The sequence below is a fragment of the Hyla sarda genome, chromosome 4, assembly GCF_029499605.1.
Source record: "Hyla sarda isolate aHylSar1 chromosome 4, aHylSar1.hap1, whole genome shotgun sequence".
Taxonomy (NCBI): domain Eukaryota; kingdom Metazoa; phylum Chordata; class Amphibia; order Anura; family Hylidae; genus Hyla; species Hyla sarda.
In genome coordinates this window covers 13,309,218-13,453,396 of record NC_079192.1, presented here as the reverse complement: position 1 = coordinate 13,453,396, position 144,179 = coordinate 13,309,218, and the positions used below count along the sequence as shown (strand labels likewise).

Here is a 144,179-nt window from a genome sequence, read left to right as displayed (position 1 = left end):
GTATTTTGAGCGATCTAAAATCACCACTGCACCCCCAGAGATAAGGAGAGAGAAAGGGGTTATCCAGGAAAATATCTCTAACTCCCCAGAATATTGATTCTAGGGCACAGATTTCCTCCGAGATGCATCTTTACTGAATTCCACTATTATTGATGTAGCACCTTTAAAAGGGTTCTCAGGTTCCGAATGCTAGAGCCGGGGGGGGGGGGGGGGTGGTGTATGCCACGAGCTCCCGGCGCCGGCTACAGTGTTCGGAGCAGTTTGTTCCAAACGCTGAGCAGCGGAGTACCCCTTTTAACGCTATACATCTGCAATAAAGCAGGAATGACTAAATATCAAGCCAGTTAATTATAACACTTAATACAGGTAATCAAAGTTATACTTTACCAGATACCTGGGCCTAGCTGGTTCAGGAATGCAGACAATATGGCAGGGTCTTTAGGAAGTCCGCTCTTTGGATCTTGTCTGGTCTCTGATGTGGTGTCTGATTCCAGGTTTTAAAGCCTTTCTTTTTATCTTAAACCCACCCTCATCAAATATGTTGTCTGGTTTTCTATAATTGGGGTATAGGTATGTCATTATAATTTACGCAATTTATTTATACAACTATTTGATGTCCCTGTCCAATTGTATCAGAATAATATCCACAGATCTGTTTCCAGCCATCTCAAAGAGAGAATAGATAGAATGGATCTTAATATGCCTAAATTAGATATAGATATAGATATAGTGTGTGTATGTATATGTCATCATAACTAAATTGTACTATAATAAATCATAAGTATATGAAATATATTTAGGTAGATCTGACTAATATACCTGTCAATAGGAGAGGGGATGGCACTACTAATCACTGGACAGGTAGGGGTTAACTTGTAGGCTGGATAGGTATCATAGCAGGTATAGACAATCTTCTATAGTCCCCGGTGGTGCTACGATACCAGGCAAAGGATAGCCTTAGTAAATGAAATATGCAGCAGACCATGCAGAACACACCTGCACTCCACGGTCAGCAGAGGACTCGAACCTCATATGGACATGCCGGTGGACCAGGACTGCAGCAATGCGTGGGCGCTCAGAGGCAATCACCTGTAATTTCGTGCAAGGTGCACTTCTTCCGACCTTTGAGTGGGGGGTCGGGTGTTGTCTCGCCCCCAGGTGTTGGCACGTGATGCTGGTTGAATGAAATTCCCATGGAACTACCTGTATGCCCTGGGTCCTTAAGGACTCGGGATGCAGGGCGTACCTGTATGCCCTGCATCCCAAAGTGGCTAAAGACGACATTGTGTTTATACTACAAAAAATATTGGTATTTCTATAACTTTGAAGAGCGGGAAAGAGTTTTGTCAACATTAAAACACAAACTAGATTCTTCTAGCTTTGAAACACTTGTCAGAGCTAGGAAATTAAATATGGAGAAATCAAATAATCAATTTTTTTTTATACTCCTATGATTAAAGGCCAGCGTCACGCCCCCTCCCATAGACTAACATCGAGGGGGCGTGGCTGTGACATCACGAGGGGTGTAGCTAACCCCCGCAGTGCAAAAACTGCTTTCAGAATGCTGGCCAGTGGAGTACTCCTTTAAGCCTGACAGACTGCAACATGGTGACGAAAGTGTAAGCAAATAAACTCCATATAAAGGGAACACACGTGTGACCACCCAAAGTGCAAATCGTGAAGATGCACGATTGACATACTGACATACATACCTAGCTACCTACCTGCTAGTGGGTTTAGAAATGCCCCCTGAGGAAGCCATTGCGAAACGTACATAGGGGTTGGTGGTACTGTGCTCCTGATGGCATACATGACTGTCTTTGATCTATTGTTTATATATCCTATTCATTGTACTTTTTTTTTTTTTTTGGCATTTAAGTGTCTCCGCCAAGCTATGCTGCTATGACAATTGTGACCATTTAGTTCCTTTCCATGTGCAACCTTTTGATCTTTGCATGTTGATTGTATGTACTTCTGTAGCCTGTACTACTTCTGTTCTCTGCACCTTTTTTTGTATTTTGAGTGCCATCCATGTTTGTATCAATTTTTGTATGTTTTTAAAGTGGTACTCCGCTGCTCAGGATTTGGAACAAACTGTTCCGTACAGGGGTGCCGGGAGCTCGTGAAGTCATAGCCCCGTTCCCGTCATGCCTTCACGCCCCGCCCCCTCAATGCAAGTCTATGGGAGGGGGCGTGACACGCTCCCACCCATAGACTTGCATTGAGGGGGCGGGGTGTGACATCATGAGGGGGCGGGGCTATGACGTCACAAACTCCCGGCGTTCGGAACAGTTTGTGCTAAACGCTGCAGTTGAGTACCCCTTTAACTATTACTGTGAACAATAAAGTACTTTCATATGATTTTGTTTCATTTTTTTTATTTTTTAATGGTAACTGGTGCTTTACCTTTTGAGCTAGATTTGGCCCAGTGAGATTTTCTTGGCTAGCTTTATTTTGGAGTAATGGTGACTGGATGGTGTTAATGCATATGTAATGCCACAGAGTTTTATCTCCTTGTGGGTTTTACCCACATATGCATGGACATGAGGCAATGTAAACCAAATTAGTCAATTTACAGATAGTCCCTACAGCTGTGTTCTCTACCATCAATCCAGCTTTTGAATGACTTGGAGGGCTGTATATATTTACAGGAGCTACATTGGTACATGCCTACAAGCCTTCTATGGAGCCTAGTTGCCCGAGGATGCGGGGGCACATGACTATGTACTAGCCGGTCCCCCAAATTACATTGCCTCCTGTATGTAATTGTCAGCCTTGGCCGACATGTTCTGCCACAACTGGATCAGCCGCAAGGATTGGCCTTTCCATATCGTATTAATGGCTGTATCATGTGGCTATAATCCGAACTGGTTGTGTACTGTATTTTTTTTTTTATGTTTTTTTTTCCCTAGTCGACAACTTGTAGTCTCCATCGATCTTGATAGCGTTATTATACACTCTACTCAGTGTATTGTCCGGATATTCACGTACCTGGAGCTATAATCTCAGATAATTTGAGTCTCGTTTTAAATGAATCTCTAGAATATCAATTCATCTTTGGATACCACACCGTAGTGGTGAGGGATGAAGACTGCTCTACATCAGGAGGCTGTTCCCTGCTGCGGGTTTCCTTTCATACTTTTGTGTGGATCCCGCCATTCGACATGGTGAGAGTTTAGCTAATTTTATTCACGTTGAGGCAGGTGGGGAAAATCCTTTAAAATTGCTATTTGGATCCTGACCAGATAATGGCAATATCTATGTACCACCCCCAGAAAATATTCTTCTGATTCACCAAAAAACAATGGTCTCCTCCCACCAGCCCAGGAGTAAGTTGGCACAGGGAGGTGCCACAGGACTGCCCATGGAAGTGCCCCTCACCTGGTGGTATATCTTGGATTTAAAGAGCAACTCTGAAACTTTTTTTTTTAAATCCGGTGCCAGAAAGTTTTACAGATTTGTAAATAACTATTTAAAGATCTTAATCATTCCAGTACTTCAGCTGTTATGTGCTCCACAGGAAGTTTTTTATCTTAAAATTTTCTTATTAAATTTTCCTCTCTGCTGACACCTCTGTCTGTCTCAGGAACAGTCAAGAGCAGGATAGGTTTGCTATGGGGATTTGCTCCTGCTCTGGACAGTTCCTGAGACAGGTGTCAGCAGAGAGCACTGTGGTCAGACAGAAGAGTAGTCTTATCTGGGGGGCGGCCCTGTCAAAGTTCCAGTGACTCGAACTATGTGGGGTGTGTCCACCTTTTGTCTGGGGTGTCAATAGCCGATCCCTCTCCATGCTAAGTGCATGTCTGAGCCTGACCCAATATGTATTGCGGGTAGCCGCGGGCTAGGAAACAAGGTCGTAGCCCTTTGCTTGTTTGTTTGTTTTTTGTTGTTATTTTTATATCCTTGGATGGTAGAACAATTCCTCCTGAGGCGGAGATACTGCCCATTTGGGCTTGCCCTCTTGAGGGGGACCGGGTGGCAGCTCTCCCACTTCAGAAGACTATTGGTGGCCATTTGTTTCCTATACACTGTTTGTAGAGTGCCCCCACTGTCCTTAGTAATGAGGACATCCAAAAAAAGAGTGTGGTATCATTAATTTCAAACATAAAATATAGGGCTATGGTGTTGCAGTTTTTAATAGTGACGAGTTCAGCAAATTCTGCCTTGGTGCCTGACCAGAAGATTAACACATCCTCGATATAGCATGACCAGAGTAAGGTCTGGGCCTCAATGTTCCCCAGCAAAGGTGATGGTTGCCTCCCACCAGCCCAGGAGCAAATTGGCGTATGTGGGAGCACAAGGGATTCCCATTGCTGTGCCCCGGAGCTGGTGGAAGAATCTGCCATTGAACAAGTAATTTTTAGTAAGGATGTGTATTAGCAATTTGAGAATAAATTCATTGTTTATGAAAGTGATTGCCACGGAAGGAGAGAGTAACGCACTGCAAAGAGACCCGACTCGTGAGGTATGGAGGAGTATAGGGCCTCCACATCTATACTCCCCAGGATTGTATGTGGTTCTACCGTGACCCCCTCCAGATTGCTGAGGTTGGTCGTGTCTCAGGTATAGGAGGGAAGGGATACTGCAGTGTTTCAGTACTTTGTCGATTTATGCACCCAAATCATGCGAGAGGCTTCCGATACCAGAGATGATCGACCTACCCTTGAGGGGCTTAGTGCCCTTATGCACTTTTGTCAGTGCATAAAAGGTTAGTATTGTTGCTTTGGGTAAGAGGAAATCAAGTGTCTCCGTAGTCAACAAATGCTCCCCTTTTAGCTGCCATCAGAATATGTAGAAGTTATGTTTTATATTCATCTGTCGGGTTATGAGGTAGGACTTCATAGGTGTTCCTATCCAGGAGGAGGGTTTCACACATCTTAATGTAATCCTGTCTGTCCAGCACCACCACGTCCCCCCCCCCGTTCCTTGCATTTATGGAACTTGTGCCAGGACAGTTTTTGTGCAAAGAGGTACAGGTCCTTTTCCATGTGAATTCATCAAAGTTGGATATAGGCACAAAGGATAGACCTCTGTAGGACCTGTGCCTCTTGTGAAGTAAGGATCCTACTGGAGAGGTTAATAACATGTTGGAGGGCGTAGATGAAGATGGAACATTCTTGGCCCTGTTGTGGTTTTTGGGTTGTTTGGGAGCGAGTGCCGGGGTCCCTTTTTTGGTATCTGCCCCCTCTGCGTCCCCTGCTGTTGCCAGTTCTGACCCCTTGTCTGCTCCTGTCGGGGCCTGAGTGGTTATGTCAGAGGATGATAGATCAGTCTCAAAGTCCCTATATGTTGCCCTTTCAAGCACTTATCTCTAAATTCTAGAAAATCATGCCGGAATTGGATATGCTTGCGCTCTTTTAGGTTGTACTGATAACGTTCCACAGTGCTTTGTAATTTTGTTTCTTTGACTGGTAAGTCCGGGTACCCCTTGAATGTTAGTGCTATCTCCTTCTGCTCTTTTAGTTTGTCCTTGTAGGTATCCAAATTAATGTTCTCCTCTTCCAGCAGTATTTGAAGGAAGCGGAGGGGGGTAATTTGTTGCCTCTGCTTCACACTTTTTCAACACTGATAGCTTCGTGACGGGGAAGTATTGGGATACGCATCCCCGTGGAACAATCTTGTTTTTAATATGGCTTTCGAAGGCCTGGACTTCCCACCACAAGTTTGCGTACTGTTTTGTGTCAAACGGAGTTCTTTGAAGGACGCCTTAAAGGAAGGTGTGTATTTCGGTTGGGAAAAAACTTCTTTGGCATCCTGTAACAAATTTTCTGTATTCAGATCCTGTGACAACCCACCATGCCCTGGTGGTGGTGTTGCCTGTATATTCAGGGAAAAGATGATTTTTGGGGACAAAGTTTGGGGACTAACTTGTTAAAAGAAAAAATCTAAGGTCTGTCCCCAACTATTTATATAAATATCCCAGTGCTTAGTGAGGACAGACCTAAATTTATATAAAAGAAAAGTGGAATAGGGCACTCACCGGTTCATATGCTTGGTAAAATCTTTAATCTTTATTCAAGACATGAAGGCATACAGTGCATGGCAGGGAGGGGGGGAGGGGTAGGACTTCAGGCTACGGTGCCATTTCACGCTGAATAGCGCTTCTACAGGCCCATACATGAGTAAATTAACAGGATATGCTTAAATATTAAACCCTTCCGGTGATGGACTACTTTAATAATATACAAAAACATGTTAAAAGCAGATTCCAAAAACAAACAATAAGCAAAGTTTTTTGCAGTAATGAATTAAATTTTTGTCAACAAGACCAAGAGGTCCGGTAGCATTAAGCTGAGGTTTCCCCCGGCTTCTTTTTTTAGTAACAGATCATGCCGATCCCTTCCACCTTGTTCCTGATCCACTCGTTCCAGTGTAGAAAAACAAATATATTTTTCTTCAACATTAACAATGTTCGTAGTAAACGTCTTGCTCCAACATCCGTTTTCAGGGAGTGTACATGCTCCCCAATTATGTGAAACAAGGGCCATTTTGTTTTTCCTATATAGAAAAAATGACTTCTATGTCAGGCAATAAACAACATGGGAGGATCGGCATTTCACAAATTGTTGCACGTGCATTATTTGCCCTGTTAACTTAACATAATTCTTTATAGCATCATAATGACCTATCAATTGCCACAACAGTGATTTTCCTTTTGCTGCTTGTTCAGACAGCAATTTTTTTTCATTTCTCGATAGTCCCTAATTTTTTTTATGTAATCATTGGTCTGTACTGTACTACATCTTCATCTTGTAGTAAAAACAAATACATCATCTCATTCTTAATGATGATACTAAGTGGATTATTTTCAGAGAGAAATTATTCTTGAATACCTTTTTATTTAATTCTATCTAATTTTTTCTTTTGCTTTCTGTATCTATTCAGTGATGGCGAAACTTTTTGAGCCTGAGTGCCCGAACCATAATGCACGCCAACTTTTTTTCCCCCTCAAAGTGCCAGCACAGCAATTAAATCAAAATACACACTAGCTTGGCAGTATAGTTCCCCCACATTAGGGTGTGCAGTATAGTTCCCCCCACATTAGGGTGTGCAGTATAGCTCCCCACATTAGGGTTGGCAGCATAGTTCCCTCCACAAGGTTGGTAGTATACTTCACCCCCCCCACAAGGTAGGCAGGCGGTGTTCCCCCACATTAGGCAGGCGGTGTCCCTCCACAGACATACAGCCTCCAGCCATATACAGTGCATGGCTGGAGGCTGTATGTCTGTGTCAGAACATCGAAGATGACATCCCGCTGGTCACTTACCATGCGCGCGTCATCCTCGGTCCTCCCCGATACTCCACTCTTCTCTCCTTTACGTGCACGGAAGGTCAGTGACGTGACGTCCCTGCATGCTCTACCTCCCGGCGGTCCCTGATTTTTTTAAAGCTAACACGGGACCGCAGAGAGGTAACCGGGACATCCTTGTGTCCCGAAATGACCTTTCGGGACACAGGTATGTCCGGAATGTGACTGGGGCCTGTGGCCGCCTGCCATAGGTTCGCCATCACTGGTCTATAGGATGTGTAGTGACGGAAAATAACGTCTCGGGTGGGATCCTTTTATGTGTTTGTAAAGTATAAGACCAAAAATAAAAGCAAAAAAATAAATATATAAAACTGTAAATTCTATTCAATCAGTCTCTTTAGAGTAATATTTTTAGAGTATATACACTTATTTATAGTAAAATAATTTTGAGCATTATCTGCAGGGCCCTTGCAGAAGCTTATACAGAAACGTCATATATGATCACTCTATTCTTAGACATATACATAAAGTATCATGACATATATATCACAAAAACATCTTAATGCCGCTAGTTAAGATTTGCATATATAAAAATAGTATAATTGGTATATTATATAAAAACAGTCAGTTTGTTGGGTTATATTATGCATATTAAGTTTTCTCCCTTAGGACCACTACAAACTGCCTGTTTTGATATAATATACCAATTATACTTTATATATGCAAATCTTAACTAGCGATAAGTGTATATAAAGGTTTACATTTTAAACATACTAGTCTAAAGAGACTAGATAGCATTTCAAATTTTATATATTTTTGGTTTTATAATTCACAAACACATAACTGTTCTAGAAACATAGAATGTGTCGGCAGATAAGAACCATTTGACCCATCTAGTCTGCCCAATAATCTAATGCTATGAATAGTCCCTGACCCTATCTTATATGAAGGATAGCATTATGCTTATCCCATGCATGTTTAAACTCCTTCACTGTATTTGCAGCGACCACTTCTGCAGGAAGACTATTCCATGCATCCACTACTCTCTCAGTAAAGTAATACTACCTGATATTACTGCAGAAACCTTTCCCCTCTAATTATAAACTATGTCCTCTTTATAACACTATGTCCTCTTGTGGTAGTTTTTCTTCTTTTAAATCTCCTCTCCTCCTTTACTGTGTTGATTACCTTTATGTATATAAAAGTCTCTATCATATCCCCTCTGTCTCTTCTTTCTTCTATACATGTTAAGGTCCCTTAACCCTTCCTGGTAAGTTTTATCCTGCAATCCATGTACTGGTTTAGTATCTTCTCTGAACTCTCTCTAGAGTATCTATATCCTTCTGGAGATACGGCCTCCAGTACTGTGCACAATACTCCAAGTGAGGCCTCACCAGTTTTCTGTACAGCGGCATGATCACTTCTTTCTACTGCTTATACCTCTCCCTATACACCCATGAGCACTTCACTCTTTCTACTGCTTATACCTCTCCCTATACATCTAAGCATTCTGCTAGCGTTTTCTGCTGCTCTATTACATTGTCTTCCTACCTTTTTAAGTCTTCTGAAATAATTACTCCTAAATTATTTTCTCAGATACGGAGGTCACTACTGTGTCAAATATTCTATATACTGCCCAAGGGTTTTTACGCCCCAGGTGCATTATCTTGCACTTAAACGCATTAAATTTCGGTGTCCAGAGTTCTGACCATTCTTCTAGTTTGCCTAAATCCTTTTCCATTTGGCAGATCAACCCTGCTACATATTTTTGTGTCATCAGCAAAAAGATACCCCTTACCATTGAGACCTTTTTGCGTGATCACGAATGAAGATATTAACCAATATTGGTCCCAGTACAGATCCCTGAGGTCCCCACTGGTAACAAGACCTTGCTCTGAATATTCTCCATTGACTACAACCCTCTGTCTGTCCCTCAGCCACTGCCTAATCTACTCCACAATATGGGAGTCCAAGCTCAATGACTTGTATCTGTTGTAATCTGCTACCTACTCTATCCTGAATTAGTCTTTGAAATATGAGGAATCCAGACTTTAAGAAATAGCTTATTTACTTAGCAAAAGGAAAAATAACATGAAATGCTACAAAGCAAAATAAAATAAAGTATATAGCAAAACCTCCCTTCAATGTCCTATACTTGGTAAAGAATATAAGCATTAATAAACATATAAAATATAAAACCTAGTATCTAGATCTAATACTAATCTACTGCCATACAATTTGGCCTAGTATATATATCACATCAAACCACATTCACACCCATAACTCCACCCTTTGCTCCGGTATTGTCCGGCCTTCTTTGTTATAATCTCTCCAATCAACTCGCAGTAACCAGATACGGGTCAGTCTCTGAATATTGTTGCAGTAGGTACATCTTCCTGTGGATGGCGCCCTTGCACCTCGGATAAGTCAAGGGGAATTACACCCTGATCGGGTGACAGGATGTCTACTCCATTACAAATGCAAGTCCTTGGGATTCACACCTTGGTGCCAACAGGATGTTCATGCCATTATAGATGCGTAGTCCATTGTGTGCGACACCGCAGGGGCTGCTTTCATCTCCTCAGGACAGGAGGCTCACTTTTATCCTTGTGGTTCAGCATTGTTGTTTATGGCTTCCCAACAGTTTAAAACCAAATGTTCAGGCTTATCAATACTGCTGCTTACAATAGGATCAAACAAGATGTCCAGATGCCAGGCCTATTGACATTTCTATTTACACCTGGGGGAGAAAGCATATTCACTCCCCATATCCTCTCTTCCCACCATATCTGATTGTATCAGTCCAATGTTGACTTCCAACAATGACTGTAGTTTATTGATAAGTCTTCTATGTGGGACAGTGTCAAAAGCCTTACTGAAATCTAGATATGCGATGTCTACTGCCCCTCTGCCATCTATTATTTTAGTCACCCAATCAAAAAATCAGTTAAGATTTGTTTGACATGATCTCCCTGAAGAGAACCAATGTTTTTCATCTTTCAATCCGTGGGATTTTAGATGTTCCACAATCCTATACTTTAGTAGGGTTTCCATTAATTTCCCCACTATTGATGTCAGACTTACTGGCCTATAGTCACTTGATTTCTCCCTACTACCATTCTTGTGAATGGGCACGACATTTGCTAATTTCCAATCTTCCGGGATGACTCCTTTTACCAGTGATTGGTTAAATAAATCTGTTAACTGTTTTGTTAGCTTACACCCAAAATTATTAAAAAAAGCTTAGTGGTATCCCATCAGGCCCCTGTGATTTATTTGTCTTCACTTTAGAGAGCAAACGTAGAACCTCTTCCTCTGTAAAGACACATGCATCAAACTATTCCTTAGTTTTCCTCTCTGATGGAGGTCCTCTTCCTTTTTTCTTTAAAAACTGAAGTACAGGTGGTTCTTAAAAAAATTAGCATATTGTGCTAAAGTTCATTATTTTCCATAATGTAATGATAAAAATTAAACTTTCATATATTTTAGATTCATTGCACACCAACTGAAATATTTCAGGTCTTTTATTGTTTTAGTATTGATGATTTTGGCATACAGCTCACGAAAACCCCAAATTCCTATCTAAAAAAAAAATTAGCATATTTCATCCGACCAATAAAAGAAAAGTGTTTTTAATACAAAAAAAGTCAGCCTTCAAATTATGTTCAGTTATGCACTCAATACTTGGTCGGGAATCCTTTTGCAGAAATGACTGCTTCAATGCGGTGTGGCATGGAGGCCCAGGATGCTTCGATAGCAGCCTTAAACTCATCCAGATGGGGATGAGTGTGCAAACCAATTGACGAGGAGAGATGGGTAGACGACACGACCGCTCGGTGTTAACGGGAGCTCAGGCCTATTGCTGCGACTCCTGCTGCCACTCGCCCCAAGTCTGCTGCCAACTCTGCCTGATGTATGTAGGCCTCTGCCCCTTCTCTGTGCACGTCCTGGCACTTCCCTGCCGGACATACTTAGTGCGTTTATGAGGGTATAGAACAGCAGCAGGCGATTACTTACGGCTGTCCTTTCAAAGTATATAGGCCCTAGACAGAATAACAGTTACTAAATAGTACACTCCTTTGTTGTATGTATGCCCTTTGTACTGATGAGCGCATTGGTATGCGTATTTATACGCAGAAAAAAAAACTTTTTTTTTTTTTTTTAAATACACCAGCCAGTGTATACTAATGTGTGGAATAGCACTGAATTTAGCACCGAGACAGAAATACAGGTACTAACTAGTACACTACTTGGTTGTATGTATGCCCTTTGCAATGATGAGCACACTGTTAAAATTTTTCCTGCGTACAAATACGCTTTTTTTTTTTAAATTTCTTTAATACACCGGCAGGTGTATAACGTGTGGTATAACACTGAATTTAGCACAGAGACAGAGTAACAGGTGAAAAATGGTAAAAAGGCACTAAAGTCCACACTAATATGACTTATTTCTGAACAGCAGCAGGACCCAACAGTACAGCACCAAAAAAAAAAAAAAATCCAGGGATTAAACCCTAAATTGCTATCACACAATTCTGAGCAGCAGAAGATTTGTGGAGCAAATGGTATGAGCTATTCACACACACGCAGTCCCGTCCTCTCCATCTGACTGCATAGATGAAATGAAGACAGGCAAGATGGCCGCCGATTATATAGGGCTGTGACATCACAGGGGTCAGTGAACACTGACGGTGAAATGGAAAAAAAATCAATGTGCGACAAAATTGATGAAAAAACACTATTTTGTAAGTTTTGGGGGCTTCTATTTTTACGCAGTACATTTTTTGTCAAAAATGATACCTTATCTTTATTCTGTAGGTCCATACGGTTAAAATGATCCCCTACTTGTATAGGTTTGAATTTGTATCACTTCCGAAAAAAATCATGAATACATGCAGGAAAATTTATACGTTTAAAATGGTAATCTTCTGACCCCTATAACTTTTTTATTTTTCCGTGTTCAGGGCGCTTTGAGGACTCATTTTTTGCGCCGTCATCTGAAGTTTTTAGCGATACCATTTTTGTTCTGATCAGACTTTTTGATCACTTTTTATTCACTTTTTTGTGGTATAAAAAGTGATCAAAAATGCGCTATTTTGGACTTTGGAATTTTTTTGCGCGTACGCCATTGAACGAGCAGTTTAAAAAGCGGTATATTTTTATAAAGCGGACATTTCCGCACGCGGTCATACCACATATGTTTATTTTTATTATTATTTACATAATGGTTTTTTTATTTTTGGAAATGCCGGGTGATTTAAACTTTTATTAGGGGAAGGGATAAGTGAAAGGGTTAATGATTTTTTTTTACACTTTTCTTATGCCATATTATAGCTCCTATAGGGGGGGCTATAACTTTGCGTTAACTGATCTTTTACACTGATTGATCCATCTCCATAGGAATGGATCAATCAGTGTTTTCGGCGATTGAATGCTCACGCCTGGATCTCAGGCTTGAAGCATTCATTCGGCGATCGGACAGCGCAGGAGAAGGTAAGAAGACCTCCTCCTGTGCTACAGCTGTTCGTGATGCCGCGATTATACCGCGCCGATCCCGAACAGCTCCCTGAGCTAACCGGCACATTTTACTTTCGTTTTTAGCCGCGCGGCTCAGCTTTGAGCGCGCGGCTAAAGGGTTAATAGCGCGCGGCACAGCGATCAGTGCCGCGCGCTATTAGAGGCGGGTCCCAGCTTCACTATGACGCCGGGCCCGCCGCGATATGATGCGGGGTCACCGTGTGACCCCGCGTTATATCGCAGGACCGGGACCCATGACGTATGCATACGTCATGGGTCCTTAAGAGGTTAATGAAGCGATTTGTGCAATAGAATCGCGGCGATATTCGTATTCGTTGCAAATCGAATTTTTCATGAAATTCGTGACTAATTCGGGTTCGTCAACTTCGATTCGCTCATCTCGAGTATTCATACAGAGCTTAAAGTATAGATATCTCTATTAATCAATAATCACTCAGTATAGAGCTTTACATTTCGATATCTCTTTGCTCTATAGTCACAAACGCATTTCTGCTGCATATGAAACAGCTTCATCAGTGGTCACATGTTAAATCAGGCTTAAGTACATAACTATCACACGTATATAGCGCTCAATGATCACCAGTAAAGATGAGCGAACTTACAGTAAATTTGATTTGTCACGAACTTCTCGGCTCGGCAGTTGATGACTTTTCCTGCATAAATTAGTTCAGCTTTCAGGTGCTCCCGTGGGCTGGAAAAGGTGGATACAGTCCTAGGAAAGAGTCTCCTAGGACTGTATCCACCTTTTCCAGCCCACGGGAGCACCTGAAAGCTGAACTAATTTATGCAGGATAAAGTCAGCGACCACCCAGAAGTTCGTGATTAATCTAATTTACTGTAAGTTCGCTCATCTCTATTCACCAGCAGATATCATGTATACATGCCAGTGTACCAATAACCCACTACCACGTGTAAAAGAGAGATTTTTCTCCTGTCATACAGATGTATTTAACTCTTTATTGCCACTAATTCAGCAACAAGTATGTGGCATATCTCCTGCAAAAAAGACATTTTTCATGACACAGGCAGTAGACTCTTGTATGAGTTTTCCCACGGCCATACCTGTAAACAAAAAACATAACGTATGTCGTCCCCTTTGTTTTATGGGTTCCTGCAAGAGAAATAATTTCCAGGCCAGTACTCGGTTACGAGGTCCTAGATCATCTCCGGAGCGGTTCGCACCTGCTGTCAGGTAGGGAGCCATAGTTGCACGGCTACTCGCGCTCACTTACTCCGGACTCTGTGTCCACCGTCATATCCGCTCCAGCTCACTGCGTCACTTCCGCCCAGATCCTCCAATCATCACCGCCTGACACTATGCGGTGAGGGGCGGTAACTCCTCCATCCCGATTGCGATCATGTGAAGGAGAAGAATAGTGAAGTCTATTGGTGGGCTGTTATGGGTAGTGATGTCGCAAACATAAACATTTTCGGTACGCGAACTTCCGTAAATGTTAACGAACCGGCGAACCGAGCGAATCGCCATTGACTTCAATGGGCAGGCAAATTTTAAAACCCACAGGGACTCTTTCTGGCCACAATAGTGATTTAAAAGTTGTTTCAAGGGGACTAATACCTGGACTGTGGCGTGCCGGAGCGGGATCCATGGCAAAACTCCCATGAAAAATTACATAGTTGATGCAGAGTCTGGTTTTAATCCATAAAGGGCATAAATCGCCTATTATTCCTAAATTATTTGGAATAACGTGCTTTAGCCCCCTTTAGGCAGCACATGATTAGATCCCCCCCCCCTTTAGGCAGCACATAGATTCCCCATATTAGGCAGCACATAGTTAGAGCCCCCCGTTAGGCAGCACATAGGTAGAGCCTCCCTTTAGGCAGCACATAGAGCCTCCATTTAGGCATCACATAGTTAGATCCCCCCCTTTAGGCATCACATAGATCCCCCTTTAGGCAGGACATAGATTCCCCCATATTAGGCAGCACATAGTTAGAGCCCCCCTTTAGGCAGCACTGGTTTTATTTCGCAGCCAAAAAAGGAATTTTTTTTTTGAACTGTCACACCAAATGTGATTTGCACTAGTGTGACAATGAGCAAAAAAGTTTGCTAGCGGAGTTCCCCTCTTAAGCAGAGGTCCCCAACCAGGGTGTCTCCAGCAGTTGCAAGACACACGGACTGAACTTACAGCCCTTTTAATACTGTAGGTAGTTGCTTGAAGGAACTTAAGTTTTATTCTGGAGAACTCCTTTTAACCAGTGGTTCCCTCCCAACCAAGGTGCCTCCAGCTGTTGCAAGACACACGGACTGATATTTGAGCCCTAAAAAGGGCTTTTTTGGGTGCTGTCCTTAAAGCAGATGTTAGACTAGTGCTTTAGGAGTAAACTGGACCCTGAATACCTCACCTAGCAACAACCTAGCTATCGCTTTCCCTATACAGCAGGAGCAGATTCTCTGACCCTCCACTTCCTAAGCCTGCAGCATGCTGAATGAGGGTAAAATGGCGTCTGTGCAGGAGGTAGGAGGGTCTGGAAGGGAGGGACTGCTGCTGATTGGCTGTAATGTGTCTGCTGACTCTGACTCACAGGGTCAAAGTTTATCGCAATGTTAAAGTATAGGGGGCGAATCGAACTTCACATATGTTCGCTCAGCGATGCGAACATGCTAAGTTCGCCGGCGAACAATTCGCGACATCTCTAGTTATGGATCACAGCTTGTAATACAGCTTAACCATAGATTTAAAAGGATAGGTTTGTATGTGCTCATTTTCATAATGGTACAACCATGGATTATGAGGCATTTCAGATAATGCCATTATATATTACTGAAATCTGACAGTATTCACATGATGAGATTAACATAAAAAAGGAGGCAACGTTAGAGATACCCGGACCAACTACATAGTCTCATATCCCCTATCCTAGGATAGATAATTCCTTCCAGTGTCATTTAAGACATTATAGATTATTTCATACAGAGGGACAAAAAATATGATCAACGGGGGGAGGAGGTCAATAAGCAATAATTATGAAATTTCCAGTTCATTCTGGTATTTAATATTATTCCAAATAAATGGGTATGTTCATTTAGAGGGGAGAGAGATATCTAAGAGTATATAGGGATGAGGGGTTAAGGCAGGGACCTAAGAGCGTATGATGTCCCTAACTGTGGTACCCTATACCTAGGCGGGGTGGCCACCCTAAAAAGGGAGTCCCACTCAGGAACCTCCTATTACATTCTATTCCAAACTTTGCTAGGAGGTGGATTAATCTCCTTTTTAAGGTTGCCTACAGCCCTCCCTTACTACCTATCCACTCCTCCACAAAGCTTTCCATCTCCCCAATAAGAACTATAAAACAACCAAACTGCAGTTGTTCATTTAGCCCCCTCGGTGTACTTCTTTGTAATTCGTAGATCCAGCGCACCTCCCGCTGCAGGATCAAGTGATCCCAGTCTCCTCCCAGTAATGGCGGGTTAATGTGCTCCATCCCTACAAATTTCAGAAGTGATACCCCCCCCCCATGCACTGTGCGAATATGGTTGGCTACTGAGGTGTTCCTTCTATGTCGCACATCTCCCAAGTGTTCTAATATCCATCTCCGGAGTTAAATTTTTGTCTTCCCTACATAGAAAACAGGGCAGGGACGTGATGCAACATAGATTACCCCTTTAGTTGAGCAGCTAATAAAGCTCCTGATACGTATGGTTTTCTGGGTTCCTGGTACCTCTTTTGTTTTCTTAATATATTTACATGCTTTGTAATGTCAGCATGTATAACACCCCTTCAGCACCGTGCTTCTCTCAGCCATGTCATTGATTGTGTCGTTTCTGGTTGTAAGTGACTCTAGACAAAAGGTCTCTTAAATTGGCTCCACGTCTGAAGGTTATAAGAGGTCTGTACCCAACTAGCTGCTTCAGGTCATAGAAGCTCTATATTATCAGAAATAATTCATCGAATATGATTGACCGCTCTATCGTAGGTCCCTACAATTCTTATTGAGCCCTCATCATTAGACTTTACTTGTGGGGTGAGCATCTCTTCCCTTGTTTTAGAGGATGCTATCTTATGTGCTTTATGCAAAATTTAGTCTGGGTATCCTCTGTCCAAGAATCTCTGCCTCAAATTTGAGGCCTGTATCTGAAAAATCTTTTAGTCGATCAATTTCTTCTAAGGCGGACATACTGCCCCTTTGGTATCCCCCTTTTCAGGGGGACAGGGTGGCAGCTTTCCCACCTTAGGGGGCTGTTCCTGGAGTTTTTTCCTACAAATTGTGCTCTGAAGTTTTCCTTCAGTATCCTCATAGATATTTATATCCAGAAATGCCGAACGTTCCTTCTCCACTTCACATGTGAAATACAGGCCCAGATGATTTGATGATTGCTCGAATTATGTTCTTGTCCCATTCCACAAAATAAAGATGTAGTCTATGAATATTGTCCATAGCAATATGTGCTCACCAAAAACTTTCCTCTTATTCGCAAATACTGTGGTGGCCTCCCACCAGCCCAGGAGCAAGTTGGCATACGTGGGGGCACATGGGCTCCCCATCGCAGTACCCCTGAGCTGGTGGTATATGCGGCCATTGTAGAGGAAATAGTTTCTGGTGAGCACAAACTTAAGCAATTTAAGTACAAATGTTATGTTTCTGAAATTGTATACCTCTGGTGGAGAGAAAGTATGAAATGGCCAGTAATCCTAGGTTGTGGTGTATTGACTAATACAATGCCTCAACATCTATGCTTCCCAGTACCATATAGACTATAGGTCTCCCTTTGAGTGGTGTTGTACCCTTATGAATCTTAGGAAGGGCATAAAATGTGGGGGTTATAGGATTCGCAGGTATCAAGAAATCTCGCTCATTCGCATACATTTGTTTTTCTCTGAAGGCCTCCATAACCAAATCTGTGAGTTCCCTTTTATAGACCTCTGTGGGGTCCCTATCTAGGATCTCATATGTTTCTCTATCATCCAGAAGTTTGTAACACATACGAGTATATTGTGTCCTATCCATTACTACGATATTACCCCCTTTATCTGAGGGTTTCATTATATTGTCTGCATTCTGTAGTTGTTCCAATGCTCTTCTCTCATTCTGTGGGAGGTTACCCATTGGATCAAAAAATGTTGGCTGCAGTTGGTGAATATCCCTCAGAACGAATTCCCCCCCAAAAAAATGGCAACACTGGATGTCTCCTACTGGAGGAAAATTTTTATTTTTACAATTCATAAAAGGGCCTTCAAAATGAGATCGTTCATTTATTTCAACAGTTCCATTAGGTCTCTAGTCGTTCTTAGATCATCAACCGTGATGCCCCTTTCCAGGGCTTCTCTTTTCTCTCGCATACAATGGAATTTATGCCATTTAAGTTTTCTTGTGAATAGGTGTAAATCTTTCACCCATTCAAAGGCATTACATTTCACCGTTGGGACAAGAGACCTTTTTTTGAGTACTTGTATCTGTAGAGATGACGACTGGATATGAGAGATTAATTACCTGCGAATTATCCGTATTAGAAAATGTCACTATTTGTGTTGGGTTTCTGGGGGGATATCTCAGGGTGTATGGATCCTGCTCTAAAAAAAGAGGAGGCCGAAGAGGAAGATGATGGAGGGCCACATTGTTGTGGATTATTGTTTCTGTAATTCCCTCTAGATCTGCCTCTTCCTCTTCCTTCTCCTCCTCCTCCTCCTCCTCCTCCTCCTCTTCCTTCTCCCTGCGCCTTGTCCACTATTACCCCTGCCACCTGATCTTTCGTTACCTGTCAAGTCTGTATCCGAGGTAGATGCCTCTGTCTCTGATTCCTTCTGTCCCCTCTCTAAAGAGAAATACGCTCTATTTTCTTTAAAATCTTGCAGATCTCTTATAAATTGAAGGGGTTTGAGTTCTTTTAATTGGTATTGGAATTTTTCTAAATTACTTTGGAGCTGTATCTCCTTATTCAAGAACTCAGGATCTCCCTTAAACTACAGACTCGGAGAGATTGTGCTGAAATTTGTTTTGTACAATTTAATGAATTAATATTACAAGGGATCTTTCCTTTTTCACATGCTGATTGTTTTAATAGGTGCATTTGCAAAATCTTTTCGGAAGTAAATTTTTCTCATTTCTCAATGTCTCATACTTGAAATCTTCTCTGAGGCCATAATTCGGGCCCTTTGACATATTCATCCAACACTGTATCAGTCAAATTAATGACATTAGGGCAGAGGAAAAGTTTCTCATAGCAACCAATCAGATTGATTCTTTCATAATTTTTTTTAAATGAAAGAATTGATCTGATTGGTTGCTATGGGCAACTTTTTTCTGGACAGGTTTTGATTAATCTCCCCCCTAGTGTCTATATTTACTGTTTTTTCAAGTTGCTTCCTTTTCTTGGACCTTGTCCACATCGGCTCTGTGTCTCTTACTTTTTTTTTCTTTTTTTCTTCCTGACGTTGTTGCAGATGAATGAAGTGAACTTATCTTTGTGATATTCTGCTATCTGACTTTTTTTTTTTTTTTTTTCTTGGATGGGATTTCTTTTGACAATTGGCCAATTTTCTAAATCTTTGTTATCCCATATAAATTTCTTTTTTTTTTTATCTTGACTTTTGTTCTAGATTTTGTTCTAGATTTTTATCAAACATCTAACAGAGAAAGTCTTCTCCAGTTCCTCCCAGTAATCTGTCCACCTGATATGTGATATGTCGAACTTGAGTGTAAGGCAGACACTGTACATCAATCTCGATCTTTGTGACAGATTGCCCTGTCTGTTTCTCTAACGGAGTCCCCCTAATACCATCACCGTCTGGCCTACCCTGCGCTCCTCTTTAATGAAGCAGAACCCCCCCCCCCCCCCCTTGAGGTCAGAGACAGGGTATTACTGCAGGACTAGCCTCCTTGACACTTCCATAGATCCAGGATTTGGACTCCCAAATGAGCAAACTGCACACATCTTATACAGCAATATGTACCCTCGAGTCACTGTTCAAGAAATGAATTCATCATGCAAGATGTACACTGGATAGCCTTGTCCAAATTTGGAGGACATATTGGTAATGGGGATAGGGCAAATCACAGACAAAAATACTTCTACAACTGTCTCTTCTCTAAACTCCGTAAATCGAAGTCCCCACACTTTGTATTCAGGCACGTAATTTGTCCGAATACAACCAAGATAAGTCTCTCTTCATTTGTAAGCTTTTAAAGTTATTCGCAAGCTGCTTCTGTCTTGCAATATCTGATTGGAAGTGAATGTTGTGACTACTTCACAGTAGGATAGTGGATAAGATGTCTGATTGCAGTGGTACTGCCGCTGGGAACCCTGTGATCCCGGTGCAGCCCCCAGCATTCTGTGCTGGTCGCTGCCACAGAGACGTGAAATCACACCACGCCACTTCTGCCTATGAGAAGGGATGTGACTGCATAAATGCAACATTTTGGCAAGGGCAGTGCATACTTAACTATACAGAGTATAAAGATCATTGGTTCAAAATCAAGTGTTGTGGATTCTAATTAAAAAGTTCTGCACACTTTCAACCAAGTGGATATAGGGGTTATTTCCTACCCTCCTTCTAAATTACTGCAATAAATGTGTCAGTCGTAATAAAATCTGAGATGTGTAACTATTATACAGATCAGGCCCAGCCAATGGAGACTTCCTACACTTCTACATACTATCCGAGCCAGACTAAAGATGGCTACCTCTCCGCTTCATTTGTAAACAAACAAGGAATGTCTGCGTGAAAACAATTAACGTCACGTCTTAACAATCCGGTCACGTTTTTGTCTCGAATGCCATAGGGACGTATTCTAGGTGAAAATTCTATGGCTATGTTTGATACGAAAGCAACACAGTGTGACCGCATTTATAAGCACCTAGAATTGGTGGGTTTTGCGGATATGGTTTCTTTTTTCTATGGCAGGGATGTTCTCAAAGTTTTGACCATCCAGAAAGTTAAAAAAAAAAATTTGTGGGAATGAGACTCTTGAGGATTGGGTTGTAGCCTCTGTAGCATTTCCTAATTTGGCTGTGTTCACGATTGTAAGTTGTGCTAAAATTGGATGTGTGTGCATCTCCTTCTGTATCTGCAAGTCAGTAGCATGGTCTGGTCCATGGGCAAATTTATATTAAGAGGTCATTGTTCAGTTCCTCCTCATTCTTCAATATTGGCAGAATGGTATGATGTTCAACCACTTCTTGTGATGAGCACTCCATAAAGCTGTTAGTTTCTGCTTAATTTTTTTTGTTCGTGTTTTTTTGGGAAATGACTGACATGGCTGTTAAAGAAAAATTGAATGTGGGTCAAACAGTAGGGGTGAATTCCAGACCCAAACTGTTGCTGCTGAGATGTTGGACAAATGCTCTTGCCAGTTCCATACCATAACAAATAATAATGTCGTCAATGTACCATCTATAATAGGCAATGTGAGGGCTGATTATAGGGGATGCAGATTCAAAACTGCCCATAAAGAGATTTGTATTAGTGGTTCTGGGGTCCCCATAGCTTTACCTTTTTACTTGATGGTAAAGAATACAATCATAGGTGAAAATGTTGTGCGTGAGGATGATTTCTAAAACATCTAGAAGGAACTTTATCTTTTTAGTCTATGGTTACTTTTCAAGAAATGAGCTGTGGTTTTCAGAGTTGTTAAATATTGGAATACAGTGTAGTGTCGAGTAGGGGGGTGGTCCCTAGGTGGCAGTGTTGTAAAAAAGGGATCTAGACATGAGAGAGAATGAAGCACCCACCATCCTTCAGTAACTTCTTACTTAATTGCGGAACATCCATAACAAAAGCATAAAACACTGCGGGACATTGCAGGGAGGGAAGACAGGTGAAGAGAAGACAGAACGGTATTGAGTCAACAGTGCAGAGCCTATTTAATCATACTTCACCTAAGGCTGTGCTCTACAAAAACAAGGTGTGATCAGTTACTAATACTCAAATGTCATACAGAATAAAAAAAAAAAAACTATATAAAACCAAATGGCATGTAAATCAGATGTGGGGAAATAGGTTGTTTCTATCATTTAATCCTAATGCACCTAGTGTATTCAGGCGACTTATAATATGATTTCTTTTCTCATTAGTTTATCACAATCCATCCCCTGTCAGTATGATTTGACTCTCTCGAGTCCTACAAACTTGAGCTTTGACAGATCCTTATGTATTGTACGCATGTGGTTAATAAGCTTTGGGGCTCCTTTCCCTGTCCGTAAACTATTAAAGCGCTCTTATTCGAAGAAACATAATGTGTCGACAGATAACCATTTGGCCCATCTTGTCTGCCCAATAATCTGATTCCTATCAATAGTCCCTGGCCCTATTTTATATGAAGGATAGCCTTATGCTTATCCCATGCATGTTTAAACTCCTTTACTGTATTTGCAGCGACCACTTCTGCAGGAAGGCTATTCCAGGCATCTACTACTCTCTCAGTAAAGTAATACTTCCTGATATTACTGCAGAAACCTTTCCCCTCTAATTTAAAACTGTCCTCTTGTTGTAGTTTTTCTTTTTAAATATGCTCTCCTCCTTTACCATGTTGATTACCTTTATGTATTTAAAAGTCTCTATCATATCACCTGTCTCTTTTTTTTTTTTTTTTCTCTATACATGTTAAGGTCCTTTTGACCTTTCCTGGTAAGTTTTTTATCCTGCAATCCATGTACTAGTTTAGTGTCTTCTTTGAACTCTCTAGAGTATCTTTATCCTTCTGAAGAAACGGCCTCCAGTACTGCGTACAATACTCAGTGAGTTCTCATCAGTGTTCTGTACAGCGGCATGAGCACTTCTCTCTTTCTACTGCTTATACCTCTCCCTATACATCCATGAGCACTTCTCTCTTTCTACTGCTTATACCTCTCCCTATACATCCAAGCACTCTGCTAGCATGCCCCTGCTGCTCTATTACATTGTCTTCTTACCTTTTTAAGTCTGCTGAAATAATTTCTCCTAAATCCCTTTCCTCAGATACTGAGGTCAGGACTGTGTCAAATATTCTATATTCTTCCCCATTTGGCATATCCATTTTCGATTTGGCGGATCCCTCCAGGAACATCAACCCTGTTGCATATCTGTGTCCTCAGCAAAAAGACAAACACCGAACCATAAAGGCCTTCTGTAATATCACTAATGAAGATATTAAACAATATTGGTCCCAGTACAGATCCCTGAGGTCCCCACTGGTAACAAGACCTTGCTCTGAATATTCTCCATTGACTACAACCCTCTGTCTGTCACTCGGCCACTGCCTAACCCACTCATCAAACTGCAGTCATTGAGCTTGGACTCCCATATTGTTAAGTCTTCTGTGTGGGACAGCGTCAAAATCCTTAATAAAATCTAGATATGTGATGTCTACTGCCCCTCAGCCATCTATTTTTGTCACACAGTCAAAAATATAAATAAGATTTGTTTGACATGATCTCCCTGAAGTAAACTTTATGCAGAAATACGTCACTCTCAAAAGTGTCGTGGGTGCTGGAGTTAGGAATCCCAATCCTTAAGTATATACAAATGATAGAACTTCGCACACCACTCTTCACGGTAAAGTAGATTAGATTTTATTAGCAATCCAATAGTTAAACAGTATGACGTTTCGGTCCTACCTGGACCTTCATCAGATCCGGATTGCTGTGGAGGTCGGAATAAAGAGCTCAGCGTGTAGCCGTGTATGGAGGTAGTATGGAGTGCGACCTATGGTCGCTGATGCCTCCAGTGACCATAGGTCGCACTCCATACTACCTCCATACTACCTCCATACACGGCTACACGCCGAGCTCTTTATTCTGACCTCCACAGCAATCCGGATCTGATGAAGGTCCAGGTAGGACCGAAATGTCATACTCCCTGAAGTAAACCCATGTTGTTTTTCATCTTTCAATCCATGGGATTTTAGATGTTCCACAATCCTATCCTTTAGTAGGTTTTCCATCTATTTCCCCACTATTTTATGTCAGACTTACTGGCCTATAGTTGCTTGATTCCTCCCTACTACCTTTCTTGTGAATGGGCACGACATTTGCTAATTTCCAATCTTCCCGGATGACTCCTGTTACCAGTGATAAATCTGTTAACGTTTCTCTAGCTCCACACTAAGCTCTTTTTTTTAAATAATTTTGGGTGTATCCCATCAGGCCCCTGTGACTTGTCTTCACTTCAGAAAGCAAACGTAGAACCTCTTCCTCTGTACAGACGCATGAATCAAACGATTCCTTAGTCTCCCTCCCTAATTGAGGTCCTTTTTCTTCTGTAGAAACTGAAGTATTCATGAAGGCAGTCGGCTAGCCCATTATTCTCTTCTACATACCTTCTTTCCTTTGTTTTTAATTTAGTTTATTCCTTGTTTTAATTTCCTTTTTTCCATTTATATATCTGAAGAATGTCTTATCCCCTTTTTTTCACAGACTGAGCTAGTTTTTTTTCTGCCTGCGCTGTAGAAGTTCTTCTATATACATTTCCTATTGGATTGCTGAGCGCCTACTGCCAAGGTTTTTTTTTTTTTTTCAGATCTTCTTATCCGGTACCTCTGCAGGATAAAGGCTGATTGTTCCTGGGACCTTTGGGCTGCATGGATCCATACCATTTTTACAACCCCTATACTGGGGGATATGCGCATTTCCTATAGGCTCAAGGTGAGCCGACATTTTATAGAGCCTGCACCCCCTCTAACAAGGGACACCCCCTTTTCTTTACCTAGGGTAAAGCACAAGGTGCCATCCTTTAGTCTTTTTGTCTCTACTCTTTCTGCCTAGTCTTGCAGATTTCCCTATCTTCATTGCTCTGGGTTGTGTTTTTTTTTATTTTTTTTTTATTTTTTTTTAATGATTTTGGCCACTTCTGCTGAGTACCACAGTGGTCTCTTCCTTTTTCTGCTTTTACTGACAAGTCTAATGCAATTTTCTGTTGCCTTCAATAATGCGTCTTTTAAGTAGTTCCATTTCTCCAGGACTCCCTGTAATCCGTTCGTCTGATACTCATTTATAACTAATCTCATTTTTGAAATTTTTTTTTCTCCTTCACTATTCCTATATTAAACCACTAGTGTTGCTCACGAATATTCGCATTTCGAATATTCACAGCGAATATCACGAATTTTGCGCAAAAAATTATGAATATTCATTTTTTTTTTTTCAAACTGTTTTAAAAACTGAGCACCTTGTAGGGATCTCCTTCGACTGATAAATGCAACACTTGTATCATTAAAGACCCAGGGATGAGACTGTGAGGCGAAAGGTTTATGCAATACGAATATTCTTTGAAATTCCGCCCTACTTATGCCTGTGAGCCAATGAGAGTTCTGCAAGCACAATTGTCACAGCTTAGCAACGTCCCTAGCAACCAATAGAAACTTGCTGGCACGACCAGTATATAAGATCACTCCCCGCCAGCATTCCTTTGCAGATTCACATGGTGGTTTAGAGAGCAGAGTGTTTCTGTGCTTTTGCTTGCGTCCTTTGTGCCTTGTATCCTGTGACAACCAATTGCTTTTTTAAAAGCAGAAGAGAACCCAATTGTTTTTTTAAAAACAGAAGCACAACTGAGAACACAGTGATAACTCTCTGAGTACAGATAATGTAGTAGATGTGACCTGCAGTCCTATGTAACACCACAGATAACACAGTGCTCCAAAGTGAGAGCGCCATGCACATTTGAGGACTAAATTAGGGAATTGCATAGGGGTATTGTACGTTAGTGATTCCCAAACAGGGTGCATCCAGCTGTTGCTAAACTCCCAGCATGCCTGGACAGTCAATGGCTGTACGGTAATACTGGGGTGTTGTTTTGCAACAGCTGGAGGCTCCGTTTAGGAAACAGTGCCGTACCAGACGTTTTTCATTTTTATTGGGGAGGGGGGCTGTGTAGGGGTATGTGTATATGTAGTGTTTTTTACTTTTTATTTTATGGTAGTGTAGTGTTTTTAGGGTACAGTCACACGGGCGGGGGTTCAGTTTCCCGCTGAGAGTTTGAGCTGCAGCGCAAAATTTGCTTCAGCTACAAACACACTGTCTGTAAGCCCCTGCCCATGTGAATGTACCCTGTACATTCACATTGGGGGAGAGTGGGGGGGGGGGGGATGCAGCAAGTTGCATGCAAGGAGTTGTAGTTTTGCAACAGCTGGAGGCACAATGGTTGCGAAACAGTTTGTTACCTAACTCAGTGTTTCACAACCAGCTGTTGCAAAACTACAACTCCCAGCAGGCATGGTGTGTCAGTGCATGCTGGGAGTTGTAGTTTTGCAATAGCTGGAGACACACTGTTTGGGAAACACTTATCTGATCTTATATCACAAATTTTAAACTAGTCTAAAATGCAGTTAAATATAATGAAATAAGTGGTGAAATTACTTAACACAAATCGGCAGTTTTTCCTCACTTGGTGAAAAGTTACTCCCCACCATCTTCGCTTCGCCGGGCAGCAGAAAATCACGATGCGAAAAGCAACTGGCAAAGATCCAGGAAATGATCTCCGTTCTCGCATGATGTCATGGCGCGCATGCGCAGACGAGCGAAATTTCGCAATGGAAAAAAAACTTCACGAATATTCAAATTCCACAAATATGGGATGAATATTCGTACTCATATTCGTGAAATATCGCGAATTGGAATATGGCATATGCTGCTCATCACTATAAACCACACTGACTGACTGACTGGTGATCACTGGATCCAAAGCTTTCGCCTAAAATATCATATACCAAATCCCCATTTGTGAATACCAAATCCAAAATGGCCTCCCTCCAGGTTGGCTCATCAACCACTTGTTGTAGAGAGAATCCCAGTAGGGAATTTAGAATATCTGTACTCCTGGTAGAATAGCTATTTTGGTTTTCCAGTTTATATCCAGAAGATTGAAGTCTCCCATAATAACTTCTCCTGTCATTGTCATTTTAGCTATTTCTTCCACTAGTAGATCATCTTATTCTTTAACTTGGCCAGATGGTCTATATATATCACACATGAGTTACTGTCTGATTACCAAACTGCAACGTAACCCAAACTGACTCTATGCTGGCCTCATTAACTTGTATTAGGTTATATTTTATGCAATCACTCCTCCTCCTTTCTTGCCTTCTGTCTCTTCTGTATAGAATTCCCTGGTATGGATATGTCCCAGTCATTACTTTCATTAAACCATGTCTCAGTAACAGCCACTAAATCTACATTCTCAGATGCCATTTTTGACCCAAGTTAATTGATTTTATTACCTAAACTGCGGGTATTTGTAGACAGGACTCTGAGCTTGTAATTTCTTAACCTCTGTTCTACTGACCTGTCCTGGCATTGTTTCGGGGGGCAATTACGCTCATGGACTTTCACTATTTTGCCCCTTCCTAGTTTAAATACTCCTTAGCAAATTCTTGGAACTGTTCACTGAGTGCATTCATTCCTTTGAGAGAAATATGCAAACCATCTTTTTTGTACGGTTCCTTTCTATTCCAAGTAGAGCTATCATTAGGCACAAAGCCACAGTTCTATTCCAAGTAGAGCTATCATTTGACACAATTTACTAAGCCAATAGTTGAACTCCTTAATGCGCCTCTACCTATCATTCTGAAAATTACGCACAGGCAGAACTTCAGAAAATGAGACAGTGGATGCAAAATCCTGTACATAGTTACCAAGGGTGATAAGATTCCTTCACCTCTGAAACTTTATTGCAAGCCAGGTCATTTGTCCCTAGATGAACAAGAACATCCACGTCCCCTTCCTGGTTTGCTTGCTTCACAATATTAAGAATAAGTCTTCCATCTTTTCTAGCAGTAGCTACCGGGAGACATCTCAAAAAAACCATTTTCCTTAAGCTCCACACTTCATATGATTGAATCACCCAGCAACAGCGGCTTCCTTTCAGACTATCTATTTTGTCCTTGGCTGCAGTCTTGCATACATTAGACATAGGAGTCGATGGTTCCTCACCCTCTGTGCTTGAGACAATAGTCATGTTGCCCTTAGATTCTGAGTGAGCTGCAAATGAGTTATGGAGACCCGCAGACTGTAGGGACATGTCTTCTATCTACAACTCTAAGTCTTCCTGAACCTACGGTAACCCATCTGCCATTTCTAGGGGTCCTCTGTGGCAGAGGCATTGCAGCAGTCCCAGTCTGAGTTTAACAGATAACTTAAACATCTCAGATTTCAAAAATGCAATTTCCTGCTGCAGTAAGGAGGACTGTCTACAGATCTGACAGAATCCAAACCTCCAAAGAGTGGAACCGGAAATAAATGCAAAACAATTCATGCACTGAACAAAGTCTGCCAGTGTAAAGAGGAGAAAAATTTGAAACATATCTTACCTCTTTTTTATTTTTATTTTAGATTTTAGCCACCTCCAGTCTACCTCCTATCTCCTGCAACATCTCTCCAATGCACTTAGAAAAAGCAGCACAAATGTTACACCCTAATGAGCTAGGCTCATTAGTAGAGATGAGTGAACTTGCAGTAAATTCGATTCGTCGCTAACTTCTTGGCTCGGCAGTTGATGACTTATCCTGCGTAAATGAGTTCAGCCTTCAGGTGCTCCGGTGGGCTGGAAAAGGTGGATACATTCCTAGGAAAGAGTCTCCTAGGACTGTATTCACTTTTTCCAGCCCACCGGAGCACCTGAAAGCTGAACTAATTTATGCAGGAAAAGACATCAACTGCCGAGCCGAGAAGTTAGCGACGAATCGAATTTACTGTAAGTTCACTCATCTCTACTAATGAGCCTAGCTGTTGGCCTCCCGGTGAAAATGTATTAGGGAGTACAAACATCACTCCTTCTGTCACAAATTCTCTAAACAGACATGGTTTCTCTGTACCTTCCAAAAATGTGTCCAGAGCCTATACACCCGCATGTGGGATGTGTGTGTACAGGCTCTCGACGTTTATATACGCCAACTGAAAAGAATCCTGCCATTCAAAGCCCTCCAGTGCTATTAACAATTTCAGTAATTTTTAGGAAGCAAGGTATGCCTGGTAATAATGGAGCTAATAGGATGACGAGGCTTCTGTCACAGACCCTATCCCCACGACAAATAGGTCGTCCCAGAGGGTGGGTCTGCGACTTATGAACCTTCGGGACTATATATATATATATATATCCTTTTTGGGGGTTTTGGGACCCTAGGTATTAAACGTTCAGTCATTTTTTCACTTATCGTTCCTTCGTTAAACCTAGAGCATTAGTAATGCAATATGTAACTAAGGACCTTTCCTGTAGGGTTCTCGGCAAGCTTAGTATATATACGGCGGCCTCATCAAATAGCTGGCGCTCTACTTCACGATCGTGTTGGGCTTTATCCTGTATTAATAGACACACCCTTTTTTCTGCTTTTGACACTAGTAAATGGGACTGATCTGCTAGGTAAGTGCTTCCTTTACTTTTTGTTATGTATTTTTAGGGTAAATTAAAGCCTTAAAGGGGTACTCCAGTGGCTAAGATTTTTGGCTATATTGCATCTGCTCTTAATGTTCATGTTCTTCGCAATTGACATGTATTATATGTTTGTGTGGCATGTCCTTTTTTTTTTTTTTTTTTCCATCTCTTACCTGTTTGTGTGCCAGGAAGTTCTGTAGTTCGGCATTGGATCTTACTGTCGTCCACAGCGTCGGCCATGTTAGGATTAGTCTGTGGACAACGCATCAGGGCCTTTTTTTTTTCCTCTGTTCTTTCTGTTCTTTGTTTCCGTGACTGGGAGGCGGCTTTCACGCCCAGCTTATGAATGTTAGCTTTCCAATGTTAGAGCAGGGGGGAGCAAAGACTGAGGACGGAGGTCTGCATGAGAGCAATAAGCCACGCCCCCTCCTCTTCCCCTCCCGGAGGTCGCAGGTCTGCATGAGAGAAATAAGCCACGCCCCCTCCTCTCCCCTCCCGGAGGTCACAGGTCTGCGCGGGAGAAAGACAGAGAAGATGAGAGAGGACGTATACTCCTCCTCTCCTCCTCCCTGAGCTCTGTGTTCACTGAACGGCAGGATGACAAAGTGCAGGGCTGAGGATGTATAGACTGCAGGGGCTGAGGTATAAATCTCATACTGTGGATGATTTCTGTGTGAAGGGGAGGGGACTACTGAATGACACATGCTGAGATTTGTAGTCCCTGTTATGTGTGTGCATGCTAGTTTTTTTCCCAACCAGGGAATGCTGGGAGTTGTAGTTTTGCAACACCTGGAGGCACCCTGGTTGGGAAACACTGGTTTATGCCCTATAGAGGTGTTGGTGAACTACAACCCCCAGGAGACTACAGAGGCAGCATGCTGGTGTTATACCACAGACTGAAGACTCCTGAATGACACATGCTGGGAGTTATAGTCCCTTTTGTGTGTGTGTGCCAGTGTATCCCAACCAGGGCTGATTATATTAGTGTGCTGTGTATAAGGGAAAATAGTAGGGTGGGTAAAGGGCGGAACAAAAAATAGAGCCACCCCAAACCAGCAAGGCATGTGGCATGCTGGGATTTGTAGTTTTCAGCATAGCAAGAAGCAGGAAATAGAAGCAAAGATAGGAAAACAAAGGTTGGGGATAAAAAGACAACAAAGAAGGGATATAGAGTAGGCTAAACAACAAGAATAGAAATGAAACAAAACAAATAGGGATGTTAAAGGGGTACTCCGGTGGTAAACGTGTTTTTCCGTTATTACTTACCCTAAGGACAGCCTTTTGAAAGACGTCAATTGCCCCTACTGGGAGACTACTGGGGGGGTTGAAGGTGGCAGGATTTCCTCCCTTAATTATTATTATTTATTTATTATTATTTTTTTGAGTATCTGTCCTGGGGGGGGGTTAAGGTCTATTCTCTATCGATTCGCACAATGTATGTAAACACAATTCTTTCTGTTCATCAAAATCTGGTACAATTTTAAATTGGAACCTAGATAAATGATATGGGACTTCACCCTCTTTTTACTTTTATGTAGAGCTTTGAACAGATCTACTTCAAAGTGGTCATAGCCGAAGTCCTCTGTTAGTCCATATTTTTATCCTTTAGACAAAAAAGCACGAAAAACACATCCATTGAGATGTTTATTAATTATTAATACTGTTAAAGACCTAAAGAGAAATACATTGTGTACAGGTATAGTGAAGCAGCTCCAATAGATAATGGGATATGACCGGACCTGTAACATGACATGGCCCTACTCCGGAACCTCCTGATTGTCCCTAAGCTAGGCCAGGAATGCAGAGTGGGGCAAATGCACTGATACACTATAGCTGCAGAGTACAGTGCTAAGTAGAGAAATACAATGGTCATATAGCAGGCATATAAGGAGGTAGCAGTGTAGGGTAGGGTGAGATTCAGTGACCAAGGGGGTGATAGGATTAATGACAGAGAATTAAAGGGGTACTCCAGTGCTAAGACATCTTATCCCCTATCCAAAGGATAGGGGATGAGATGCCTGATCGCAATGGTCCCACCGCTGGGGACCCCCGTGATCTTCCACGCCGCACCCCGTTAAAATCAGCCCCCGGAGCATGCTCGCTCCGGTTCTGATTACTGGCGATCACGGCTCCGCCCCCTAAATGCAAGCCTATGGGAGGGGGTGTGACAGCAGTCACGCCCCCTCCATAGGCTTCCTTTCAGGGGGCAGAGCCGTGGTGTCACTATGCTCCGTCCCAGTGATCGCCAGTAATCAGATCTGGAGAGAACACGCTCCGTGGGCTGATTCTAACAGGGTGCGGCGTGGAAGATCATGGGGGTCCCCAGCTGCGGGACCCCCGCGATCAGGCATCTTATCCTCTATCCTTTGGATAGGGGATAAGATGTCTTAGCGCCGTAGTGCCCCTTTAAGGATAGTGAGAAACGGCAGCCACGGAGAGATGGTAGTCATATAGCGCAGAAGATACTATACATCCATAGACTATATACGGGTAATGATAGGTGATGTACATAAAGGGGGTGATTGCATATCAGGACACTATTAGCAATGTGGAGCTAGGGTAGCTAAATTGTGATTTAGAGCCTGACCAGATGATAAACACATCATTGATGTACCTCGTCCATAGGATGATGTGTTTTGTCCAATTAGCTGCGGAGTCACTAAAGACTATGATGTCCTCCCACCAGCCCAGGGTAAGGTTGGCGCAACTGGGGGCACACTGGCTCCTCATGGCCGTACCACTGAGCTGGTGGTAAAAGGTGGAATCAAATAGGAAATAGTTATGGGTCAGTATGAACTGTAGGAGATTGAGGGTGTGGAGGTGATAGCTTCTGGTATCCAGGTAGTGGGATACTGCTCTTAGGCTAATGCTGTGAATAATCGAACTGTACAGGGCTTCCATGTCAATGGAAGCGAAGTACCAAAACTGTTCCAGCGACATCCCTTCTACTTTACGAAGCAGATCCATTGTGTCCCTTGTGTAGGAGGGCAGTGCTGTGACGAATGGTCACAGAATCGTATCCCCATATATGCCGATATTTTGTTATAGGGTGTTTACCCCCGGAAACAATTGGTCTGCATTTGAGGGTTGTCAACCCTTTATGGACCTTGGGAGGCCATAGAAGGTAGTGATTCTTGGTTGTGACTCGGGTACAGGAATTCAAATTCCTTTTCTGTCGATCAGATGTTCCTGTAATGCTGTATTCGGAATAAGCAGGAGTTCTCTTTGAAAGGTCACTGTGCGGTCACGTCGTAGTTTGGTATAATTTGTCATTTTCGATAATTGAAAGGCACATTGATTTGTATTGGTTTGTTGATAAAATAACTATATTGCCACACTTGTCCGAGGGTTTAATGACCATATTCAGCTTTTTCTCCAACTGTAGTGCCTCAATTTCCCCATGTGTATAATGATGGAATTTAGTATTCTGCCTTTTCACCAGATCCTCCAGGTCTCTAAGTACCAGTTGGTAAAATATGTCAATGTTAGTGTCATCATTGACAGGTGGAAAACGTGTACTAGGGAGTTTTAAACTGCTGAAAGGGCCAGTTGATCTACCATTGTCCGTCAGGAGTGAATTTAGTTTACGACACCTTCCAGGTCTGAAGGGTCGATACCTAAAGTTTGACAAATATTTAGATATACCCTATGAAAGAGCTTTCACCATTTGTTTGTGACAAAACAAGTTGAGGTCTTTCACCCAGAGAAATCTATCAAACTTGGTTGATGGAACAAAGTTAAGACCCTTATTTATGATAGACATTTCGTCTCTACTTTAAGGTATAATCAGAAAGATTTATAATAGTGTGTGACTGACCTGCTATATTTGTCTGTGTCAGGGCCTCCGGGGAGCTTGTAGTCTGTCTGTAGGTCGGTGGTTGGACTGCTGGTCCTAAAAAAAAAAAAAAAAAAAAAAATAAATAAATAAAAATAAAAAAAAGGGGAGCCGAGGAACCAGATACAGATGAAGAGGAAGAGTTGGTAGGTAACAAGGTAGTATTCACCGGGATAGAGGAGTTTGATGCTATAGCGATCGGTTATAACTCCCTGGTCTGTTGGGAAGGTGGATTCACTCTGTTCCGACCTCTGCCTGTGGATTCTGTTTCCACTCTTATGTTCCCGGGTCGAGGGTGGTGGGTGCCCCTCTTTTTTTTTTTTTTTTTTTTTTCTGTAGATCCCTCGATCCCTTGTCCCCTCTGTCCTCTGCCTCTTCCCCTGTTCCAGGGGAGTCGGGACTCATTGTGTAGGACCAGAGTCCCGACTCTCCAGGTCTGAGTTATCGATATCTGAAGCCGACTGTTCCTTGTCCGAGTGGCGTGTGCTAAGGTCCAGATGACTGTATGCAGTCTTTTCCCTGAACTCTGTAAGATCTCTTTAGATATTGTTTGTTTACGTTCTTTAATTATGGATTCATATTTTTCGATGTTCAGCTGGAATTCTTGTTCCTTTTTCGTGAATTCTGGGTGTTCTCTGAAGTTCAGCACTACTCTAGTTTGTTCGTCCAGTCTTTTCTTGATTTCATTCAGTGTCAGAAGTTCTTCTTCCAGAAGAAGTTGCATAAATTGGAGATAACTTTCAGTTGAAAGGACTTCCCATTTCTCCAAAAGGGATGTTGTCCTGATTCTTAGTGCTGGGCGAATATTGATCCGTAGGCCTTTGGGGGACAATATGGTTGGAGGTGTAGTTGGTTAGCGATTGGAGTTCCCACCACGATTTGATTTGTTCTTTGTGTAATTTGTACAGGTCGCCAAAAGCACTTTTTAATGAAATGGGTTGTTGTGTAGAAAACGTCATCTCTGACTCAGAAAAAACTTCCCAGGCCTCGTTGATCCACGATTCCTTGTCTCGGTAGGTGTTAAGAAAACCGGACATATCCAGATAAATTAGAGTAATTTGAATATCAACTGGCGCATAGGTACTCAATGTAGATGTACCAGTCTAGGGTAAGAGGGAATATGTTTGGTTAATCACAGAAAAATCACGAAAAACCTATCCATTGAGATGTTAATTATTAATACACTGTTCAAGACATAAAGAGAAATACATTGTGTACAGGTATAGTGAAGCTGCTCCAACAGGTAATGGGAGATGACCGGACCTGTAATGCCCTAGTCTGATAGTCCTGCTTAAGAATAGGCTGAAAGGCAAGGTTCTTTTAAGTTGATGATTTTAATTTTTTCCTTTTTTTTTTTATTCCATTGGGGGCAATTCCTGTCTTTCTCTTTCCCTTCCTCGTCTTTCTCCTAAAAGGGCATTTTGTTCTTTCTCACTGTGGCCAGGTGTTGTATGGAGGTCTCGATTAGTGTCATCTGAAGAACTGCTTTCAGATTTGGCTGTTAGGTGATCGGTAATGTTTATTTTTTATTTTTATAAATTTTTTTGCGATATTGGGGCGTTTAAGTTTGGCCCATATGAACATTTGTCCCTCATCAAAATCCTTCTTGTCATGTACATATTTCTCTCTTTTGTGCTTTTAATGTCTTCCTGAGGTGGCAACATTTGTTTTTTTATTCAAGTGTTCTTATGAATTAATAAAATGTATCCTCTAATAGTATACGGCGCTCTCTTTGCTCTGCATAATTGTGTGGTAATAGGTTCATAATCTTTATTGTTTTTTGCTAAGACTAAGTGTTGTAGATTTAAAGGTTTCAGGCGCTCGGCTTGCCATTGCTGGACAAACTCGGGATCATCCAAAAATTGGGACGGATTTTTAAATACTCTAGTCCTTTTCGGCATATATGGAAAATAACAGATTCCCCAGAGGGCTCAAATTGTCCAGAAAGTCCTTATTCCCTGTTCTGCCAGTGCCAGACACAGTGATCTCTAAACTGTAGCCCTCCAGATGTTGCAAAACTGCAAATCCCAGCATGCCCAAACAGCTGTCTCGTCATGCTGGGAGTTGTAGTTGCGTACCTCCAGCTGTTGCATAACTACATCTCCCAGCATGCCCTTCGGCGATCAGTACATGCTGGAAGTTGTAGTTTTGCAACAGCTGGAGGCAGACTGGTTGGAAAATACTGAGTTTGGTTGGAAAACCTTCAGTTAGGTTATGTTACCTTTGTGCCTCCAGCTGTTGCAAAAGTACAACTCCCAGCATGCACAGTCTGTCAGTACATGCTGGGAGTTGTAGTTTTGAAACAGCTGGAGGTTTGCCCCCCCCCCCCTCCATGTGTACAGGGTACATTCACACAGGCAATTTTATACTAAGTTTCTTGCTAGAAGTTTGAGCTGCGCAAACTCACTGTAAACTCCGTGTGAATGTACCCTAAAAAGCACTACACTACACTAACACAAAATAAAGGGTAAAACACTACATATACACCCCCTTACACTGTCCCCACCAATAAAAATGAAAAACTTATTGTACGGCAGTGTTTCCAAAACGGAGCCTCCAGCTGTTGCAAAACAACTCCCAGCATTTCCGGACAGCCACTGACTGTCAAGGCATGCTGGGAGTTTAGCAACAGCTGGAGACACCCTGTTAAGGGTATTCTACGCCTAATTTAGTCCTCAAATGAGCATGGCGCTCTCTCACTTCAGAGCCCTGTCATATTTCAAGGAAACAGTTTAGGGCCACGTGGGGTATTTTTGTACTCAGGAGAAATTAAACTACAAATTTTGGGGGCTTTTTCTCCTTTACCCCTTATGAAAAGGAAAAGTTGGGGGCTACACCAGCATGTAAGTGTAAAAAAAATTTTTGTTGCCCCATACTTTTTATTTTCACAAGAGATAAAAGGTAAAAATTTGTAGTGCAATTTCTCCTGAGTGCAGAAATACCCCCTGTAAAATGTTCTGCGGACGCACAACAAGGCTCAGGAATGAGAGCGCACCATGTACATTTGAGGCCTAAATTGGTGATTTGCACAGGGGGGCAGATTTTACATAAATGCTAAATTTATACAGACATGTGACCCCATTTTGGAAACTACATGCCTCACGGAATGTAGCAAGGGGTATAGTGCGCCTTAACACCCCACAGGTATTTGACAAATTTTCGTTAAAGTTGGATGTAAAAATGAGAATTTATTTTTCACTAAAATGCTGGTGTTACCCTAAATTTTTCATTTTCACAAGGGAAAAATAGGTAAAAAGCCCCCCAAAATTTGTAACCCCATTTCTTCTGAGTACATCCACATATGGGGAATGTTCTTAAAGTGCTCTGCGGGCGAACTACAATGCTCAGAAGAGAAGGAGCGCCATTGGGCTTTTGAAGAGAAAATTTGTCCGGAATTGAAGGCCACGTGTGTTTGCAAAGCCCCTATAGTGCCAGAACAATGGACCCCCCCACATGTGACCCCCTTTTGGAAACTACACCTCATGTAATGTGATAAGGGGTACAGTGAGCATTTACGCCCCACAGGTGTCTGACAGATTTTTGGAACAGTGTAATTTTTCATTTTCTCAGCCCACTGTTCCATGCTCCCTGCACTGCATTTATTTCTTTTTATCAATAAAAACAAAGCACACTTTTTTAACTGAATAACTATTTTATAACAAAATTATACAAATCTATAGAACATAAAATAACAACAAAATATGCCCTAAGGCATTTTTCAAATTTTTTTTGCAGGTCCAGCAGCTTCTGGACCTTTTTCTTATGATTCTTCTCCAGACCTCTGATCAGGTGCTTCAGGCGTTGAATCCTCGCAACGTGCTGCTGCTCCATCTGCCTGATTTCAACTTCTAATTTAGAGATGACTGTTAGGATAAAAAAAAAAAAAGATTAATATGTAATTGTAAAAATTATAATGCTGTGTTCACATATTCACTCTTCTGGCGGGGGCAGTAGGCAACTGCCTCTTCCTCCTCTTCTGGTGGGTGGGGGGGGAGTGCGGCTCCTCCTCCTCTGCCACCACCTCGACATTCTCCCCCACTTCCGGTGGTGACTCTGGGGTTGATTGCCGTGATGGCTCAGCCTCCTCCTCTCCATCATCTTGCTGATGTTCCTCCCCCCTGTCCTCCTCTTCCTCCTCCTCGGCCTCTCTCCTTCTTCTCCTTACAGAGGGAAGCGGAGCTTCTGTAATGACACAATGTTGAGTGTAGACAAACAACTTACAACTCATAACCAATGCAAATTCACCCCTTAATGACCTTGCCATTTTCCACCTTTTTAGCAAATTGTAAATTGTAAGTAATATATGGAACAGAAAAAAAGACCCTTTGATGGCGCTGCTGGTTCAAGTAAGAAGTGGATCCAAGCCAGGAGTATTATAAAACACCGTAGTGATTTATTAGTGAATGAAAATAATAAAACATACAGAGATGATGCGTTTTGGGGGAGCCACCTCCTTCCTCAGATCAGTCTGGGGACATCAGGTACATACACAGATTAAATAGAGGGACAATTGGCGCCAAACACTAAAAAGGGGGGCGGAGCCAAAGCCCCACATCATAGGTAATATTCATATAGATGAGTTACATACAGAATTATGACATTAAAATACAATTTATATGTAAATGTATGTGAACAGGAAGGCAGGTGCATAAACGTTCATTTACTATATGCAGAGCTTTAATAAATGACAGGCAGCGATGTGTAGCCGTAGAACGGCCTCCGCCATCCGGTCTCCAGATGTCAACATCCTGCCAGATGATGCTGACAGCACTGGAGCCGGGGTCAGAGGTACGTCACCAGGGTAAGGAAACATGTGACCGGCTCCCGGCCAATCACATCTAGAGGCGGAGTCCCAGGTCGCCGCACGTGTCAGGAGATGTAAATATAAACAAAACATCACCAGGATTTTGCTGACAGGTAAGATGGACCATGCGCAACGCTGGACAGTGTCTATAGGGTGTGCAGCACGGATCAAACAGCGGAGCCGTAACAGATCGGGGACATCAAAGGCAGAAATGAGATGGACCGTGCGCCACGTAGAATGATGCGCAGCACGGATCTAGTGATGGAACCATAGCAGATGGGAGTGGATGTTAGATGACAGGGACATAGAGAACGGGCAAAGCCAGGAAAAAAGGGGTGCTGACAGTCACACCGTAATAGTGGTGCTGCTTGTAATGGAGCACAAAAGATGTGTTAGCAATAGTGCAAATGACAAATGGTATCGCACATATGCAATGCCAAAATGGGGGCATGTAGGAAGATGGTTTATAAATATAGTGGGGGTGGAAAGAGACCCTATATAGGCAGCATAAGGGAGGCAATTGGTGATCATTACCATACAATATATATATATATAATATATATAATATTATATATTTATTTACACACAGTGACTTCCCCCCCGCCGACAGATGATCATTTCAACATGCGATGGCCTCTCAGTCCATCGCATGTTGAAGGCAGCATCCACATACGATGCTTTTGTATATCGGGGCCATCACATAAACGGCTATCCAGCAGCGCAGACTGCTTCAGCTGCTGCCGGATAGCAGTTTACAGTGCCCCGTGTGGTCCGCTGACTATCGCTTACCTGTCCTCGGGGCTCCAGAGCGTCCTCTTCGGATCCCCTGCATCGTCGGCGCGCTCCATCGATGTCATCTAGATGAGCCAAACCTAAAGTTGCCAGGGGCAGACAAGAAGTTAGAAGTGGTAACTATAGAGGTGGTTTTTCTTTTTTTTTATGTTTACTGGAAGCAATGATGTTGTACAGAGTGCGACCCCTACGAAAGGTAAGTCAGGGTCTGGGTGGAAGTAAGATGCTTAGATGAGGGTCCTTTAACAGAATGGCCCAATGTTTAGCAAGAATTTTATTGATGTTGCTATGATCTCTGCTAAAGGTGGTCACGAAGTTGATGGACCGATCCTGAATGACATGGTGGTATCAGCTTTAGGGGCCAGACAATCTTTCTGCGTGAGTGCTAATGCTCTCTTGTAGGAGGACTGTACTAGGGGGGCGGGATAGCCTTTGCCCTTTAAAACGTGTTTTTAAAATTTTGGCTTTGTGCCCTGAAGTCCCCGCCTCTAGTACAATTCCTGCAAATTCTCTTGAATTGTCCAAAAGGGACATTACATATCCAATTTTTGTAGTGTGCACTATTAAAATTCAGATAGCTGTTGCTGTCAACCTGTTTAAAATACGTCTTGGTGTGTAGTCGGTCACTGTTGTCATGTGAAACAATGATGTGTAAGAATTCAGCATGGTTACCGAAGATGGATTGAGTGAATTGTAGGGACCAGTCATTAGTATTGAGATCGGTGAGGAAAGTATCTAGATCTTCCCTATTGCCACTCCAAATGATAAAAATATAATCGATAGAACGTCGATAATAGGTGCAAATAAGCCAACAAATAGGTTAGCCAAGCTAGGGGTTACCTTGGACCCCATAGCGGTGCCTGTAGTCTGAAGGTAAATCTGGCCTGAAAATTCAAAGTAGTTATGTTGGAGTATGAAAAGTAAACTTTTGAGAATAAATTCAGTTTGGGCAAGAGGCATGGTGGAATCACTGTGTAGAAAGTGTGTAACCGCTGCAATACCCAAATTGTGTTCTATGATTGTGTAAAGCTTGTGGTGACAAGCAAATAATTGGGTGACCACTCAGCTTCCATGATGGTGTTGATGAAGTCTGTTGAGTCCCTGAGATGGAATGTAAGGCCAGAGACATGCTTATGTAATAGAAGATCTATGTAATGTGAAAGATTGGAGGTGATTGAGTTTATGCCAGAAATAATGGGACGGCCTGGAGGGTTGATGAGATTTTTGTGAATTTTTGGTAAGTGATAAAATAGTGGCAGGGCTGGTTCTTTAGTGATGATCTAGTCTGCTTTGGAGAGGACCCCTGGAACTGTTTGGTGGGATTAAAGTGCATGGATTTATAGTATCTGAGATCAGACAGAAGTCTATGGGACTCTGCGATGTAGTTGTCTCTATTCAGTATAACTATACCTCCCCCCTGGTCTGCTGGACGTATAATGATGGAGTTATTGTTGGAGAGAGACTTCACAGCGGTTCTTTCAAGGGGGGTGAGATTTGGATTGATGGTGTGAAGAATTTGTATTACCTGGTTCAGTCAGACTTTGATTCTCTAACCGCTAAGAAAATGTATCGATATAGCTACCCCTGGCGTGTAGAGGGTAGAAGGAGGCGGAGGAACTAAGGCAGAAGTAGTAGAGGGATCTGGGGGTACAGATGAGGTGGTACCCCCTGATTCTTTAAAGGGGTATTCCAGGAAAAAAAACTTTTTTATATATATATTAACTGGCTCCAGAAAGTTAAACAGATTTGTAAATTACTTCTATTAAAAAAAATCTTAATCCTTTCAGTACTTAGGAGCTTCTGAAATTAAGGTTGTTCTTTTCTGTCTAAGTGCTCTCTGATGACACCTGTCTTGGGAAACGGGCAGTTTAGAAGCAAATCCCCATAGCAAACCTCTTCTAAACTGGGCGTTTCCCGAGACACGTGTCATCAGAGAGGACTTAGATAGACAAGAACAACCTTAACTTCAGAAGCTCATAAGTACTGGAAGGATTAAACAGATTTGTAAATTACTTCTATTAAAAAATCTTAACTTTCTGGAGCCAGTTGATATATATAGTTTTTTTTTCCCCCTGGAATACCCCTGTAATGGTAAAAAAAATATTTTAATAGTTTGTTTTCTTATGAAACCATTAAGATCAACAAAAAGGTCAAAGGAGTTGGATTTAGCCGTGGGGCAAAGAGTAAGGCCCTTCTTCAAAAGGCACAGTTCTGCCTCAAGTACATGGGAGCTGAGGTTGAAAATGTTAACTGTATTTAATTCATTTTCTTTTTGGTGTTTGCTCTTGGTTTCTTTTCTCTCCCTTGCCACGCGTCCTCCCCTGCATGGTAAGTATACTTTATTTTCATAATTTAAATTTGTTTCTCTCGTCAACACTCTGTAATGTACATAGATTGAATTATTTTTCCCTGACCCGGTTTCTTTCCTTCTTCTTTTCTTTTTCCCTTTCCTTTCTTTCTTTCCTTCCTTTCTGAATACTGTTTTTCTTTCTTTCTTCCTTCCTCTTTTATGTTTATTATATTGTCTCTTTGCTTCCCAGCAATTTGTGTATTATGATTGCTTTTTTTCACCCTATATTAGGAGTTTTGTTTATTTATTTTTTTTTTTTTACTCCATTTAAAAAAAATTTTTACACAAAAACTCACTAATGTAAGCATTGTACCTGGGCAAGTCCATTCCCTGATCTCAATGATCCGATCCAGTTGCCTTCTTTTTTAGGTCGAACCATTTTTTTCACAATGGAAAGAGGGCTGTGCCTCTTTCTGCATTGCTGCTGCAGCTCCTCCTGCACCCCCACTACAATAGCAAAAAAAGGAGAGAAGTCCTCCGGATGTGCCTAAAATATAACTTCAATAATTTAAAATATTAAATTTAAATAGGTGTATGATTCATGAAGTTGCCCGGTGGCAGTTTGCCACCGGGCAACTTCATGAATCCTACACCTATTGAAATTTAATATTTTAAATAATTGAAGTAAAAGTTACAATTTAGGCAAATCCGGAGGACTTCTCTCCTTTTTTTTGTTCTTATGCTGGATGATATTTCTGATCAAACAGTGGTTTAAGTAGAACTAATTTAGAACTAATTTCTACGTTTAAGTTTATACTCCCACTACAATGACTTTTTTTTTTGTCCGCATGTGACCAGATCTGATCATAGCCATGTATCAGAAAACGCTGCAGGATGAAAATGCAAGTATATTAATAGTGTTGCTCACGAATATTCGCAATTCGAATATTATTCGCGAATATAGCGCTATATATTCGTAATTACGAATATTCGTTTTTTTTTTTTTGTTTTTTTTCACAGTACACATCACAGTGATCACCCCTCTCTGCTTCCAGCTTGTGTGGTGTAAAGAAGGCTGTAATACTACTGTGTGAGACTGGCGTGCGAAAATTAGCATATACTAATTTTCGCATACGCGAATTTTCGTATATGCGAAAATAAAACGAGAATATAACGAATATGCGAATATTCGCGAATATATGACGAATATTCGTCCATATATTCGCGAATATTCGCGAATTCGAATATGGCCTATGCCGCTCAACACTATATATTATCACATTCTAAAAGTACTGTGACATCACAGCACTATGTCTGTGGCATGTATGTATGGACAGCATAGAAATATCTCATATTCACATTGCACATCCATTTTCCTGCCTCACACTACATACCCCTCACACACATGCGCGCACGCAGTCTATAGATCAGGTGGTACTCAGCTATTTTTAGTGAGGGTCCGCATATAAATGGTAAAGGTCCAAGGAGAGCCCCCAGGTCCTGATTCACACCTAGCGACCTTGCCTCTGTGCCCCCAGAATTGATGATGCCACTATGCCACCAGAATTGATGATGCCGCTGTGCACCCATAATTAACCCCTTAAGGACCCAGACAATTTTCAATGTAGGACCGGGCCATTTTTTTCAACATCTGACCACTGTCACTTTAAGCATTAATAACTCTGGGATGCTATTACTTTTGATTCTGATTCCGAGATTATTTCGTGACATATTCAACTTTGTTAGTGGTAAATTTTCGTCGATACTTGGATCATTTCTTGGTGTAAAAATTCCAAAATTTGATGAAGAATTTGAAAATGTTGCCTTTTTCTAACTTTGAAGCTCTCTGCTTGTAAGGAAAATAGACATTCCAAATAAATGATATATTGATTCACATATACAATTTACAGTTTGAGTGCCCCTTCATACTAGGAGGAGGTCGTCTATGTATCTCCCGTACCAACTAATCCATCCGGAAAAGGGATTGGACGGGGAGAGCAAGATAACCTCCTCCCAGTATGACATGTACAAATTTGCGAGTGAAGGTGAGAATTTTTAGCCAATCGGGCATGCAGTAATCCGCAAAAAGAAATTTCCATTAAAACAGAAAAAAATTATGCTGCAAAAGAAAATGTAACACCTGTAACATATAGTCTCTTAAATCTTGACTGTATGTGCTGTGTTTTGATAAACGATGTGATACAGCTATCGTCGCTTTGTCATGTGGTATACACGTGTACAATGCAATCACGTTGCATGACATCCAACTATCAGTACTGAAGAGAGAAGGTAGCCAGTGTGGAAAATGCAGAAAATCCCTTTATTGCATAAAATCCAAAGCACAGGACAGGGTAACCATGATGACGCGTTTCAGGCGTGTACTGCCCTTAGTCATACACTAAGGGTGGTACACGCCTGAAACGCGTCATCATGATTGCCCGGTCCTGTGCTTTGGATTTTATGCAATAATGGGATTTTCAGCATTTTCCATGCTGGCTTCCTTCTCTTCTTCATATCTGTTGGTGTCGCCGCACGCCTGCCGCGCTGTGGATGGGACTGTGATTGGGTGAGCTGATCTTCACATCTCTAAAACTATCAGTACTGGACCATCTCATGACTTCTGTTGCCTGTAGTAAGGATTTAGTGTCTTTGATAAAGGCCATGCTCTCAGTCTCTCTAAAAGGGAGTCTATACCTGCGACGATTGGTCTCAACGGTGGCGGAAATTTATTTTGATGTAATTTTGGTAGTGCATGAAACACAGGACATTTAGGATGGGCAGGTAGCATGTATTCCAGCTGTTTTTGTGTTATAATGGATAATGCTCGACCATCTTCTAAAAGATTTGAGAACTTATTTCTAAATACTTCGGTAGGATCCGTTTTTTAATCTGCGATATGTTTTATCATTAAGCATTTCCAAAACGAGTTGGTAGGAGTCCAGTAAAGCTACTGCTCCACCTTTATCTGATGGACGAATGGTTATTGCTGTATTATGGCTCAATTCTTGTATAGCTTGTTTCTGATGACGTCTGAGATTTGGTTTGTCTAGAAATATTGTCATGCAGTTTATCTTCTTCCACTTTTTGTTAAAAAATTTTTCGATACCCTCCAGCCTCGAATGAATCGGATAAAAGTCCGGGTTTTTAATAGAAAAAGTATTAAGTATTATCTATACATTCCTGCTGATTGCTTTCATCTTGTAAATCAAGGAGTACCGTATTTTTCGCCCTATAGGACGCACCAGCGTATAAGACGCACCCTATTTTTAGGTGCAAAATCTAAAAAATTAAAGATTTTGAACCCAATAGTGATCTTCAACCTGCGGACTTCCAGATGTTGCAAAACTATAACTCCCAGCATGCCCGGACAGCCGTTGGCTGTCCGGGCATGCTGGGAGTTGTAGTTTTGCAACATCTGGAGGTCCGCAGATTGAAGACCACTGCATAGGAGGTAGTACTCACGTGTCCCTGCCGCTCCGGACCCGTCACCGCTGCCCTGGATGTCGCTGCATCGCTGTTGCCATCTCCCCGTCGCTCCGGAACGTCTCTGCTGCCGGCCGGGTATCCCCGCTCTCCGTCGCCGCCATCACGTCGTTATGCACGCCGACGCACGTACGCGACGACGTGATGACGAGGAAGGAGAGCGCCGGCCATACAGGGGATCCCTGAATGGAGAAGACACCGAGGAGGTAGGTAAGGTTCCTTCCGGTGTCCTGTAAGCACTAACCCGGCTATTCAGTCGGGCTGTTCGGGACCGCCGCTGTGAAATCGTGACGGTCCCGAACAGCCCGACTGAGCAGCCGGGTTAGTGTCACTTTCCTTTCAGACGCGGCGGTCAGCTTTGATCGCCACGTCTGAAGGGTTAATACAGGGCATCACCGCGATTGGTGATGTCCTGTATTAGCCGCGGGTCCCGGCCGTTGATGGCCGCAGGTACCGCCGCGATAGGTGTGTATTCGCCATGTAAGACGCACCGACTTTTTCACCCCAGTTTTTGGGAAGAAAATGTGCGTCTTATACGGCAAAAAATACGGTATTTATGTTGCTATTTGTTCATGGAACTCCCTGTGGAGAGGCATAGTACTACTTCCCCGATTATTTAGGTGTGTACTAGAGATACAATAGGAGGAAGAATTTGTATTATCAATATTGAAAAAAATGCCTTTTCACAGTGAGTAAACGCATGAACTTGTTCACATCCAGGAGAGTCCCATACAAATCAAAATCACATGATGGAATAAATGTTAACCCTTTTGGCCAAAACTTCTAATTGTGATTAAAATTGTGCTCAAAATTTTTACCGATAAATTTATAAGACTGATTTATTGTTTGTATTTCTTGTAGTGTGTTTTCACCCTCCTGTGAGCAGCGCCTCTAAAACGTTATTTTTCCCACTTAACCAATAGACAAAAATTTTTAAATGGGGATCTGTGTCTCGCATGGGCCCTGTGATTATTTATATGTATATGTGACACAATTTTACATTTAAAGAAATCTTTCTTTTAACAAATATCCATTGTACATCCATTTTTGGTTGGGGTATTTGAGGACTGGGATTCCCCTTTTATTGTTTCTATTTTTTCCTCACACCTGTGGGTACAGGTGTACCCAGTTAACCTCATACAATTTGTGTTGTTGAGCTGTACATATAGTTTGAATTTGAATTCTTGGACCCGTTCTACAGTACCATGCCAGATTAAAATTAGGTCATCTATATACCGACCATACCATCCTATAAGATGGCTAAGTGTATTAATGTTGGCATATAGATCAACCTCCTCCAAATAGGCCATATATAAATTGACTAAAAACAGGGAGAACTCAGACTCCATTGAACATCCAGTGATTTGTAAAAAGTTAACACAACTAGTATAAAAATTTTAATCTGGGCATCATGTGTACTATATTCATTCAGATGATATGACACAGCTTGTATCCTCCATGATAAATCAATGCAAGTGTATAATGACACGGTCACATGATAACCAGATGGCAGTTTGTGACCACTATTAATGCTTAATAGCTTGTAACAGTGATGAGACACAAAGCCACATAATGGATACGTCGTCTATATATCTTGTCCAAAATGTGGTCCTATGTTTTCTCCGGTTATGGGACAACTTAGAGAAAACCTGGGTATCTTCCCACTAGCCCAGAAGAAGACTTGCCTAACTGGAGGCTCATGGGTTCCCCATTGAGGTGCCCCAGAGATTGTGATTGGAGAAAATAAAAAAATAAAAAAATAAAAAAATGGGGGTAAATGTCATGCGTTTGAGGATGAACGTATTATGTTAATGTGGAAATCTATTCTTAAAGTTAAGAAAATGATCTAAAGCTTTGAGGCCAATTGGATGCAGAATAGAGAAATATAGGGTCAATTTATGGAGGTAACTCCCTTCTAAAGAAAGCCTATTGAGTTTCAAGGAGGTCTCCTGTGTCTCTTGTATAGGAAGGTAAAGTCACAACAAATGGCCGAAGAATTTTATCTATGTATTCTGTTATTTTTGGACCATTGACCCCTGAAACAATCTGCCTACATATCCATGGTGCTGGTCCTTTTATGTACTTTTGGCAGACCATAGAAAGTCTCTGTCCTAAGTGATGGGGGCAAAAGAATAATATAAACTTATCAGTAAGGAAGAGTTTAAGTCTTAAGGGCATTTCTTATCTAACTACCTCAGGATCTTACCTTGGTACCGTTACTGTTGTTAGTTCATTTACCCCAGTATAAAGAAGGGTCTAGCCATTTTTAGTACATCCACAAAAACCCCACTTGTCAGGAGCTTTTATAATTGATCCCTCTTTGTTTTTCCAAATTTTGTATACAATGCAGTGCAATGTCCATTGTTAGGGCATGATCTATCCGCCATTTTATGGGACACAGGATGGAAATCAAATTGAGGTTTTGAGGAAACCGAGTAACATCTGCACATATTATTTCAGAATAAAGTCCAAATATTGTCATCTTTCTGGGCTACTGCTATCTATTCTGGATATAATGGGTCTCCCTGGTGGGTTTACTGAATTTTTTTTTTGGGTGAATGATAATTGTTAGGAGTAGAGAGAGATGGTATAAACAAATGTTTTTATCGTTTATAATGATGGTATTTGACAAAGCCAGGGAACTGGTGAAACGTTAGGGAGGATGGTGCTAAAGTTTTAGAGCGTCACTTATGTAACATTTTCTACACCAATAAGGAGGACAACTATTCTCAATTGAGTTAGTGAGCTATCAACACAAAGCGCTCACAAATAACAAGTACGGATATAAAGACAGTCTCACACACACTACTGTAAAGAAGCTAAGGGAAGATAAATAAAAATATACATGATATAGTAGATGGAATTAAAAAAAAAAACTTTTGCCACCTAGTGGTACTAATGAGAACAAAAATCTATTATTTTAATAGTAGTGGGAATAAAAGTAAAGTTTAGGGCATTCCTGGAGGGGCATGTCCCTAAAGATGTGTTGCTCCTTTGATATTTTGCACGAAAACCTCAACTTGGGGGTGGTAGGTGACCACCAGTGATACACTGCTGCCTGTGCAATGTCCCATATACCTCAGGAGTTCTTTCGGGGATGTTGGTGGCTTTCCATATCTGGTTGTCAATGACCCTGGTACTGTAGCCCTGCCATATCAGGCTATAGGATACAACTGAATCTGTTCTGACTGTATATGACGAGTCCTTTGTGTGTTCAGGGTGGAAGATATGGTTTTTGAGGTAGGTTGGGCTGTTTGTAGGGACGTGTGGATGGAGTTGTTCATAATGATAGTTGTGTCCAGGAAGTTAATTTCTGTGGGGGAGAAGCTGATGGTAAGGTTGCTGCTGGAGTGGAATTCATGGAAATTCTCATGGAAAGTGAGAAGTTCCTTTTGTTGGCAGGCCAGATGATTAAAATATCGTCTATGTAGCAAAAGTACCTAAGGGATTTTGTTTGGCTGGTGGATAGGAAGTCCTCTTCCAATTTTGCCATAGAGTTTTGCATGCTGTGGTGCCATTTGACTGCCCATAGCGGTCCCAATCTTCTGCAGGTAAAGGTCCTGTCCAAATCTGAAAAAATTATGATCAGGGAGCTTGCTCTGCCATCGCTCTAGCAGCGCATCCGCAGCATCAAATACGCTGAAGATGTGCTCCCATGTGACCCTACCCAAAGTGTTTGGAGGATGTTTTGTATTTTTTTTTTTTTTTTTTTTTTTTTTTTTTTATATATAACCAGGATAACCTATCATTAAAAGATGAAGTAGAAAGCCCAATCCCCATACTATGCCTGTGTTGCGGTAATAACTCAATCACGAATTATCATAAAATCTTGAAAAATTGTGAAAATGATCAAATTATTAAAATTATGACCTGATGAATTGTAGACAGATTGATACAATTCATGTGTCTGACTATTTCCCCAGATATCAAAGTTCTTTTTGACGGGATGATGATGATGATTAGGATGTAGTTTTGTAATATACAGTAATACACAGGCATTATGAAAATATTTATTGGTTACAATCATAGAGTCATAAAACACAATATATATGAAAATTAACTCTTTAGCGCAAATGGACGTACATTCACGTCTATTTGTGGCTCCCGAGGTATGACTCTCCGGCTGAGCACATGCATCATACCCGGTGGGCCCCTTTTCCCATTCTTTAAAAAAAAAAGTGTAAATAAACGTATGTGGTATCGCCGCATGCGTAAATGTTGAAACTATAAAAAGATATCATTAATTAAACCACACGATCAATGGCGTACATGTAAAAAAAATTAAGTCCAAAATAGCGTATTTTTTTTCACTTTTGATACCATAAAAAAAATGAATAAAAAGTGATCAAAAAGTCAGATCAAAACAAAAAATGGTACCGATAAAAACTTCAGATCACTGTGCAAAAATGGAGCCCCCATACCACCCCGTATATGGAAAAATAGTTATAGCGGTCAGGAGAGGACATTTTTCAACATATACATTTTGGTGCATGTAGTTATGATTATTTTTTTGTAGTAAAATAAAATCAAACCTATATATATTGGGTATACTTGTGACCATATGGACCTATAGAATAAATTGGGTAACATTTTTACCGAAAACTGCACTGCATAGAAACGAAGGCCGCTAAAAATCACAATTTTTTTGTGGTGAAATTAATGGTATTACAAAGTAAAATTGGCGCTAAGAACAAGCCCTCATATGGATTTTTTGATGGAAAATTGAAACGCATGACCTTTCATGTGTATGCAGTAATTGGGAGAGATGGCCGTTTGTACTATAACCGCTTTGCAAAGATTTCTTGGCAAACACATGAAATAGCTTAATGGTGTACTCCGCCCCTAGACATCTTATCCTCTATCCATAGGATAGGGGATAAGATGTCTGATCGTGGGGGTCCCGCCGCTGTCCTCACAATCTCAGCTGCAGCATCCCAGACATCTGGTGCATGGAGCGAACTTCGTTCCGTGCCAGATGACTAGCGATGCGGGGCGGAGGCTCGTGATGTCACTGCCATGCCCCCTTAATGCAAGTCTATGACAGGGGACGTGATGGCCATAATGCCCCCTTCCATAGTCTTGCATTGAGGGGGCATGGCCGTGACGTCTCGAGCCTCCAGCGCTGAACCCGACGCTCTAAACGTACACCAGGTGCAGCACTGAGATCCTTTTGGATAGGGGATAAGAAATCTAGGGGTGGAGTACCCCTTTAAAGATGAATCTGGAGACTTTAACCTTCTGAAGTGGTCTTGTTTGAACCATACCTGCAGTGCTATACAGAGATATTGAGCCCAATTATGGACCGAAACCTGATGACAATCTAACTTCCATATTGTCCAATCAGTTTGTTTCTGGAGTTTGTATGTTCTCACATGCTCATGGGAATACTCCCAAACTCCACCCTGAGGTTGGGGGGGAACCTAGCCTCCACCCTGAGGTTGGGGGGGAACCTAGCCTCCACCCTGAGGTTGGGGGGGAACCTAGCCTCCACCCTGAGGTTGGGGGGGAACCTAGCCTCCACCCTGAGGTTGGGGGGAACCTAGCCTCCACCCTGAGGTTGGGAAGAACCTAGCCTCCACCCTGAGAAGGCCCTGAGGTTGGGAGGAACCTAGACTCTGTGCAGCACAGTACGTCGTCAATGTATCATGTCCTAATTCTAAATATTACAGGCCTTGGGGAGGACCTACATCAGGTGTTCTCCAATCCTGCATCTTTAACTTACCAATGTGCTAAGGTGTTTGGTGACTTCCAAAGATATATAACGTGTGTAGACTGTAAGTGACAAGTTGGTGTCCTCAGGTGTGTCCTACAGAGTGTTCCTCAATCCAGAAACATGTTCTACAGAATACATGGCAGACATTTGAGACATACCCTTGGATTTTGCCATGTTTTCCACTTTATTTATTTTATTTTTGCACATTTTGCCATGGTTTTGGTGTATATACCTACTGGAAGCTATCTGGTGCATATTGCAAGAGCCAAAAACTCTTGAGTGCCGACCATTGTGTCCTTTGGTAATCTTAGCACATGTACATCCCCCCCCCCCCCCCTCTACATCCATAAATATCTACCTGGGGCTCTCATGTACATGGTGGGAGTTGTAGTTTTGCTGCCTTTTTGCTACTGGACTAAATGTTAATGTCACCTGTACATAATATTGTATAGAACACCAAAATGATGATTTTATACAACGTGTGTTACTAGTGTGTAATGTAACTCTGGTGCATAGAGAGAAGATTGTGAGCCCTTGGGGACAGAAGTTTTTATATAATGTAATGTAATATTTGTGGGTTTTGATGTTTATATCTTATATTGTGACTCTATGGGGCATTGCTGTATTTTTGTTAGAAATCTCTTAAATCTACGGACTATTAATGTGTAGACTGTTGTGAGCCCCTTTTTATGTTTCTGTAATGTTTATAGAATATTATGACTCAATTTGTTGTGTATTAGAAATGTGTCTCTAATAAAATGTTTGTGCTATAAATGTGTAGTCCCTTGTGAGATCTCTGGGGTGACCGTTCCATCTATCCTGTAAGACGTCCTATAATGCTGTAGTTATATGGTGTCTGGTGAGAGAGAAGAGAGATGGGGAGAGACTGGACTTGCTCGGTCAGCTCCTCCATGTATTTTATTGTGTTTTACATGCTCTAATAATTTGGTTAAAGGGGTACTCTGTCTCTAGACATTTTATCCCCTATCCAGAGGATAGGGGATAAGATGTCAGTTCTTGGAAGTCCCGCCGCTGGGGACCCCCTCATTCTCTCCTGTAGCACCCTGTTCACCATTTGCGCAGAGCGAAGAATGCTCCATGGCTGATGACGGGCGATACAGGGCCGAGTATCGTGAAGTCACAGCCTCGCCCCCTCAATGCAAGCCTATGGGAATAGAAATGGCTTGCAAGCTGGACACACACCACACAACAGAGGTGGCTCTAGACTTTTTGAGGCCTTAGGCAAAAATATATCTGAGGCCCCCCAAGCGAGATTAAAAAAAAAAAAAAAAAACGCACTGCACTATATCTATTTATCAGTGGGTATGTAGTATAAAGTGCTGCTTTATACAGCAACTCACCAATGACGTCTTCTCTAATTTGCATCGTTGCCTTCTCTTCATCTGGTCCGGGCCATCATCACGATTTCTTCCACACACAATTCTTCACGTTAAACCTCCATAACAAACCTATTAGGTGCCGAGCTTTTTTTTTTCCATGGGTGACAGAGGGGTGTAGAGGAGCGTACATGGGTGACAGAGGGATGTGGATGTGGGTGACAAAGGGGTTTAGAGGGGTTTACATGGGTGTAGAGGAGTGTACATGGGTGGCAGAGGGGTGTGGAGGGGTATACATGGGTGTAGAGGAGTGTACATGGGTGGCAGAGGGGTGTGGAGGGGTATACATGGGTGTAGAGGAGTGTACATGGGTGGCAGAGGGGTGTAGAGGAGTGTACATGGGTGGCAGAGGGGTGTAGAGGAGTGTACATGGTGGCAGAGGGGTGTACATGGGTGACAGAGGGGTGAATAGGGGGTGGACATGGGTGACAAGGATGTGGTCAGAGGGGTGGACAATGGAGGGTGTACATGGGTGACAGGGATGGACAGGGGTGACAGGGTTGGATGGGGGTGGACATGGATGACAGGATGGGAGACAGGGGGTCAGGGGTGGACATGGGTGACAAGGTGGTAAAAGAGGGACAGGAGTGACAGATGGGTGGACTGGGGTGACAAAGGGACAGATGGGTGAACAGGAGGGTAGACATGGGTGACAGGGTAGACTACGGGGGTAAAACATTGGTGACAGGGATGGACAGTGGAGTGGATAAGGCGGACATGGAGGACAGGAGGGTGGACATGAGTGACGGGATGATAGGAGGGTGGACATAGGTGAGATGGACATGGGTGACGGGGGTGAACAGGGGTGACGGGGGTGAACAGGGGTGACGGGGGGGTGGACATGGGTGACAGGTGTGTACACTGTCCGTAATGTTACAATAACATGTCCACCCCCCTGACATCCTAACTGGCCATGGTGTGGGATGAGTATGGACTGGATGGTGTTTCCCAACCAGGGTGCCTCAAGCTGTTGCAAAACTACAACTCCCAGCATGCCTGGACGGATAGGTGTGTATACGTATGTACTGCATGTGTGTGTGTGGCAGAGGCGGCTCTCTAATTAGGAGATATAGGCGGCCGCCATTTGAAAAAAATAAGTCGCCAAAATCACTGCTCTAACTACACGATTTAGGCGGCCGCCTATATCTCCTAATTAGAGAGCCGCTTCTGACACACACACACACACACACACACACACACACACACACACACACACACACACAGTACATACGTATACACACCTACTACACACAGACACAGACACACACACACACACACACACACACACACACACTGCTCAAAAAAAATAAAGGGAACACTTAAACACAATGTAACTCCAACTGGCGCCCTGTGCTCTTCACAGATGAAAGCAGGTTCACACAGAGCACAAGTGACAGACATGACAGTCTGGAGACACTGTGTAGAACGTTCTGCTGCATGACCGGTTTGGTGGGTCAGTAATGGTGTGGGGTTGCATTTCTGTGGGAGGGCCGCACAACCCTCAATGTGCTTGCCAGAGGTATCCTGACTGCCATTATGTACTGAGATGAGATCCTCAGACCCCTTGTGAGACCATATGCTGGTGCGGTTGGTCCTGGGTTCCTCCTAATACAAGACAATGCTAGACCTCATGTGGCTGGAGTGTGTCAGCAGTTCCTACAAGAGGAAGACATTGATGCTATGGACTGGCCGCCCGTTCCCCTGAATCCGATTGAGCACATCTGGGTCGTCTCGCTCCATCCACCACAGACTGTCCAGGAGTTGGCGGATGCTTTAGTTTATGTCTGGGAGGACATCCCTCAGGAGACCATCCCCCACCTCAACAGGAGCATGCCCAGGCATTGTAGGGAGGTCATACGGGCACGTGGAGGCCACACACACTACTGAGCCTCATTGGGACTTGTTTTAAGGACAATACATAGTTGAATGCGCTGACAACAAAATCGCACAAACTTTAGGTAAAGATGAAAGTATTTAATACGATTAGTTCATCCAGATCCACACACATATAACACACAGTACATGTATATTACATATATGTACTATATATGTGTACTGTGTGTATGTAATGTATACAGTACACATACAGTATGTGTGTACATATGTACTGTGTGTATAGATAGATACACACACGCAGTGGGGCAAAAAAGTATTTAGTCAGCCACCAATTGTACAAGTTCTCCCCTTATAACCTATGATGAAAATTACAGCCTCTCTCATCTTTATAACCTCAACTATGAGACCGAATGAGAAAAAAAATCCATAACATCACATTGTCTGATTTTTTAAGAATTTATTTGCAAATGATGGTGGAAAATAAGTATTTGGTCAAAAACAAAAGTTCATCTCAATACTTTGTTATATTCCCTTTGTTGCCAATGACAGAGGTCAAACGTTTTCTGTAAGTCTTCACAAGGTTCTCACACACTGTTGCTGGTATTTTGGCCCATTCCTCCATGCAGATCTCCTCTAGAGCAGTGATGTTTTGGGGCTGTCGCTGGGCAACACAGACTTTCCACTCCCTCCTAAGGTTTTCTATGGGGTTGAGATCTGGAGACTGGATAGGCCACTCCAGGACCTTGAAATGCTTCTTACGAAGCCACTCTTTCGTTGCCCGGTCGGTGTGTTTGGGGTCATTGTCATGCTGAAAGACCCAGCCATGTTTAATCTTCAATGCTCTTGCTGATGGAAGGAGGTTTTCAACCAAAATCTCACGATGCATGGCCCCAGATAAGACGTCCTGGTCCCTTTTGCTGAAAAACAGCCCCAAAGCATGATGTTTCCACCCTAATGCTTCACAGTAGGTATGGTGTTCTTTGGATGCAACTCAGCATTCTTTCTCCTCCAAACATGTAGAGTTGAGTTTTTACCAAAAAGTTCTACTTTTGTTTCATCTGACCATATGAAATTCTCCCAATCCTCTTCTGGATCATCCAAATGCTCTCTAGCAAACTTCAGACGGGCCTGGACATGTTCTGGCTTTAGCAGGGGGACACGTCTGGCAAACTACATGATTTGAGTCCCTGGCAGCGTAGTGTGTTACTGATGGTAGCCTTTGTTACTTTGGTCCCAGCTCTCTGCAGGTCATTCACTAGGTCCCTCCAAGTGGTTCTGGGATTTTTGCTCACTGTTCTTGTCATCATTTTGAAACCACGGGGTGAGATCTTGAGTGGAGCCCCTGAGCGAGGGAGATTGTAAGTGGTCTTGTAGGTCTTCCATTTCCTAATAATTGCTCCCACAGATGATTTCTTCACACCAAGCTGCTTGCCTATTGCAGATTCAGTCTTCGCAGCCTGGTGCAGGTCTACAATTTTGTTTCTGGTGTCCTTCGACAGTTCTTTGGTCTTGGCCATAGGGGAGTTTGGAGTGTGACTGTTTGAGGTTGTGGACAGGTGTCTGAGCTTATCAGTATAAGCAACAGGTGCCATTAATACAGGCAACGTGTGGAGGACAGAGGAGACTTATAGAAGAAGTTACAGGTCTGTGAGACAGAAATCTTGCTTGTTTGTAGGTGATCAAATACTTATTTTCCACCATAATTAGCAAATTCTTTAAAAATCAGACAATGTGATTTTATGGATTTTTTCTCATTCTCTCTCATAGTTGAGGTTATAACCTATGATGATGATTACAGCCTCTCATCTTTTTAAGTGGAAGAACTTGCACAATTGGCGGCTGACTAAATACTTTTTTTGCCCCATTCTCTTTTCACCCCCCCCCCCTCTCTTTTCACTTTCTTCTTCCCCTCAGGTTCTTAAAGGGGTACTCCACTGCTCAGCGTTTGGAACAAACCATTCTGAATGCTGGAGCTGATGCAGGGAGCTCGTGACCTCACAGCCCAACCCTCATGTCACGCCCCGCCCCCTTAATGTAAGTCTATGGAACGGGGCGTAGCAGCCACCACGCCCCCTCCCATAGACTTGCATTGAGGGGGTGGAGCCATACGTCATGAGGGGGCAGGGCTATGACGTCAAAAGCTCCCGGCACCAGTGTTCGGAACAGTTTGTTCCAAGCGCTGAGCAGCAGAGTACCCCTTTAAGCACTACATATCTTCTATACTACATTCATTCTCATGTCTGCCGTTGGCACATAATTATGATGTTCATTTGTTGGTGACAGCAGTGCATGCATCTAAAAAAAATTCATAAAATGGACAGAGATGTCAGCAGAGAGCATGGTGCTTGTAATGTCAGCAGAGAGCTCTGTGTTCCAAAAAGAAAATAATTTCCTCTGTAGTATTCAGCAGCTAATAAGTACTGGAAGGATTAAGATCTTTTTTAATAGAAGTAATTTACAAATCTGGTTAACTTTCTGGCACCGATTGATTTAAAAAAAAAAAAAATGTTGTTTTCCCCCGGAGAACCCCTTTATTTTCCCATGTCGCACATTAGCGGGATTCAGAACACTGCTGCAGACGCACTATCCAGACACAATTTTTCACTTTTCTTTAGGTAATGCCAGAGGCCGATGTTACAGGGGCTCAGATTCCACCACTCCATTTATTGATCCTGAATTAAATTAGTATTTTTGGGTAGCTCAACATCTGGTTACTGACTGTCGCTTAATACACGAAGAATATATAACGCAGCCTGGAGCGCCTTCAAAACATTTGTCTTATCATCCAGAAGATGTTCATTCTGTTTCTTTTAGCATACTTGGGGTTTGGCCATTCTTTATTGCATCTCACTTACAATACCATTTAAGATCTACCTATCAGGTATTCAACATCATTTATCCTTAAAGGGGTACTCTGCTGCTTAGCGTTTGGAACAAACTGTTTCGAACGCTGGAGATGGCAGCTCGATACGTCATAGCCCCGCCCCCTCATGATGTCACGCCCCGCTCGTCAATGCAAGTCTATGGGAGGGGGCTTGATGTCATGAGGGGGCGGGGCTATGATGTCACGAGCTCCCAGCACCGGCTCCAGCTTTCGGATAAGTTTGTTCCAAACGCTGAACAGCGGAGTACCCCCTTTAAAGGGGTTATCCAGGAAAAAACTTTTTTTTATATATCAACTGGCTCCAGAAAGTTAAACAGATTTGTAAATTACTTCTATTAAAAAATCTTAATCCTTTCAGTACTTATGAGCTTCTGAAGTTAAGGTTGTTCTTTTCTGTCTAAGTCCTCTCTGATGACACGTGTCTCGGGAAATGCCCAGATTAGAAGAGGTTTGCTATGGGGATTTAGTCTGGGCGTTTCCCGAGACACGTGTCATCAGAGAGCACTTAGACAGAAAAGAACAACCTTAACTTCAGAAGCTCATAAGTACTGAAAGAATTAAGATTTTTTAATAGAAGTAATTTACAAATCTGTTTAATTTTCTGGAGCCCGTCGATATATAAAAAAAATTTTTTTTCCTGGATAACCCCTTTAACTAAACCCGACAGTCATTCATTGAAAAGTATCCAGAAAGGTGAAGTTCCGCTAAAGCCGCTTTGTATTTAGGATATTATAGGTTCCTTTTGGCCTGGAGATTTTACTTCCAGAACGACTTACGGACATCACCTTAAGGTAAATCAGTTTAAAACATGTTACTGAGCGTTATGAATTGTCCTTAGTTAACGCGAAAAGGACTTTGCCAGGACGAACTGTAACCGTACGTTATTTTGCCACTACACACACGGTGCCCAGTTAAAGGGGTACTCGGGTGGAAAACTGATAATTTTTTTTTTTTTTAATCAACTGGTGCCAGAAAGTTAAACAGATTTGTAAATTACTTCTATTAAGAAATCTTAATGCTTCTAGTACTTATTAGCTGCTGAATACTACAGAGGAAATTGTTATCTTTTTGGAACACAGAGCTCTCTGCTGACATCACGAGCACAGTGCTCTTTTCTGACACCTCTGGCCATTTTAAGAACTGTCCAGAGTAGGAGAAAATCCCCATAGAAAACATATGCTGCTCTGGACAGTTCCTAAAATGGACAGAGATGTCAGCAGAGAGCACTTTGCTCACGATGTTAGCAGAGAGCTCTGTGTTCCAAAAATAAAAGAATTTCCTCTGTAGTATTCAGCAGCTAATAAGTACTGGAAGGATTAAGATTTTTTAATAGAAGTAATTTACAAATCAGTTTAACTTTTTTGGCACCAGTTGACAAAAAAAAGTTTTCCACCGGAGTACCCCTTTAAAGTTCTGAATGTTCTGTTGGATACGTGTCCTGCTTATAATTCAGAAGCTCCTTTACTATTGCCCAATGACGATGCTTTTACCCACGTCTCAGTTTATTAAAGATCTTCGCACTTCTATTGGACCTTTAGGTGGTGATCCCTCAGCGCTGACGGGTCATTCTTTCCGGATCGGTGCCGCTGCTGCAGCTTCGCAGAATGGAGTCCCGGTGCGACTAACCATGAAATTGGAGCGTTGGAAGTCAGGATGTTAAATGTGTTACATCCCAAATCCTCGTAAAGAGATGGACGACGCCTTCCAATCATTAATTATGTAATTGTTTTCTGTAATAAACAACTTTTTCTTTACATTGGAGTTTTGCCCTCTTTTTCAGGTTTACTCTATACGCGGCAGTAATGACGCAACTCAGACCGCATAGTTAGGTGGAAGGGGTTGTGTATGGTCAATCATAGGATGGTTAGGACTTAGGTAGGTACAATGGTCCCTCAAGTTACAATATTGGTTCCAGAACATCCAGTGTATGTTGGGACCATAACTCTGGAAACCTGATAATTGGTTCTGAAGCCCCCAAAATGTCATCTACTTTATCTTTAATCCTCACTTTTTCCTATTTTTGGATAACTAATATAGATAAAACAAGTCATTCCATATAAAAGTAATAAAGATCTGCTGGGAGCTGTAAATCACTCTGTCAGTGTTTCCCAAGCAGGGAGCCTCCAGCTGTTGCAGAACTACAACTCCCAGTATGCCTGGACAGCCAAAGGCTGGAGGCACCCTGCTTGAAAAACACTGGTCTGTATAGAGGACAGGAGCTTGTTCAGGGTCCTGTACAGTACTCGCAAAATGAAGCTGCCCTGACCTGGTGTCCAAAGGAGCAGCTAACTGCAGCACAGGTGAAGAGTTAACGTGGTGTCCCGGTACCGTATTGCATATCGTACCTTGTGTGGTGGTCCCAAGAGTCAGAATTACTACATTCAGGTAGGGTCCCCCTCTGCATATCAATATACTAATATATCTGGTTGTCACTGATATGAAACTTGTTGGTGAAACATTGTCTATGTAGCACTGTCATATAGATGGAGGACGTCCCAGTGTGCATGTATGTGCCTGTATATGTGAGCAAGTGAATCTATGTATGTGAGTGTGTGTATATATATAAGCAAGGGAATCTATGTATGTGTGTGTATATATATAAGCAAGTGAATCTATGTATGTGTGTGTGTGTATATATATATATATAAGCAAGTGAATCTATGTATGTGTGTGTGTGTGTATATATATATATATATAAGCAAGTGAATCTATGTATGTGAGTGTGTGTATATATATAAGCAAGGGAATCTATGTATGTGTGTGTATATATATAAGCAAGTGAATCTATGTATGTGTGTGTGTGTATATATATATATAAGCAAGGGAATCTATGTATGTGTGTGTGTATATATATATATAAGCAAGGGAATCTATGTATGTATGTGTGTGTATATATATAAGCAAGGGAATCTATGTATGTGTGTGTGTATATATATAAGCAAGGGAATCTATGTATGTGTGTGTGTATATATATAAGCAAGGGAATCTATGTATGTGTGTGTGTGTATATATATATAAGCAAGTGAATCTATGTGTGTGTGTGTATATATATATAAGCAAGGGAATCTATGTATGTGTGTGTGTGTGTATATATATATAAGCAAGGGAATCTATGTATGTATGTGTGTGTATATATATAAGCAAGGGAATCTATGTATGTGTGTGTGTATATATATAAGCAAGGGAATCTATGTATGTGTGTGTGTATATATATAAGCAAGGGAATCTATGTATGTGTGTGTGTGTATATATATATAAGCAAGTGAATCTATGTATGTGTGTGTGTGTGTATATATATATAAGCAAGTGAATCTATGTATGTGTATATATATAAGCAAGTGAATCTATGTATGTGTGTGTGTGTATATATATAAGCAAGGGAATCTATGTATGTGTGTGTATATATATAAGCAAGTGAATCTATGTATGTGTGTGTGTGTATATATATATATATATAAGCAAGGGAATCTATGTATGTGTGTGTATATATATATATAAGCAAGGGAATCTATGTATGTGTGTGTGTGTATATATATATAAGCAAGTGAATCTATGTGTGTGTGTGTATATATATATAAGCAAGGGAATCTATGTATGTGTGTGTGTGTGTATATATATAAGCAAGGGAATCTATGTATGTGTGTGTGTGTATATATATATATAAGCAAGTGAATCTATGTATGTGTGTGTGTATATATATAAGCAAGGGAATCTATGTATGTGTGTGTGTGTATATATATAAGCAAGTGAATCTATGTATGTGTGTGTGTGTATATATATATAAGCAAGTGAATCTATGTATGTGTATATATATGTGAGCAAGGGAATCTATGTATGTGTGTGTGTGTATATATATAAGCAAGGGAATCTATGTATGTGTGTGTGTGTATATATATAAGCAAGTGAATCTATGTATGTGTGTGTGTGTATATATATATAAGCAAGTGAATCTATGTATGTGTATATATATGTGAGCAAGGGAATCTATGTATGTGTGTGTGTGTATATATATAAGCAAGGGAATCTATGTATGTGTGTGTATATATATGTGAGTGATTGTATGTGTGTACCTGTATGTATGATGTGCTTATTGGATATATCTGTTTGTATATATTACATGTTATATGTGTGTCTGTGTATTTGTTTCTTCATGTATATTTGTACCTGTATGTATGTGTCAGTGTCTCTTTGTATGTGTGTATATTACCTATGTACTGTATGTGTGTATATGACCTATGTACTGTATGTGTGTATATGACCTATGTACTGTATGTGTGTATATGACCTATGTACTGTATGTGTGTATATGACCTATGTACTGTATGTGTGTATATGACCTATGTACTGTATGTGTGTATATGACCTATGTACTGTATGTGTGTATATGACCCATGTACTGTATGTGTGTATATGACCCATGTACTGTATGTGTGTATATGACCCATGTACTGTATGTGTGTATATGACCCATGTACTGTGTATATGACCCATGTACTGTGTATATGACCCATGTACTGTGTATATGACCCATGTACTGTGTATATGACCCATGTACTGTGTATATGACCCATGTACTGTGTATATGACCCATGTACTGTGTGTGTATGAGCCGTGTACTGTGTGTGTATGAGCCGTGTACCGTGTGTGTGTATGACCCGTGTACCGTGTGTGTGTATGACCCGTGTACCGTGTGTGTATGACCCGTGTATGACCCGTGTACCGTGTGTGTGTATGACCCGTGTACCGTGTGTGTGTGTATGACCCGTGTACCGTGTGTGTGTATGACCCGTGTACCGTGTGTGTGTATGACCCGTGTACCGTGTGTGTGTGTGTGTATGACCCGTGTACCGTGTGTGTGTGTGTGTATGACCCGTGTACCGTGTGTGTGTGTATGACCCGTGTACCGTGTGTGTGTGTATGACCCGTGTACCGTGTGTGTGTATGACCCGTGTACCGTGTGTGTGACCCGTGTACCGTGTGTGTGTGTGTGTGTGTGTGACCCGTGTACCGTGTGTGTGTGTATGACCCGTGTACCGTGTGTGTGTGTGTGTGTATGACCCGTGTACCGTGTGTGTGTGACCCGTGTACCGTGTGTGTGTGTGACCCGTGTACCGTGTGTGTGTGTGACCCGTGTACCGTGTGTGTGTGTGACCCGTGTACCGTGTGTGTGTGTGACCCGTGTACCGTGTGTGTGTGTGACCCGTGTACCGTGTGTGTGTGTGACCCGTGTACCGTGTGTGTGTGTGACCCGTGTACCGTGTGTGTGTGTGACCCGTGTACCGTGTGTGTGTGTGACCCGTGTACCGTGTGTGTGTGTGTGACCCGTGTACCGTGTGTGTGTGACCCGTGTACTGTGTGTGTATGACCCGTGTGTATATGACCCGTGTACTGTTTGTGCCTTTATGGTATGTGCTTGTATGTATTGTATGAAGCACATTATTAGGGAATTATTGGAGGAATGTAAGCACAGTATATAGGGAATTTATGGAAGCACAGTATATAGGGAATTTATGGAAGCACAGTATATATTTCATTATATTGGAACATTATATTTTTATGTATTCTGGCACTGTGTATAGATTCTTGGGGTGCGGTCACACGTGCCTATTTTTGCTGCAGATTTTGCTTCCCATTGACAATGGGAAGAGAAATCTGCTAAAGCAAATCTGCAGCAGAAAATACGCACGTGTGAACGCACCCTTAGTGGTGGCACAGTATAGTTATAGTTGAATAATAGTGGCACAGTATATAGTTAATGGTGGCACAGTATATAGGGAATTAATAGATGAATGGTGGCACAGTATATAGTTAATTAATGGTGGCACAGTATATAGGGAATTAATAGATGAATGGTGGCACAGTATATAGGGAATTAAGGGGGGTACGGAATATAATTAAAGGGAAACTGACAGGCTGTTTACTTACACTAAACCCAATACACTAGGTTACAGTGCATGTATACAAAAATTGGTCTTTCCATTTTCTAGGTATTGCCCCACATTGCTAGTATGCAAATTCAGTCTTGTGCGCAATGGAGGCGGAGCTTCCCTACCTCCATCCTGTATGCTGTGCCATGCCCGGCCGTCTTTCTATATTTATTCTTTTTTTTTTTTTTTTTTGCCAACTCTAGTATATTGTAGCATGTAAGTATATATTAGTGTGGTGTTCATCTCATTAGTGTAAGAACCAGAGCTGTGTGGAGATTCCTGCATAAAATTGGTGCTGGGTGATTGGTGCTGGGGGATTGGTGCTGGGGGATTGGGTGCTGGGGGATTGGGTGCTGGGGGATTGGTGATGGGTTCTGTCAGAGGTCAGACCGGGGCATATAGGGGGAGATTTATTAAAACCTTTGCAGAGGAAAAGCCCTCAGCAAAACAATCTGGTTGCTATGGGCGACTGCACCGCTCTTTCTCTGCACAGGTTTTGATAAATCTCCTCTATAATATAGTATATTATAGGGCAGCTGTCACATGTTTTCTGTAAATAAGACTGGTAGCACAGCCAAAGTGTATATACACATGGCGGACCTTCATAGAAACTGTTCTTGACTTTATTTTACAAAAACACCAACTTTTATGGGGGCTAGGAATGTCGAGGATGCCCGGCCGGAGTCCACTGTGTGCCTGGGCCGCAGCACATCTCCCCATTAAGTCTGGCAGACGTTTTCTAAATTATGAAAAGTGCCCTCCTTTTTTTTTTTTTTACTTGAGTCCCTGCCCTTCAAAATGTCTGTGCACGTCCCTGCTCAGGGGAATCTATCCCAAATAATCTATATGACAGTGCTACATAGACAACGTGTCACCAACAAGTTTCATATCAGTGACAACCAGATTAGTACAGTGATATGCACAGGGTGATCAAGGGTTAATAGCAGATACCACATGCAGGCTGGTTGGTTTCCACAGTAACAGCATAGGTTATTGGCGATAGAAAGTAACGTGTCGCCAGGTTGTCACAGTCCTATCTGTAAGTCGTGCAGGGCGCCGGGTTCGGTATACATGGAATATAATATTGGCGTTCGTGGAGCTGAGCTCCGTGGAATCTTCATATTAGATTAGATAGATATAAATCCTATAGAGGTGGGGGGGGGGGCACAATCCCTCCAGTAAGTAGTCTCCATGGTGGGGCCCCATTTCGGTTTTGATTAGATCCCTTCACATATTGTGGCAGTAATACCCAGTATCTCTGAGGACGAAGGGGGTTAAAGGTCAAGTTGCATTTCATTCTGATCTATGGTGCCTAGGGGGGCAGCGGGATGGTAAATCAACCACTTATTCCTTAATTTCCTGCTCTATGGGTCCTGCTGCTTCCACAAGTACCAAGTTTTGGGGGCCACTACACCCCAGGGTTTTCCTGATTGTGTAGATTTTTCCAGTTGCCCAATGGGGCCCCCAAGTAGTGTCTTTCTCAACCATCCTGCGTCATTTAGTGTTTTTGGACAATAATACATGGAGCGGTACCATTGCTGGGAGTTTTAGTTCTTCCATGCAATACCTACATGTGGCCAGTAGGTGTCACTGTTACAGCAGGAATCCTGATCTACCCACTTCGTGGAAATCGCAACCGGAATCTGGTATAGAATGGTAAAGACCATTACTGCCGAAGACATAGGGGGAGATGGAAGCTCAGGGGCCCGTCTCCTGCCATCTAGACTACAAATCCCATCATGCCCCCAATAGCCTGCAGCTGGAAGCGCATGCTCAGAGTTGTAGTTGCAAAAGCTAGAGAGCCGCAGGTTGAGGAGTACAGACTCATGAACCCCACTAGGTGGAGCCACCTCCAGACGAGCAACGAGCACAACGCACCGGCGCTGGATACATAGTCTGTTATAATGTGTGTTTATCAACCAGGGAGCCTCCGACTGTTGTAAAACTACAACTACCAGCATGCCCTTTGGCTGTCCGGGCACGCTGGTAGTTGTAGTTTAGCAAGAATGGGATCCTCTCTTCTAAAGGTGTAGTATAGAGATATAGAAGAGTGTGATCCTCTCTTCTGAGGGTGTACTATAGAGATATAGAGGAGCAGGATCTTCTCTTCTGAGGGTGTACTATAGAGATATAGAGGAGCAGGATCCTCTCTTCTGAGGGTGGACTATAGAGATATAGAGGAGCAGGACCCTCTCTTCTGATGGTGTACTATAGAGATATAGAGGAGCGGGATCCTCTCTTCTGAGGGTGGACTATAGAGATATAGAGGAGCAGGATCCTCTCTTCTGAGGGTGTACTATAGAGATATAGAGGAGCAGGATCCTCTCTTCTGATGGTGTACTATAGAGATATAGAGGAGCAGGATCCTCTCTTCTGAGGGTGTACTATAGAGATATAGAGGAGCAGGATCCTCTCTTCTGAGGGTGTACTATAGAGATATATGGGAGCGGGATCCTCTCTTCTGAGGGTGTACTATAGAGATATTGAGGAGCAGGATCCTCTCTTCTGAGGGTGTACTATAGAGATATAGAGGAGCAGGATCCTCTCTTCTGAGGGTGTACTATAGAGATATAGAGGAGCAGGATCCTCCCTTCTGAGGGTGTACTATAGAGATATAGAGGAGCGGGATCCTCTCTTCTGATGGTGTAGTATAGAGATATAGAGGAGCAGGATCCTATCTTCTGAGGGTGTACTATAGAGATAAAGAGGGGCAGGATCCTCTCTTCTGAGGGTGTACTATAGAGATATAGAGGAGCGGGATCCTCTCTTCTGAGGGTGTACTATAGAGATATAGAGGAGCAGGATCCTCTCTTCTGAGGGTGTACTATAGAGATATAGAGGAGCAGGATCCTCCCTTCTGAGGGTGTACTATAGATATATAGAGGAGCGGGATCCTCTCTTCTGATGGTGTAGTATAGAGATATAGAGGAGCAGGATCCTATCTTCTGAGGGTGTACTATAGAGATATAGAGGGGCAGGATCCTCTCTTCTGAGGGTGTACTATAGAGATATAGAGGAGCAGGAGCCTCTCTTCTGATGGTGTACTATAGAGATATAGGGGAGCGGGATCCTCTCTTCTGATGGTGTACTGTAGAGATATAGAGGAGCAGGAGCCTCTCTTCTGATAGTGTACTATAGAGATATAGGGGAGCGGGATCCTCTCTTCTGAGGGTGTACTATAGAGATATAGTGGAGCGGGATCCTCTCTTCTGAGGGTGTGCTATAGAGGAGTATGATCCTCTCTTCTGAGGGTGTACTGTAGAGATATAGAGGAGCGGGATAATCTCTTCTGAGGGTGTACTATAGAGATATAGGGGAGCAGGATCCTCTCTTCTGATGGTGTACTATAGAGATATAGAGGAGCAGGATCCTCTCTTCTGAGGGTGTACTGTAGAGATATAGAGGAGCAGGATCCTATCTTCTGAGGGTGTACTATAGAGATATAGAGGAGCGGGATCCTCTCTTCTGAGGGTGTACTATATAGATATAGGGGAGCGGGATCCTCTCTTCTGAGGGTGTACTATAGAGATATAGAGGAGCAGTATCCTATCTTCTGAGGGTGTACTATAGAGATATAGAGGAGCAGGATCCTATCTTCTGAGGGTGAGTTATAGAGATATTGAGGAGCAGGATCCTCTCTTCTGATGGTGTGCTGTAGAGATATAGAGGAGCAGGATCCTATCTTCTGAGGGTGTACTATAGAGATATATATAGGGGAGCAGGAGCCTCTCTTCTGAGGGTGTACTATAGAGATATAGAGGAGCGGGATCCTCTCTTCTGAGGGTGTACTATAGAGATATAGAGGAGGAGGATCCTCTCTTCTGAGGGTGTACTATTTAGATATAGAGGAGCGGGATCCTATCTTCTGAGGGTGAGTTATAGAGATATTGAGGAGCAGGATCCTCTCTTCTGATGGTGTGCTGTAGAGATATAGAGGAGCAGGATCCTATCTTCTGAGGGTGTACTATAGAGATATATATAGGGGAGCAGGAGCCTCTCTTCTGAGGGTGTACTATAGAGATATAGAGGAGCGGGATCCTCTCTTCTGAGGGTGTACTATAGAGATATAGAGGAGCGGGATCCTCTCTTCTGAGGGTGTACTATAGAGATATAGAGGAGCGGGATCCTCTCTTCTGAGGGTGGACTATAGAGATATAGAGGAGCGGGATCCTCTCTTCTGAGGGTGGACTATAGAGATATAGAGGAGTGGGATCCTCTCTTCTGAGGGTGGACTATAGAGATATAGAGGAGCGGGATCCTCTCTTCTGAGGGTGGACTATAGAGATATAGAGGAGCAGGATCCTCTCTTCTGAGGGTGTACTATAGAGATATAGAGGAGCGGGATCCTCTCTTCTGAGGGTGTACTATAGAGATATAGAGGAGCGGGATCCTCTCTTCTGAGGGTGTACTATAGAGATAGAGGAGCAGGATCCTCTCTTCTGAGGGTGTACTATAGAGGAGCGGGATCCTCTCTTCTGAGGGTGTACTATAGAGGAGCGGGATCCTCTCTTCTGAGGGTGTACTATAGAGGAGCGGGATCCTCTCTTCTGAGGGTGGACTATAGAGATATAGAGGAGCGGGATCCTCTCTTCTGAGGGTGTACTATAGAGATATAGAGGAGCGGGATCCTCTCTTCTGAGGGTGTACTATAGAGATATAGAGGAGCGGGATCCTCTCTTCTGAGGGTGTACTATAGAGATAGAGGAGCAGGATCCTCTCTTCTGAGGGTGTACTATAGAGGAGCGGGATCCTCTCTTCTGAGGGTGTACTATAGAGGAGCGGGATCCTCTCTTCTGAGGGTGTACTATAGAGGAGCGGGATCCTCTCTTCTGAGGGTGTACTATAGAGATATAGAGGAGCGGGATCATCTCTTCTGAGGGTGTACTATAGAGATATAGAGGAGCGGGATCCTCTCTTCTGAGGGGGGACTGTAGAGATATAGAGGAGGAGGATCTTCTCTTCTGTATATGATGTACATAGTAGCAGGTTTTTACATCCACCATAGGGACAGCTGTAAATAATAGTGAGTTTGTAGAGGGGAGGAAACTGGTAAAACTGATCGTCATGAATCCTACATAAGTTTGTCCTGAAATGACTTGAACGCCTCCAGTTCTGCATATATTAAAGAATTACAGAACTTTGTCCAGACAAATCACAATGAAGTCATCCACTTCCTAACCTCAACGCGAAGTTGACTCTATAGCACATGACTCTTCTATAATTCCCACCTCATCTTCATAAGACGTCTCCAGATTATGATTATTGTCCTTGTTAAATTCAACCCCAGGTACAAACCTCAGGAGGTCAGTCCTATATCACCCTGGTGACTATATGTCCCACTAAGGGGGGGAGATAATCTCCCCAATTTTGACTGATCATGGAAGATCACTGTGTCTGGACATCCAGCCCATGACCCCCTTTGGACAACCCCTTCACATATATCTACAATCTTTTACATACACATTGCTTCAAGTAAGGCTGTGTTCACACATATGTCTTTGGCTCCATAGTTTCTCCATTAAAGGGGTACTCCACCCCTAGACATCATATCCCCTATCCAAAGAATAGGGGATAAGATTTCTGATCGAGGAGGTCCCACCGCTGAGGACCCCCGCAATCTCTCATGCAGCACCCACCTGTCTCAGCTGCACGGAATGATCGATCCGTGTCTGAAGACTCACGACCACGGGGCCGGAGTATCGTGACGTCACTTAATGCAAGCCTATGGGAGGGGCGTGACGATCAGGCATCTTGTCCCCTATCCTTTGGATAGTGGATTAGAGGTCTTAGATACCGAACAAGTTAAAGTGGTACTCCTGCCCTGACAGAATAATGAAGAGCTGATAGATCTGGTGCATGATAGGATGCCACCAGAGCCCAATGAACCCCATTGACTTTTATATGGGGGTTGTTCCATCTGTGGGCTTGGTCCCCGCCCAACGCTACGCCAGTCTTAGGTTAGGGACCAACTCTGACTAGGTGGCCTTGATGTAGCGGTTGGGCTTGTATTTTTTGATCAAAATGTATAATAACAACCTGCTTATTTTTTTTAATTAGGCTGAGAAGCAAATAGCTCAAAATACAAATGGTGGATTTGTGGCTGTGTTTCTCTATTTGTGCTGGACTTTTATATGGGCCTTTGAGTTTCTTTCATGGCGTCCATGCTGAGTTGTAATACTACATAGTTGTATAACATCTGGAGGTCCATAGTCTTGGGAGACTACTGTTCAAGAGGTTCCATAATCAAGATCTATGAACACCATCTGTCTGCAGAACATTACTCCCTCTGGGAGGAGATCATCTGCAGAGCGTGCTCAGTATACACAGCACACAATGTTCTCTATTAGGTCACTGCAGAACAGGAAAACAAAGGTTACCAGGGAACGGAGATTAGAAAACCCTTCTGACAATATGGGACACAATGGAAGGACTAGTGGGGTATGTATCGTACGATAGGTTACCTATCACCTCACACTGATAAATCCCATAGTGATGGACAGAGGCCTATGGCCTACATATAAGTGGCCTGTACTAGATGTTATCTTATACATATAGACCACACCCGGAACATTGTGTACAGTCGTCGGGACCTCACCTACAAACATATCAATATAATAGAACAGACCCAAAGACTGCTACAAAATGGTGGAAGGTTTTCTAAGCATAACACGTATCAAAGTGGAGACCGTTGCTGTCCCAGTTCCCAACAGAATAGTATAGGGGGTTGGGGGAAAATATCAGTCCTTGTCCCCTACAGAACAGAATAGAAGAGAAAGAGGTGGAGAACATTACAGTCCTGGTCCCCTACCGAATAGAAGAGGTGGAGGAGGTGGGGAACATTACAGTCCTGGTCCCCTACAGAATAGAAGAGGAGGAGGTGGAGAACATTACAGTCCTGGTCCCCGACAGAATAGAAGAGGAGGAGGTGGAGAACATTACAGTCCTGGTCCCCTACAGACTAGAAGAGGTGGAGGAGGAGGTGGGGAACATTACAGTCCTGGTCCCCTACAGAATAGAAGAGGAGGAGGTGGAGAACATTACAGTCCTGGTCCCCTACAGACTAGAAGAGGTGGAGGAGGAGGTGGGGAACATTACAGTCCTGGTCCCCTACAGAATAGAAGAGGAGGAGGTGGAGAACATTACAGTCCTGGTCCCCTACAGAATAGAAGAGGAGGGTGTGGAGAACACAACAGTCCTGGTCCCCTACAGAATAGAAGAGGTGAAGGTGGGGAACATTACAGTCCCAGTCCCCTAAAGAATAGAAGAGTTGGAGGTGGAGAACATTACAGTCCAGGTCCCCTACAGAATAGAAGAGGAGGGGGTGGAGAACATTACAGTCCTGGTCCCCTACAGAATAGAAGAGGAGGAGGTGGAGAACATTACAGTCCTGGTCCCCTACAGACTAGAAGAGGAGGAGGAGGAGGTGGAGAACATTACAGTCCTGGTCCCCTACAGACTAGAAGAGGAGGAGAACATTGCTGCTGACTAGTCCTCCCATTGAACATCATTGAACTGTGTATCCCAATAGAGCAGTGGTCTCCAACCTGGGCCTCTCTAGCTGAACCAGAACTCCAGTCTCATGGTCAAGGCAACAGCAAGAGAATATTACGTTGAAAACCCCAGTAAACTCCTTCAGTGTCAAACTAGGCTGCATGGGCCCATCGGTGGAGTTGTGGGGACAGTGTCATGGCACGGCACACCTACTATCTAAGGCCCTGGATGTGCTGCTCTGCCAAGGTGTAGTAAGGGATTTGATATTGTTTACTGTGGGACCCGTTCCACTATTGAATGTCGTCCTTCATTATACTATATAATGTATATAAAAAAAAATATTTGTGGGATATATAAAATAAAACTAAAGAGATTACAAAGCGTCCTCCTCCCGGACTCCTCAGTGATCAGTTGTGGTGAAACCTGGCAGTAGGACCCAGAGCAGATTTTCGTTGCACAAAGCTACCACTGATTTCAATGGGATTTCCGCTGACCTCTTCACACTGCAAATTCCCAATACTGATTCCACCGAAAGAATGAGCATGAGAATCTTGACTAAATTTCTGCGGTGGATCTGCACTTTTCAAGGGGAACCCCGCTGCTCAGCATTTGGAACATACTGTTCCAAACGCTGGAGCCGGTGCCGGGAGCTCGTGACGTCATATCCCCGCCCCCTCGATGCAAGACTATGGGAGGGGGCGTGACAGTCGTCACGCCCCCTCCCATAGACTTGCATTGAGGGGGTGGGACGTCATGAGGGGGTGGGGCTATGACGCCACGAGCTCCCGGCGCCAGTCCCAGCATTCGGAACAGTTTGTTCCAAACGCTGAGCAGTGGAGTACCCCTTTAAGCTCCATCCAATTGATGAACATCGCCTCTTTAGTGGGTTCTACCAGAAGATAAAACATTCTTCGGACAGAATCCAATTCTTAGTTCCGATACAGAATAAGCAGAAAAATTCCATTGAAATCAAAGAAACTCTGATTCCGCACTGAATGTCCGTATTGTAAATGGGACCCTAGGTGGACCAAAGAAAAGGCATTAAAGTAACTAAATAAGAAAAACACTCTGTGCATGGAGGCAAAAACACTGAGGCCAGATGTTAGATAAGAAATGCCAGACCCACATGGAGTTTTTATTTTTGCCCTTTTTTATTTTATTTTATTTAGGTTTTTTTTATCCATTTTAGTGGTGTTTTTAATCTTTGTTTTTCAAAATAGAAGCATTCTCTGGCTATGGATTCTTTGTTCTCAAGAAATTTTGGTGTTTTTCTATAGACTCCTATAGTTGAAAAAAAAAAAAATCTGAAAAAACACTGGAAAAGAATCACATTACTTCTAATGGGAAAACACACAGGTGATGTAATAAAATATTAAAGGCCTATACTAATACACACTATTTTCCGAACCCCCACCACCACCACCACCACCCACCAAATAGCCAAACAGAGGTTGTTTGTATCCAAATAAGAAAGCAAAGGTTCAGCTCACCATTAGCAGCATGCAGACCCAGATCAGAATGAACTCCGCACACCCTCCAGCGGAAGCCTCGGAATACACAAGGGCCGTGTTCCCAGGTACAACAGGTGAGCAAAGGAAAAAATAGATCCGGCTCCCAAGACTGGATAAAAGTTTGTGGCTTTATTATAACATATTAAAATCCAAATAAGAAAAGGTGATGGCTAAAATAACAAACGAAACGCATCAACGCGTTTCGACTTGTTAACAAGTCTTAATCATGATTAAGACTTGTTAACAAGTCGAAACGCGTTGGTGCATTTCGTTTGTGATTTTAGCCATCACCTTTTCTTCTTATTTGGATTTTAATATGTTATAATAAAGCCACGAACTTTTATCCAGTCTTGGGAGCCGGATCTACTTTTTCCTTTGCTCAGAGGTTGTTTGTAGCCTTAGTTTCTCCTGTGGTGGCACTGCTTAATGGAAACACTAAGTACTACACAGTGCTCATTCATATCAGTGGGTTGTTCTTCTAATAAAGAACAGGGCAGGTCCTCCAGCACAAGGGGCACTCTTTATACCTGTTCTCCACTTTGGCCAAGACACCAAGACCCTCGCTATTAATTTTCCTGCTCTCCTTTTCTGTCAGACCGTGACTCCCTTCTTAGTCTCTAACCCAGAAGAACATTTTACTACAAATATGATGGAACCATTAATGATTAACAAGTCCAGACGGTGATAAGAGGAAATCTGCTACTTCACATAGTTCAGATAACAGCAAAGAAAAGTGAGCGAAGACCTAAAGCTGAAGAAGACGTGAAGGTCTGAGAACATCGACAAGGAAAGAGACCCTTTAGAGTCACTACATTAAGGTGAACATTCTTGACTGGACAATCTGAGGACTCGACAGATCCAATATGAACCTGTCTCAGAGGATCTCTTCCATTCTTCAGTTCCAGAGACCAACATCTTCTCCTCTCCATTTTCTCAGAGAAAGCAAACCTCTCCAGACTTGGCCACTCTCCAGCCAAGCGGAGCTCACCGGAGCTCGAAATGTTGGATCGGACGGATTGAATGATCTTTTCCAGGAAAGGATCGGCAACCTAGGAGGAAAGGAGAAGGTTCTACTGGTGGGGGGAGGTGAATACAGTCCAGAAGATGGTGGCAGTCTCGGCATGTTGCAAGAACTGTATTCTGCTCTATTCCAGATGCCCAAAAAGGAAATTTTTTTAAAAACAGAAGAGAACACTAAAGATGGAACCAACAATTCTTTGACTTGTGTTATCTCAAATTCTTCATCGAAATCAAGGATGTTAGAATATCCCGTTGTTCTGGCAGTGTTTCGGGTACGGTTTATAATTGACTGTACAAACTTAATAAAATGGATCTTGAAGGATATCCGGCTGAGGACAAGGAAAGTTGGATCCACCGTTGTGGGAATTGTCTACTCTTTGGAAGAGGAGAAAAAGATGGAGTCCTTGGAACGGCTGAAAAACTTGATGAAACAGGTCTTTAAGGACCAGCCATGGGGAGTCTGCTGCTACAATGGATCCAAGCCTAAGTCTATTTTGGAGGTAAAGAGGATAATCACCAAAACCATGGGCGTGACCACAAGTTCAGGTAGATATATCCTTGTTCCTCTAGGTTCCACATTACACATATGAAGTCTTCTAGTAATTCTAAAATGTATGTGTCTAGTTTTTACCTGACAGCAAATGTTCCTTATCTTATGATTCTGAGATACCTTCTGTATTATACTCCAGAGCTGTACTCAATGGGGGAGATTGATCAAATCCAGTGTCTATAAAAAGTTGACCAGTTGCCCATAGAAACCAATCCGATCACTTCTTTCATTTTTAAAAAGGCCTGTAGAAAAGGAAAGAAGCAATCTGATTGGTTGCTATGGGCAACTGGTCAACTCCCCCCCCCCCCCCCCCCAATATCCTGATATATTGGCCTCCAGTTGCCTTTATCTGTGGGTTACATTGACTTGTTACCCCATCATTTTATTTCTATGAATCCCAAGAAAAACCTGACAAGATTCTATTATTTGGGCACTACGTGGTGGTATGTTGTTTATATACGGATGATATGTTTTACACAAGGTTTCAGTGCAATTTCTAAATGTGTTTCACAGATGGCTATGCCTTAATAGAAGACGACAGCACTCAGCTGGAAAGAACATTTCGAGAACTCGTGGTCCAGTTGGGGGGTAAAGAGAGATTTCTCCTTCTCGGGAATATTTGTCCATTGCCATGTAACTCCGAAAAAACGTGGTTGTTCAAGGAGATTATAGAAGCCCTCTTTGATGGTGACCAATGTGGAATGGACACCCATGAAGAGAACGAAACGGTAACACAAGACAACCTAAAGAAATCGACCCAAGAATGTATACAGCTACCCAAACCAAGATCCTTCCCTTACCCGCTTATCTTGGTGGTCTTTCGCTCAAAGTTCCTCAAGGATGAGGAGAACATGGCTCTGGTCAAAGAGACTCTTGCTGACATCAAAACACGGGTGACCATGTGTTCTACCCAAGTGATCGGGGTGGTTTTTAGTGAGGAGCCTCATGACGGAACCAAAGAGCAAAGGTGCCAGACATTGTTGCAGAGGATCCTATGCCAGACGTTCAGTTGTCCAACCGGGGTGTGCAGCTTTGTGCGGACAAACCTGGAATCGGTGGACGGGGTAAAGAGATGCATGTGCAATGTCTTAAAAATGTCTTGAAAGATGTGTTTTTATCCTGTGAAGGCTCCCTAGGCGGTCAACTCTTTGAGAGGACAACCTAAAACCGGTCTAGGTAAAGCAATAGACTTTTTGAAGATGAAATGAATATGCAGCACTCACCACCTCTTTACTTTAGATTCATCTTGGCCCTGATGCCTTAAAGGGGTACCCCACTGGAATTTTTTTTTTTATCATCAACTGGTGCCAGAAAGTTAAACAGAATTGTAAATTACTTCTATAAAAAAAAAATCTTAATCCTTTCAGTACTTATCAGCTGCTGTATGATCCACAGGAAGTTCTTTTCTTTTTGAATTTCCTTTCTGTCTGACCACAGTGCTCTCTGCTGCCACCTCTGTCCATGTCAGGAACTGTCCAGGGTAGCTGAGGTTTTCTATGGGGATTTGCTCCTACTCTGGACAGTTCTTAAAATGGACAGAGGTGTCAGCAGAGAGCACTGTGGTCAGGCAAAATGCCTGATGAAGATCCTGGTCCAGGATCGAAACGCGTTGCCTTACCAATAAAATTAACTACTTATACACCTTGGGAGAAGCACCTTTGTCCAGGGAACAATTTTCCATTTTTCTACCTCTCAATCAGAAGACAAGCTGTCATTTTGTGGTCAGTGCTGGATATTCATTCCTAGCACATAGTTCGGGGGACTGATATTTGCTGAGCACCACCGTGACACCCAGACGCTGTGTTATGTGGCATATGGACATGTACAGTAATGAAGACTCAATTCTTTGTTTGAAGATAGACAGTGGAACATCCAAAGACTTTATCATCTCAAACTCCTTCCCATTCATACAGCCTTTCCCCCCCAAATTGGGAATTATGTCAACGTGGCCTAGGTTAAAGAATCCTTCAAGATCACAATGTTATCTTCCCCAAATAGTTGATGCTTTAGTTTCTGCGAGACTCTGGAAGTTTGGAAAACCAAACTTGTCTATGAAAATGATATCTCCGATGTTCAGTCAACAGTTGTATTCTTGTATGTTGGGAGGTCTAGAGGGTTTTATGTCAATATATCATGGACCATGCGTATTATTTGTTGCTCACTTCTTGTCTTTAATCTGCAGACCCTGAAGTTTAAAGGAGAACTCAAACAAAAGTTAACTCATCCCCTATCCACAGGATAGGGGATAAGTACCTTATCACAGGGGTCTGACCGCTGGGACCTCCGCGATCTCTGGGACAGGACCTGGCTCTCTCACCAAGGAGTACGTGTCGTTTACGTGCTCCATTTCTAAGGGAACGCTGGAGATGCGCCTGGGTGTTATACTCAAGTCTTTTCGTCGCTCCCATAGAAATGAATGGAGCCCATGCCATCTACAGCGTGCACTCCTCACTGAGCACCGAGGCCCAGCAATCGGAGCCCCCGCAATCAGCTACTTATTCTCTGGGTAGGGAATATGTAAATTTTTGACGAAGCTCTCCTTTAGGAGCACGTTCTGTCTACGTGCTCCATTCATTTCTATGGGAACGCTGGAGATGCGCCTGGGTGTTATACTCAAGTCTTTTCGTCGCTCCCATAGAAATGAATGGAGCGCATGCCGTCTGCAGAGAACGCTCCTCACTGAGCACCGGGGCCCAGCAGTCGGACCCCCGCAATCAGCTACTACTATGTGGATAGGGAAAGCTCTCTAACAGGTCTGGTCTGGAATCTGAATCATTTATTTTTAAGACACCAGAGCACACCCCTTTATCTACAGACCCCCAGACCACACCCCTTATTCTGCAGACCCCAGACCATACCCTTTAATCTAAAGTTTAACAGGTATTGTCTAGGGTCAGAAGACCTTAGAACACAAGCTTTCATTTGCAGACCCCAGATGAGACAATTTAATCTACAAACTCCAAACCAGACTCCTCAGTCTTCAGACCTCAGACCCGACCCCTTAATCAGGTGTAATGGTCTAAATACCCTAGACCACAACCCTTATTCTGCAGAAACCAGACCAGATACACGGCAATATTATGAGGGGATACAGCAATATTATGAGGGGATACAGCAATATGATGAGGGTACACGGCAATATTATGAGGAGACACGGCAATATTATGAGGAGACACGGCAATATTATGAGGAGACACGGCAATATTATGAGGGGACACGGCAATATTATGAGGGGATACACGGCAATATTATGAGGGGATACACGGCAATATTATGAGGGGACACGGCAATATTTTGAGGATACACAGCAATATTATGAGGGGACACGGCAATATTTTGAGGATACACGGCAATATTATGAGGGGACACGGCAATATTTTGAGGGGACACAGCAATATTATGAGGGGACACGGCAATATTATGAGGATACACGGCAATATTATGAGGGGACACGGCAAATATTATGAGGGGATACGGCAATATTATGAGGGGACGTGGCAATATTATGAGGGGATGCGGCAATATTATGAGGGGACACAGCAATATTATGAGGGGACACAGCAATATTATGAGGATACGGGGCAATATTAAGGTACACAGCAATATTATGAGGGTACACAGCTAAATTATGAGGGGACACAGCAATATTATGAGGGTACACAGCTAAATTATGAGGGGACACAGCAATATTATGAGGGGACACGGCAATATTTTGAGGATACACAGCAATATTATGAGGGGACACAGCAATATTATGAGGGGACACGGCAATATTATGAGGATACACGGCAATATTATGAGGGGACACGGCAAATATTATGAGGGGATACGGCAATATTATGAGGGGACGTGGCAATATTATGAGGGGACACAGCAATATTATGAGGATACACGGCAATATTATGAGGATACACGGCAATATTATGAGGGGACGTGGCAATATTATGAGGGGATGCGGCAATATTATGAGGGGACACAGCAATATTATGAGGGGACACAGCAATATTATGAGGATACGGGGCAATATTATTAAGGTACACAGCAATATTATGAGGGTACACAGCTAAATTATGAGGGGACACAGCAATATTATGAGGGTACACAGCTAAATTATGAGGGGACACGGCAATATTATGAGGGGACACAGCAATATTATGAGGGTAGATGGCAATATTATTAGGATATACGGTAATATTATGAGGGTACACAACAATATTATGAGGGTACACGGCAATATTATGAGCGTACATGGCAAATATTATGATGGTACATGGCAATATTTTAAGGGGATACACGGCAATATTATGAGGGTACACATCAATATTTTAAGGGGACACAGCAATATTGAGAATTTTTTTTATTTTTTACTTTACTTTATAGGATTCTTATGTGTGTCAGAAGACATCTGGGTAAAGCCAGGCACACCAGGTTGGTGCTATCCATCAGTTATCCATAGTGGCCTCAAAACGATTCTACCATAGAAGTAGGTAGAACCATTGAATGACCGATGGTCTAATGAGCGATCATTATACAGAGACGGCCGTACACACTTAAAGGGGTACTCTGCCCCCTAGACATCTTATCCCCTATCCAAAGGATAGGGGATAAGATGTCTGATCGTGGGATGTCCCGCCGCTGGGGACCTCTCGTGATCTCCCTGCTGCACCTGGCGTTTGTTAAGAGTGTCGGGTGCAGAACCGGAGGCTCCTGACGTCATGGCCGCGCCCCGCTTGTGACGTCACGGCCACGCCCCCTCAATGCAAGTCTATGGGAGGGGGCGTGACGGACGTCACGCCCCCTCCCATAGACTTGCATTGAGGGGACGTGGCCGTGACATCACAAGCCTCCACCCCGCATCGCCAGTCATCCAGCATGGAGCAATGTTTGCTCTGTGCACTGGATGTCTGGGGTGCCGCAGCCGAGATTGCAGGGGACCCCCGCGATGAAACAAGTTTAAGTCAGTTTTTGGCACCAGGCAAAGGACTTTCTGGAAAGGACTTTGCTCTTGTTGGTGTAATGGGCCTCATCTGAGTGTGGCAACCTTAATGGGTATAGTGCGTATTAAAGTTTCTGCAACCATTAAAGAGGTTGTCCCATGCCACCCATGTCCCATACTCACCTGCCCCAATTCACGTTTTCATCTTTCCCAATGCTTCTAAGCAGAGCAGTCCTTGACATGCAGAAAGCATATGCTCAGGTGATCTCTGGCCGTATCGGTGACTTGTCATGGGCGGAGTGGTGGCTTCCTTCATGATGATAGGACTTCTCAGCTGGGGCTGGGGACCATCAGGACGAACACAGCTGTGGATCGGTAATGTTATGGTCCATGGACATCAGCACTTGGTGGTCTGCTCGGTAAGTTTGTGTTGTCTACAATTTCAATATGTCGCTGGGTGATACCCTGTCTTGTAGCAGCAGCAGCACGCACGTGATGTTTTGAAGGTGTCCTAACCCCTTTTCTTAAGCACAAGGGTAAAGTCCTGGGAAAAAAAAGTGTGGGAACTCCCCCAAGATTTCCACTCAAGGGCTGGTCCTGCAGGACTCCTGCTAATGGAAAAGTGCAGGAACTCCATTCCCATGTGTTTCCTCTAGGACTTGAGCCCTGCTTAAAGGGGTACTCTGCCCTTAGACCACATATCCCCTATAGGATAAATACAGGACTTCAAAAGACCAGGATTTTCGGCGCTGACCACGGAGAAATGAACAAAGCCCAGGTAAAGAAATTGAGGTTTAATAGCAACGCGTTTCACCGCATGCGCGGCTTCATCAGGCTTAACATACAACAGTTGTTGAGGGTTTTTATACCCACACAGAGTTAACCCATAAAGTACATACAGAGTTAACCCATAAGGTGCACAATAGTCATAAAATACAAATAAGACACGTATGTATGAAAATTATATCTAAAATGTATATAAAGAGCGCAGTACTAATCAGAACATGCTATAAATGCAAAACACGAACATAACATGTTCTGATTAGTACTGCGCTCTTTATATACATTTTAGATATAGTTTTCATACATACGTGTATTATTTGTATTTTCACGCCCCCTCCCATAAACTTGCATTGAGGGGGTGTGGCCACGACATCACGAGAGGGGGATATCCTTCGTGATCAGACATCTTATCCCCTATCCTTTGGGTAGGGGATAAGATATCCATGGGGGGGAGCACCCCTTTAAGTTCAGGATAAGCTCCTGTAAATTGTTCCTCAGGTCCCACAATCAATAATAATGAACTTCATCTACTGTCCACCTAACATTATGGACTCTGGGATGAGATAATCTGCAGAGCGTGCCCAATATACACAGCACACAATGTTCTGCACTAGGTCACTGCTATGTAGGTTCATTACCAGGAAACCAAGATTAGAAAATCCTTCTGCCGATATGGGACACAAAGGAAGGACAGGTGTGGTGCGGTGCCATATAATACCGCATGCTATCTATTATGTATGTGACCCAGCCAGTCACGTGACCACAGTCTAGGATAGAAAAAGAACAGTCCTGGTCCTCGTCCATATAGGAGGGACAACATTGTTGTTGACTAATCATTCTCAAAGTGAACGTCCACCATTGAACACCATTTTGCCTCTACAATCCCAATAGAAAATTGGCCTCCAACCTGTGGCTCACTAGAACTACAACGCCCATAATGGTGAAAGCTTTCAGGGCATGATGGGAGTATAAAGTGGTATTCCATGAAAAAAAAAATTCTTATCAACTGGCTCCAGAAAGTTGAACATATTTGTAAATTAATTCAATTAAAAAAATCTTAATCCTTCTGTTACTTATCAGCTGCTGAATTTGAGTTGTTCTTTTCTGTCTGAGAACAGTGATCTCTGCTGACGGAACTGTCCAGAGAAGCAGCTGTAAGGGTCACAGCAGGTAGTGGATCCTCTGGGCCTGTGTGGATGATGACATGAGCCGCGCCAGGGAGCGGAGTCTAATGTGCCACTGGTTTTCACTAGAGCCCGCTGCAAAGCGGGATGGATTTTCTGCGGCAGGCGGCACCCAGGTCGCTACCCCTGGCACGACTCGTCCACACAGGTAGCGGGGATGTGGCGTGGCACAAAAGGAAACTGGCAAGACGAGGTCAAGTTAGCAGTAGGTCAGGGCAGGTGGCACAGGTGTAGGGTCAGGTAACGGAACAGGGATAAGGAACAAGGATATCCAGAACACAGTATGCTTTCACTAGGGCACAAGGCAACAAAGATTCGGCCCAGGGCAGGCGGAGGTTCAGATACTTATAGTCAGGGTACAGGTGATCACATTTAATTGAATGAGTGCTGACCCTTTAAATGTAAGAGCTCTGGTGCACGCGCACCACGGCTGCAAGGACAGGAAGACCAGGGAGGTGAGTGTTGGGCTGGGATTCGCATGCAGGCGCGTCCCGCGATGTGAATCCCAGCCCTGCCGGCAGCCCGGACATGACAAGAGAGTGCTCACGGCCAGCGTGTCTGGCCGGAGCACAGATGTTTAAGCAGCAAATCCTCGTAGCAAACCTCTCCTGCTCTGGACAGTTCCTGAGACAGACAGAGATGTCAGCAGAGAGCACTGTTGTCAGAAAAGAACAACTCAACTTCAGCAGCTGGTAAGTACTGGTAGGATTAAGATTTTTTATAGCATTCATTTCCAGATCTGTTTAACTTTCTGGAGCCAGATGATATGTTTTTTATGGAATACCCCTTTAACTCTTTGTAATAGAAGGGAATTGTAGCTTCATTATGAAAAAAGGAGCTCGAACCAAAGTCGTGGATTGTTACATGAGTTAAAGTTATAGACTTCAGTCTGCTTTCAGCTGCCACTAGGGGGAGCTTACTGTATACTGATTATACATTAAACTCAAAAGTAGAACTGTATGCAGTAATTTCCTAAATCTATGTATTTGCAGGAGATTTGGAGCTTTGTATAAAATAAGCCAGAGCTCTGACCCCTAAATACTCTCTATCGATATAGTAGGAAATAAAAAAGATGCCTTATGATCTTAAAGGGGCACTGCGCTGCTCAGCGTTTAAAACAAACTCTTCTGACATCATAGCCCCGCCCCCTCGATGCAAGTGTATGGGATGGGGTGTGACAGCCGTCACGCCCCCTCCCATGGACTTACATTGAGGGGGCGGGGTGTGACGTCACGAGCTCCCGGCTCCAGAGTTCAGAACAGTTTGTTCCAAACGCTGAGCAGCAGAGTACCCCTTTAAAGGGGTTGAGGGCTTGTACAGTCTTTGTTAGAAGAGTCTCGTGACGATACATAGGAGATTACAAAATGTCCTCTTGGGACCTTCAGCAATTTGGGGGAAAACCTTGGCAATAAGTGTTCAGTTTCCCTGCAGCGCCATCACAGGTGAAACTAGGCATTACACAGTGGTCATATTATTCCCTTGTCTGTGTAATACAGGACAGGTCCTTCAGAGATAGATGGTCCCTGTAACCACTCTCCATTCTGGACATAGGAACATCCTAGGAATCCTCTGATAGGGTACATGGAAATTGGAGAGGTAAGCTGCTGTCAGACTCTCCAAAAACAATGGATCAAGCTGTTAATATCCAACATATCCGATCTTTCTCTCATCCAACGTCTTCTTTCAAGAGAAAATTGGGAGACCTCCATACACATTAGACAGACAGCCAATGTCGCTAAAACCAATTTGGCCACTTTTTGGGAACCTTATCTGAGATGGGTCATTTGTGGTCAAGAAACCACATCACAGATTAACCTTTTACGCTAAGAAAGATTTCAGGTTACTTCAGTTATCGGGGAACTGCTGCCAAAATTAACTTATCCCCTATCCAAAGGTGGATATGGGGGGTCTGACCGCTGGGACCCCTTGCGTTCTCCATCTCGCTCAGTGAGGAGTGTGTGTCGTCTATAACTAGAGGGCGTATGCGCCATTCATTTCTATGGGAGCGTCGATGATGCCTTAGTGCTAGACTCAAGTCTCCTCGGAGCTCCCATAGAAATCAGCTGAGCGCGTGCCGTCTACCACATGCACTACTCATTCCGAGCCAGGTCCCGTTCCGGAGATCGCAGGGAGTCCCGGCGCTCAGACTCCCGCAATCGGCTACTTGTCACCTATTCTGTGCATAGGGAATAAGTACATTTTGGCTGCAGTACTCCCTTAATACTCTAACTTTAAGTATGTAGTTAAAGGGGTACTCCAGTGGAAAAAAATTATGTTTTCAAATCAACTAGTGCCAGAAGGTTAAACTGATTTGTAAATTTCTTCTATTCAAATGTTTTAAACCCTACCAGTACTTATCAGCTGCTGTATACTCCACAGGAAGTTGTGTAGTTCTTTCCAGTCTGACCACAGTGCTCTCTGCTGACACCTCTGTCCATGTCAGGAACTGTCCAGAGCAGGAGAGGTTTGCTATGGAGATTTGCTCCTGCTCTGGAAAGTTCCTGACATGGACAGAGGTGGCAGCAGAGAGCACTGTGGTCAGACTGGAAAGAACTATGTGGCATATACAGCAGCTGATAAGTATTGGAAGGGTTAAGTTTTTTTTATATAAGTAATTTACAAACCTATACAACTTTCTGGCACCCTTTTTCCCTTCCAGAGTACCCCTTTAAAGGGGTTATCCAGGATTAGAAAAAAAAAAGCAGGACCCCCACTGACCTCAGGTTGTGTCTGGTATTACCACTTGCAGCTCAGTTTCATTGAAGTCAATGGAGTCCGTACCACACATAACCTGATGACAAACGTGGTCTTGTCCCTGGAAGGCAGAGGCTATGTTTTTAAAGTGGCCTTTATCTTTGCAGCTCTCCTCTCCGGTCACACCTCGGCTCCCTTGTAATAAATAACTCAGTCTGTAACCAAAAAGTAAATTTTAAATCCAATATGATGGGATCATTAATGATTAATACGTCTGGGAAGAGATAAGAGAGTGCACACAGGAGAGCTGCCACTTCACATAGTTCAGAAAGTGAGCGGAGACCTGAAGCCAAAGGAGAACGTCCAAGAACATTGATGGCGAATGAGCCACTTTAAGTCACTATACTAAGGGGAAATTTGTTGACAGGAGGAGCTGAAGACTCTAGAGACGAAATATGAACCTGTCTGAGAGGATTTCCTCCATCCTTCAGTTCCTGAGGCCATCATCTTCTGATCTCCATCTTCTCAATGAAAGCCAACCTCTCCAGAATTGGCAAACCTCCAGCCAGGTTAAGCTCATTGGAACGCGAAATGTTGGCTCGGATGGACTGAATGATCTGTTCTGGGAAAGGATCAGTAACCTAGGAGGAAAGGAGAACATTCTACTGGTGGGCGAGGCTGGATACAATCCAGGAGACGATGGTGGCAGTCATGAGATGTTGGAAGAATTGTCGTCTGCTCTCTTTCAGTTGCCCAAAAAAGAACATTTTTGGAAAGCCAACAAAAAGACTACGTACGGAACCAACAATTTTATGACTTCAATCACCTCGAAGTCTCCATCGAAATCGAGGATGCTGGAGTTTCCCATTGTTCTGGCCGTGTTTCGGGGACGACTTATACTGGACTCCACAAATATGATTAAAGAGATCTTGAAGGATATCCAGGTGAGGACGAAGCAATCTGGATCTGCCATTGTGGGAATTGTCTACTCCTGGGACACCTTTCATGATGAGAAAAAGATGGAGCCGATGGGACAGCTGGGAAACTGGATGAGTCAGGTCTTTAAGGATCAGCCATGGGGAGTCTGCTGCTACAACAGCTCCGAACCAAAGTCCATTTTGGCGGTAAAAAGGATCATTATGGAAACAATGGGAGTGACAACATCATCAGGTAGAGACATCATTGTTCTTGAGAATGTTACTTGATGTCTTCATATTTGTCTCCATGAGGCCAAACAACTCAAGGTATAGTAGGAGAATGCCTATGTTTAAATATTACTTACTGATCCTGAGTTATATCCTGTATTATACTCCAGAGCTGTACTCATTATTCTGCTGGTGAGGTCACTGTGTATATACATTACATTACTTATCCTGTACTGATCCTGAGTTATATCCTGTATTATACTCCAGAGCTGTACTCATTATTCTGCTGGTGAGATCACTGTGTACATACATTACATTACTTATCCTGTACTGACCCTGAGTTATATCCTGTATTATACTCCAGAGCTGTACTCACTATTCTGCTGGTGAGATCACTGTGTACATACATTACATTACTTATCCTGTACTGACCCTGAGTTATATCCTGTATTATACTCCAGAGCTGTACTCACTATTCTGCTGGTGAGGTCACTGTGTACATACATTACATTACTTATCCTGTACTGATCCTGAGTTATATCCTGTATTATACACCAAAGCTGTACTCACTATTCTGCTGGTGGAGTCACTGTGTACCCCCAGCAGAATAGTGAGTGCACCTCTGGAGTTTAATACAGGAGGCAAAACACGACCAATACATAATATATGTGAGATGGAGAATGGAAGGTTTGGGGTTTATGAGCTTTATCTATGGATAAGAATGAGGAAATGTTTTGTATCCTGCGTTAATCACATTACAAATAATGATGTAATCAGGAGAGCTGTGTTATATAAAGGGGTACTCCAGGGAACTTATCCCCTATCCCCAGAGTATGGCATCCTAGTATTCGGACCCCCTGCGATCTCCTGTATGGGGCCTGACAACAATCCCATCTTTGGGGCGCTCCGGCCCGCACCCTCGTAGACCAGTTCAAGTGACGGCCCACTCAGCCAATCACAGGCTTGGACAGGACCCCTCTCTCAGCCGGTGATTGGCTAGGCAGGCCGTCACTTGCGCTTATCTTGGAAGGTAGGGGCCGGAGGACACATATATTGCCAGGTCCCACACAGGAGGTACCGGGGCGGCTATTAAAGCCCTTTATTTTTATTTAATTTTTTTTATAAATTGTTGGTTTACAATTTTGACCCATACATCTTACAGCCTAAATCTAAAATATAGTCTCACGTTTATCTAATGATAAAAATTAAAGATATTGTAAAAAAATATATATATATAATAATAATAATAATAAATACTCAAATGTTAAATTCCCAAATAGTCATTTAGAATAATAAATTTTTACCAAATTGTGAACTGGTTTCTGCAGCATCCTGAGATGAATCTCTACACTATATATATATATATATATATATATATATATATATATATATATATTGGCCACTAGTTGTCAGTACTACTGGGTTATGTCTCCATGTTCCCCCATCATTTTACTTCCATGAACCCCTAAAAGCCTCATTCCCCAATGGGAGCTACTCCAGCTGTGTTCCATATTAGCGTCACCCTTCCCCCCACCCCCACCCCCACACACGCACACACACGCACACGCACATACACACCATACTCATTCCACCTCTTATCAAGTCACACAGTACCTGATAAGACACAGCTGACGGCAAGTCATATTTATTTTGAGACGCCCTGAAAAAATACCAATGATGTAACCCTGCAGACTTAAAGGGGTATTCAGGGATTTTTTTTGACTAGGCTACAGGGGCTGTAAAGTTAGTGTAATTCATAATATAGTGTCTGTACCTGTGTTTGATGGTGGTCTTGTAATTCTTATGTGATCTTTGCCCCGGTGTTTATTTTTAACAGCATACAAAATGAGTGTTTTCTTAGGTTTTCCCAGGTTGCAGTGTGGCTTGAGACATTACATCACTAATCAGGTGTATAGAGGGAACCTGTCTGTGCTTCAATGGGTGGAGCGACCGCTGGGTGGGTCAGAGATCATTCTGCAATAATTGTAGTATTGCAACACCTGGTTAGAAAACACTGATCTATTGCATGGAAAGGAGCACAGTGTGTGTTTCAATGGGTGGGGTGGCTAATGTGTGGGAGGGAGAAAAGAGACCTCGCACTTACAAACAAGGAATCATTGGACTTGTAATTTGAGGGAACTAGCTCCAACAGGAAATAGCCAGTTCACAAAAAGATAGTCATAGTGTTATGGTAATCTGACTACATAGCAATTTAGCCCCAAGACAAGCACAGATCCTTCCTAAGTATGTCCATTACGGTCTGCCAGGTACGTACTAAAATCACCTTATGGGGGAGAACCCCTTTACACCAGTTGATTTATAAAAAAAAAAATGTTTTAATCTAGTTAAACAGATTTGTAAATGACTTCTATTAAAAAAAAAAAATCTTTATCCTTCCAGTACTTTTTAGCAGCTATATGCTACAGAGGAAATTCTTTTATTTTCAAATTTCTTTTTTGTCTTGTCCACAGTGCTCTCTGCTGACACCTGATGCCCGTTATCAGGAACTGTCCAGAGCAGGAGAAAATCCCCATAGCAAACCTATGCTGCTCTGGACAGTTCATGACACAGACAGAGGTGTCAGCAGAGAGCACTGTGGACAAGACAAAAAAAAAATCAAAAAGAAAAGAATTTCCTCTCTAGCATACAGCTGCTATTAAGTACTGGAAGGGTAAAGATTTTTTAATAGAAATAATTTACAAATCTGTTTAACTTTCTGGCACCAGTTCGTTTAAATAAAATAAAGTTTTCCACCGGAGTACCCCTTTAAGCTGGCCATACACGTTAGATTTGTGTTGGACAAACCCAGTGATCAGATGGTCAACCATCTAATGTCTATCGGGCCTTCCAGTATATTAAGAATGGGGCAAGTTCCTTTAGTTCTGAAGGAGATAAGTGGTTGAGAAGTGGCTTACACCTCTTTTTTTATTGCGAAAAACATGCATTTTTAGGAGTTGTATAGTTGGGCGATTTAGTTGTTGACTGGACCTTGTAGGGCAAGCTTTATGGGTCCTGCTCAACCTTAGATCGATAGATGTATCATTTTTATCACCACGTCTAAGGTTCCTCTAGAACATTCGTCTCAAACTGTGGCCCTCAAGATGTGGCAAAACTTCAACTCCCAGCATGCCCGGACAGCCGTTGGCCAACGGCCAACGGCTGTCCGGGCATGCTGGGAGTTGAAGTTTTGCCACATCTTGAGGGCCACAGTTTGAGACCACTGCTCTAGAATGTCTTCTGCTTGGACCTTCTTTACATGATCAGGCAAGGCCATAGCATGGGGTACTCCTCCCATAGACATCTTATCCCCTACCCATAGGATGTCCGATCTCCGGGCCGGCCCCCCCGGCGTTCTGAACACTTGGAGCTTTCATGTTCATGATGACAAGCCACTCCCCTCCATTCATATCTATGGGAGTGGGCGGTCACTGCTAGTACATAGCCGTCACGCCGCCTCCTATAGAAATGAACGGAAGGGACGTGACGGCTGTGGTCGCCATCTGGCATGGAGTTGACTCTGTTCACAAGATGTCTGATGTTCCGCGCCAGAGATCACGGGGGTTCCGATCAGACATCTCATCCCCCTTTCCTTTTGATAGGCGATAAGATGTCTAGGGGGAGAGTACCTCTTTAAAGGGGTACTCCGGTGGAAATCTTTATTTATTTATTTATTTATTTATTTTTTAATCAACTGGTGCCAGAAAGTTAAACAGATTTGTAAATTACTTCTATTTAAAAAAATCTTAATCCTTCCAGTACATATTAGCTGCTGAACACTACAGAGGAAATTCTTTTCTTTTTGGAACACAGAGCTCTCTGCTGACATCATGAGCACAGTGCTCTCTGCTGACATATCTGTCCATTTTAGGAACTGTCCAGAGTAGGAGAAAATCCCCATAGAAAACATATGATGTTCTGGACAGTTCCTAAAATGGACAGAGATGTCAGCAGAGAGCACTGTGCTTGTGATGTCAGCAGAGAGCACTGTGTTCCAAAAAGAAAATAATTTCCTCTGTAGTATTCAGCAGCTAATAATTACTGGAAGGATTAAGATTTTTTCATAGAAGTAATTTACAAATCTGTTTAACTTTCTGGCCCCAGTTGATAAAAAGAAAAAAGAAAACAGATTTGTAAATTACTTCTATGAAAAAATCTTAATCCTTCCAGTACGTATTAGCTGCTGAACACTACAGGGGAAATTCTTTTCTTTTTGGAACTCAGAGCTCTCTGCTGACATTATGACCACAGTGCTCTCTGGACAGTTCCTAAAATTGACAGAGGTGTCAGCAGAGTAGGAGAAAATCCCCATAGCAAACATACGCTGCTCTGTACAGTTCCTAAAATGGACAGAGATGTCAGCAGAGAGCACTGTGCTCGTGATGTCAGCAGAGAGCTCTGTGTTACAAAAAGAAAAGAATTTCCTCTGTAGTATTCAGCAGCTAATAAGTACTGGAAGGATTAATATTTTTTTTTATAGAAGTCATTTACAAATCTGTTTTTTACTTTCTGGCACCAGTTGATTAAAAAAAATGTTTTCCACCGGAGTACCCCTTTAAGCGTCAAACAGTAAAATATTTGGGATTTATGCTACTACGACTCTGTATTATGACCCCTAATTTCGATACAATTTCTAAAATGTTTTTCACAGATGGATATCAGCTGATAGAAGACGACAGCGTTGAGCTGGAGAGAGCGTTTGGAGAACTGGTGGTCCAGTTGGGAGGTAAAGAGAGGTTTCTCCTTCTGGGAAATGTCTGCCCGTCTGCCCGGAACTCCGAAAGAACCCGGGTTTTCAAAGAGGTTATCAAAGCCCTTTTTGGTGATGACCAATGTAAAATGGACACCCATGAGAAAGAGGACAACAGGATACCAGGGAACCAAAAGAAGTCGTCCAAAGAGTGTATCCAACTACCCAAACCAAGATCCTTCCCTTACCCGCTTATCTTGGTGGTCTTTCGCTCAGAATTCCTCAAGGATGAGGAGAACATGGCTCAGGTCAAAGAGATTCTTGTTGACATCAAAACACGGGTGACCATGTGTTCTACCCAAGTGATCGGGGTGGTTTGTAGCGAGGAACCTCTGGAAAGAGCCCAGGAGCAGGGTTACCAGATGGTGTTGCAGAAGATTCTACACCAGACGTTCCGTTGTCCTACCGGGGTCTGCAGCTTTGTTAGGACGAAACTGGAATCGGTCGACGGGGTCAAGAGTTGTGTGTGCAATGTCTTAAAAATGCCTTAAAGGGGTACTCCGCTGAATTTTATTTTTCTTATATCAATTGATGCCAGAACGTTTAACAGATGTGTAAATTACTTTTATATAAAAATCTTAATCCTTCCAGTACTTATCAGCTGCTGTATGCTCCACAGGAAGTTCTTTTCTTTTTGAATTTCCTTTCTGTATGAACACAGTGCTCTCTGCTGACATCTCTGTCCGTGTCAGGAACTGTCCAGAGTAGGAGCAAATCTCCATAGCAAACCTCTCCTGCTCTGGACAGTTCCTGACACGGACAGAGGTGTCAGCAGAGAGCACTGTGGTCAGACAGAAAGGAAATTCAAAAAGAAAAGAACTAATCGGCTGCTGTATGCTCCCCAGTAAGTACTGAAAGTAATTTACAAATCTGTTGAAGTTTACGGCACCAGTTGATTAAAAATAATAATAATAATAATGTTTTCCAGTGGAGTACCCCTTAAAAGGCTTTTTTGTTGTTGTTGTTTTTAGATAATCTCTATGTCCTTTATACAGTGAACCCTCCTTAAAAAAAAAGAAATATCTTGGAGAAGACCATTGTTTTGCCTAGATCATTTTTTTGGGTGGTTCCATGGACTTAGGAACTTTTAAAGTCCGTTCGATCTATACAGGGCCACTGCAAGGATTTTGGCCCCCTTAGGCAAAAGCTAATTTTGTTGCCCCATTGACTCCTCCCATTGGCTCCGCCCTTTGACAAGCCCCGCCTTACTACTGCAGCTGACTGAGCAAGTGGTTCGGATGTTTCTTGCGGCAGGCAGGGCGGCACACCCCCTCAAGAGGGCGCTCTAGGCAGCCGCCTATTTAGCCTATAGGCAGAGCCGGCCCTGCCACCTATAGAAAATCAATGGGCCTGCATCGTAGCTGGAAGAGCAGTGAGTCCCCCTGTAATCCGGGTCTAAACACCCAGACCCCAGTCATGTCTATACAACAAAGAAACACTGAGGTCCAGGTCACTGTCAATCGATGTTTTTGTAGCTATAAGATTCTGGAAACACCTGAAGAGCCCGAGCACCTGACTTTTCTTTGGAAGGTCCTATGTCAGATGCACTTAAAGGGGTTGTCTAGAAATAGAAAACCAGAACTAATTTCTTCCAAAAACAGTGCCACCCCCTATCCACAGGTTGTGTGTGGCATTACAACTTGTTTCCATTCACTTCAACGGAACTGAGCTGCAATACCACACACAACCACACGACAAGGGTGGCGCTATTTTGAAAGGAATTAGCTCTGGTTTTCTATTCATGGACAATCCCTTTAAAGTAGAAATGTATGCGATGGTTACACAATGTTATGTGGGGCCCTTAGGACCCCTCTAATGAACTCACAAAATTACAATGATGATGTTACTTTGGTGATAACATCACCAGGCACCTATAAAGGCGACAATACCCTAAAAGCCGTCCATGCCAGCTACAATGCTTCTCCACTACTATAGGCCCATTCCACAGAGCCGCGCAGTGACTATACAGGGTGCATATGTAAGTCATAGTGGTCACTGATGGACCTAAAAGGAACTAACCAAACATCTGAGACATCCGAACATCCAGCCCTAACTTCTATATTGTCACAAATAAATTCAGACCCAAGTCCAGATCCCTAAATTATTACGGACGCAAGACCAGACCCCGTAATCAATGCAGACCCCCCCCCCCCCCCCCAGACCAGACTCCTAAAGTTATTCAGACCCCAGACCAGATCCCTAAATTCATATCCCAGACCAGACCCCTAAATTCATATCCCAGACCAGATCCCTCAAGCAATGCAGAACCCTAAATTATTTCAGATCCCAGACTAGACCCCTTAAAGGAAAGCGGTCACCCGTTTACCCGCACTATAAGCCGATGCACTGGGTCATAGTGCGGGTGAACAGGAGACCGATGGGGGGGTCTCGGACTGCTATACCTACCTACACAGCCCCGATCCCCCCGATAGTCCCCCTCTTCCAGCACTGATTTGCGCTTTTAGGCGGATCTGCCGGCTAGATTAAAATATTCGTAAGCGCTGGTCACGTGACCGGCGCTTATGAATATATAAATCTAGCCGGCATGCCCACCTCAAAGCGCAAATCAGTGCTGGAAGAGGGGGACTATCGGGGGGATCGGGGCTGTGTAGGTAGGTATAGCAGTCCGAGACCCCCCCATCGGTCTCCTGTTCACCCGCACTATGACCCAGTGCATCGGCTTATAGTGCGGGTAAACGGGTGACCGCTTTCCTTTAAGCAATGCAGACCCCAGACCTGACCCCTAAATGAATTCCGATCCCAGACCAGACCACTTAAATAATTGAGATCTCAGAACAGACATTGATGGGTACATTGGTTCGCCAGGGTTCTTGAGCCCGTGAGGCCAGAGGCCGTGATTGTGGTGTCATGACCACGACCACTTGTTCCATCATGCCACACCCCCTCTATTCATATCTATGGACATGACTACACGCCCCCCCCCCCCCTCCCAAAGACATGAATGGAGGGGGGGTGGGGTGGTGTGAGATCACAAGGGGCGTGGTCATGATGTCACAACCACTGCTGCAAGAACCCCCCCCCCCCCCCATTTGTTTAGAATGCCAGGTGCTGTGGGAGATCATGGGAACCCCGGGATCAGACATCTTATCCCCTATTCTGGCAGTGGAGTACCCCTGTAAATAATTCAGATCCCCGGCCAGACCCTTACATGAATTCAGACCCCAGACTAGACCTATAGATGAATTCAGATCCCAGGGTAGACCCATTTATCAGTGCAGACCCCAGATCAGCCCTCTGTATGATTGTCCTCCGCACACATGATCCTGATGCTGGACCGTGTCAGGACCCAGTGAATGACCTCCCGGAGTACAAGAGGAGCCCAGGGGCTTGGAACGTAGGTGCTGATCTAAATATATTGTCTATTGCACTAATTTCTAGGTGAATAAAAAAAAACTTGGGCAATGGCCCCTTGTGCTCCCTATAAAAATGTCCTCCTGACTACAGCTAGTGAGCGCCCCCTAGTTATGTTCTCAGATAGCTGTTACTGTCACGGGCAGAACCAAATATCAACAGTCCCATAACACCTCTGGCTGAGTAGTTTTTTTATGATGCAGCACAAGCCTCACTGTTAGTACAATATTTACTTAAAGGGGTACTCCACTGGCCAGTGTCCAGAACATTTAGTTCCAGAACTTTGTGTGCGCGCTGCGAGGGTCGGCCACACCCCCCTGAATGCAAGTCTATGGGAGGGGGCGTGACGGCCATCACGCCCCTCCCATAGACTTGCATTCAGGGGGCGTGGCCTGACGTCACAAGGGGGCATGGCCGACACCCACAGCACGCATACGAAGTTCGGAACTAAATGTTCCGAATGCTGGCGAGTGGAGTACCCCTTTAAGGCAGAAAACTCATAATCGACAGTCACTTAACTGTGAAGAGAGAATCGTGATGAAGTTTTCCTCAAAGAAAACTAACTTTTCTTAAAGGGGTACTCCGGTGGAAAACTTTTTTTTTAAATCAACTGGTGTCAGAAAGTTAAACAGATTTGTAAATGACTTCTAATAAAAAAATCTTTACCCTTCCAGTACTTTTTAGCAGCTGTATGCCACAGAGGAAATTCTTTTCTTTTTGAATTTCTTTTTTGTCTTGTCCACAGTGCTCTCTGCTGACACCTGATGCCCGTATCAGGAACTGTCCTGAGCAGGAGAAAATCCCCATAGCAAACCTATGCTACTCTGGACAGTTCCTGACACGGACAGAGGTGTCAGCAATGGGGATTTTCTCCTGCTCTGGACAGTTCCTGATATGGGCATCAAGTGTCAGCAGAGAGCACTGTGGACAAGACAAAAAAGAAATTCAAAAAGAAAATAATTTCCTCTGTAGCATACAGCTGCTAAAAAGTACTGGAAGGGTAAAGATTTTTTTAATAGAAGTAATTTACAAATCTGTTTAACTTTCTGGCACCAGTTGATTTAAAAAAAAATGTTTTCCACTGGAGTACCCCTTTAAACCATGGCCCCATTTCACCTACATCACAATCCCCCTCGGATTAGGGTGGGTTCACACTACGTTTTGTCCCATACGGGAGCGCATACGGCAGGAGGGAGCTAAAACCTCGCGCTCCCGTATGCCTTCGTATGCGCTCCCGTATGTCATTCATTTCAATGAGCCGACCGGAGTGAAACGTTCGGTCCGGTCGGCTCATTTTTGCGCCGTATGCGCTTTTACAACCGGACCTAAAACTGTGGTCAACCACGGTTTTAGGTCCGGTTGTAAAAGCGCATACGGCGCAAAAATGAGCCGACCGAACGTTTCACTCCGGTCGGCTCATTGAAATGAATGACATACGGGAGCGCATACGGTAACATACGGGAGCGCGAGCTTTTAGCTCCCCCCTGCCGTATGCGCTCCCGTATGGGACAAAACGTAGTGTGAACCCAGCCTAACTGTTGTGTTATTATTCTGCCATTACATGACATGTCCAGTAGATGGCAGACTGCACAAGCAAATGAACTGAGCAGTGACTTGACCCCTTAAGGACCATGGACGTACGCATACGTCCGTGGGAATTTCGGTCCCTGCCGGGCGGGGACCGGGGTGACTGCTGATATCTATCAGCAGGCACCCCGCGCAAATGCCCAGTGGGGGTCATCAGCCCCCCCCCCCCATGTCGGCGATCGTGGCAGATCACAAGTGAATTCACACTTGCGATTTGCGTGATTCCGGGTCATTACGGGTCTATGGTGACCCGGAATAAAAGGGGGATTGCGGTTGTCTAAGACACCCACAATCGCCATGAAGAGATAGGAGTGAGATGGCAGGGGGACCACCCCTCCTATCCCTTCTATTGGTGGTCTAGACGTGACCACCAATAGCAGATCGGGGGCGGGGGGGTTAACTTTCGTTTTCCCCGTCCTGCCCACCCACAATAGGCGGGGCAGAACGGGGAAATGACAGAGGACCAGCGCCAGAGTCCACTTACCCTGCGGGCGAGGCTGCGGGCGACGATTGGCTGCGGTGATCGGCACGGGCGGCATGTCGTGCAGCTGGCTCCCTGGATCCGACGGAAGCCGATAAGTTGCCTAGCAACATCTGGAGTGCTACAGTTTGAGACCACTATACAGTGGTCTCTATACTGTAGCACTCCAGATGTTGCAAAACTACAACTCCTAGCATGCTCAGACAGCTGTTTGGGCATGCTGGGATTTGTAGTTTTGCAACATCTGGAGAGCTAGAATATAGAGACCACTGCAAACTTTGGCACTCCAGATGTTGCAAAACTACAACTCCTAGCATGCCCACACAACTGTCTGGGCATGCTGGGAGTTGTAGTTTTGCAACATCTGGAGTGCCACAGTTTGCAGTGGTCTCTATATTCTAGCTCTCCAGATGTTGCAAAACTACAAATCCCAGCATGCCCAAACAGCGAACAGCTGCTCAGCATGCTGGGAGTTGTAGTTGCGTACCTCCAGCTGTTGCATAACTATATCTACCAGCATGCCCTTCGGCGATCAGTACATGCTGGGAGTTGTACTTTTGAAACAGCTGGAGGCACACTGGTTGGAAAATACTGAGTTAGGTAACAGAACCTAACTGAAGGTTTTCCAACCAGTGTGCCTCCAGCTGTTTCAAAAGTACAACTCCCAGCATGCACGGTCTGTCAGTACTTGCTGGGAGTTGTAGTTTTGAAACAGCAGGAGGTGTGCCCCCCCCATGTGAACGTACAGGGTACATTCACACAGGCAGTTTTACAGTAAGTTTCCTGCTTCAAGTTTGGGCTGCGGCAAATTTTTTGCTGCAGCGCAAACTCCTAGCGGGAAACTCACCGTAACCCGACAGTGCGAATGTATCCTAAAAACACTACACTACACTAACACATAATAAAGAGTAAAACACTACATTTACACCCCCTTACACTGTCCCCCAAATAAAAATGAAAAACGTCTTGTACGGCAGTGTTTCCAAAACGGAGCCTCCAGCTATTGCAAAACAACAACTCCCAGCATTTCCGGACAGCCACTGACTGTCCAGGCATGCTGGGAGTTTAGCAACAGCTGGAGGCCCCCTGTTTGGGAATCACTGACGTACAATACCCCTGTGTCCACCCCTGTGCAATCCCTAATTTAGTCCTCAAATGCGCATGGCGCTCTCTCACTTCAGAGCCCTGTCGTATTTCAAGGAAACAGTTTAGGGCCACACATGGGGTATTTCCGTACTCGGGAGAAATTGCACTACAAATTTTGGGGGGCTTTTTCTTCTTTTACCCCTTATGAAAAGGAAAAGTTGGGGTCTACACCAGCCTTTTAGTGTAAAAAAAAAATGTTACACTAACATGCTGGTGTTGCCCCATACTTTTTATTTTCATAAGAGGTAAAAGGAAAACAAGACTCCCAAAATTTGTAACGCAATTTCTCTTGAGTACGGAAATAAACCAGATGTGGATGTAAAATTCTCTGCGGATGCACAACAAGGCTCAGGAATGAGAGCGCCATGTACATTTGAGTCCTAAATTGGTGATTTGCACAGGGGTGGCTGATTCTACAGCGGTTCTGACATAAACGCAAAAAAATAAATACCGACATGTGACCCCATTTTGGAAACTACACCCCTCACGGAGCGTGACAAGGGGTATAGTGAGCATTAACACCCCACAGGTGTTAGACAAATTTTAATGAAAGTTGGATGGGAAAATGAAAAAAATATTTTTTTCACTAAAATGCTGGTGTTACCCTAAATTTTTCATTTTCACAAGGGAAAATAGGAAAAAAAGGCCCTCAAAATTTGTAACCCCATTTCTTCTGAGTAAGAACATACCCCATATGTTGATGTAAATTGCTCTGCTGGTGCACTACAATGCTCAGAAGAGAGGGAGCGCCATTGGGATTTTGAAGAGAAAATGTGTCCGGAATTGAAGGTCACGTGTGATTACAAAGCCCCCATAGTGCCAGAACAATGTGACCCCATTTTGGAAACTACACCCCTCACATAATGTAATAAAGGGTACAGTAAGCATTTACACCTCACAGGTGTCTGACAGATTTTTGGAACAGTGGTCCGTGAAAATGAAAAATGTAATTTTTCATTTGCTCAGCCCATTGTTCCAAAGATCTGTCAAATGCCACTGGGGTGTAAATACTCACTGCACCCCTTCTTAAATTCTGAGAGGGGTGTAGTTTCCAAAATGGGGTCACATGTTGGGGGGTCCACTGTTCAGGCTCCACAGGGGGCTTTGTAAACGCACATGGCCCCCGACTTCCATTCCAAAAAATTCACTCTTCAAAAGCTCAATGACTCTCCTCCTCTTCTGAGCATTGTAGTGCGCCCGCAGAGCACTTGACGTCCACACATGGGGTATTTCCATAATCAGAAGAAATGGGGTTACATATTTTGGAGGTAATTTTCTAATATTACCCCTTGTAAAAATGTAAAATTTGGGGAAAAACCTGCATGTTAGTGAAAAAATTTTTTTTTTCATTTACCCACCCAACTTTAACAAAAAGTCATCAAACACTTGTGAGGTGTTAAGGCACACTGTACCCCTTGTTACATTCATTGAGGGGTGTAGTTTCCAAAATAGTATGTCATGTGGGTATTTTTGCTGTTCTGGGACCATAGGGGCTTCCTACATGCGACATGCCCCCCCCCCCCCAAAAAACCATTTCAGCAAAATTTGCTTCCCAAAAGCCAAATGTGACTCCTTCTCTCCTGAGCATTGTAGTGCGCCAGCAGAGCACTTGACGTCCACACATGGGGTATTTCCATACTCAGAAGAGATGGGGTTACAAATTTTGGGGGGCATTTTCTCCCATTACCCTTTATAAAAAATGGTAAACGAAAAGTCGTCAAACACCTGTGGGGTATTAAGGCTCACTGGACCCCCTGTTACGTGCCTTGAGGGGTGTAGTTTTCAAAATAGTATGCCATGTGGTGGGGTTTCCTCTGTTCTGGCACCATGGGGGCTTCCTAAATGTGACATGCCCCCCAAAAACCATTTCAGAAAAATTCACTCTCCAAAATCCCATTGTCGCTCCTTCCCTTCTGAGCCCTCTACTGCACCCACAGAACACTTGACATATACATATGACGAATTTCGAGAGAAATTGGGTTACAAATTTTGAGAGGATTTTTCTCCTTTTACCCCTTGTATAAATTCAAAAACTGGGTCTACAAGAACATGCGAGTGTAAAAAATGAAGATTTTGAATTTTCTCCTTCACTTTGCTGCTATTCCTGTGAAACACCTAAAGGGTTAACACACTTACTGAATGTCATTTTGAATACTTTGAGGGGTGCAGTTTTTATAATGGGGTCATTTGTGGGGTAATTTTATTTTATTTCTAATAAGAAGGCCCTTCAAATCCACTTCAAAACTGAACTGGTCCCTGGAAAAATTCGGATTTTGAAAATTTTGTGAAAAATTGGAAAATTGCTGCCATACTTTGAAGCCCTCTGATGTCTTCCAAAAGTAAAAACATGTCAACTTTATGATGCAAACATAAAATAGACATATTGTATATGTGAATCAATATATCATTTATTTGGAATGTCTATTTTCCTTACAAGCAGAGAGCTTCAAAGTTAGAAAAATGCTAAATTTTCAATTTTTCATCAAATTTTTGAATTTTTCACAGAGAAAGGATGCAAGTATCGACAAAATTTTACCACTGACAAAGTAGAATATGTCACGAAAAAACAATCTCAGAATCAGAATGAAAGGTAAAAGCATCAGAGTTATTAATGTTTAAAGGGGTACTCCGGGGCTTACACATCTTATCCCCTATCCAAAGGATAGGGGATAAGATGCCTGCTCGCGGGAGTCCCGCTATCACGCCCCCTTCCATAGGCTTGCATTGAGAGGCGGAGCGTGACGTCACACGGGGGCGGGGGAGTGACGTCACACGCCGCCGTCCCTGCGGTCGACCGTAATCAGTCTGATTACAAACGGGGTGCCGCGTGCATGATCACGGGCGTCCCCAGCTGCGGGACTCTCGCGATCAGGCATCTTATCCCCTATCCTTTGGATAGAGGATAAGATGTGTAAGCACCGGAGTACAACTTTAAAGTGAAAGTGGTCAGATGTGCTCTGGTCCTACAGTGAAAAATGGCCTGGTCCTTAAGGGGTTATCCACCATAAGGTGATTTTAGTAGTAAGTACCTGCCAGAACTGGGTGTTTCCTGTTGAATTTCATTCTCTAAACTACACATCCCATAGTTCCATGCTTGCAAGTATGAGGTCACTTCCCCCCTCCCACACATCAGCCACCCCACCCAATGAAATACACCTGCGATCCCTTCAATGCAATACATCAGTGTTTCCTGATCAGGGTGCCTACAGCTGTTGCAAAATAAACTCTCTCCCACCCAGCGGTTGCTCCACCCATTGAAGCAAGACAGACTCCCTCTGATCACCTGACTAGTGATGTCATGTCTCGACACGCTGCAACCTGGGAAATCCTGAGACATGAGTCATTTTGTATGCTGTTAAAAATAAATATTGGGGCGAAAATCACAGACGACCGTCACACACAGGTACAGACACTATATTATGAACTTTACAGCCCCTGTAGCATAGTCAAATAAAAAAAAAAAGATCCTGGAATACCCCTTTAGCTGGGGAAGGAGGAGTCAGGACATGTGCTTGTGGCCATCTTGGAAAGGCAGTTGAGCAGAGAGAGAGAGGACACAGAGGAAACAGCCTGTCAGGATGTGGCCCTCAAAAGTGCTGCAGCAGCTCAGAGGAATCTGCTAGCAAGTTGACAAGTAGTTGATCTGGCAGCAGAAAAGCCTCTGTAGGCCGTGAAGACAAAATTAAAGGGGTACTCCGGCGCTAAGACATCTTATCCCCTATCCAAAGGATAGGGGATAAGATGCCTGATCGCGGGGGTCCCGCCGTTGGGGACCCCCATGATCTTTCACGCTGCATCCCATTATAGTCAGCCCCCGGAGCAAGTTCGCTCCGGGTCTGATGACTGGCGATCACGGGGCCGGAGTATTGTGATGTCACACTCCGCCCCCTCAATGCAAGCCTATGGGAGAGGGCGTGACAGCTGTCACGCCCCCTCCCATAGGCTTGCATTGAGGGGGCGGGTGTGATGTCACACGGGGGCGGAGCCGTGACGTCACAATACTCCGGCCCCGTGATCGCCAGTCATCAGACCCGGAGCGAACTTGCTCCGGGGGCTGACTATAACGGGATGCAGCGTGAAAGATCATGGGGGTCCCCAACGGCGGGACCCCCGCGATCAGGCATCTTATCCCCTATTAAAGCTGATTTACAGCCTGTGGAAGAGTAAGCATAAAATCTTCTCTCTCTGTTCCACAACAGGGGCCCCTGAACATTAAAAGACCTTGATCTCTGTTTATTGACATTGAGAGTTTCAGCCTGCTCCAAGTTACAATGTAAAGCAGGACTTTGTATGGGCCCTATCTATTTAAAGGGGTACTCCGGTGGAAAACGTATTTTATTTTATTTTTTTAAATCAACTGGTGCCAGAAAGTTAAACAGATTTGTAAATTACTTCTATTAACAAAAATCTTAATCCTCCCAGTACTTATTAGCTGCTGAATACTACAGAGGAAATTATTTTCTTTTTTGGAACACAGAGCTCTCTGCTGACATCACAAGCACAGTGCTCTCTGCTGACATCTCTGTCCGTTTTTAGGAACTGTCCAGAGCAGCATATGTTTTCTATGGGGATTTTCTCCTACTCTGGACAGTTCTTAAAATGACCAGGGGTGTCAGCAGAGAGCTCTGTGTTCCAAAAAAGAAATAATAATTTCCTCTGTAGTATTCAGCAGCTAATAAGTACTGTAAGGATTAAGATTTTTTTTAATAGAAGTAATTTACAAATCTGTTTAACTTTCTGGCACCAGACGATTTAAAAAAAAAAGTTTTCCACTGGAGTACCCCATTAATATGTACCAACTGAGGGTACCCAACAGCTGCTAGGGTGAAGATTAGGGTGAGACCTATGTACACATTGTATTTGTCTGGTTTTTGTGCTATTCTATACCTTACAGTTTTGTTATGCATGGTTGTTTTCTTTTATGCACTACAAAAAAATTTCCCAATGGGACCCAACATCCATACCCTGGATGTTCTGTTAGGTGGAGGCACCGGCACAGATATGTTCCCCAGCTCCTAGGTGGCGGAGGGTCAGGTTCGGCCTGCTGAGTGCAGAGAGGTAACAAGGGTAGGTAGCAGGCTGAATTGTAATAGATGTCAGAATTACCTTAAAGGGGTACTCCACCGCTAGACATCTTATCCCCTATCCAAAGGAGATAAGATGTCTGATCTCGGCTACATCACCGCAGACATCCGCCGATGCACTGAGAGTACTTCGCTCTGTGCCGGATGACTGGTGGTGCAGTGCCGAGGCTCGTGACGTCACGGCCTCGCCCCCTCAATGCAAGTCTATGGGAGGGGGCGTGACGGTCGTCACGCCCCCTCCCATAGACTTGCATTGGGGGGCGTGGCCATGACGTCACATGCCTCTGGCACTCCGGTGCTGCACCCAACACTTTAAACGAATGCCGGGTGCAGCAGGGAGATCGCGGGGGTCAAGCTGCTGGGGATAGGGGATAAGATATCTAGGGGCGGAGTACCCCTTTAACGAGTACCAAAACAGCTGACTCAGCATGACTGAGCCATGACTAAGTGTTTGTGGTGGACTAGAAACGTGTCGGCCAGGAGAGGCAGCATTTTTTATGTTTTCACGTTGTATTTTTTTTTAAAGATTTGAATAATAAAGGCTTCTAAGTTTTTGGCTCTTCCTCCACTGGATGTTTCTTCAGGAATTTGGATGATTCGCTTCCATAGAGGCCACATGAGGTTTCGGCGCAGGCTGTGGTTTCATACAGGGCTTAAGTTTCTGCACATATGGAATCTGATGGAGCGGGAGCGTCCCCAGAGCCTTTCTGTAAACAACCATATAATAGATGCGGGAGAACAGTTGGGACTACAACCCTGAATGTGTCACATTATTCTGCAGGAGGTGTGAAGGGCGGGGGCGGGGGGGGGGGCGCATATTTATAGTTATGTGACATTCCTCCTCTGACTGTATAGGGCAGGTTGTCTCCATATAATATACATAGTACTGCAGGAGATACTGTGTAATGTAATCCACACCTAGAAATTATGACACTACAGGATGATAACATTTGGGGTACAGGATGATGACACTTGGGGTACAAGATAATGACACTTGGGGTACAGGATGATTGAGACTTGGGGTACAGGATGATAACACTTGGGGTACAGGATAATAACACTTGGGGTACAGGATGATAACACTTGGGGTACAGGATGATGACACTTGGGGTACAGGATAATGACACTTGGGGTACAGGATGATGACACTTGGGGTACAGGATTATAACACTTGGGGTAAAGAATGATAACACTTGGGGTACAGGATGATTGAGACTTGGGGTACAGGATGATAACACTTGGGGTACAGGATAATAACACTTGGGGTACAGGATGATGACACTTGGGGTACAGGATGATGACACTTGGGGTACAGGATTATAACACTTGGGGTACAGAATGATAACACTTGGGGTACAGGATGATAACACTTGGGGTACAGGATGGTGACACTTGGGGTACAGGATAATAACACTTGGGGTACAGGATGATAACACTTGGGGTACAGGATGATGACACTTGGGGTACAGGACAATAACACTAGGGGTACAGGATGATGACACTAGGGGTACAGGATGATGACACTTGGGGTACAGGACAATAACACTTGGGGTACAGGATGATACCACTTGGGGTACAGGATGATGACACTTGGGGTACAGGATGATAACATTTGGGGTACAGGATAATGACACTTGGGGTACAGGATAATAACACTTGGGGTACAGGATAATAACACTTGAGGTACAGGATGATGATAACACTTGGGGTACAGGATGATGACACTGGGGTACAGGATGATGACACTGGGGTACAGGATGATTATAACACTTGGGGTACAGGATAATGACACTTGGGGTACAGGTTAATTACACTTGGGGTACAGGATGATAACACTTGGGGTAGAGGATGATAACACTTGAGGTACAGGATGATGACACTTGGGGGTACAGGATGATGACACTTGGGGGTACAGGATGATGACACTTGGGGTACAGGATGATGACACTTGGGGTACAGGACGATGACACTTGGGGTACAGGATGATAACACTTGGGGTACAGGACGATGACACTTGGGGTACAGGATGATAACACTTGGTGTACAGGATGATGACACTTGGGGTACAGGATAATAACACTTGGGGTACAGGATGATAACACTTGGGGTACAGGATGATGACACTGGGGGTACAGGACAATGACACTTGGGGTAGAGGATGATGACACTTGGGGTACAGGATGATGACACTTGGGGTACAGGACGATGACACTTGGGGTACAGGACGATGACACTTGGGGTACAGGACGATAACACTTGGGGTACAGGATGATAACACTTGGGGTACAGGATGATGAAACTTGGGGTACAGGATGATACTTTGGGGCTCCGGCTGTTCTTCCCTCCTCTCCTGGTGGGTCTTGTTATGGAGGTGTCGGTGACATTATTGGGGGCTCTGGCTGGAGATGTCGGCACAATGCAGGGAGGCTCCTGGTATTTATTAGGATTATGACGTCCTGTCTGGTAATAATCAGGACATGGAGGATGGGATCCCGCTCATTACTGCCATATAAGAGAATATGGGGCTGGGAATAAACCTGTCAGGGAAGATCCTGACCCTCACATCACGTCTTTCGGATATTCCTTCAGAATAAGAAGCAGCCACACCCCCCCCCCCCCCCCCTCATAGACTGGCTCAAGCCCAAAATGTCCTCCGTGTCAAATTAGATAAAATTAGATTATAGTCTTCACATGTAGGCCGGTGGGCCATTTTGCCTTATAAACAGGATGTCATCAATGCTGCGACACCGTGTGTTACATCGAACAGGTAATGTGTGGAGACCTAAATGGTTTTTCAGGGATAGAAACACACTAATTTCTTCCAAAAACAGCACCACCCTGTCCTCAGGTTTTGTGTGGTATTGCATCGTTCCATTGAAGTGAATAGAGCCAAGTTGTAATACCACACACAACCTGATGACAGATGTGGCGCTGTTTTTGGAAGAAAATAAAGTCAGGATTAAGGGTCTTAGTACATGACTGAGAATGTATACTGAGCCCAAGATATCTCCAGAAGAAAAGAATACCCCTCTGTAGACCGCTGTTTTGGCTTGATATACATTCCCAGTCATGTACTTTGTTCTCTCATACCACCTATCGGAGGTAGCTTTTCCTTCAAAGTCTCCAATTAAGAGTCTAAGTAAGTGTTTTGTTTCAATTAAGAGTTTTGAACATGACTGGGAATGTATGTTTGGTATACATTCCCAGTCATGTTCAGTCTACAGAGGGGTATTTTTTTTCCCTTGGGAGATATTTTGGGCTTGGTATACATTCCCAGTCATGTTCAGTCTACAAAGGGGTATATTTTTTCCCTTAGGAGATATTTTGGGCTTGGTATACATTCCCAGTCATGTTCAGTCTACAGAGGGGTATATTTTTTCCCTTAGGAGATATCTTGGGCTTGGTATACATTCCCAGGCATTTTCTAAGACTAATAGTCTGAGAGAACAGTCACAGACTCCTCATAATAGTCTCCACCTATAGCGTTTGCCCCAGAATACACTCGCACTAATAGTAAAGCTGGGTACCTGTCCCTAACCAGGCCCCTGGCTCCTAACTAAAAGGACAATAATGTAAAGATTTTGGTTGATTTTGGAGCAGTTCACACTGAGTTAAACTGATGGGGAGGCGGAGCGGAGCTGTATGGGCCGGGGCCCCCAGGACTTGGCTCACGAACCTGTTTACATGAGAGATACATGGAGCGGAGGATCCTGGCGGGGCCGACAACTCGTAGGAAAACTTTACTCATCTCCATAAAATAACATCCAGTAATACAAATCCCAATGTTACGTTTCCTAATAAAAAAATAAAGAAAAAAAATAAAGAATTTAGGAAAATAAATGTGTTGTAACTTTTTCACCATCCTTCTGGTGAAAACGTGGAATCTCTTCACAGACAAGAAATGTTATTTATCGTTAATGAAATAAATAAATACATAAATAAATAAATTCATTCATAAATAAGTAAATAAATAAATACATAAATAAATAAAAAAATACTTAATAAATAAATAAATAAATAAATACATAAAATAAAATGAATTGATCCATGTGGGAAATTGGTGTCCAAAAGCATCTGAATCCCTCAAATAGGGATTTCAGAGAGATAAACACCCCCCCCCCCCCCCCCCCCACCACCACCACCACCCCATATGACTGACAGTACACTGTCGGTAACTCAGCTTTCCAAGGACCCTGAAGAATAGCAAAAAATAATAATAAATCACAATTTTACACAAGGGTCCTTCGTAAACTAATAAGTTATAAACTAACTTTACTATGGGGTCTTTGCCATTGTTACGACCCCCAATATTCCACCCTAAAGTGTATGTAAGAACTTTACTATGGGGCCTTTGCCGTTGTTCCAGCTCCCCCAGAATTTCCCCTAAATACATGTTTTATTCACATTACAGAGGAGTACAATAAGGTGTCAGTCTTCACTGCCGTTCTATTGACACCATTTTACGTGCGACAACAACCAGCAAACTTGGAATTACACGAAAATCTTCAGAAATTCTCCCATCCTATAGACAGAACACTATAAGAAAGGGTCAGTCTTTCTTTTAGTCCTGAGGCGGAGTTCCTTCGCCTCTATCTAGTCATCACCGCTAACAATCTTCCCCCTGAATCACCGGTGTTGTGTTCCGCGCTCCAGCCGCACACGCTGGCTGTGAGCGCATGGCCTCATTATCTCCTGCTGCCGGCATGGATGGCATGCGAATCCCAGCCCGTCACTCACCTTGTGCTCCTCCTCTGCCTCTCTGCTCCGGCGCACGTGTCCCTGTCCCCTAGGGGCTCACCTGTGACTCAGTTATAAGTTCCTCCACCTCCCAAACTTCCCTGCCGGATCTTTGTTGCCCTAGTGCCTGAGAGAAGGCGTTCCTGAGAATTGCCTTGCCGTGTTTCTGACCCTAAGTTCTGTAACCTGACCTTGCTCCTTTGCTGCCTGCCTATTGACCTCCCGCTACGTTCCTGACTGCGCTACTGTGCCGTCTGCCCTGACCTACTGCTATCCTGACCACGAGTTGCCATATACTACCTGTGCCTCGAATCTCCTCAGCCGCCTGCTTGGTTGAGCCATGCCAGAGGTAGCGACCTGGGTGCCGCCTGCCGCAAAAAGTCCATCCCGCTTTGCGGCGGACTCTGGTGAAAACCAGCGGCACCTTAGACTCCTCTCCCTGGTACGGTCCATGTCATCTGCCACACAGGTCCAGCAGATCCACTACCACAAGTGTTCCTGTCTACTGAACCGTGAGTGTTGCAACCGGTTTATTGATAAAGTATGGAAACAAATGTATCTAAATAAAATAAAAAAATACTCATTAAAGGGAAATTTTTTTTGATTGTCACAGCTCCACCTTCTTTATAGATAATGGTTACCACTAAGTCATGTGATGTATGTTTATAATTTAAGAACAATTGTAACATATGGGTGCTGCAGCATTGACGACATTCTTTTTTAAAAGAAGCACTCTTAAATTGTATTTTTTGCTAAGTGCAGGATAGACAAGGGTTGTTCAACCCCGCTGCCTCTAGCCGTTGCAAAACTACAACTCCTAGCATTCCTGGACAGCCTTTGGCTGTCCGGGCATGCTGGGAGTTGTAGCTTTGCAACAGCTAGAGGTACCCTGGTTGGGCAATACTGGTGTAAGGTGTATAAATAGTCACCACTAGGTGGAGACAAACAAACAAGCACATAGCGCCCTCCTCTAATGCTGCTACAGAATTAGAGGAGGGCGCTATGTACTTGTTTGTTTGTCTCCGCCTAGTGGTGACTATTTACACACCTTACACCAGTATTGCCCAACCAGGGTACCTCTAGCTGTTGCAAAGCTACAACTCCCAGCATGCCCGGACAGCCAAAGGCTGTCCGGGCATGCTAGGAGTTGTAGTTTTGAAACAGGAATTGTAGCTTTGTCATAGGTTGACAGTCTGCTAAACCCTCCTGGCAATTCTAGACTTCACAGCAGCCACGTGCTGTGCGGGCATACTGGGAGTTGTAGTTTGCAACAGCTAGTCAAGCCCCCTCCCGTAGACTTGCATTGAGGGGGCGTGGCCGTGACATCACGAGCCTCCGGCGCTAAACCTAACGCTCTAAACGGACGCCAAGTGCAGCAGGGAGATCACGGGGGTCACCAGCAGTGGGACCCCCGCGATCAGACATCTTATCCCCTATCCTTTGGATAGGGGATAAGATGTCTAGGGGCGGAGTAACCCTTTCAGAGAGAAGAAGTTGTACAAGAGCTTCTCTGCCTCACACTGACCCTTATTCTGGGCCAAACGGTCCGATCAGTTCTGCCTGTCTGTCGAGGAGGACTTTTTCTCAAAATGTGCCTTTCCGAGTGTCATGTCACAGATTACCAAAGAGTGAGTTAAGTGGAGTCCTATTTTGCACCACTATAACTCGTGAATATCCTCATTCGGTAGTTTCAGTACTTTGGACTTGAGAACTTGAAACCCAGAGAAGCGGAACATCTGCTCACATCTACAATAGACATTTCACGTACGCGCGCTAAAGCGCATAGGGGGAGATTTATCCAAACCTGTACAGAGGAAACGTTGCTGAGTTTCCCATAGCAACCAATCAGATCGCTGCTTTCATTGCCAAAGGATCATGGATAAGATGTATGATCGCCGGGACTCCCCCATTCTGAAAGTTTGGGCAGCCGTGGTTGTTACAACCCCTCTATTCATGTCTATGGGAGGGGGCGTGACGTCCGTCACGCCCCCTCCCATAGACATGAATGGAGGGGGCGGGGCGTGAGGTCACGACCATGGCCGCCCAAACATGACTTTCGAATAGCCGGGTATTGCACTGAGTTGGTTGGGGGGGGGGGGGGGTCCCCACTGATCAGACATCTTATCCCCTATGTTTTGTAAAGGGAATAAGATGTCTAGGGGCGTAATACCTAGGGCTCAAGTCCTGCAGGAACACATGGGAACTGAGTTCCTGCATTTTTTTTTCACAAAACTAACACTGTTCCCATTAGCAGGAGTCCTGAACCAGCACTTGCGTCGAAATCTTGGGTTCCCACGACTTTTTCAATATAACTTGACTCCTGGGAGTACCCCTTTAACCCCTTAAGGACTCAGGGTTTTTCCGTTTTTGCACTTTCGTTTTTTCCTCCTTACCTTTTAAAAATCATAACCCTTTCAATTTTCCACCTAAAAATCCATATTATGGCTTATTTTTTGCGTCGCCAATTCTACTTTGCAGTGACATTAGTCATTTTACCCAAAAATGCATGGCAAAACGGAAAAAAAAATCATTGTGCGACAAAATCGAAAAAAAACCGCCATTTTGTAACTTTTGGGGGCTTTCGTTTCTACGCAGTGCATATTTCGGTAAAAATTACACCTTATCATTATTCTGTAGGTCCATACGGTTAAAATGATACCCTACTTATATAGGTTTGATTTTGTCGCACTTCTGGAAAAAATCATAACTACATGCAGGAAAATTTATACGTTTAAAAATGTCCTCTTCTGACCCCTATAACTTTTTTATTTTTCCACGTATGGGGTGGTATGAGGACTCATTTTTTGCGCCGTGATCTGAAGTTTTTATCGGTATGATTTTTGTTTTGATCGGACTTTTTGATCACTTTTTATTCATTTTTTAATGATATAAAAAGTGACCAAAATACGCTTTTTTGGACTTTGGAATTTTTTTGCGCGTACGCCATTGACCGTACGGCTTAATTAATGATATATTTTTATAGTTCGGACATTTACGCACGCGGCGATACAACATATGTTTATTTTTTATTTTTTTTACACTGTTTTATTTTTTTTATGGGAAAAGGGGGGTGATTCAAACTTTTATTAGGGAAGGGGTTAAATGACCTTTATTAACACTTTTTTTTTACATTTTTTTTGCAGTGTTATAGGTCCCATAGGGACCTATAACACTGCACACACTGATCTCTAATGCTGATCACTGGCGTGCATTAACACGCCTGTGATCAGCATTATCGGCGCTTGACTGCTCCTGCCTGGATCTCAGGCACGGAGCAGTCATTCGTCGATCAGACACCGGGGAGGCAGGTAAGAGCCCTCCCGGTGTCCGATCAGCTGTTCGGGACGCCGCGATTTCACCGCGGCGGTCCCGAACAGCCCGACTGAGCAGCCGGGTCACTTTCACTTTCACTTTAGAAGCGGCGGTCAGCTTTGACCGCCGCTTCTAAAGGGTTAATATCGCACATCGCCGCGATCGGCGATGTGTGGTATTAGCCGCGGGTCCCGGCCGTTGATTAGCGCCGGGACCGACGCGATATGATGCGGGATCGCGGCGCGATCCCGCTTCATATCACGGGAGCCGGCGCAGGACGTAAATATACGTCCTGCGTCGTTAAGGGGTTAAAGGGGTCTTCCACTGGAAAACATTATTTTCTAAATCAACTGGTGCCAGAAAGTTAAACAGATTTGTAAATAACTCCTTTTTAAAAATCTTAATCCTTCCAGTACTTATCAGCTGCTGTTATGATGAACAGGAAGTTATTTTCTTTCTGAATTTCCTTTCTGTCTAACCACAGTGCTCTCTGCTGACACCTCTGTCCATTTTAGGAACTGTCCAAAGCAGGATAGGTTTTCTATGGGGATTTGCTCCTACTCTGGACAGTTCCTAAAATGGACAGAGGTGTCAGCAGAGAGCACTGTGGTCAGACAGAAAGGAAATTCAATAAGAAAAGAACTTCCTGTGGATCATAACAGCATCTTATCAGTACCGGAAGGATTAAGATTTTTTTTAATAGAAGTCATTAACAAATCTGTTTAACTTTCTGGCACCAGTTGATTTAAAAAAAAAAAAAAAAATGTTTTCCAGTGGAGTAGCCCTTTAATCTGGAATTGCATAAGGAGTTCAGTAAAGTTGTTTCACTGAATCCTAGCGTCAGAAGTCTCCTTCCTGGGAACATGTAGGTACTGTGCCACGTTAAATACCCAGCATAACCCTCACTATCACCCCTAGTGGCTATGACAAAGGGAGATAAGCGGCCAAGCCATCAAACACCTCTGCTGCCGCTTATCTCTGTGTAAACTCTGATGGGATTACGTGAAGATATAATTAGACTAAAGATAAGGTAAGGGCACTAGAAAGGACAGAATGTCGGGGGGGGGGGGGGGGGGGGAGTGCCCAGTGGGGGGGCGTTATCAGGGCCACTATTGTAGGGCAGTGGAGACACACAATGACCACACATGATCCACTCACTGTATGTGAGGAGCCGTAATTATAGGAGGAACAGAATAATACACAGTGAGGTTAACAAAATTAAATATCAAGAAAGTATGTGACCCCTGAGCAAACAATGCCCATTGTAGGACACCGGAACGACAGGGTCTGTATCACCTCAGATAAGATATAACAGACATTACCTGTGTATAAGGGGTGAGGAAGGGGAGTCTGATGTGTGAGTATTAAGTTGGGGGGCAGTGTTATGATGTGTGTATTATGTTGGGGGCAGTGTTCTGATGTGTGTGTATTATGTTGGGGGCAGTGTTCTGATGTGTGTATTATGTTGGGGGCAGTGTTCTGATGTGTATGTATTATGTTGGGGGCAGTGTTCTGATGTGTGTATTATGTTGGGGGGCAGTGTTCTGATGTGTATGTATTATGTTGGGGGCAGTGTTCTGATGTGTGTATTATGTTGGGGGCAGTGTTCTGATGTATGTATTATGTTGGGGGGCAGTGTTCTGATGTGTGTGTATTATGTTGGGGGCAGTGTTCTGATGTGTGTGTATTATGTTGGGGGCAGTGTTCTGATGTGTATGTATTATGTTGGGGGGCAGTGTTCTGATGTGTATGTATTATGTTGGGGGGCAGTGTTCTCATGTGTATGTATTATGTTGGGGGCAGTGTTCTGATGTGTATGTATTATGTTGGGGGGCAGTGTTCTCATGTGTGTATTATGTTGGGGGCAGTGTTCTCATGTGTGTATTATGTTGGGGGCAGTGTTCTGATGTGTGTGTATTATGTTGGGGGGCAGTGTTCTGATGTGTATGTATTATGTTGGGGGCAGTGTTCTGATGTGTATGTATTATGTTGGGGGGCAGTGTTCTGATGTGTATGTATTATGTTGGGGGCAGTGTTCTCATGTGTGTATTATGTTGGGGGCAGTGTTCTGATGTGTGTGTATTATGTTGGGGGGCAGTGTTCTGATGTGTGTATTATGTTGGGGGCAGTGTTCTGATGTGTGTATTATGTTGGGGGCAGTGTTCTGATGTGTATGTATTATGTTGGGGGGCAGTGTTCTGATGTGTATGTATTATGTTGGGGGCAGTGTTCTGATGTGTGTGTATTATGTTGGGGGGCAGTGTTCTGATGTGTGTGTATTATGTTGGGGGGCAGTGTTCTGATGTGTGTGTATTATGTTGGGGGGCAGTGTTCTGATGTGTGTGTATTATGTTGGGGGCAGTGTTCTGATGTGTGTGTATTATGTTGGGGGCAGTGTTCTGATGTGTATGTATTATGTTGGGGGGCAGTGTTCTCATGTGTATGTATTATGTTGGGGGCAGTGTTCTGATGTGTATGTATTATGTTGGGGGGCAGTGTTCTCATGTGTGTATTATGTTGGGGGCAGTGTTCTGATGTGTATGTATTATGTTGGGGGCAGTGTTCTGATGTGTGTATTATGTTGGGGGCAGTGTTCTGATGTGTGTGTATTATGTTGGGGGGCAGTGTTCTGATGTGTGTATTATGTTGGGGGCAGTGTTCTGATGTGTGTGTATTATGTTGGGGGCAGTGTTCTGATGTGTATGTATTATGTTGGGGGCAGTGTTCTGATGTGTATGTATTATGTTGGGGGCAGTGTTCTGATGTGTGTGTATTATGTTGGGGGCAGTGTTCTGATGTGTATGTATTATGTTGGGGGCAGTGTTCTGATGTGTATGTATTATGTTGGGGGCAGTGTTCTGATGTGTGTGTATTATGTTGGGGGCAGTGTTCTGATGTGTGTGTATTATGTTGGGGGCAGTGTTCTGATGTGAATGTATTATGTTGAGGGCAGTATTCTGATGTGTGTGTATTATGTTGGGGGCAGTGTTCTCATGTGTGTATTATGTTGGGGGCAGTGTTCTGATGTGTGTGTATTATGTTGGGGGCAGTGTTCTGATGTGTGTGTATTATGTTGGGGGCAGTGTTCTGATGTGTATGTATTATGTTGGGGGCAGTGTTTTGATGTGTATGTATTATGTTGGGGGCAGTGTTCTGATGTGTATGTATTATGTTGGGGGCAGTGTTCTGATGTGTGTGTATTATGTTGGGGGCAGTGTTCTGATGTGTATGTATTATGTTGGGGGCAGTGTTCTGATGTGTGTATTATGTTGGGGGCAGTGTTCTGATGTGTATGTATTATATTTGGGGCAGTGTTTTGATGTGTATGTATTATGTTTGGGGCAGTGTTCTGATGTGTGTGTATTATGTTGGGGGCAGTGTTCTGATGTGTGTATTATGTTGGGGGCAGTGTTCTGATGTGTATGCATTATGTTGGGAGGCAGTGTTCTGATGTGTGTGTATTATGTTGGGGGCAGTGTTCTGATGTGTGTGTATTATGTTGGGGGCAGTGTTCTGATGTGTATGTATTATGTTGGGGGCAGTGTTCTGATGTGTATGTATTATGTTGAGGGCAGTATTCTGATGTGTATGTATTATGTTGGGGCAGTGTTCTGATGTGTATGTATTATGTAGGGGGCAGTGTTCTGATGTGTGTATTATGTTGGGGGCAGTGTTCTGATGTGTGTGTATTATGTTGGGGGCAGTGTTCTGATGTGTGTGTATTATGTTGGGGGCAGTGTTCTGATGTGTATGTATTATGTTGGGGGCAGTGTTCTGATGTGTATGTATTATGTTGGGGGCAGTGTTCTGATGTGTGTATATTATGTTGGGGGCAGTGTTCTGATGTGTGTATTATGTTGGGGGCAGTGTTCTGATGTGTGTGTATTATGTTGGGGGCAGTATTCTGATGTGTGTGTATTATGTTGGGGGGCAGTGTTCTGATGTGTATGTATTATGTTGGGGGCAGTGTTCTGATGTGTGTGTATTATGATGGGGGCAGTGTTCTGATGTGTGTATTATGTTGGGGGCAGTGTTCTGATGTGTGTGTATTATGTTGAGGGCAGTGTTCTGATGTGTATGTATTATGTTGGGGGCAGTGTTCTGATGTGTATGTATTATGTTGGGGGCAGTGTTCTGATGTGTGTGTATTATGTTGGGGGCAGTGTTCTGATGTGTGTGTATTATGTTGGGGGCAGTGTTCTGATGTGTGTGTATTATGTTGGGGCAGTGTTCTGATGTGTGTATTATGTTGGGGGGCAGTGTTCTGATGTGTGTGTATTATGTTGGGGGCAGTGTTCTGATGTGTGTGTATTATGTTGGGGGCAGTGTTCTGATGTGTGTGTATTATGTTGGGGGCAGTGTTCTGATGTGTGTGTATTATGTTGGGGGCAGTGTTCTGATGTGTGTATTATGTTGGGGGGCAGTGTTCTGGTGTGTGTATTATGTTGGGGGCAGTGTTCTGATGTGTGTGTATTATGTTGGGGGCAGTGTTCTGATGTGTATGTATTATGTTGGGGGCAGTGTTCTGATGTGTATGTATTATGTTGGGGGCAGTGTTCTGATGTGTATGTATTATGTTGGGGCAGTGTTCTGATGTGTATGTATTATGTTGGGGGCAGTGTTCTGATGTGTGTATTATGTTGGGGGGCAGTGTTCTGATGTGTATGTATTATGTTGGGGCAGTGTTCTGATGTGTATGTATTATGTTGGGGGCAGTGTTCTGATGTGTATGTATTATGTTGGGGGCAGTGTTCTGATGTGTATGTATTATGTTGGGGGCAGTGTTCTGATGTGTGTGTATTATGTTGGGGGGCAGTGTTCTGATGTGTATGTATTATGTCGGGGGCAGTGTTCTGATGTGTGTATTATGTTGGGGGGCAGTGTTCTGATGTGTATGTATTATGTTGGGGGGCAGTGTTCTGATGTGTATGTATTATGTTGGGGGCAGTGTTCTGATGTGTGTATTATGTTGGGGGCAGTGTTCTGATGTGTGTATTATGTTGGGGGCAGTGTTCTGATGTGTGTATTATGTCGGGGGCAGTGTTCTGATGTGTATGTATTATGTTGGGGCAGTGTTCTGATGTGTATGTATTATGTTGGGGGCAGTGTTCTGATGTGTGTATTATGTTGGGGGCAGTGTTCTGATGTGTATGTATTATGTTGGGGGGGCAGTGTTCTGATGTGTATGTATTATGTTGGGGGCAGTGTTCTGATGTGTGTATTATGTTGGGGGCAGTGTTCTGATGTGTATGTATTATGTTGGGGGCAGTGTTCTGATGTGTGTGTATTATGTTGGGGCAGTGTTCTGATGTGTGTATTATGTTGGGGGGCAGTGTTCTGATGTGTATGTATTATGTTGGGGGGGCAGTGTTCTGATGTGTGTGTATTATGTTGGGGGCAGTGTTCTGATGTGTGTGTATTATGTTGGGGGCAGTGTTCTGATGTGTGTGTATTATGTTGGGGGCAGTGTTCTGATGTGTGTATTATGTTGGGGGGCAGTGTTCTGGTGTGTGTATTATGTTGGGGGCAGTGTTCTGATGTGTGTGTATTATGTTGGGGGCAGTGTTCTGATGTGTACGTATTATGTTGGGGGCAGTGTTCTGATGTGTACGTATTATGTTGGGGGCAGTGTTCTGATGTGTACGTATTATGTTGGGGCAGTGTTCTGATGTGTATGTATTATGTTGGGGGCAGTGTTCTGATGTGTGTATTATGTTGGGGGGCAGTGTTCTGATGTGTATGTATTATGTTGGGGCAGTGTTCTGATGTGTATGTATTATGTTGGGGGCAGTGTTCTGATGTGTATGTATTATGTTGGGGGGGCAGTGTTCTGTTGTGTATGTATTATGTTGGGGGCAGTGTTCTGATGTGTGTATTATGTTGGGGGGCAGTGTTCTGATGTGTATGTATTATGTTGGGGGGCAGTGTTCTGATGTGTATGTATTATGTTGGGGGCAGTGTTCTGATGTGTGTATTATGTTGGGGGCAGTGTTCTGATGTGTGTGTATTATGTTGGGGGGCAGTGTTCTGATGTGTGTATTATGTTGGGGGCAGTGTTCTGATTTGTGTATTATGTTGGGGGCAGTGTTCTGATGTGTATGTATTATGTTGGGGCAGTGTTCTGATGTGTATGTATTATGTTGGGGGCAGTGTTCTGATGTGTGTATTATGTTGGGGGGGCAGTGTTCTGATGTGTATGTATTATGTTGGGGGCAGTGTTCTGATGTGTGTATTATGTTGGGGGCAGTGTTCTGATGTGTATGTATTATGTTGGGGGGGCAGTGTTCTGATGTGTATGTATTATGTTGGGGGCAGTGTTCTGATGTGTGTATTATGTTGGGGGCAGTGTTCTGATGTGTATGTATTATGTTGGGGGCAGTGTTCTGATGTGTGTATTATGTTGGGGGCAGTGTTCTTATGTGTATGTATTATGTTGGGGCAGTGTTCTGATGTGTGTGTATTATGTTGGGGGCAGTGTTCTTATGTGTATGTATTATGTTGGGGGGCAGTGTTCTGATGTGTATGTATTATGTTGGGGGCAGTGTTCTGATGTGTATGTATTATGTTGGGGGCAGTGTTCTGATGTGTATGTATTATGTTGGGGGCAGTGTTCTGATGTGTATGTATTATGTTGGGGGCAGTGTTCTGATGTGTATGTATTATGTTGGGGGCAGTGTTCTGATGTGTATATTATGTTGGGGGGCAGTGTTCTGATGTGTGTGTATTATGTTGGGGGGCAGTGTTCTGATATGTATGTATTATGTTGGGGGGCAGTGTTCTGATGTGTGTATTATGTTGGAGGCAGTGTTCTGATGTGTGTGTATTATGTTGGGGGCAGTGTTCTGATGTGTGTATATTATGTTGGGGGCAGTGTTCTCATGTGTGTATTATGTTGGGGGCAGTGTTCTGATGTGTATGTATTATGTTGGGGGGCAGTGTTCTGATGTGTGTGTATTATGTTGGGGGCAGTGTTCTCATGTGTGTATTATGTTGGGGGCAGTGTTCTGATGTTTATGTATTATGTTGGGGGGCAGTGTTCTGATGTGTATGTATTATGTTGGGGGGCAGTGTTCTGATGTGTATGTATTATGTTGGGGGCAGTGTTCTGATGTGTGTGTATTATGTTGGGGGCAGTGTTCTGATGTGTGTATTATGTTGGGGGCAGTGTTCTGATGTGTATGTATTATGTTGGGGGCAGTGTTCTGATGTGTGTGTATTATGTTGGGGGCAGTGTTCTGATGTGTGTGTATTATGTTGGGGGCAGTGTTCTGATGTGTATGTATTATGTTGGGGGCAGTGTTCTGATGTGTATGTATTATGTTGGGGGGCAGTGTTCTCATGTGTGTATTATGTTGGGGGCAGTGTTCTCATGTGTATGTATTATGTTGGGGGCATTGTTCTGATGTGTGTATTATGTCGGGGGCAGTGTTCTGATGTGTGTGTATTATGTTGGGGGCAGTGTTCTGATGTGTGTGTATTATGTTGGGGGCAGTGTTCTGATGTGTATGTATTATGTTGGGGGCAGTGTTCTGATGTGTATGTATTATGTTGGGGGCAGTGTTCTGATGTGTATGTATTATGTTGAGGGCAGTGTTCTGATGTGTGTATAATGTTGGAGGCGGTGTTCTGATGTGTATGTATTATGTTGGGGGCAGTGTTCTGATGTGTGTGTATTATGTTGGGGGCAGTGTTCTGATGTGTGTGTATTATGTTGGGGGCAGTGTTCTGATGTGTATGTATTATGTTGGGGGCAGTGTTCTGATGTGTGTGTATTATGTTGGGGGCAGTGTTCTGATGTGTATATTATGTTGGGGGGCAGTGTTCTGATGTGTGTGTATTATGTTGGGGGGCAGTGTTCTGATATGTATGTATTATGTTGGGGGGAGTGTTCTGATGTGTGTATTATGTTGGAGGCAGTGTTCTGATGTGTGTGTATTATGTTGGGGGCAGTGTTCTGATGTGTGTATATTATGTTGGGGGCAGTGTTCTCATGTGTGTATTATGTTGGGGGCAGTGTTCTGATGTGTATGTATTATGTTGGGGGGCAGTGTTCTGATGTGTGTGTATTATGTTGGGGGCAGTGTTCTGATGTGTATGTATTATGTTGGGGGCAGTGTTCTAATGTGTATGTATTATGTTGGGGGGCAGTGTTCTGATGTGTATGTATTATGTTGGGGGGCAGTGTTCTGATGTGTATGTATTATGTTGGGGGCAGTGTTCTGATGTGTGTATTATGTTGGGGGCAGTGTTCTGATGTGTGTGTATTATGTTGGGGGCAGTGTTCTGATGTGTGTGTATTATGATAGAGGCAGTGTTCTGATGTGTATGTATTATGTTGGGGGCAGTGTTCTGATGTGTATGTATTATGTTGGGGGCAGTGTTCTGATGTGTATGTATTATGTTGGGGGGCAGTGTTCTGATGTGTGTATTATGTTGGGGGGCAGTGTTCTGATGTGTGTATTATGTTGGGGGGCAGTGTTCTGATGTGTGTGTATTATGTTGGGGGCAGTGTTCTGATGTGTGTATTATGTTGGAGGCAGTGTTCTGATGTGTGTGTATTATGTTGGGGGCAGTGTTCTCATGTGTGTTTTATGTTGGGGGCAGTGTTCTGATGTGTATGTATTATGTTGGGGGCAGTGTTCTGATGTGTATGTATTATGTTGGGGGCAGTGTTCTGATGTGTATGTATTATGTTGGGGGCAGTGTTCTGATGTGTGTATTATGTTGGGGGGCAGTGTTCTGATGTGTGTGTATTATGTTGGGGGGCAGTGTTCTGATATGTATGTATTATGTTGGGGGGCAGTGTTCTGATGTGTGTATTATGTTGGAGGCAGTGTTCTGATGTGTGTGTATTATGTTGGGGGCAGTGTTCTCATGTGTGTATTATGTTGGGGGCAGTGTTCTGATGTGTATGTATTATGTTGGGGGGCAGTGTTCTGATGTGTGTGTATTATGTTGGGGGCAGTGTTCTCATGTGTGTATTATGTTGGGGGCAGTGTTCTGATGTTTATGTATTATGTTGGGGGGCAGTGTTCTGATGTGTATGTATTATGTTGGGGGGCAGTGTTCTGATGTGTGTGTATTATGTTGGGGGCAGTGTTCTGATGTGTGTGTATTATGTTGGGGGCAGTGTTCTGATGTGTGTATTATGTTGGGGGCAGTGTTCTGATGTGTATGTATTATGTTGGGGGCAGTGTTCTGATGTGTGTGTATTATGTTGGGGGCAGTGTTCTGATGTGTGTGTATTATGTTGGGGGCAGTGTTCTGATGTGTATGTATTATGTTGGGGGCAGTGTTCTGATGTGTATGTATTATGTTGGGGGGCAGTGTTCTCATGTGTGTATTATGTTGGGGGCAGTGTTCTGATGTGTATGTATTATGTTGGGGGCATTGTTCTGATGTGTGTATTATGTCGGGGGCAGTGTTCTGATGTGTGTGTATTATGTTGGGGGCAGTGTTCTGATGTGTGTGTATTATGTTGGGGGCAGTGTTCTGATGTGTATGTATTATGTTGGGGGCATTGTTCTGATGTGTGTATTATGTCGGGGGCAGTGTTCTGATGTGTGTGTATTATGTTGGGGGCAGTGTTCTGATGTGTGTGTATTATGTTGGGGGCAGTGTTCTGATGTGTATGTATTATGTTGGGGGCAGTGTTCTGATGTGTATGTATTATGTTGGGGGCAGTGTTCTGATGTGTATGTATTATGTTGGGGGCAGTGTTCTGATGTGTGTGTATTATGTTGGGGGCAGTGTTCTGATGTGTGTGTATTATGTTGGGGGCAGTGTTCTGATGTGTATGTATTATGTTGGGGGCAGTGTTCTGATGTGTGTGTATTATGTTGGGGGCAGTGTTCTGATGTGTATGTATTATGTTGGGGGCAGTGTTCTGATGTGTATGTATTATGTTGGAGTGCAGTGTTCTAATGTGTATGTATTATGTTGGGGGCAGTGTTCTGATGTGTATGTATTATGTTGGGGGCAGTGTTCTGATGTGTATGTATTATGTTGGGGGCAGTGTTCTGATGTGTATGTATTATGTTGGGGGCAGTGTTCTGATGTGTATGTATTATGTTGGGGGCAGTGTTCTGATGTGTATGTATTATGTTGGGGGCAGTGTTCTGATGTGTATGTATTATGTTGAGGGCAGTGTTCTGATGTGTGTATTATGTTGGGGGCAGCGTTCTGATGTGTGTGTATTATGTTGGGGGCAGTGTTCTGATGTGTGTATTATGTTGGAGGCGGTGTTCTGATGTGTATGTATTATGTTGGGGGGCAGTGTTCTGATGTGTCTATTATGTTGGAGGCAGTGTTCTGATGTGTATGTATTATGTTGGGGGCAGTGTTCTGATGTGTATGTATTATGTTGGGGGCAGTGTTCTAATGTGTATGTATTATGTTGGGGGGCAGTGTTCTGATGTGTATGTATTATGTTGGGGGGCAGTGTTCTGATGTGTATGTATTATGTTGGGGGCAGTGTTCTGATGTGTGTATTATGTTGGGGGCAGTGTTCTGATGTGTGTGTATTATGTTGGGGGCAGTGTTCTGATGTGTGTGTATTATGTTAGAGGCAGTGTTCTGATGTGTATGTATTATGTTGGGGGCAGTGTTCTGATGTGTATGTATTATGTTGGGGGCAGTGTTCTGATGTGTATGTATTATGTTGGGGGGCAGTGTTCTGATGTGTGTATTATGTTGGGGGGGCAGTGTTCTGATGTGTGTGTATTATGTTGGGGGCAGTGTTCTGATGTGTATGTATTATGTTGGAGGCAGTGTTCTGATGTGTGTGTATTATGTTGGGGGCAGTGTTCTCATGTGTGTTTTATGTTGGGGGCAGTGTTCTGATGTGTATGTATTATGTTGGGGGCAGTGTTCTGATGTGTATGTATTATGTTGGGGGCAGTGTTCTGATGTGTATGTATTATGTTGGGGGCAGTGTTCTGATGTGTGTATAATGTTGGAGGCGGTGTTCTGATGTGTATGTATTATGTTGGGGGCAGTGTTCTGATGTGTGTGTATTATGTTGGGGGCAGTGTTCTGATGTGTGTGTATTATGTTGGGGGCAGTGTTCTGATGTGTATGTATTATGTTGGGGGCAGTGTTCTGATGTGTGTGTATTATGTTGGGGGCAGTGTTCTGATGTGTGTGTATTATGTTGGGGGCAGCGTTCTGATGTGTATGTATTATGTTGGGGGCAGTGTTCTGATGTGTATGTATTATGTTGGAGTGCAGTGTTCTGATGTGTATGTATTATGTTGGGGGCAGTGTTCTGATGTGTATGTATTATGTTGGGGGCAGTGTTCTGATGTGTATGTATTATGTTGGGGGCAGTGTTCTGATGTGTATGTATTATGTTGAGGGCAGTGTTCTGATGTGTGTATTATGTTGGGGGCAGCGTTCTGATGTGTGTGTATTATGTTGGGGGCAGTGTTCTGATGTGTGTATTATGTTGGAGGCAGTGTTCTGATGTGTATGTATTATGTTGGGGGCAGTGTTCTGATGTGTGTGTGTATTATCTTGGGGGGCAGTGTTCTGATGTGTGTGTATTATGTTGGGGGCAGTGTTCTGATGTGTATGTATTATGTTGGGGGCAGTGTTCTAATGTGTATGTATTATGTTGGGGGGCAGTGTTCTGATGTGTATGTATTATGTTGGGGGGCAGTGTTCTGATGTGTATGTATTATGTTGGGGGCAGTGTTCTGATGTGTGTATTATGTTGGGGGCAGTGTTCTGATGTGTGTGTATTATGTTGGGGGCAGTGTTCTGATGTGTGTGTATTATGTTAGAGGCAGTGTTCTGATGTGTATGTATTATGTTGGGGGCAGTGTTCTGATGTGTATGTATTATGTTGGGGGCAGTGTTCTGATGTGTATGTATTATGTTGGGGGGCAGTGTTCTGATGTGTGTATTATGTTGGGGGGGCAGTGTTCTGATGTGTGTGTATTATGTTGGGGGCAGTGTTCTGATGTGTGTATTATGTTGGAGGCAGTGTTCTGATGTGTGTGTATTATGTTGGGGGCAGTGTTCTCATGTGTGTTTTATGTTGGGGGCAGTGTTCTGATGTGTATGTATTATGTTGGGGACAGTGTTCTGATGTGTATGTATTATGTTGGGGGGCAGTGTTCTGATGTGTATGAATTATGTTGGGGGGCAGTGTTCTCATGTGTGTATTATGTTGGGGGCAGTGTTCTCATGTGTAAGTATTATGTTGGGGGCAGTGTTCTGATGTGTATGTATTATGTTGGGGGGCAGTGTTCTGATGTGTATGTGTTATGTTGGGGGGCAGTGTTCTCATGTGTGTATTATGTTGGGGGCAGTGTTCTCATGTGTATGTATTATGTTGGGGCAGTGTTCTGATGTGTGTGTATTATGTTGGGGGCAGTGTTCTGATGTGTATGTATTATGTTGGAGGCAGTGTTCTGATGTGTATGTATTATGTTGGGGGCAGTGTTCTGATGTGTATGTATTATGTTGGGGGCAGTGTTCTGATGTGTATGTATTATGTTGGGGGGCAGTGTTCTGATGTGTGTATTATGTTGGGGGGGCAGTGTTCTGATGTGTGTGTATTATGTTGGGGGCAGTGTTCTGATGTGTGTATTATGTTGGAGGCAGTGTTCTGATGTGTGTGTATTATGTTGGGGGCAGTGTTCTCATGTGTGTTTTATGTTGGGGGCAGTGTTCTGATGTGTATGTATTATGTTGGGGGCAGTGTTCTGATGTGTATGTATTATGTTGGGGGGCAGTGTTCTGATGTGTATGAATTATGTTGGGGGCAGTGTTCTCATGTGTGTATTATGTTGGGGGCAGTGTTCTCATGTGTAAGTATTATGTTGGGGGCAGTGTTCTGATGTGTATGTATTATGTTGGGGGGCAGTGTTCTGATGTGTATGTATTGTGTTGGGGGGCAGTGTTCTCATGTGTGTATTATGTTGGGGGCAGTGTTCTCATGTGTATGTATTATGTTGGGGCAGTGTTCTCATGTGTGTGTATTATGTTGGGGGCAGTGTTCTGATGTGTATGTATTATGTTGGAGGCAGTGTTCTGATGTGTATGTATTATGTTGGGGGCAGTGTTCTGATGTGTATGTATTATGTTGGGGGCAGTGTTCTGATGTGTATGTATTATGTTGGGGGGCAGTGTTCTGATGTGTGTATTATGTTGGGGGGGCAGTGTTCTGATGTGTGTGTATTATGTTGGGGGCAGTGTTCTGATGTGTGTATTATGTTGGAGGCAGTGTTCTGATGTGTGTGTATTATGTTGGGGGCAGTGTTCTCATGTGTTTTTTATGTTGGGGGCAGTGTTCTGATGTGTATGTATTATGTTGGGGGCAGTGTTCTGATGTGTATGTATTATGTTGGGGGGCAGTGTTCTGATGTGTATGAATTATGTTGGGGGGCAGTGTTCTCATGTGTGTATTATGTTGGGGGCAGTGTTCTCATGTGTAAGTATTATGTTGGGGGCAGTGTTCTGATGTGTATGTATTATGTTGGGGGGCAGTGTTCTGATGTGTATGTATTATGTTGGGGGGCAGTGTTCTCATGTGTGTATTATGTTGGGGGCAGTGTTCTCATGTGTATGTATTATGTTGGGGCAGTGTTCTGATGTGTGTGTATTATGTTGGGGGCAGTGTTCTGATGTGTATGTATTATGTTGGAGGCAGTGTTCTGATGTGTGTGTATTATGTTGGGGGCAGTGTTCTGATGTGTATGTATTATGTTGGAGGCAGTGTTCTGATGTGTGTGTATTATGTTGGGGGCAGTGTTCTGATGTGTGTGTATTATGTTGGGGGCAGTGTTCTGATGTGTATGTATTATGTTGGAGGCAGTGTTCTGATGTGTGTGTATTATGTTGAGGGGCAGTGTTCTGATGTGTATGTATTATGTTGGGGGCAGTGTTCTGATGTGTATGTATTATGTTGGGGGCAGTGTTCTGATGTGTATGTATTATGTTGGGGGCAGTGTTCTGATGTGTATGTATTATGGTGGGGGCAGCGTTCTGATGTGTATGTATTATGTTGGGGGCAGTGTTCTGATGTATGTATTATGTTGGAGGCAGTGTTCTGATGTGTATGTATTATGTTGGGGGCAGTGTTCTGATGTGTGTGTATTATGTTGGGGGCAGTGTTCTGATGTGTGTGTATTATGTTGGGGGCAGTGTTCTGATGTGTATGTATTATGTTGGGGGCAGTGTTCTGATGTGTGTATTATGTTGGGGGGCAGTGTTCTGATGTGTGTTTATTATGTTGGGGGCAGTGTTCTGATGTGTGTATTATGTTGGAGGCAGTGTTCTGATGTGTATGTATTATGTTGGGGGCAGTGTTCTGATGTGTGTATTATGTTGGGGGGCAGTGTTCTGATGTGTATGTATTATGTTGGGGGGCAGTGTTCTGATGTGTATGTATTATGTTGGGGGCAGTGTTCTGATGTGTGTATTATGTTGGGGGCAGTAATCTGATGTGTATGTATTATGTTGGGGGCAGTGTTCTGATGTGTGTATTATGTTGGAGTCCGTGTTCTGATGTGTATGTATTATGTTGTGGGCAGTGTTCTGATGTGTATGTATTATGTTGGGGGCAGTGTTCTGATGTGTGTATTATGTTGGGGGCAGTGTTCTGATGTGTATGTATTATGTTGGGGGCAGTGTTCTGATGTGTGTATTATGTTGGGGGCAGTGTTCTGATGTGTATGTATTATGTTGGGGGCAGTGTTCTGATGTGTGTATTATGTCGGGGGCAGTGTTCTGATGTGTGTGTATTATGTTGGGGGCAGTGTTCTGATGTGTGTGTATTATGTTGGGGGCAGTGTTCTGATGTGTATGTATTATGTTGGGGGCAGTGTTCTGATGTGTATGTATTATGTTGGGGGCAGTGTTCTGATGTGTATGTATTATGTTGGGGGCAGTGTTCTGATGTGTATGTATTATGTTGGGGGCAGTGTTCTGATGTGTATGTATTATGTTGGGGGGCAGTGTTCTGGTGTATGTATTATGTTGGGGGGCAGTGTTCTGGTGTATGTATTATGTTGGGGGCAGTGTTCTGATGTGTGTGTATTATGTTGGGGGCAGTGTTCTGATGTGTATGTATTATGTTGGGGGCAGTGTTCTGATGTGTATGTATTATGTTGGGGGCAGTGTTCTGATGTGTATGTATTATGTTGGGGGCAGTGTTCTGATGTGTGTATTATGTTGGGGGGCAGTGTTCTGATGTGTATGTATTATGTTGGGGGCAGTGTTCTGATGTGTGTATTATGTTGGGGGGCAGTGTTCTGATGTGTGTGTATTATGTTGGGGGCAGTGTTCTGATGTGTGTGTATTATGTTGGGGGCAGTGTTCTGATGTGTATGTATTATGTTGGAGTGCAGTGTTCTGATGTGTATGTATTATGTTGGGGGCAGTGTTCTGATGTGTGTGTATTATGTTGAGGGCAGTGTTCTGATGTGTGTATCATGTTGGGGGCAGTGTTCTCATGTGTAAGTATTATGTTGGGGGCAGTGTTCTGATGTGTATGTATTATGTTGGGGGGCAGTGTTCTGATGTGTATGTATTATGTTGGGGGGCAGTGTTCTCATGTGTGTATTATGTTGGGGGCAGTGTTCTCATGTGTATGTATTATGTTGGGGCAGTGTTCTGATGTGTGTGTATTATGTTGGGGGCAGTGTTCTGATGTGTATGTATTATGTTGGAGGCAGTGTTCTGATGTGTGTGTATTATGTTGGGGGCAGTGTTCTGATGTGTATGTATTATGTTGGAGGCAGTGTTCTGATGTGTGTGTATTATGTTGGGGGCAGTGTTCTGATGTGTGTGTATTATGTTGGGGGCAGTGTTCTGATGTGTATGTATTATGTTGGAGGCAGTGTTCTGATGTGTGTGTATTATGTTGAGGGGCAGTGTTCTGATGTGTATGTATTATGTTGGGGGCAGTGTTCTGATGTGTATGTATTATGTTGGGGGCAGTGTTCTGATGTGTATGTATTATGTTGGGGGCAGTGTTCTGATGTGTATGTATTATGGTGGGGGCAGCGTTCTGATGTGTATGTATTATGTTGGGGGCAGTGTTCTGATGTATGTATTATGTTGGAGGCAGTGTTCTGATGTGTATGTATTATGTTGGGGGCAGTGTTCTGATGTGTGTGTATTATGTTGGGGGCAGTGTTCTGATGTGTGTGTATTATGTTGGGGGCAGTGTTCTGATGTGTATGTATTATGTTGGGGGCAGTGTTCTGATGTGTGTATTATGTTGGGGGGCAGTGTTCTGATGTGTGTTTATTATGTTGGGGGCAGTGTTCTGATGTGTGTATTATGTTGGAGGCAGTGTTCTGATGTGTATGTATTATGTTGGGGGCAGTGTTCTGATGTGTGTATTATGTTGGGGGGCAGTGTTCTGATGTGTATGTATTATGTTGGGGGGCAGTGTTCTGATGTGTATGTATTATGTTGGGGGCAGTGTTCTGATGTGTGTATTATGTTGGGGGCAGTAATCTGATGTGTATGTATTATGTTGGGGGCAGTGTTCTGATGTGTGTATTATGTTGGAGTCCGTGTTCTGATGTGTATGTATTATGTTGTGGGCAGTGTTCTGATGTGTATGTATTATGTTGGGGGCAGTGTTCTGATGTGTGTATTATGTTGGGGGCAGTGTTCTGATGTGTATGTATTATGTTGGGGGCAGTGTTCTGATGTGTGTATTATGTTGGGGGCAGTGTTCTGATGTGTATGTATTATGTTGGGGGCAGTGTTCTGATGTGTGTATTATGTCGGGGGCAGTGTTCTGATGTGTGTGTATTATGTTGGGGGCAGTGTTCTGATGTGTGTGTATTATGTTGGGGGCAGTGTTCTGATGTGTATGTATTATGTTGGGGGCAGTGTTCTGATGTGTATGTATTATGTTGGGGGCAGTGTTCTGATGTGTATGTATTATGTTGGGGGCAGTGTTCTGATGTGTATGTATTATGTTGGGGGCAGTGTTCTGATGTGTATGTATTATGTTGGGGGGCAGTGTTCTGGTGTATGTATTATGTTGGGGGGCAGTGTTCTGGTGTATGTATTATGTTGGGGGCAGTGTTCTGATGTGTGTGTATTATGTTGGGGGCAGTGTTCTGATGTGTATGTATTATGTTGGGGGCAGTGTTCTGATGTGTATGTATTATGTTGGGGGCAGTGTTCTGATGTGTATGTATTATGTTGGGGGCAGTGTTCTGATGTGTGTATTATGTTGGGGGGCAGTGTTCTGATGTGTATGTATTATGTTGGGGGCAGTGTTCTGATGTGTGTATTATGTTGGGGGGCAGTGTTCTGATGTGTGTGTATTATGTTGGGGGCAGTGTTCTGATGTGTGTGTATTATGTTGGGGGCAGTGTTCTGATGTGTATGTATTATGTTGGAGTGCAGTGTTCTGATGTGTATGTATTATGTTGGGGGCAGTGTTCTGATGTGTGTGTATTATGTTGAGGGCAGTGTTCTGATGTGTGTATCATGTTGGGGGCAGCGTTCTGATGTGTGTGTATTATGTTGGGGGCAGTGTTCTGATGTGTGTATTATGTTGGAGGCGGTGTTCTGATGTGTATGTATTATGTTGGGGGGCAGTGTTCTGATGTGTATGTATTATGTTGAGGGCAGTGTTCTGATGTGTGTGTATTATGTTGGGGGCAGTGTTCTGATGTGTCTATTATGTTGGAGGCAGTGTTCTGATGTGTATGTATTATGTTGGGGGCAGTGTTCTGATGTGTGTGTGTATTATCTTGGGGGGCAGTGTTCTGATGTGTGTGTATTATGTTGGGGGCAGTGTTCTGATGTGTATGTATTATGTTGGGGGCAGTGTTCTGATGTGTGTGTATTATGTTGGGGGGCAGTGTTCTGATGTGTATGTATTATCTTGGGGGCAGTGTTCTGATGTGTGTGTATTATGTTGGGGCAGTATTCTGATGTGTGTGTATTATCTTGGGGGGCAGTGTTCTGATGTGTGTGTATTATGTTGGGGGTAGTGTTCTGATGTGTATGTATTATGTTGCTGGCAGTGTTCTGATGTGTATGTGTTATGTTGGGGGGCAGTGCTCCGATGTGTATATATTATGTTGGGGGCAGTGTTCTGATGTGTGTATTATGTTGGGAGCAGTGTTCTGATGTTTATGTATTATGTTGGGGGGCAGTGTTCTGATGTGTATGTATTATATTGGGGGGCAGTGTTCTGATGTGTATGTATTATGTTGGGGGCAGTGTTCTGATGTGTATGTATTATGTTGGGGGCAGTGTTCTGATGTGTATGTATTATGTTGGGGGCAGTGTTCTGATGTGTATGTATTATGTTGGGGCAGTGTTCTGATGTGTATGTATTATGTTGGGGCAGTGTTCTGATGTGTGTATTATGTTGGGGGCAGTATTCTGATGTGTATGTATTATGTTGGGGGCAGTGTTCTGATGTGTGTGTATTATGTTGGGGGGCAGTGTTCTGATGTGTATGTATTATGTTGGGGGGCAGTGTTCTGATGTGTATGTATTATGTTGGGGGGCAGTGTTCTGATGTGTATGTATTATTTTGGGGGGCAGTGTTCTGATGTGTATGTATTATGTTGGGGGCAGTGTTCTCATGTGTGTATTATGTTGGGGGCAGTGTTCTGATGTGTGTGTATTATGTTGGGGGGCAGTGTTCTGATGTGTGTATTATGTTGGGGGGGCAGTGTTCTGATGTGTGTGTATTATGTTGGGGGCAGTGTTCTGATGTGTGTATTATGTTGGGGGCAGTGTTCTCATGTGTATGTATTATGTTGGGGGCAGTGTTCTGATGTGTATGTATTATGTTGGGGGCAGTGTTCTGATGTGTGTATTATGTTGGGGGCAGTGTTCTGATGTGTATGTATTATGTTGGGGGCAGTGTTCTGATGTGTGTATTATGTTGGGGGGCAGTGTTCTGATGTGTGTGTATTATGTTGGGGGGCAGTGTTCTGATGTGTGTGTATTATGTTGGGGGGCAGTGTTCTGATGTGTATGTATTATGTTGGGGGCAGTGTTCTGATGTGTATGTATTATGTTGGGGGGCAGTGCTCCGATGTGTATATATTATGTTTGGGGCAGTGTTCTGATGTGTGTGTATTATGTTGGGGGCAGCGTTCTGATGTGTGTGTATTATGTTGGGGGGCAGTGTTCTGATGTGTATGTATTATGTCGGGGGCAGTGTTCTGATGTGTATGTATTATGTTGGGGGCAGTGTTCTGATGTGTATGTATTATGTTGTGGGCAGTGTTCTGATGTGTGTATTATGTTGGGGGGCAGTGTTCTGATGTGTGTGTATTATGTTGGGGGCAGTGTTCTGATGTGTGTATTATGTTGGGGGGCAGTGTTCTGATGTGTGTGCATTATGTTGGAGGCAGTGTTCTGATGTGTATGCATTATTTTGGGAGGCAGTGTTCTGATGTGTGTGTATTATGTTGGGGGCAATGTTCTGATGTGTATGTATTATGTTGGGAGGCAGTGTTCTCATGTGTGTGTATTATGTTGGGGGGTAGTGTTCTGATGTGTGTGTATTATGTTGGGGGCAGTGTTCTGATGTGTGTATTATGTTGGGGGCAGTGTTCTGATGTGTGTATTATGTTGGGGGGCAGTGTTCTGATGTGTATGTATTATGTTGGGGGCAGTGTTCTGATGTGTATATATTATGTTGGGGGCAGTGTTCTGATGTGTATGTATTATGTTGGGGGCAGTGTTCTGATGTGTATGTATCATGTTGGGGGCAGTGTTCTGATGTGTGTGTATCATGTTGGGGGCAGTGTTCTGATGTGTGTGTATTATGTTGGGGGGTAGTGTTCTGATGTGTGTGTATTATGTTGGGGGGCAGTGTTCTGATGTGTGTATTATGTTGGGGGCAGTGTTCTGATGTGTGTATTATGTTGGGGGGCAGTGTTCTGATGTGTATGTGTTATGTTGGGGGCAGTGTTCTGATGTGTATATATTATGTTGGGGGCAGTGTTCTGATGTGTGTATTATGTTGGGGGCAGTGTTCTGATGTATGTGTATTATGTTGGGGGCAGTGTTCTGATGTGTATGTATTATGTTGGGGGCAGTGTTCTGATGTGTATGTATTATGTTGGGGGCAGTGTTCTGATGTTTGTGTATTATGTTTGGGGCAGTGTTCTGATGTGTGTATTATGTTGGGGGGCAGTGTTCTGATGTGTATGTATTATGTTGGGGGCAGTGTTCTGATGTGTATGTATTATGTTGGAGGCAGTGTTCTGATGTGTATGTATTATGTTGGGGGCAGTGTTCTGATGTGTATGTATTATGTTGGAGGCAGTGTTCTGATGTGTATGTATTATGTTGGGGGGCAGTGTTCTGATGTGTGTATTATGTTGGGGGGCAGTGTTCTGATGTGTATGTTTTAGGTTGGGGGCAGTGTTCTGATGTGTATGTATTATGTTGGGGGCAGTGTTCTGATGTGTGTGTATTATGTTGGGGGCAGTGTTCTGATGTGTGTGTATTATGTTGGGGGGCAGTGTTCTGATGTCTGTATTATGTTGGGGGGCAGTGTTCTGATGTGTATGTATTATGTTGGGGGGCAGTGTTCTGATGTATATTTATTATTTTGGGGGGCAGTGTTCTGATGTGTATGTATTATGTTGGGGGGCAGTGTTCTGATGTCTGTATTATGTTGGGGGGCAGTGTTCTGATGTATATGTATTATGTTGGGGGGCAGTGTTCTGATGTGTATGTATTATGTTGGGGGGCAGTGTTCTGATGTCTGTATTATGTTGGGGGGCAGTGTTCTGATGTGTATGTATTATGTTGGGGGCATACACATCATAGGTGGGTTCTGTGTACTGATGTCTGTATATTAGGTGGGTTCTGTGTACTGATGTCTGTGTATTAGGTGGGTTCTGTACACCGATGTCTGTGTATTAGGTGGGCTCTGTGTACTGATGTCTGTGTATTAGGTGGGCTCTGTGTACTGATGTCTGTGTATTAGGTGAGTTCTGTGTACTGATGTCTGTATATTAGGTGGGCTCTGTGTACTGATGTCTGTGTATTAGGTGGGCTCTGTGTACTGATGTCTGTGTATTAGGTGGGTTCTGTGTACTGATGTCTGTATATTAGGTGGGTTCTGTGTACTGATGTCTGTATATTAGGTGGGTTCTGTGTACTGATGTCTGTGTATTAGGTGGGTTCTGTGTACTGATGTCTGTATATTAGGTGGGTTCTGTGTACTGATGTCTGTATATTAGGTGAGTTCTGTGTACTGATGTCTGTATATTAGGTGGGTTCTGTGTACTGATGTCTGTATATTAGGTGGGTTCTGTGTACTGATGTCTGTGTATTAGGTGGGTTCTGTGTACTGATGTCTGTGTATTAGGTGAGTTCTGTGTACTGATGTCTGTGTATTAGGTTGGTTCTGTGTACTGATGTCTGTGTATTAGGTGGGCTCTGTGTACTGATGTCTGTGTATTCGATGGGCTCTGTGTACTGATATGTGTGTATTAGGTGGGTTCTGTGTACTGATGTCTGTAGATTAGGTGAGTTCTGTGTACTGATGTCTATGTATTAGGTGAGTTCTGTGTACTGATGTCTGTATATTAGGGGAGTTCTGTGTACTGATGTCTATGTATTAGGTGGGCTCTGTGTACTGATGTCTGTAGATTAGGTGAGTTCTGTGTACTGATGTCTATGTATTAGGTGGGTTCTGTGTACTGATGTCTGTGTATCAGGTGGGCTCTGTGTACTGATGTCTGTGTATTAGGTGGGCTCTGTGTACTGATGTCTGTATGTTAGGTGGGCTCTGTGTACTGATGTCTATGTATTAGGTGGGCTCTGTGTACTGATGTCTGTATATTAAGTGGGTTCTGTGTACTGATGTCTGTGTATTAGGTGGGTTCTGTGTACTGATGTCTGTGTATTAGGTGGGCTCTGTGTACTGATGTCTGTGTATTAGGTGGGCTCTGTGTACTGATGTCTGTGTATTAGGTGGGCTCTGTGTACTGATGTCTGTGTATTAGGTGGGCTCTGTGTACTGATGTCTGTGTATTAGGTGGGCTCTGTGTACTGATGTCTGTGTATTAGGTGGGCTCTGTGTACTGATGTCTGTGTATTAGGTGGGCTCTGTGTACTGATGTCTGTGTATTAGGTGGGTTCTGTGTACTGATGTCTGTGTATTAGGTGGGCTCTGTGTACTGATGTCTGAGTATTAGTCGAGCTCTGTGTACTGATGTCTGTGTATTAGGTGAGTTCTGTGTACTGATGTCTGTATATTAGGTGAGTTCTGTGTACTGATGTCTGTATATTAGGTGGGTTCTGTGTACTGATGTCTGTGTATTAGGTGGGTTCTGTGTACTGATGTCTGTGTATTAGGTGGGTTCTGTGTACTGATGTCTGTGTATTAGGTGGGCTCTGTGTACTGATGTCTGTGTATTAGGTGGGCTCTGTGTACTGATGTCTGTGTATTAGGTGGGTTCTGTGTACTGATGTCTGTATATTAGGTGGGTTCTGTGTACTGATGTCTGTATATTAGGTGGGTTCTGTGTACTGATGTCTGTGTATTAGGTGGGTTCTGTGTACTGATGTCTGTATATTAGGTGGGTTCTGTGTACTGATGTCTGTATATTAGGTGGGCTCTGTATACTGATGTCTGTGTATTAGGAGCGGAGCAGACACATGTGGAGGATCCCTTAGGTTATAACATGTCCCACTGTTTATATTTTACTTGTTTTTAAAGAGACAGTACCGTACATGTGGTGTTTATATACAGGTAGGAGGTAAATCCTGTGTATAAGGAGGTCAGGCTCACACATTAATGTATGGTAGGAGTTAAGGGGGTAGTGTCCTGTGCAGATAAGGGAGCTAAGATTAGGTAGGGAGTAGTGGAGGGAGGAGTGTCATAGGACACACACACACTCACACTCAGACTGCCAAAGTGTGACCTGGGATAAGAGAGAGAAGACGCTCAGGGTAAGGCTGCAGCTACACAAGGCGATTGTGCGAGGACGGATTGAGTGTGCAGAGATTGCCGTAAGTGTGCAGCGCACTGTGTGTTGTGTAACACGGTCTGAATTACACACTCACTGTGTTTATGAAAGGTGCGTGCTGAAGAGCGTGAGTGTGCCAGATTGTTTGAGTGTGTGTGCAGGACTGTGTGTGTATTAATGCCAGATTGTGTATTAGTGCCAGATTGTGTATTAGTGCCAGACTGTGTGAGTGCGAGTGGGTTCCCCCAGACTGTGTGAGTGCAAGTAGGTGCCTCAGATAGTGTGAGTGTGAGTATTAGTGCCAGATTGTGTATTAGTGCCAGACTGTGTGAGTACAAGTGGGTTCCCCCAGACTGTGAGTGCAAGTAGGTGCCTCAGATAGTGTGAGTGCCAGATTATGTGTGTATTAGTGCCAGACTGTGTGAGTGCAAATAGGTGCCTCAGATAGTGTGAGTATTAGTGCCAGATTGTGTATAGGTGCCAGACTGTGTGAGTGTGAGTGGGTTCCCTCAGACTGTGCGAATGCAAGTGGATGCCCCAGATAGTGTGAGTGTGTGCCAGATTGTGAGTATTAGTGCCAGATTATGTAAATGCGAGTGGGTGCCCCAAACTGTGTGTTATGTTTACTGTCTGTATCGCACACTCATACACTTTCACAGTCTGTATCACACACTCATACACTTTCACAGTCTGTATCGCACACTCATACACTTTCACAGTCTGTATCGCACACTCATACACTTTCACAGTCTGTATCGCACACTCATACACTTTCACAGTCTGTATCGCACACTCATACACTTTCACTGTCTGTATCGCACACTCATACACTTTCACAGTCTGTATCGCACACGCATACACTTTCAGTCTGTATCGCACACTCATACACTTTCACAGTCTGTATCGCACACTCATACACTTTCACAGTCTGTATCGCACACTCATACACTTTCACAGTCTGTATCGCACACTCATACACTTTCACAGTCTGTATCGCACACTCATACACTTTCACAGTCTGTATCGCACACTCATACACTTTCACAGTCTGTATCGCACACTCATACACTTTCACAGTCTGTATCGCACACTCATACACTTTCACAGTCTGTATCGCAAACTCATACACTTTCACAGTCTGTATCGCACACTCATACACTTTCACAGTCTGTATCGCACACTCATACACTTTCACAGTCTGTATCGCACACTCATACACTTTCACAGTCTGTATCGCACACTCATACACTTTCACAGTCTGTATCGCACACGCATACACTTTCAGTCTGTATCGCACACTCATACACTTTCACAGTCTGTATCGCACACTCATACACTTTCACAGTCTGTATCGCACACTCATACACTTTCACAGTCTGTATCGCACACTCATACACTTTCACAGTCTGTATCGCACACTCATACACTTTCACAGTCTGTATCGCACACTCATACACTTTCACAGTCTGTATCGCACACTCATACACTTTCACAGTCTGTATCGCACACTCATACACTTTCACAGTCTGTATCGCAAACTCATACACTTTCACGGTCTGTATCGCACACTCATACACTTTCACAGTCTGTATCGCACACTCATACACTTTCACAGTCTGTATCGCACACTCATACACTTTCACAGTCTGTATCGCACACTCATACACTTTCACAGTCTGTATCGCACACTCATACACTTTCACAGTCTGTATCGCAAACTCATACACTTTCACAGTCTGTATCGCACACTCATACACTTTCACAGTCTGTGATTGTATGTGCAAAATGACTGTCGTAGGCAACGCAAATTGCATTTCCGTTTCTCATGTATCAACCACATACGTGAGTGCAGGATACAAAGTGCGTCACACACACACACACACACACACACACACACACTCACTTGCACAGATTGTATATAAATAATAGTGATTCCCAATCTGTGTGAGTGCGAGTGGGTTCCCCCAGACTGTGAGTGCAAGTAGGTGCCTCAGATAGTGTGAGTGCCAGATTATGTGTGTATTAGTGCCAGACTGTGTGAGTGCAAGTAGGTGCCTCAGATAGTGTGTGTATTAGTGCCAGATTGTGTATAGGTGCCAGACTGTGTGAGTGTGAGTGGGTTCCCTCAGACTGTGCGAATGCAAGTGGATGCCCCAGATAGTGTGAGTGTGTGCCAGATTGTGAGTATTAGTGCCAGATTATGTAAATGCGAGTGGGTGCCCCAAACTGTGTGTTATGTTTACTGTCTGTATCGCACACTCATACACTTTCACAGTCTGTATCGCACATTCATACACTTTCACAGTCTGTATCGCACACTCATACACTTTCACAGTCTGTATCGCACACTCATACACTTTCACAGTCTGTATCGCACACTCATACACTTTCACAGTCTGTATCGCACACTCATACACTTTCACAGTCTGTATCGCACACTCATACACTTTCACAGTCTGTATCGCACACTCATACACTTTCACAGTCTGTATCGCACACTCATACACTTTCACAGTCTGTATCGCACACTCATACACTTTCACAGTCTGTATCGCACACTCATACACTTTCACAGTCTGTATCGCACACTCATACACTTTCACAGTCTGTATCGCACACTCATACACTTTCACAGTCTGTATCGCACACTCATACACTTTCACAGGCTGTATCGCACACTCATACACTTTCACAGTCTGTATCGCACACTCATACACTTTCACAGTCTGTATCGCAAACTCATACACTTTCACAGGCTGTATCGCACACTCATACACTTTCACAGTCTGTATCGCAAACTCATACACTTTCACAGACTGTATCGCACACTCATACACTTTCACAGTCTGTATCGCAAACTCATACACTTTCACAGTCTGTATCGCACACTCATACACTTTCACAGTCTGTATCGCACACTCATACACTTTCACAGTCTGTATCGCACACTCATACACTTTCACAGTCTGTATCGCACACTCATACACTTTCACAGTCTGTATCGCACACTCATACACTTTCACAGTCTGTGATTGTATGTGCAAAATGACTGTCGTAGGCGACGCAAATTGCATTTCCGTTTCTCATGTATCAACCACATACGTGAGTGCAGGATACAAAGTGCGTCACACACACACACACTCACTTGCACAGATTGTATATAAATAATAGTGATTCCCAATCAGGGTGCCCCCAGCTGTTGCAAAACTACAACTCCCAGTCGAAGGCTGTTCGGGCATGCTGGGAGTTGTAGTTTTGCAGCAGCTAGAGAAACACTGGTATAACTGTATGAGATTGTAAGTGTTACATATATGCACACACACACACTCCAATATCCTCATAGGACATGTCCATACAGTGTATTGTCAGTCGGTAAAAATGGTTATTTTTCTAAACAAGCAAAGTTATTCAAAATCGTTGCAGGTTATTTAATTATATATATATATGTATATATATATATATATATATATATATATATATATATATATATAAATTATGCATTTATTTACTCACTAATTTATTTCTTAATTATATATTTATTAATTTATTTATATATTTATTTGTGTATTTATATATTTATTTATTTATGTGTATATATTTATATTTAATTATGCATTTATTTACGGTACTAATTTATTAATTAATTAATATATTTGTTTATCTATTTATTCAAGCATTTGTATATTTATTTCGTTATATATTTATTTATCTATTTATTTAGTTATACATTAATTAATCTATTTATTTAGTGTATATATATATATATATATATATATATATATATATATATATATATATATATATATATATATATATATATATATATATATCTCGTATATACTCAAGTATAAGCCGACCCGAATATAAGCCGAGGCCCCTAATTTTACCCAAAAAACCCAGGAAAAGTTATTGACTCGACTACATCCTCCCCTCCCCCCCCCCCCCTTCATCATCACCACCTGTCAATCCCTTCATCAGTGGTCTTCAACCTGCGGACCTCCAGATGTTGCAAAACTACAACTCCCAGCATGCCCGGACAGCCATCGGCTGTCCGGGCATGCTGGGAGTTGTAGTTTTGAAACCTCTGGAGGTCCGCAGGTTGAAGACCACTGATGAAGGGATTGACAGGCGGAGAGTTCACTCGAGTATAAGCCGGGGGGGGCGTTTTCAGCACGAAAAATCGTACTGAAAAACTCGGCTTATACTCTAGTATATACGAGATATATATATATATATATATATATATATATATATATATATACACATATACAGTAGAATCTCCCAATAGCGGACACTCATGAGGAATAAAAAAAAAGTATCCACTACTCACTAGGTTTTTTTCAGAGTGGAATTCCGCTCCAGACGTTCTGCCGCAGACGTTCCAGACCCCAGATTTTGAACGTTCATCATTTCTATGGAATCTGCTCGGAAATGTATTGGTGTCTATGGAGACGCTGTATTTCCGAGGGGTCCTAGTGCCGGGTCAGGCTACATTTACTTCACGATTTTGCAATACGGTGCTGAGGGACTGATCCCACTACTGAGAGTCGCTGCGATCATAATTTATAAACCAGGGAAACGGGTGGCATGCTACGCTGCTCTGCTCCCCAGCAATGTATATTTCACACTCTGAATCTATTCATATCCCCGCCAGGAGCCCTGATTGGCCGACACCGTGTGGCTATTCACGGCTCTCGGTGGGGCTTTCAAACATATACAGTGCGTATCGATGATTGTACAGAGAGCCGGCCGGGGAACGCAGCACAATGCAGCCTGCTTTCCCGGCAAAAGCAGTCCCTCCTCCTACTGCTCCCATGATGGAACATACACTGGCCATGATGGGAGCAGTAGTAGGAGGGACGGCTTCTGCCTGGAAAGTGGGTGGCATTGTGCTGCGTTCCCCGACCGGCTTTCTGTACAATCACCGATCCTCACAGTGTATGTTTAAAAGCCCCCGCCAAGAGCCGTGAATGCCCACTCGGTTCTGGCCAATCAGGGCTCCTGGCGGGGATATGAATAGGAAGTTCAGAGTGTGAAATATACAACGCTGGGGAGCGGAGCGACTTGACATGCCGCCCGCTCCCCTGGTTTATAACTTATCATTGCAGGGGGTCTCAGAAGCGCTACTGTAATCACCACAGCCACCCGCAGACTCCAGCAGCCAGGGGAACTACTACTTTCATCATAGAAGCGAGTCTTTTCCATGATGGGAGTAGTAGTAGTCCCGCAGCACTGCAGGAGACCCGGGGAGCTACGGAGTAAAATGTAAAAATCAGTACAGAATTGCGCACAAAACCGTGGTTGACTACAGTTTTGTGATCGGGGGGGGGAAATGCAATAGAAAAACCTACACGTGCGAAAACTTACACAACCGGATATATCTATTGAAAACGTATATGGCAACCGTATAGCAAAATCGGGATGTGAATGCACCCTTATTCTGCCAGCGCCCGCTATAGATGATATGTCCAGGTATGAACGAGCCCTTAGTGTGCGCATCATCACAATCGGCTCAGGGCTACTCTGCACCCATCCGTAACCCTACAGATCGATTTTAACGCACCGGCCCTGATTCCCTATAAGACTAGGTTCACACTACGGAATTTCCGCCTGCAATTCCGCTTTGAAATTGCAGGCAGAAATTCCACTTGCTAAAATGCACTGTATAGTGAATGGGTTTCCGTTCACAAATTCACACTTCGGAATTTGTGAAGCGGAATTAGTGGATGGAAAATCCCCTTGGAAATTTCCGCCTGAAGAATGGCGTTGCTCATTCTTCAGGCGGAAATACTCGCGGAACACATTGCAGTCTATTGGACTGCCCGGGGATTCCGCAGTGTGAACCTACCCTTAGGGTCTATTCACACGGCAGAATTTCCGCTTGCGGAATTCCACCTCAAATTAAAGCCCATAGACTTCTATGGGATTCCGCACTCCCATTCACACTTCTGAATTTCCGCTTGCGGAAATTCAGAAGTGTGAATGGGAGTGCGGAATCCCATAGAAGTCTATGGGTTATAATTTGAAAAAAAAAAAAAAAATGAAATAATCAGCGCTAGTGGTGCAATACTCTGCAGTTTTATTGAAGGTGCAATATTCTGCAGTTACCTGTATATAGAAATAAATATTAAAGGGTCGGTAAGTGCTTTAATACCCTTTAATATTTATTTCTATATACAGGTAACTGCAGAATATTGCACCTTCAATAAAACTGCAGAGTATTGCACCACTAGCGCTGATTATTTCATTTTTTTCACTTTTAACCCTTGTATATGGTACATAGCTCATCATTGATCGCATCCACCCTAGGTAGCGCTTGTAGTTATATTTGGGCTTTAATTTGAGGCGCAAATTCTGCCGTGTGAATAGACCCTTAGGGGGAGATTTATCAAAACCCGTCCAGAGAGGAAAAGTTGCTGAGTTGCCCATAGCAACCAATCAGATCGCTGCTTTCGTTTTTAACAAGGCCTCTGCAAAATGAAAGTAGTGATCTGATTGGTTGCTATTGGCAACTCGACACTGAGGGGGAGATTTATCAAAACCTGTCTAGAGGAAGAGTTGCTGAGTTGCCCATAGCAACCAATCAGATCGCTTCTTTCATTTTTAACAAGGCCTCTGCAAAATGAAAGTAGTGATCTGATTGGTTGCTATGGGCAACTCAGCAACTTTTCCTCTAGACAGTTTTTGATGAATCTCCCCCTCAGTGTCGAGTTGCCCATAGCAACCAATCAGATCACTACTTTCATTTTGCAGAGGCCTTGTTAAAAATGAAAGAAGCGATCTGATTGGTTGCTATGGGCAACTGGGCAACTTCTCCTTTGCACAGGTTTTGATAAATCTCCCCCTTTGTGTCGTGTTTTCTGTTTTGTTGAATTCCGATCTTCCTGTTATTCGACATATTTGCAAATTTTTGCGCCGTCGTCATTCGTTTGGGGCGCAGCGCGACAGGAGATCCAGAGCGAGTGAATGGCGACCATGCTGCTAGTGAAAGAGTTAAATTGTTAATTTGTACCTCAGGCTGCGTTCACACGTTGCTGCTAATTAGCGCAGTTAAGTAACCGGGTGTGATTTTGCCGCGAATGACCAAAAATCTTCGTCAAAATGAGTTGCAGACAATTTCGTCACTTTTTTTTAGGAGGTTGAAGAACCAGTTTGTGTCCGTAGGTCCCTGCGGGATTCTCTACCGGAGGGAGGAGAGAGAGAGACACTGAGGGATCACGTTACTTCATAGACAGCCTGACCCTGACAGACTATTACCCCTCCAGACATCTGCAGAACATTGCTCTGCCCTCCCTGTCTCCTGACAGATACAATGTTCTGCAGATGTCTAGAGAGATAAATGGTGTAATAATCTGCAGAATATATCACTGTCTGTGAGGAGGTAGAGAGGACAGAGCGATGTTCTGCAGATGTCTAGAGAGGTCAGTGGTGTGATAATCTGCAGAATATATCACTGTCTGTGAGGAGGTAGAGAGGACAGAGCGATGTTCTGCAGATGTCTAGAGAGATAAATGGTGTAATAATCTGCAGAATATATCACTGTCTGTGAGGAGGTAGAGAGGACAGAGCGATGTTCTGCAGATGTCTAGAGAGATAAATGGTGTAATAATCTGCAGAATATATCACTATCTATCTGTGAGGAGGTAGAGAGGACAGAGCGATGTTCTGCAGATGTCTAGAGAGATAAATGGTGTAATAATCTGCAGAATACATCACTGTCTGTGAGGAGGTAGAGATGACGGAGCGATGTTCTGCAGATGTCTAGAGAGAGAAATGGTGTAATAATCTGCAGAATATATCAGTCTGTCAGGAGGTAGAGAGGACAGAGCAATGTTCTGCAGATGTCTAGAGAGGTCAGTGGTGTAATAATCTGCAGAATATATCACTATCTGTGAGGAGGTAGAGATGACGGAGCGATGTTCTGCAGATGTCTAGAGAGATAAATGGTGTAATAATCTGCAGAATATATCACTATCTGTGAGGAGGTAGAGAGGACAGAGCGATGTTCTGCAGCCATCTAGAGAGATAAATGGTGTAATAATCTGCAGAATATATCACTACGTGTCTGTGAGGAGGTAGAGAGGACAGAGCGATGTTCTGCAGATGTCTAGAGAGATACATGGTGTAATAATCTGCAGAATATATCACTGTCTGTCAGGAGGTAGAGAGGACAGAGCGATGTTCTGCAGACATCTAGAGAGATAAATGGTGTAATAATCTGCAGAATATATCACTACGTGTCTGTGAGGAGGTAGAGAGGACAGAGCGATGTTCTGCAGATGTCTAGAGAGATAAATTGTGTAATAATCTGCAGAATACATCACTGTCTGTGAGGAGGTAGAGAGGACAGAGCGATGTTCTGCAGATCTCTAGAGAGGTCGGTGGTGTGATAATCTGCAGAATATATCACTGTCTGGGAGGAGGTAGAGAGGACAGAGCGATGTTCTGCAGACATCTAGAGAGGTCGGTGGTGTGATAATCTGCAGGATATATCACTATGTGTCTGCAGATCTGTAGCAAGTGATGTAATAATCTGCTTAATGTATCTCTATGTATCTCTCTACAGATCTGCAGAACATCGCTCTGCCCCACCCACAAAGATACATAGTGATACATTCTGGTGATTATTACAGCACTGACCTCTCTAGGGATCTGCAGAGCATTGCACTGACCTCTCTAGGCATCTGCAGAACATTGCACTGACCTCTCGAGGCATCTGCAGAACATTGCACTGACCTCTCGAGGCATCTGCAGAACATTGCACTGACCTCTCGAGGCATCTGCAGAACATTGCACTGACCTCTCCAGGGATCTGCAGATCATTGCACTGACCTCTCTAGGTATCTGTAGAACATTGCACTGACCTCTCTAGGCATCTGCAGAACATTGCACTGACCTCTCTAGGCATCTGCAGAACATTGCACTGACCTCTCCAGGGATCTGCAGAACATTGCACTGACCTCTCTAGGTATCTGCAGAACATTGCACTGAGCTCTCTAGGTATCTGCAGAACATTGCACTGACCTCTCTAGGCATCTGCAGAACATTGCACTGACCTCTCCAGGGATCTGCAGAACATTGCACTGACCTCTCTAGGTATCTGCAGAACATTGCACTGAGCTCTCTAGGTATCTGCAGAACATTGCACTGACCTCTCTAGGGATCTGCAGAGCATTGCACTGACCTCTCTAGACATCTGCAGAACATTGCACTGACCTCTCTAGGGATCTGCAGAACATTGCACTGACCTCTCTAGGGATCTGCAGAACATTGCACTGACCTCTCTAGGGATCTGCAGAACATTGCACTGACCTCTCTAGGGATCTGCAGAACATTGCACTGACCTCTCTAGGGATCTGCAGACCATTGCACTGAGCTCTCTAGTGATCTGCAGAACATTGCACTGACCTCTCTAGGGATCTGCAGAACATTGCACTGAGCTCTCTAGGGATCTGCAGAACATTGCACTGACCTCTCTAGGGATCTGCAGACCATTGCACTGAGCTCTCTAGTGATCTGCAGAACATTGCACTGAGCTCTCTAGGGATCTGCAGAACATTGCACTGAGCTCTCTAGGGATCTGCAGAACATTGCACTGAGCTCTCTAGGGATCTGCAGAACATTGCACTGACCTATCTAGGTATCTGCAGAACATTGCACTGACCTATCTAGGTATCTGCAGAACATTGCATTGACCTCTCTAGACAACTGCAGAACATTGCACTGACCTCTTTAGACATCTGCAGAACATTGCACTGACCTCTCTAGACAACTGCAGAACAATGCACTGACCTCTCTAGACATCTGCAGAACATTGCACTGACCTCTCTAGGGATCTGCAGAACATTGCACTGACCTCTCTAGGGATCTGCAGAACATTGCACTGAGCTCTCTAGGCATCTGCAGAGCATTGCACTGATCTCTCTACACATCTGCAGAACATTGCACTGAGCTCTCTAGGGATCTGCAGAGCATTGCACTGACCTCTTTAGACATCTGCAGAACATTGCACTGACCTCTCTAGGAATCTGCAGAGCATTGCACTGAGCTCTCTAGGTATCTGCAGAACATTGCACTGAGCTCTCTAAGTATCTGCAGAACATTGCACTGACCTCTCTAGATATCTGCAGAACATTGCACTGACCTCTCTAGGGATCTGCAGAGCATTGCACTGATCTCTCTACACATCTGCAGAACATTGCACTGACCTCTCTAGGGATCTGCAGAGCATTCCATGTCAGCAGTCTGGTCTAGGACATACACGAGGCTGTGTAGCAGGATATATAATGTATGGATCGTATTATTTGGGCGCAGGTTTTCGCCCTATAATCCTGTAGGAACCCGTCAGGAACGTGATCGGATATGTATCTGGTTTTTAGCTACATAAATATGTAAAACCAAAACAGGCAGTCAGTAGTAACAGCTGATAACAGAGAGCAACACAGCAAATAGGGAGATGGGGTTTTAAAGCGACATTAAAGGGGAACTCTGGGGGAAAAACAAATGTTTTCAAATCAACTGGTGCCAGAAAGTTAAACAGATTTCTAAATTACTTCTATATAAAAAATCTTAATCCTTCCAGTACTTATCAGCTGCTGAATACTACAGAGGAAATTTGTGAATTTCTTTCCAGTCTGACCACAGTGCTCTCTGCTGACACCTCTGTCCGTGCCAGGAACTGTCCAGAGTAGGAGCAAATCCCCCATAGCAAACCTCTCCTGCTCCTGACAGTTCCTGACACGGACAGAGGTGTCAGCAGAGAGCACTGTGGTCAGACTGGAAAGAAATTCACAAATTTCCTCTGTAGTATTCAGCAGCTGATAAGTACTGGAAGGATTAAGATTTTTTTTTAATAGAAGTCATTTACAAATCTGTTTAACTTTATGGCACCAGTTGATTTGAAAATTGACCCCCCCCCCCCCCCACCGGAGTTCCCCTTTAACCATTAACCCTGAAGACTGTAATGCCTCTGCGGTGGGCGGAGAATGTCTGATTTATAGGAAAAGATCGAGTGGCTGATAACAGAGAACAATAGGATGATTGACTCATCTGCACAGAAAGTAAAGAGAGACAAGATAAGACTTTATGGTTATTGTAGTCTTAAAGGGCCGGACACACTAATATAAAAGTTATCTCCTCCTGTCTAAACCAGTGTTGCCCCATCCTGGTGCCTCCAGCTGTTGCAAAACAACAACACCCAGCATGCCCGGACAGCCTTCGGCTGTCCGGGCATGCTTGGTGTTGTAGTTTTGCAGCAGCTGGAGGCACCCTGGTTAGGCACCACTATGCGAAGACACGCACAACTACATAGCCCCCTCCTCTAATTCTATAGCTGCTCTTAAAGGGGTACTCCGGTGGAAAACTTTTTTTTTTTGTTAATCAAATGGTGCCAGAAAGTTAAACAGATTTGTAAATTACTTCTATTAAAAAAAAAAATCTTAATTCTTCCAGTACTTCTTAGCTGCTGAGGAAATTATTTTCTTTTTAGAACACAGAGCTCTCTGCTGACATCACGAGCACAGTGCTCTCTGCTGACACCTCTGTCCATTTTAAGAACTGTCCAGAGTAGGAGTAAAAACCCCATAGAAAACATATATACTGCTCTGGACAGTTCCTAAAATGGACAGAGATGTCAGCAGAGAGCACTGTGTTCCAAAAAGTAAAATAATTTTCTCTGTAGTATTCAGCAGCTAATAAGTACTGGAAGGATTAAGATTTTTTTTTTAATAGAAGTAATTTACAAATCTGTTTAACTTTCTGGCACCAGTGGATTGCAAAAAAAATTAAATTTTTTTTAAAAATTAAAACTTTTCCACCGGAGTACCCCTTTAATTTCATAAGTTGACAGACAGCTAAACCCTCCCGACAATTCTAGATTCCACTATAGACATTTATTATAAAGTTCTATGTTAATGTAAAGTTACTTTTTGGATAGTTTACTCAGTGGAGGAGGAGGGGGGGGGGTTGGGTAGGTGTGACGGGGGGGGGGGGGGGGGAATGGGAACTCGGTCATCAAGCCATATTCAGGTTATGGAAGGAATGGATGATTCCCTTAAAGGGGTCCTCCCGTGGAAAACTTTTTTTTTTTTTTTTTTTTTATCAACTGGTGCCAGAAAGTTAAATAGATTTGTAAATTACGTCTATTAAAAAAAAAAATCTTAATCCTTCCAGTACTTTTTAGGGGCTGTATACTACAGAGGAAATGCTTTTCTTTTTGGATTTCTCTTCTGTCACAACCACAGTGCTCTCTGCTGACCTCTGCTGTCCATTTTAGGAATTGTTCAGAGCAGGAGAAAATCCCCATAGCAAACATATGCTGCTCTGGACAGTTCCTAAAATGGACAGAAAGAGGTCAGCAGAGAGCACTGTGCTTGTGACAGAAGAGAAATCCAAAAAGAAAAGCATTTCTTCTGTAGTATTCAACAGCTAATAAATACTGGAAGGATTAAGATTTTTTTTAATAGAAGTAATTTACAAATATGTTTAATCTTTCTGGCACCAGTTGATTTTACAAAAAAAAAGTTTTCCACGGGAGTACCCCTTTAAGGAAAATAACACCTTAAAAACAATCTTCATCATAACCTGCCTGAGGGTCTTTGACTCATCTCTAACCCCTAGAAAGAGGGGGAGGGGAGCATTGAGTAGACTTTTTTTTTTTACGTGTCCAGGACTTTTTGAATGGGCTGAAAAGTCTTAGATCTGTCAATGAATAGAAGCTATTCATTACGCATGGCGGACCCCTGCTCGTTACCGTTGGAGACCCCATAGACGTATTGTCTTTGAAATAATGTCCTGCCGCTCCTGGAATAGAGGGGTGGGGGCGGGGGATTAGGAATGAAGAATTGTTTATCCAGAGACGTTTCTATCAATGGTCTGGTAACATCCAGAGCACAAGGCGAGAGAGCCAGGCATTGTGTCCGGAGATGGGGGGTGGGGTATTATGGGGTCACATAGTTTATGGGGTCACCTATTAGATAGGAACCCTTATTAGAGTGATGTTAAGTTAGTGGAAACAGGTAAGAAACCTTGATTGGGCTCCAACTAGCCAAAGCATGGGGTTCTCGTAAGACTTTCGATGCCTATTCGTAGGAGGTTGGCCCTTTCTCTCAATATTCATGATGCCAGGACGCAGCCTTCCCATAATCCCTCAGGACTAATCTATCAGTGATATCAGTGTATTTGGTTTTCAGCCGCACCCAGTGGTATTGATTGACACCCAGTTGCCGTTCCTATGAGACATTCCTTTGTGCTCCTTATGTAAATTCCCAGGTGGTAAATATGTCTTGAACTTGAATTTCAGGTCTGTCCTATGGCCTCCAGACGTGAGATATGATAATCAGGGGCGGAGGCAGGGGGTGTTGGGGTGAGGCGTCCTTAGATCAGGATCATTGTATAACAGACGGGATCTGC

General features: G+C 43.5%; 1 protein-coding gene and 1 long non-coding RNA gene across 2 annotated transcripts; one reads left to right on the top strand and one right to left on the bottom strand.

The window, feature by feature from the left end:
- Nucleotides 1–36,943: 36,943 nt before the first annotated feature.
- LOC130367556 (uncharacterized) lies at nt 36,944–138,042 on the bottom strand. Its single transcript, XR_008892103.1, has 4 exons — nt 137,782–138,042; nt 103,460–103,577; nt 38,520–38,602; nt 36,944–37,108 (listed from the first exon to the last, which is right to left on the bottom strand). It is a non-coding gene; the product is annotated as an uncharacterized LOC130367556 (long non-coding RNA).
- Nucleotides 82,560–88,722, top strand: LOC130367554 (uncharacterized). The gene is made up of 2 exons (XM_056570028.1): nt 82,560–83,391; nt 88,015–88,722. Exons 1-2 carry the CDS (start codon nt 82,677–82,679, stop codon nt 88,602–88,604), a joined length of 1,305 nt encoding a protein of 434 aa, XP_056426003.1. The 5' UTR covers nt 82,560–82,676; the 3' UTR covers nt 88,605–88,722.
- Nucleotides 138,043–144,179: the final 6,137 nt, after the last annotated feature.

What these genes read in the sequence shown, in the direction of transcription:
- LOC130367554 (XM_056570028.1), top strand. Translation starts at nt 82,677, where the DNA reads ATGAACCTGTCTGAGAGGATTTCCTCCATCCTTCAGTTCCTGAGGCCA. An exon ending in GGGAGTGACAACATCATCAG is followed by an intron (nt 83,392 to 88,014) that starts GTAGAGACATCA and finishes TGTTTTTCACAG; the next exon opens with ATGGATATCAGCTGATAGAA.